The sequence below is a fragment of the Ambystoma mexicanum genome, chromosome 11 (assembly GCF_040938575.1).
Source record: "Ambystoma mexicanum isolate Mex_15411 chromosome 11, UKY_AmexF1_1, whole genome shotgun sequence".
Lineage (NCBI taxonomy): Eukaryota > Metazoa > Chordata > Amphibia > Caudata > Ambystomatidae > Ambystoma > Ambystoma mexicanum.
In genome coordinates, this window is record NC_090934.1 from 212,292,334 (window position 1) to 212,436,512 (window position 144,179).

The 144,179-nt window shown below is 48.5% G+C and overlaps 1 protein-coding gene across 1 annotated transcript; it reads left to right on the forward strand.

Moving 5' to 3' along the window:
- The first annotated feature begins 26,352 nt into the window (after positions 1-26,352).
- LOC138503269 (T-box transcription factor T-A-like) lies at positions 26,353-104,659 on the forward strand. Its single transcript, XM_069622873.1, has 8 exons — positions 26,353-26,743; positions 73,956-74,220; positions 78,161-78,295; positions 78,429-78,490; positions 78,818-78,873; positions 89,258-89,440; positions 94,527-94,650; positions 101,601-104,659. The coding sequence occupies exons 1-8, from the start codon at positions 26,559-26,561 to the stop codon at positions 101,845-101,847; spliced, it is 1,257 nt and encodes a 418-aa protein (XP_069478974.1). The 5' UTR covers positions 26,353-26,558; the 3' UTR covers positions 101,848-104,659.
- The last annotated feature ends 39,520 nt before the right edge of the window (positions 104,660-144,179 follow it).

The following is a 144,179-nucleotide window of genomic DNA, read 5'->3' on the forward strand; positions in this document are numbered from 1 at the left end:
TCTGGTGTGCTGGGATGACTGGGACCACCCTGGTCCGTGATTGGTCCACATCTGGGATGGCTGAATGTGAGCAGATCTCTTATTGGTTTCTCTTTGTTTTGGTGCAAAGGAGATTTTGGATAAGAGAAGGCACCTTACACCCATTCCAGGTCAATCTTCTGTGTTCACACCGAACTTAGTAAAGTAGCCAAGTATCCTGAACCGAAGAAGCACATCTGTGGAACCGCTGGTGACCTGCTGGAAGGTTTGGCACCCTGACCCCGCTGTTGTTCCATCAGAGCCCCTGTTTCTGATCGATCATAGAAGGCCTGCAAGGGCGCTTCGATCCATTGGAGTAGTGGGACTAACTACTCTCGGCACCTCCTGCTTATCCTGCAAACGAGTCTGCTCGGAAGTGTTCCTGGACCGCCCAGTGAACTAACCAGCATGTAAAGGACCTTTGCCTTGGAACTGACGTCATCTTGAGTTTCGACTTGAGACTTTGGAGACTGTAAGCTCTGGGTATAAGGCACTCTCTTGCCGGGTTTTGTAGACCTAGCATCCATAGATCTGGAATTATGAGAGTCCGCCTGAACCCGAGCATATGCAGTTACTGTGTCGCCCCGCTGTGGTGACGAACTTCGTGGGTACCTTGCTGCTGTGCCCCCCTGTAGCCTATAACGAGCTGCACTGGAAGTGGCCGATCCCTTCACCAGAAGCGGAGAAATCGCCACTGTCCCACCACGGACCGAGGTCCCAGAACGCAGCCCCTGAAAGTGGGAGGGACGTGCAACTGCGGGATTCGAACCTGCGAACGAACTGAACTTGACTGGTGAAGTTTGGTCTGGAGTGCGCCGAGAGTCGGTAAGTACTTGGAACTCTTACCGGTGGCACTTGGCGCATCCATAGAGTTTTACGCACAAGTGTTCCCTGAGGGCCACTCTCCTTTGTCAAGGTAGCCTGTGCTACCAAGCTATTCCCGATTCTTGGAATTTGCTATGCCCTCTTGTGGAGACCCTCCTTGAATAGTGGGACCTTATTCTTCACCACCTCACTCACCTTCCTGAGTCACCACAGCCCCTTGAAGAGATCGTTTTGAACTTAACTGCACGATTGAGGGCTCTGGCACTGAATGTACATTTGAGCACAAGGCTTCACACTTCTTAGGGACTGGACTTCCTATTAGTTGGGGTTGGAATTGATGAAGGACTGCCTAAAGTATATTCACACTGTGTGACCTCTTTATTTGCAGGTTGTGGATCTCTACTTGTGTAATATTCCTTTAAGCCAATAGTTACTGTATGTATTTTTCCTAATTTGCCTTGTGTTCGTTTTGTTAATATTGCTGAGATTTACTTTGTTTGAGTTAAAAGGCTTTTAATAAATATATATGTATTTTTTATATGTACACCTGACTGAGAGTAATTTGTGATGTCGTTCACTGTGTGTGCTCATTGTGAACTTTTGATCACCCTCACCTCTCCGGATACCTAGTCTTGACCGCTGCCAATGCTACCCTTTTTGGGCTAGCTTCTCCAAAAGGTTACCCTCTTCCAAGAAACTGGGCTGGCCTTCTGAACCCCTGCCGACCAGGTCAGAGTTCAGAAATCCATCTTAACAGGGGCCTGCTGCACCTTCTCCCACCATGCCAGCTTGGGGGAGACCTTAAATGATTGCCCTGAGCTGGCGTGGTAGGGTGTAAATGGCGCCCTGGTAGTCGCCTGGACACCCCTGCCCCAAGGAGGCCCTGTTGAGAGGTATAAGTAGCTGACCATCCGATCAAACAAATATAAATAAATACAAAAACACCCTAATGCGTGTCTGTACACAGGCCCTCAAACAAGTTTGACAGTAGTGGCAACAGAAATACCACCAAACTCAAATACTGTTACTGCCACTCGTAAGCACAATAAAAACGAACCAGGTCGCGCGTTGTGGGGGTATGCGGTGATAAAATTGCGGCAAAAATGTCGCTGTACAAAAAATAGCAGCAAAAATCCTGTGGTTTGACCCGTTAAAGGTGTACCCCATTACACCATTTAAGGGGAGCGCGGGTTGCCGGGGTGTCCCCTGCTCCCCTTAAATGGTAACATGGATTGCGGTAGCAAAACCACTGCCTTTTTGCTGCAATATTTTGTGTCCACTGCCATTTTTGCCGCGAGTTTAACGCATAGAACCATTGTGGGTTGGCAGTGTTAGTCCTCATTCATGTAGTCCCATAGGACTCCATTGGGGATTTGGAGGATTTACTTTGAGCTGTAACTCTGCTTGTGGTAAATCCTCATTTTTTTCCAAGTATTGTGAAGGGTTAGGATTATGGCCTCTCTTACTGCACTGCCATTCTCTTAAAGAGCCCCACAGGACTAATTGCCTTACTCTCTAAACGCAGCACCACACCTTATTAATGAGTGAGCTTTTATAAAGTGCCAAAACAACAGCATAGTGTCTCAAAGCGCCTACTCTTGTCCAATCCTCAGGCGCTGGTTGTGTCCAAGCCATGGATAGCCAGACCTGAGTCTGCTGGAGGAAAATGAAAATAAGGAAAGAAAAGATGGGAAAGAAAAGGATGGGGGGAGAAAGGAGGAAAAGAGAAATGGGAGGAAGCTTGAAATGTGTGAACTCCGGAATGGCCGGGATGTGAATCATGACCTGTGGAGGTATTGCATGGAAGCCTGAAGGGTTGCAGTGCTCAAGCAATCCAAAGTAGAATGAAAGGCATGATTGGCCGAGATACCACTTGGATAGACCCCAACACAACAGTAAAGCAATCTTCTAGTGCTCCTGCTAGCCAAGCCCAGCCCGGTCTCTCATATGGCGTTACCACCGTGTTCCAAGGGCTGGAATGAGGAGGTGTGTGTGTGTGTGGAGGAGGGGGTGGGGCGTAACGACTCGGCAGCGCAAGGTATAGGCCCGAGCCCAAGGTATAGGCCCGAGCGTAGCCTATATCCCTCCAACTTTCCACCAAAGTTTTAGTTGGGCTTTGCTGTAATTCTGCTGCGTTTTACCCGCACCACCCAACTTGTAATGAGCCCCCATGCCCCGTTATCAATGGTACACTCTGTACGGGTTTTTGGCGATAAAAATGTATGGCTTTCCCTGTGATTTTTATTAATAAATAAATAAAAATAAGACATGCATTGGTTTTTACACAGCGTGAACCTAGAAAGCGATAGATTAATACCACAGAACGTTACGCGGGTACACGTCGAAGGGTATGCAGTGTCAGAGTGGGGTAAAGCGGGTCACAGGCAGGGGGTACAGTTGTGGCATGCAAAGGTGGAGCTGGTACGGCGGGCAGCGGCCCGTAGCCGTCCTCCAGCTGAAGCTATATTGTTGCGAGGTTACATTCTGAGTGTCTCCGGCCGAAAAGGGGCAGCTGCCTCGTATGAACTAGCAACACAGATCCGTGCAAGGATGGGCTCTCCCAAAGAAGCACCCAGAGTCCTGAAAGCCCAGCTGCGCACAGGTTCGTGGAGTACGTTGCCGTTGTATCCCCTCTCCACTGGTTACAGCACTGGAGAGGGGCTTTCTGTAGCCCTTGCTGCTTAACAACCCTCGCTGGTGTCAAAGTGAAGGTGAGAGCCTCTGGAATATTTTATGTCCCTGCTGCTGCTGTGAAGAAGGGGCTGCTATAAAACCATCCCTTCACCTTCTCTGCCCCTCCCACCTCCTCTGTTCCACTTACCACAGGGAGCTAAATATTAAAGCTGCGGCGCCGGCCTCGCCACAAGCACATTGCGTCCTCAGCTCCGGGTATCCCCAACAATGCCTGTTAATTCCGTGCATGGAAGTCCACCGCCTGTGCCATATATTATCGTCAATATGGCGTGCGATGGCGCATCCAAGCAAATGGCCGCCCAGTGCCCACGTGTATCTGTTCCGGAAGGAGTTTCCGCATTAGCCAGGGGGGCCACAGCCCTCCTCCCACACCACTCAGGTCTCTGTCCAGTAGCCCCTGGGAGGCTATTCGGACTGAAGTGTGCCTGTTGTTGGCTGCCTAACAGGATATCACTTATTAGGTCACAAAACCCCTCTGCCCCCAATTCATGATTCGACACACCCCACCCAAACCCCCCTGCCATGGATTAAACAGACCCAAATCTTTGACAATGTATATATAGACAATTATTTTTTGTTGCGTGTAACCCCTACAGAGGGTGAATTCTGGGATGTACACGTTATTTAGTGCAGGCAGGAGTCACAGATGCTAGCCACCACCGCCCAGCATCTATCTTTCAGCAATGAGCCAACAGCTTCTAACCTCAACGTCATCCTCAACTTCACCTCAATCCTCCAGTCCCCAACCTCACCTCTAACCTCCAGCCCCAATTGTGCTGGCCCCAACCTCAAAACGCCATCTCAAACATAGCTGACCCCAACCACAAACCCCCAGTCCTTGAAGTCGTCTCAACCCGTCAGCCCCAGCATAGCAGCCCCCACATTCAAACCTCCAGCCCACAGCCTCAGGCTTCCGGCCTACAGCATCAAACATCCAATCCTCAAGCTCAAACCTTCAGATCGCATACTCCAGCCCTCAAACTCAATCCTCCAGCTTCCAACCTCCAGCTCCCATACTCCAGCCCTCAAACTCAATCCTCCACCCCTCAAACTGAATCCTCCAGCCTCAAACCTCCAGCTCCCATACTCCAGCCCTCAAACTCAATCCTCCAGCCTCAAACTTCCAGATCCCATACTCCAGCCCTCAAACTGAATCCTCCAGCCTCAAACCTCCAGCTCCCATAATCCAGCCCTCAAACTCAATCCTCCAGCCTCAAACCTCCAGATCCCATACTCCAGCCCTCAAACTGAATACTCCAGCCCTCAAACTCAATCCTCCAGCCTCAAACCTCCAGCTCCTATACTCCAGACATCAAACTCAAACCTCAAGGCCCCAATCTCAAACCTCCAGCCATCAACTCTCCTGCCCTCAATCTCAAACCTCCAGGCATCAACCTCAAACACCCAGCTGCCAGGCCTCAATCTCACCTCAAATCTCAATTGTAAACCTCCAACCTCTTGCCTTCAACTTTCTCCTTCCACTCAACCTCACACCTCAACTGCCCTCATTGCATCCCCAGCCTCTTACACCCTGCTAGCAGCCCAAAACTTCACACCTCCAGCCCCCAACCTAAAACCACTACACTCAGTCTTCAACCCTTGCACCCCTTCAGCCACTAACCTCAACTCCTTGCTGTCACCCTACAACCAGTTTCCACGCTTCTGCAGCGTTTTTGAGCTCTGCCAGCAATGCTAAATCATCAGCAGCCAACACTCAACCCCCCCAGTGCACCCACCACCAGTCCTTACAGTGTGCTGAGAATCTTTCCTGTGTTAGTATAGCTCAGCGAGGTAACCCACTTGTTGCAGAAATCTGTGTACAACCTGTTGGTCACATGTCCAAAGTGACCCAACTTTTCTTCTGACCAGACGTTCACTATAACCAACATAATCTTATATTATGTTGTATCCTTCCGTCTGCATTTCCCTTTCTCACCCTTCTTGTCCTTCTGCTCTACCCCCTTAGTGCTTTGAAAATAATGACAGTGGTGCAAAGCACTATAAAAGCAACCCACCTTTTTATTTATTTATTTATTGTGTCATAGTCCTATTCAAAAACGATATAATACATACGTATGACTTTTAACACATAAATCAATACAAAGGAATAAGAGCACAGTAATCAAGAAAATGAAAATAAAGCAGATAGAAATATCACATAAAAAACACAAACATCCAACACCTCAACAGAGGGAGACCTCCCCACCCCCCCAACAGATCTGCTAAGAGAGCAACTACTTCGACCGTCAGGAGTGTTTCATTACCTGACGACAGTCTATCCCAAAAGATATAAGAATTCAACCAACCAGGATTGTGAACAAATCTCTAAAATCTTGCCAGTCTCAGTGACCACGTTCCTGGACAGTGCGGGAATAGATGTTTCAACGACTGCCTTTCATTATTATTGCACTTATTGCAAATGGGAGAGGGGTATTCCTCACTATTTCGAATTGAGCGAACTTCCAAGGTTAAACACAGATTCAATCTAAATCTCAGGAACTCAGCTCTCACCACTGGGCCAGGAAACGTATTCAAATAATGAAGGAGCCAGGATCTGGGTTCATCAAAACGCGTACGTGATGCTGATAGTTTTGCCATCCTCATTTGGTTTGTCGTCTGAATCCAATCCCATTGTTTTATACGCATTTTGACTTTCTCCGGATCCTGGATAAGAAGATCAATAGAACAATCCGAATTCGCCAGGATTACACGATACTTTAGGCTAAGCTTATTAAGGAAAGCATTGTCGGCTTTTTTCAACAGTGATGCTACATCCTCATATAGCGAACCCTTTGGCGGATCAAGGATTAACCTAAACATTGATATCCATTTCCACTCCATCATGGCCAACAAAGAGGACAAGCCCAACTCATATCTTAGACACCCGATGGGAACACAGTTGGGCAGCTTCAAAGACCTCTTCCAAATCTTGGCCTCCAATTTATCCAAATCAATTTTCATAGATAAGGGATTCAAATCCAGGCCAAAAAGAAGTACAGTGACCACTTTTCCTATGTGGAACCTCACTAAAGGTTGGATGGAAAATGTACACAGTTTAGAGCAAATTCTTTTCATCTGTGCTCCCAAACTAATTACCTTGTGGTCCACAGCCCACCTAACATTGGATGAATTTAGCTCACCCAAAGTGCTCAATAGACAAACAGCAATCTCTGAACATCAGATGCAGTGGAAGGACTTGGCGGGTGCAAGGACCTCAGAGCCCCCCCTAGGTGGGGAAGATCTTGCCTACAACTGGGGAACACAGCGTGAGGCATCCGTGGTGTGCTTAATTTATAATCGAGACAAAGGAATGCAACGCAGAGGTTAATGGCTGTAGATTATCATGGGGTAGGCAGCCATTGAGGAGCTGGAACACTAAATGTCCACGGAAAAACTATTAATCACACTTTGTCAGGAAGGGGCTAATGACACCTGGAGTAAAAAGGCAACAAGGTCATAAGAAATGTGTTGGATACTGCAAGAGGCCGGAGGGAGGTGAGGGCCTGTGGATTTCACCAAGGCAGCTTGTAACGTGAGTGCTGTAAAGTGCACATTTAATGTCCTGAATGATAGAAGTATGTTGGTGTGTCATAGGACTGCCCACATGGGGCAGCTGCTAGTGCCCAGTTTAATTGAAAGAGTTGAAAGATCCCGATGATGGCCCTGGCTGGCTATTATGTGCATGGCATCATACAGGCTGATGGCATATGCTGTGCTAGGACATAGGTGATGCCGCAGCACTGGGTAGGATAAGAGTGCATTGTAAATGAGATAGTGCTGGTAGAGACTGGTATGCAGCATATGGAGGAGTGTAGGGGAGGGGTTCAATTCATTGATTTATAAAGAGCCTTTGTAGAGGCAGGTCGAAAGCTCTGGGTATGAGAATCGTCTTGCAAGAGAAGGTACGAAAAGAAGCTAGCCCGTAACTCAGAGGCAGGCAGCCAAGAGCAAATGCTTTGTGGGTAATTAATTTAGATTGGTCGATGGTGCAAGAATGGCAGTGGTTTAGTGGGGGCGTATTAATAAACTGGTTTATAGAGTTTACTTATAAGGACACTATCAACCGTATATGATAATGGTTAGAGGGTGAAGTAGGGTTCGGGGAGACTACACACTGGTTCTTATCGCATTGATAAATAGGGTGGCTTTATAGTGACTATAGCATTGGGTTGTAAAGTACATTTATATTGACCTATAGCATTAGCTGGTCAGCTGGATATGCATTGACCTACAGCATTGGTTGGTCAGGTGGCTATGCATTGGCCTACAGAATTGGTTGGTCAAGTGGATATGTATTGACCTACAGCATTGGTTGGTAGGGTGGATATGCATTGGCCTACAACATTGGTTGGTTGTGTGAATATACATTGGCCTGCACCTTAGGTTGGTAGGGGGGACATGCATGAGGCAAAATCGTTGCTTTAATAAGTGGATATAACTTAGTAATTCATAGCATGTAAATGCTCTCGTAAGCACTTTGATGACCAAATGACTTGTTGGCGCCTGGTAAATAATCAAATCATATACAGCAGCCTATAAGACAGCTCAATGAGTTAAGCTGTATACCATCTGCAGTCAAAGGTTTGAATACTGCCAGGGCCAACTTGGCCCTTGTTCCTTCCTAGGCCATTAAATTGAGTACCATTGGGATTGTTGATAATAACCTCTTACTACAGCGTTTAGAAGTGGGAGGAATCTGACATGAAGCCAATAAATTAAAATGTGACCTTAGTGTAGCATGCGTTTCTAGAGTGGATGCCTGTTTATAACATGACAGATATATGCCATGTGTAGGGGAAGCATGGTTTCAGAAGTATGACACTGACACAAAAGGTGCAATTTGAAAAATCTTTATTAAAGTTTCTGAGTTTGGAAAAACTCTTACTTTGTTCTAAAACTAGGATGGGAGAAGTCTCGACCATCAAATAATAAATAAAACTTATAATAAAAATAGTTGAGTCTGTCATATCAAAATGGCCTATACAAACAAAAACCTAATGCTGCCCCATCTCTTCTTTCAAAGTGTGTAAAGGAGAATGTGCATGTAAAGGAAAACATTGTTCAAATATAAAGAATAAATGTGGTTGAGTCAGCTCTCCTCCCCATTTTAGACGGCACGGAGTAAGGCGGTCCCCGTAGGCAGGATGACACACTCAGGCTTAGGTTCTTAACACAAAGGCAGTTCACAACATGGATCGAGGCCCGGCTGGCCTTCCATGTTAAAGACTCTTTTTCCAGCTTTCAATTCACAAATCAACCAAAAAGTTCTCGCCGATCCCCCTCTGTCGGGCTCAGACCTCTCAAAGCAAAAGTTCACCAAAAAGTTCACGTCGGTCCCCCTCTGTCGGGCTCAGACCTTTCAAAGCAAAAGTTCACCAAAAATCTCACGTCGGTCCCCCTCTGTCGGGCTTAAACCTTTCAAAGCAAATGTTCATGATGGTCCCCCTCACTCGGGCTAAGACTTTTCAAAACAAAAGTTCAACAACACTTGCAGGGGCTCCCTTCCACAAGCTTAATTCACATCCTTTAGGGGTTCCCTTCCCCTAACTTATTACACTTCTGACCTCCTTCAGTCGGGGTCGGACCGTATACTAATGTCGAAGATATTCATATCTGCGTGGCTTTCTTTACAGACCTCTGCGGACCACTTCAAATCAAAGTTCAACGTTCACCTTTTTACTCTCTCCTCCTCTCGGGGTTAAATTTGATCGAAGTACGCGCTCTAAGTAACGCTGTTTGCTGTGGGGAATCGCTGCTGAACACGGACTTCAACTTCCATCATTCCTCTTCTGCGGACTTCTATGGTACTTATCGCTCAACACAGAAAAGGACTTAATATATGCCAATATATATGTATATTTATACGTACTTAAGATACTAATATAGTATATATTTGTATTTACTTAGGTGGCCTCGCCCCCTTTCCCAGAAGTCTACTTTACCTGACTCGCACGCGCATCGAAGTATGCGCTCTAAGTAGCGCTGTTTGCTGTTCGCTGCTTCGGTGATTGTGTTGTGTTGTCGAGTAAATATATTAAATTGGCCCTCTGGTCTGTATCGGAGGAGTGGATTTGGTGCCTTAATTGAAATACTGAATGGTGAGTTTATGAGCTCTCCCGACTCTCCTTACTTTGTTTACCTGTACAATTGAACGGACGTTGTGCCTACTATCATCGCAGTAACATCAATCCCATTCATTAACTACCTGCCTTAGCTGATTTATCTTCTTCTTGCTGTATACTTGTTGAAACCCCCACAACACTTGTAGCAATGGCAGGTGGTTTGCGGAGTAAAGTCAACGATTTAGGTACTCTCGCACTTACATCTATGAGCATTGATTCTTTGGTTTGTCGCGGCCATACATCTTACATTGAACCTGATGCCCCAGAAATATTGGACCCAGGTATTTTGGGGGAACATACGGCTTCTCTAAGATCTCCATCTCATGTGGTCATGATACATGCCACTGATAAGAGCTCATCTGTTGCTGCTCTATCCACTTATTCCCCTCCCTTAGGAAATCGTACAGCTCTGTAGGTCACACTCCAGATGAAGCATATAGAAGCTGTTCTGAATCTCCCTCGTCCAATAAACACTCTAAGGACCAACATGATTCTACCATAAAAAATATGGTTGCCCTTGATGCCCAGGTGTCCCGTGCCATTGGCATGCTAACTCCACGTGTCTTTGGATCCTCTAAAATGAGTCAATGTGATAATCAACCTACAGTCTGCAACCAATGTTTTGTAAATGTTTCTGATAGGGGTAGTCCTCACGATTGTAAATACGAAGTGCTACCCCCGCACCTATCATGCTCCCCGGAATTGGGCAATGTTTTCAATAAGCCGACTCAAAGTGAACGATCACAGGGTCCTATTGACACTGCTGAGAGAGATTCACGGTCTCCAGGTACCTTCCCAGTGATCATAAAAATACTTGATTTACTGGATAAGGGTCAGGACTTAACCCACCTGGAATTGAAGGATATAAAAGGGATTTTGCATCACTTATGCTCTCAAATGGATAAGATAGAAGGGTTTATAATTGCTGCTGACACTCTAAGGAAAATTAATAGTCATCTCACTCTCTCTGATCCAACACAATGTGAAAAAGGTACCCAATATTGCAATGAGGCATTGTCTCCTTCTCCACAGTTGTCAAATGTTCCCACACCCACTGCGCAGTGCAATTGTGTTCATGAAATCAAAGAACTTAAATTATCAATTGATGCTATGAATTTGACAATGACTACTCATTTTGCTAAATCAGTCGTATCAGTTGATACACCGGATAGTCCTTCTACCTTGGTGAAAGCTCTTAATGAACAGAATCAGATAGATAATGACTGCACACCTAGGGAAGATAATTTTTCCTTCCTGTCCCGTCGTGCAAAAAAAACCCATTTAAGAGCAGTGAAGCGTTATGCTAAGAGGAGAAAAGAAGCACTGGTTAAAAAGCCCGGAAACAATGCGGCCAATACTTCCACATTGCAGTTGAGGGACGGTTCTCAGATTGTCCCTCAAGAAACTGCGATAATAATTTCCGATGAGGAAAGTATTGATCTTCGCCAATTATCAAAAGAAAGTCAGGAGGCTTTAATACCGACCCCAAGTGCGATATCAAAAACAATATCTAGAATTAAGAAGAGTGAACCCATTGTTAAAAAGCCATCAGAATCGGTGAACCTGTCTAATCTAAAGCCTGTCGAAGATTATACCTCTACTAAAATTTCTTTGAATAAGCCTGAAACTGGAGTAATTGGAATTGAGGATAGAACGGCAGAAAACACCTCCATTCCAAATGCTAAACTAAACCTGAATAGCTATTTTCCGATTTCAGGAAGATCCTGTACCTTGAGAAAGGACGTGACAAATAAACAATTCCCTGCTACCAATAATCTTGAAGGAAATAATGATTCCACCCTGCCCATGAGAAAATCATATAGTGCTGCATGCACTGTCATACCAGGCCCACCCCGGTTAGACTTGCAAGTGAATAGTACTAGTGAATGTAACATCTCTAAAATGGCAAACGGCGAGGGCAAGGTCTGTCAATTAGACTCTGTTCTCGATCAACTAACGACTCCCTTTCCAAGTACATCAAACGGCAAGATCAAGGCCCCCTTTGTACTGTATGAGTCGATTATCGGTCCCTCTGCTGTGCCTAAGATAAATAACTCAACCCAGAGCGAGGCCACAAAAACCATTTTTGCTCCAACACGTATTTCCATACATGGCCTTGCACTTAGCAGAGCTCTCCCTGAAATTTCCACTGAGGACCTCGTGAAGTTAACCCAGAGTGAGGCCACAAAAACCATCTTTGCTCCAACTCGTATTTCAATTCATGGCCCTGCACTTAGCAGAGCTCTCCCTGAAATTATCACTGAGGACCTAGTGAAGTTTCCTCAGGATACTTTTGAAACACTGAGGAAAAACTTCGAGGATAGTCCATGTAATGTCGAATCTTTATTGAAAACCCTACTATCGCTCCCAAAGGAGTCAACCAGGGTGGAAATCTTGCCTCCATCTCGAATAGAACAGAAAACTATGGCGAACTCTCGTCATGACATACTTAAGATGCTGAGAAAGGCGTTATATGAGGGTTCTATGAAAGATATTACATCCGCGCCTGTGTGTTCTTCAAATCCATCACAGATGAATAGGAAGGAAATTGTTGCTCCTATTAGAACCGAAGAGAAAGTCCCTCAGAACTTAACTGCCCCTGACAAAAAATTATTTCTTATTGGCCTTGAAGGGGATAAGGCCTCTACTGTGGGGAAACGTATAAATCGTTCTTTCATTTTGGCCCTATTCTCACAAATTCCTCAACTGAGAATGGTCAAATCAGAAGACATTCTGAGAGTTTCAATAGCACAGCCTAATAATTGCAGAGCTGTATGTTACCTGAGCTCTGAGACCATGTTGAAGTTTCTCTGGTTTAATCGAGAAGAGATTAAAAATCAAGGATTCAGCTTATCAACCTTTGAACTAGAAACAACTGCCGATGATTTCTTGGCATACACAAATCCCGCTGTTGCTGAGACATCGACGACAGGTTCGTTTGTTAAAAATGCTAATGCCAACATGGATTGTGACCTACATGCGATACTGACTCACGTAGCTACAGTAAAAGATATTCCATGGCTTGAACCTATGCTTACCACCATCTTGGGGTCGAAAAATCTGTCCCCTACCTCGTAGCATATTGAAAACACTGTATTAAAGGTCTTATCATGGAACGCATGTGGCTACGCAAACTTTAGGGGTTGGTTCTCATCGCTTATACCAGAGAATCACCCTACAATTTTATTAATACAAGAAACAATGAAAATGTGTTCCTATACCATTCCGGGGTTCACTACGTACTGCATGCTAGCAAAAAGGTCTCAACAAGGGAGACCAAGTGGGGGCCTGGAAATTGCAATAAATAACTCTGTCAATTTCCTATCAAAATGGATATGGGAATCGGCGAGCCTCCTTGGTGTACTTCTTGAGGCCAAATCGCCCAAATGTCCCTCAATCTTAATAATGTCCCTATATTGGAATCCCGCTGTTATTTCGATTGACGCCATGCTGGACGAACTTGATGACTGTTTAGAGAACATATCCAGCAAATACCGATCCTTAGAAATAATTATTGGCAGCGATTTCAATTGTGATGTCAGAGATCCGAGTGAGTCTGGTACATCTAAACCTTCTAATATATCAACAGGAAGAGGGGTAAAAATTAGAGAATTATTGAGTGACTAGGACATAGATATGGTTGAAAGTGAAGATATTAAAACTCAAATCACTTTGTCCAGGGGTAATAAATCATCAACGATTGATTTAAAATTTGTCTCACGCACTCTTGCTCATCTTTCATCATCTCTTCACACCAGTAGCATTCTATCTAGTGATCATGCACGTATTTCATGTACTTTGAAATTGGAATGTGAGTTACTGCCTGTTGAACCAGCTCTAGCTTTAGTAGAGACAGATCGTCCCAACCACTCTATTAGGTGGAGTCAAGGTTTGTGTCAGCAATTCATTAGACACGTTTCGCTTAAACTGTGCCTAATTGACCAAACAAACATGAAAGTAGACATGTCTTTGATTAACCATTTTTCTGGATTGATCAATAATGCACTTGCACATTTTAGTAAAAAGTACATTAAAAAAGCTCATCCCCATTCCTTTGACCCAAATTGTAAGCGCTTAAAAAGAGAGAACAATAAAGCACTTAGACAACTTAAAACAATGGGCCATGATGCAATAATTATGGGGAAGCTGAGATCACAAATCATACAGACGTAATCTCAAACATCTCCCCATTCTTAAATATAATAGAGAAAATTGTGATTTAATATTATCTATATCTTCACATGATACCCGAACAATTTGGCGCACAATCAAAAGTAGTGACAAAACGGTTGTATCATCAACGTCTAATTGTATCTCTGATCAAATATGGCGTGATTATATAACTACTAATTATCACATTCCAACAAAATTTGAGGCTATCCCAGATGTCACACTGTGTTATAGCAAGATTGTATGCTTGGAATGGTCAATTGAAGACCTCAAATGGGCGATCTCGAAATTATCCTACTCGAAATCACCCGGTCCCGATGGTCTCCCACCATTTCTCTACAAAGCAGACCCTGAATTTTGGGCGGAAATCCTGAAAATGAAATTTGATGCCATCATTAATATGGGTTCCATTCCATCTTCATGGGTATCAGCAAACATTGTTCTGTTATTTAAAAAGGGCGATCCGACTCTACCTCACAATTATCGCCCGATTTCTTTAATTGATACTGATGCAAAGTTGTTTGCAATTCTTTTGTTGTATGAACTTGAAAGATTTATAGCGGAAAAAAATCTTTGCTCCAAATACCAAACAGGTTTTAGGAAGGGTATGAGTACTTCATTAAACGCAACTATTATGGCTCACATGATAGCGGGTACAAAGGAAAAAAATTCCTATCCTGTCTATATAGCCATGATAGATATGTCATCAGTGTTCGATAATGTGGTTAGGAATCTCTTATGGAAGAAAATGATGACCATGGGAATTCCCATGGTACTGCTCTATTGGTTCATTAAACTACATACTAATACTTCCTACAAAATAAAAATTTCCGATGATGGCAGAACTACTCCCCCCATTGCTACATCTCTCGGTCTGAAACAAGGTTGCAATCTTGGGGCAACATTTTTCAATCTCTATCTTTCAGATCTTGATAAGGAATGGGAACACTGTAACCTGTTTTCTGTTAAAATTGGGGCTCTTCGCTTAAAATGGGTAGCTTTTGCAGATGGCATTCTCATCTTTGAACCCACTCCAGCAGGACTTCAATCAAAGCTACTCCTTTTTGAGGAATTTGCAGTCGCTCATAATTTGACTCCTAATCCAGCTAAAACGGCCATCATGAAATTTGGTATCACCGCAAACACCAATCGATGCAAATGGTACATCATGAAAACCCAAATACCTACCATTACCAGTGCAATATACTTGGGGCAATATACTTGGGGTCTGTCCATGCCTGTCAATCAAGGCATGGACAGACCTAATCAGAAATAAGACCCGCCCCCTCACGTCTCAACTCAAAACAATATACTCTAAATATTGTAAATTTTCATTAACACCAATGACAGATTTTCTGACATTGAAAATTGAAAGCGTCATTTTGTACTCTCTTGACATGTGTCTTTGGGACTTGAGTACAATCTTAGACTCTATACAGGGATCAATGATTAAGTCAGTAAGGCATTTACCTATGTCTGTACCAAACTCAATAATTCGGCATGAATTTGGACTTGTAGCATTATCTGGACGCTGGAAATGGCGCCAATTATCAAACTATGAAAAAATTCATTTTCCACCAAAGAATTCATTATGTGAAGATTTGAATGACATGCTGTATTCACCCACCTCGGCTTCCTTCTTTCAATATCATCTTAAAATGCAACAATTATTGAATTCATTATGCATTACTATTGACGATGTACATCAGCGTCCAGGTTATGCTAAGAAAAAGCTTTTCGAACAGGATTGGCGGTTGACTATAGAAAATATTTCCACTTACAAAGAGTATGGTGAATATCTCAAGCAACGAATTCCCAGATATGATCATGTTGTTTTATTTCCTTGCAATCTAACTAGAAAAGTTTACATATGGTACAGGTTTAACCTATTTCATACCAGGGAAAGAATTGCAAATTGGAAACATAAAGAAGACACTAAAATAACTGAATGCCGCTTTCTTCTTTGCAATGAACCCATTGAAACGATGAAACACCTGATTCTTGAATGTCCTCATTTCAAATCTATAAGAACTAATCGTTTGATGAAATTTGTTAATATTGAATATGAGGACTGTTTGGAATTTCTTTGGGCTTGTATGATGCTACGTACTCATAAACCACTGATATTTGAATTGGTTAACTTGTGCAAGTACATAGAAAAAGAATTGCTTAGTTTTAATAATTAGTTGTTATTTTCTGTTAGATGTGATCCTTTTTATCCATGAAATGAGACAGATGTAAATTTTAATAATTTTCCTTTTTATGTGTAAATGACGGGGAAAAAAATGTAATTGTTTATCTGATTCTCAAAATATATTTTTTTTTGTAAAGGTTCTACTTTGTGTAATTGAACCAAAAACAAATAAAGAAAAAAAAAATGTGATCACTTCGTTTTTACAGTTCACTCACTTATCGCTACAAACATTTCAACTTTCATAAAGACTTTCGGGTGGGCGACTTCCTTTCGCCGGACCACTCCGTTACTCAGTATCGCTGGCTCCACAGCTATCCTTACTTCAAAGTTCATTCACAGGTCTGCCTTTCTTCATGTCTCTTCCACACCCATGCAGCCTTCACTTGTGTGATATAATGTTGCAACTACAATCTTTCCGTAACACACACCAGTCTTTCATATTGCTTGCCAACTCAACGGCTGTGTGCGTTTCTTTCTTGTCTTAACGATATTTCAATTTACGAGTCAAGGTTAGTACCACAGGCTTGTCCTCCCCTCCCCAACTCTGCCGTTCACCCAGGAGGGTCGCTGGCATCTTTGAAACACAATGCAGCCTTCTTGATTGGGATTTCGCCTTCTCCACTTGCCTTTCGTGGCCTTTTGGAGGCAACAACCTCCTGCAGGGAACTCCTGGGGTTCTCGACTCGTTCTTGTCCCTCGGCCCTTTGCTCAGCTCCAGTAGATTGGCCTTCTCCCCTGGAAGTTCTGCTCTTACTCGTGTTCCACCTTGCTCAGAGTGTGTCTCTATGATATGCCTTTTATCTGTGTGAGGAGAGCTAATTGGTATCAGATGTATGCACTTAAAGTCAAGAGCCTGACTTTGCCTGACCTGATTAGCGGGAGATATCCAATGAGATGTGTAAGAGTTAGTCTTCTTGCACTCAGTCAGCCTGTTCCTCAGCCCAATGTTCGTGTAGAAAGGGGATGAGTTGGAGCACTGGAGAACCCTAAAGAATAGGAGCGATCATGGGTACGGAATAGGGAGGAATACTGAGCCTCTCCATTGGTTGCCTCACCCAGGTGATCCTCCGGCACTGGTCCACCCCCAGGAACTGGATCCAAAAGCGATGGCCGTGTCCTGGCTACCTGGATGACAAGTCCCAGAGGACTAGCGAAGGAGACACCCTTTGGTTTCTCACACATGTTACAGCCTTGCTTCATAAGGTGAATATACACCTGTCTCTAGCACTGATTAGTTAGGGGGGGTATGACATTGTTTTGTGGTACATATATATATATATAAATATAGATGCAGACTAATTTATTTGTATTTGTTTATTATTTATATTGCGCAACGAACCCTGAGGTCACTGGGCGCTTGAAAGACTTAGAAGTTACAAGCATGGTGAGGCAATGTTCATTGAAGGCAAATAAAGATACAGAGATTGAGACCCTGGTTACAGGTGGGTCAGACAGCAGGAGACATTTAGACAATAGCATAAGTGAGCGTTGGTCAGAAAAACATAGCAGAAACATCTTAATGTAATGGCTTGATGCTCAGCCAGTTTTTTATTCTGGCTTTGAAGGTGAAGAAGGAAGGTTCTTGTCTGAGAGGTATGGGAATCGAGTTCCATTGTTTGGCAGCTTGGCCTGGGAAGCTGGCTCCGCCAGCTGTTTTTATGTTGAACCTTGGTACCACCAGGTTGAGAGAGTGAGATGATCTGGTGGTGTGTGAGGGTTGGTGTTTGCAGATTTTATCGGATAGATATTTAGGGGCTGCGTTTGTGAGGCATTTGTATGTGATGGCCATGGTGCGTAATGTATTTCTGTCACGGATAGGCAACCAGTTGGCATTATGTCTGTGAGCGAAATACGGCAGGATCTGGGTAGACTGAGTTCTTCTCTCAGAGAGTTGTTCTGGAGTACTTCTGTGAGCGGAAATACAGCAGGATCTGGGTAGACTGAGTGCTGCTCTCAGAGAGTTGTTCTGGAGTACTTGGAGTCTGTTTAGGTTGTGTTTGCAGGGTCGATACAGACGTGTGTACTGTAGCACTAGTTTGTTGGGTAGAAATAGACCTGCCTATAAAATGAATGAATAGGAAAGATTTATATTGGTTTACAGTGTTTTTTTATAAGGCAGATGCATATTGGTGTCTCCCTTGTTCTGAATGGCCTCCATGGGACGCCATTGGCAATGATCAGAATGATGTTTCCTCCTACTGTAATGTCGTGGCAAAGGATAATGGAATCTGTAATCCACTGCTATGACAACATGACAAGGGGATACAATATGTTCTCCTTTTTGGGTTTCTCTGAGGGTAGATTACGGGGAACTTAGTATTTTTTATGTTGTGTAAAACGCCTCGAGGCAACAGTCTACACCGACTTCAATGTTGGTCCATGGAAACAGCTAATGACGAGGGGAGAGGCTATAAACAAAACAAAATCCTAGACGTGTTGCTTTCAAGTCATGGGCTGTATTCCACCTTAGAGTTCCGAGTGACAGCATAGACAACTCAAGCGTCAACCTCATTATCTACCAGAGATAACACTTGCAACCCCTTGTTGGGCTATTGGACTATATCGCTGTAGTTGTTAACTACTCAACCCCTCAGTGGACTATATCGCTGTAGTTAATCGCTGCCCAACCCCCTGCGGACTATATCCCTGTAGTTAATCGCTATCCAAACCCTTAGCGGGCTATATCCCTGTAATTGATAGCTACCCAACCCCTCAGTGGACTATATCCCTGTAGTCAATCGCTACCCAACCCCTCGGCGGACTATATCCCTGTAGTTGATAGCTACCCCACCCCTCTGTGGACTATATCTCTGTAGTCGATTGCTACCCAACTCCTCGATGGACTATATCCCTGTAGTTGATAGCTACCCCACCCCTCTGTGGACTATATCTCTGTAGTCGATTGCTACCCAACTCCTCGATGGACTATATCCCTGTAGTTGATAGCTACCCAAACTCTCTGTGAACTATATCCCTGTAGTTGATAGCTACCCAACCCCTTGGTGGTCTATATCCCTGTAGTTGATAGTTACCGAACCCCTCAGTGGACTATATTCCTGTAGTTCATAGCTACCCAACCCCTCGGCGGACTATATCTAATTTTATAGGCGTCTTATCTGCACTTCGAACTATCCGGACCTCCTTAAAAGGCTTTCATTACAGGTCTGTGTACTGCACATTCCCTTCCCCTCCTTTGTGTGTTCCTTACACAGCCCGCGAATCGGATCATATTTGATTAAAGCGTCTGCTTAGAGCCTAAAGCTACTACTCTCCCATCTCTCCTGCTATGACAACATGACAAGGGGATATAATATGTTCTCCTTTTTGGGTTTCTCTGAGGGTAGATTACGGGGAACTTAGTATTTTTTATGTTGTGTAAATTCCCTCGGTAGGATGTTAGCCCACAATAACACTGGTCAAAGTTTGCCATTATGTCTCCAAATAAAGCTATTTTGAAGTCATTTGTCACTTCTTTTAGCCTCATAACTCCTCGTCCTCAGTGTTCAACAATGTAGTGGCCCACTGAGCCTTTGGGATATCGGTTTGAGAAATCACAGAATTGGTAGAGTGCTGGATAGATGCAATGTTGTGGCTGTTTCATAATGTTGGCTTATAATGGTCTGTTGCATTGATTAGTAGTGTGGCTACAGGCATGTCTACTAGCATTGCTTCAATAGCACTGGTTTGTAGAGTTTAAACAGACCAGTGTCAGAGGTATAGCATTTATGGGGCTCATTACGGGTTTTCCGTTAACCCACCAGTGGTTCTGCCTTACCATTACCGGTGCCGGCAACAGCGGCAATGGCGCTAAATAGGGGTCTATGGAATGGCTTTGCTGCAATCACTGCCACCGGTGTGCCAAACTCGGAGTGTGTCCGTCTGGTAAAAATACCAGAGCCGGCATTTTTTCTGGAATTTTTACCGGACTGTCACACCCGTAATGAGATATGTCTGTATATAAAATGTATTGTTTTGCAGCATTCCTAGCAATGGTAGATATGTACTGGAGCTTAGCATTGGTTCCTCTGGCGGATACTGGCAATTCTATAGTCTCAGCATTGGTTTCATAGGGAGAAATGGTCCCATGTATATACATTGTTTTGCAGCATTCGTTTCAGTGGTTGATATGGAACAAGTTACTTGCCTGTAACAGTTGTTTTCCAGCATGGGTCTGGCATGGATTCACATGCTCATGAATATTCCCCATCGTCAGGCCGGGAATCTTCTGTAAAAGAAAAAACAGTTTCACTTTCTCTTACAAACTGTCTTTTTCCTATGAACCAATCACTGAGCTCTGGGTCATACTGCCCCCAGCCAATGACTTCCCTCTCCCTAAGCCCCTCCTCTGGCAGCCATCTTCAGATTTGGTAGCACGTAAAGTGGCAGTATGACGAAGAAGAGCCGCAGAGTTCAGGAGGGAGGGTTTGCAAGTGAATCCATGCCAGAACCAAGTACAGGTAAGTAACTTGTTCCTTCTCCAGCATGGGGTCTGGCTTGGAGTCACATGCTCATGAATAAGGAATACATAGCAGTACACACATATACAACCACGGGAGGTGGCAAGGCTAAACAGAAGCAATTACTCTTACCTCTGGAGCAGGCTCACCTTCAAGTGAACATGTTGCGTTGCACTGCTTGGCCGACCCTGGACTCCTCTCTGGAATCCCTGTCGACGCAGTAGAATCTTGTAAAGGTGTGCGTAGACCTCCACGTAGCAGCCCGGCAGATGTCCTGCAGGGACACACCAGACAGGAACGCCGTTGTCACAGCGATCGCTCTGGTGGAATGGGCTCTCGGACTCTCGGAGAGCAGGGCAGCGGTCGGTTTGACAACCGGTGACAGTGCGTGATTCAGCCGGAGAACCACCTGGAAATGGAAGCCTCGAGCAAAGCTTTCCCATGCTTCACAGGACCAAAGTTCACGAAAAGTTGAGACCTCTTCCGGAAACTCTTTGTGCGTGCCACAGCCCTTCAGAGCACGTGCCACATCCAGCGAGCGCAAAGTCCTTTCAGCTGGTGGCAAAGGGGTCGGAAAAACACAAGCAACACCAAAGGCTCGTTGAGGTGGGATTCCAATGGAACCTTTGGCATGAAGGAGGGTGCGTCCGCAGCACCACCCTCGTCACGTGGAAGTCAGATAAGGCTGCTTGCAGGACAGGGCCTGGATCTCACCTACCCTCCTGGCAGAGGTGGTGGCCACAAGAAAAGCTGTTGTCCATGAAAGGAACTTGAGAGGGGCTTGATACATAGACTCGAAGGGGGCCCCCATGAGCCTCGTCAGTACCACGTTGATAGCCTGCAATGACTTGTCGACAGCCTTCCCAAACAGATTCTCAGTCGAAAGGCATGTCCAGGACCCTTGTCTGAATTTCCTTCTGAAAATTGGTGTCTTTCAACCAGCCACGACGATGGAGACAGACACCATTCCCCATCGGTCAGAATCCTGTGTCCGCGATGTCCAGGGCCACAGTGATGGCATGGTCCGATGCCACCCCGCTCTCCTGGAGAATTTCCAGCACATCGAACCGTTTGTCATCTGGGAGAAATTGCAGCAGTGGGGCCATCTTTTACCACAGCTCCCTGTTGTACCTGGCCAGGATTGCGAGAGCATTTGCTGCCTTGACCGTTGTCTCCCCCGAGTAGATCACCTTTCTACCCGTGGTGTCCAACTTCTTCCCCTCACTGTCTGGGGGAACGGAGGCAGAAGATGATGGATTTGAGAACTTTTTCCTCGCAGCCACCGAGACTACGGAATACGGGGAGAGCTGTGACTGCAGGCACTTGGGTGCAGACTCAGGCACCCGGTATTTCTTCTCCAGCCTGCCTCTTTTCACCAGGGCAGATGCAGGATTCCTCATCAGCGTCAGACCCTCATCCCAGACGTCGTCTAGGAGGGGCACTGCCAAAATGGTCTTTCTCTTCACCTCTCAGTGCTGGTAAAGGAAACCCTCCTTCTTGGTCTCCTCTGGCATCAGCTGGAAAAGTTCTGATGTACGGGCAACCATGGTGTGGCACGATCCCACTTCGTCCGATGGAGAAGCTCTCGCTGGCGGGGAGACGATGCCGGTGTCGTCCTTGTCCGTTGTCGCTGTTTCCGTCCCCGTATCCCTAGGGGGAGAGGGTATGTGAGGCGGCTGATGAGGAGGCATGGGATGCCGGTTCCTCTTCTTCACAACACCAATGTCCTGCTCTGGGGTTGCCGTTGACATCCTCCTCTGGATGTCTGACACCAGCGTGTGGAGAGTTGATAGGAAGTCCAGCGACACGTCTCTGGGAGGTGGAGGGGGAGTAGGCTTGCTGGGCCCAGCACCTGCGTCAACGGAGGCGGCAGCTCCGCCCTCATCGTCGCCCCCCTTGACGATGTCACCGCCATCGTCGTCCTCAGCGTTTCCGCCATTGTCGTTCCCCATGTCCTCCCAGACTGTGTGAAAGGACACTGTGTCCTCTTCGTCCGAAGAAGAAATATCCAAGCCCTGCAGTACGGTAGAGGCCTCCATTGCCCCCCATTTTTTTGCATCCTGAGGGGTCAGACTTGGCTCAGGGCTGGCATCCTCTTCTCCAGTATTTTCTCCACTGGCTTGGCCTAAGTCTCCCGCCTGGGAGGTAGGGCCACTCTGGGCTTCGCAGGCATCCCCTGGACCAGGTCAGACCCTTTTGCCTTCAAGGGGGTGGCCGCCACCAGCTCGATTGTCGAGGACGACTTCTCCTGGACCACCTGGGCCTTCAGGGTAGGTCGGCCACCTTACACTGCGCCTTGGCCTTCTCCGGCTTCTGCCACAGCTTCCTGGAGTTAGCCAACTTCCTCTTTGAGGAGGAGCTGGAGCGATAGCTAGAGATGGAGGCAGATGGCAAAGATGGGCGTGCCCTGCTCACCGCGGGGTCCACGTGCGCCGCGACCCCCGACGGAAACTGATTCGCTTTCGCCACGACCCCGACGGAAACGGAGTCACAGTGCTTGGCCTTGTCTTGGGTCCCCATGGATAAAGAGCCATCAAAGGACTTAGAAGCCTGCTCCTCGGACTGGCCAGTCCTGGGTGAGGCATGCCCCTGTTTACCACATGGGATAGAGACCTTGGCGTTGAGCCATGCCGCCAATCTACTGTGCCGATCCTTGATGCTGCGTTTAGTGTATCCCAGGCAAATTTCGCAATCTGCTTCTTTGTGATCCGGATCGAGACAATAGAGGCACTGGGAGTGCTTGTCCTCTTCAAACACATTCCTCAATCCGCAGTCGAAGCAGAGCTTGAAGAGAGAACCTCTGTCCTTCTTCTCCTCCGACATGGTCCGGCGTGCGGTGTAGGCCCGATAAATGGACCCACGCTTCCCAGTCAAAGAAACGAAAGAGCACACAGGCTTGACAACAATTTTAACGAAAAAGCACAAAAACGTAGAAAAGCTCTTGGAGCAAACCACGAGGACTCCCAAGACTTCAAGTGTGGTAGAAATCGGAAGATGGCTGCCAGAGGAGGGGGCTTAGGAAGAGGGCAGTCATTGGCTGGGGGCAGTATCACCCTGAGCTCAGTTATTGGTTTATAGGAGAAAGACAGTTTGTAAGTGAAAGTGAAACTGTTTTTGCTTTTACTGAGGATTCCCGGCCTGATGACGGGGATATTCATGAGCATGTGAATCCATGCCAGACCCCATGCTGGAGAAGTATTGGTCTCTAAAACTGGATTTACAGAGTGGAAAGGGACAAGTGGATAGCTTTCGTTTCATGGGTATTATGGTGTACTCTATAGCAATTGGGATGGGTAGTGGAAATCAAGAGGTCCGAGGCATTAGTTTAAAGAGCGTATGTAGACGGGTATACAGCACTGAGGTTGTAGAGTGAAATCGATACATGCATATCTTTGGTTTGGAAGGGTTGACATGTATTGGCCAACACCATTGGTGTGCTAGAGTATGAGTAGACCAGAATTGATATGTTTTGGTGTACAGCTTTGCTCCCAAAGTGGAAATAGATGTGTACTTGTCATTGATTTGGACGAGTTTGTATGTGTTCCATAGCGTTGGTGAAGTAGCGTTGGAAAAGCCAATAAGTGATATGTTTTGGTATATAGCATTTGCTCGAAGAGTGGAAATTGACCTGTGCAGGTTATTGGATGAACAAAGTTTATCTATATCGTTGCACGCCAGGATTGATATGCTTTGGTCTACAGCATTCGCTCATAGTATTGAAATACACACATGCATATGACTAGTTTGGAAGGGTTTGCATGTGTTCTAAACCGTAGGTGGTGTAGAGTTGGGATATACCAGTAGACTGGAACTATGTATTGCTCTAAATTGTGGAGTTGGGACAGATTAGTGTATAGCATTTGATCAAACTAATAGGTTTTGGTCCATACCATTAATTCTGTTTCAGTTGAAATAGAAACGTGCACATCATTAGTTTGGAAGGGTGTGTAGGTGTCGTAGAGTTGGGATGGACCAGGTTTAGGGGGTTGATATTTGTTGGTCTGTAGTGTTGGCATTATAGGGTCAGAATAGACCACAGTTGATAAGTTTTGGTTTACAGCATTGACACATAGAGTGGAAATAGACACCTGTCGATCATTGGATGGATAGGGGGTTGATATGTGTTGTGCTGGACTGTTGGCATTATAGAGTCAGAATAGACAATGTTTGATATGTTTTGGTCTACAGCATTGACTCATAGAGTGGAAATAGACAACTGGCAATCATTGGATGGATAGGCGGTTGATATGTGTTGGTCTGTACTGTTGGCATTATAGAGTCAGAATAGGCCACGGTTGATATGTTTTGGTCTACAGCATTGACTCATAGAGTTGAAATAGACACCTGCCGATCATTGGATGGATATGGGGTTGATAAGTGTTGGTCTGTACTGTTGGCATTATAGAGTCAGAATAGGCCACGGTTGATATGTTTTGGTCTACAGCATTGACTCAGAGTGGAAATAGACACATGCCGATCATTGGATTGATAGGCGGTTGATATGTGTTAGTCTGTAGTGTTGGCATTAAAGAGTCAGAATAGACCATGGTTGATATGTTTTGGTCTACAGCATTGACTCAGAGTGCAGAAATAGACCTCTGCAAATCTTTAATTTGGAAGGGTTCATATGGGTTGGTCTACATCATAGGTGTGGTAGAGTTGGCAGGGGGTTCTGATGTTTGGGTCTATAGTATTTTCTCATAGAGTGGAAATAGAGATGTGCATACCATTGGTTGTGAAGGGTTTGCATTTGGTCCATACCGTTGGCGTTGCAAAACTGGAACAGACCAGTAGGCTGGAACTATTCATTGGTGTCAATTGTTGGGGCCATAGAGTTGGGACAGACCAGTGTATTTAGCATTTGATCAAAGGGTTATGTGTTGCTCCACAGCGTTGGTTCATATAGTGGAAATAGAAACGTGCATGTCATTGATTTGGAGGGGTCCATATGTGTTTTTCTTTTTTTTTTATTAGTCATTGATCAAAAATGTGATCTTATACACAAATGACAAAAACGTCATAATAACTTATAACACGAATACATAGATAGACTTATACACACATGTATATACACTAGGTGTGTTAGAGCTGGGATAGACCAGGGTTCTGATGTTGCGGCCTATAGCATATGCTCTTAAGAGTGGAAACATACATGTGCATATCATTGGATTATCAGGGTAATCTGTGTTGGTCTATGCCGCTGCCATTGTAAAATCAGAATATACCAATGTATAGCATTTAACAAGAGTTTTGTTTTGGTCTACTGCATTGGTTCGTAGAGTGGAAATAGACACCTGGTTCCCCCTTTCACTCTCCAGATGTTTCGGACTAAAATTCCCACCAGCTCTAGCCAACATAGCCAATGGTTTAGGATCATGGGAGTCATAGTCCTAAACATCTGGCGAGCCGCGGCTCTCGGAGCTATGGAGAACCACTGCTTCGCCGAGTGATGTGCAGACGAGTGTGGTGTCTGCCTGGCGTCTGATTATTGGTCATAGAAATAGACCCGTCTGTGAGCGGCCAATCTCTACAGATGTGTTGGGCCGATCAGCCTCTGATTCGGAGTTCTGTAAACTGGACAAGCCCCCGACCTCAGTGCCCCCACCCGACTACGGGAGCGTTTTGACGATGGTGAGAAGCGCGGCGGCGGGTGTGGGCTTTAAAGACGGTCCGCAGCTGCAGGGCTGCAGAAGAAGCAAGTGTCGGAGAGAGGATACCTGCTGGGGGCGGTTAGGGCAAGAGCGGAGAGGAGGGGAGGGGGCGGGGCAGGGCAGAACCAGCGTGTGAAGTGGAGCAGAGGGGCGGGGAGGGAGGCTCCCGGGGAGGGGAGATAGTAAGGTGAGGAGTGGACACACACGAAGCGGATAGAAGAGCAGGGACGAGCGCCAGGCAAGAGTGGAGCGGAGGTGCACGGGCGGCAGGGCTGTAGAGGTGCAGTTGAGCCGTGCGTGGGATTGGTGTAGAAGTGCGCAGAGTTGGAGCAGAGTTGCGGGAAAGGCGGAGAAGTGCGCAGAGGGGCTGCAGAGTGCAGGGGATCCACCGGCACCGAGGAGGATTCTGCGGAGCCCAGCCGGAAGAATGAGTGCCCCCGTGGTGGCCTCCGAGCGCCTGGAGCACGTCTTCAGTGCGGCCGAAGGGGAGTTGCGGGGCGTCGAGGATGCAGCCCCGCAGGAGCGGGAGGTGAGCGTCTGCCTCCAGGATAAGGAGTTGTGGGGGGATTTCCAGCAGCGGACCAACGAGATGATCGTCACCAAGACCGGCAGGTGAGACCCTATAACGGGATAACAGGCACCTGTAACGAAAAGACCCCCGTATAGCTATATTCTAGTGATACGCATCTGAGATCTTCCAGGTAGAATTCAAGCCCCCCCCCCCTACCCTAACCCATACAGGAAGAAAGCCCCCTGCCCGCCCCAGAGAACCCTCAGTACCTTTCAGAGACTCACCGGAGGAGGGGCCTTTCAACTATTTCAGTTAAGGTGGGCCTCTGCCAGGGACAGAGCTGCTGCCTCCATGATGGTCGGAATTACCTTAAAGCAAAATACATATGTAATTGAGGACCTGGGGGGTGGGTCATGGCATATAAATATCTCCATTCTAATCTATGCACCCCAGAGGCCCCGCACACGGGTTTTCGCAGCTGTGGGCAAGCCGCCCGTCGCCCAATTTTTGGTCTAATGGATGCCCACGCATCCTCCTCAGCCGGCCCAGCCCCAGGGAGGCTTGAGAACACTCGGGATAGCTTGAGACAGCAGGGAGAGCCACTGATATAAGAGGAGGGGGGATGCGGGGGCACAGTAGCGCCGGGGAGCCGCACGTCCACACAATGCAGGAGGGAGGCAACTCATGTCAGCGGATGCTTTGCTAGAAACAACATTAATGGCTTTAAGTAGGCCGGGGCCCAGGCACAAGAAAGCTGCGAAAGGCCATTCAAAGTGGGTCCCAGCCCGGACCCTCTTCCACGGGCATTGCTTTTTTGTTTTTCAGAAAAAGGCAGTCGCCGCCACTCCCACTCCCGCGCGGTCCCTCATCCTGGGACCTCCTGCTACGCCCCGCTTCTCCTCTCGCCCCTTGCTGACTCCGGTGATGATGCAGCAGAAGACGTGAAATGTGAAAGCAGGAGTTCACTCCAGGCTCACCCATATCGTGTGTTCTTGGACTCGACATATTATCACTCTGTGCCCCAGTCCACAGGCACATAGAAGATCGGCCCCTCTAGGAACTAAGGACCCGGTTCGTTGGATTTTTTTTAGCGGTGCAAAGTGACTTTGCACTGGTGCAAAGTGTCTGTTGGCAGTGTAAAGTGACTTTGCACCGCGCTAAAAATCCCATGAATCGGGCCCTGCGTCTTTATAAAAGTTAAGCTAGTGCTTTGTAAAAGCGAAGTGAGATGCCTGGTATAGGGGCAGGCACGCGCCTCTACTGAACTTGGGCAATACTGATGTGCACGGGCAAGAGTCCGAAACTCCGAACAGGCCAGGGCTTTGTGGCCGCTCATATCATGGAGCTGCAGCACAGGACTTGGAATAATGATTTGCCGTGTATAGAGCGCGTACGCCTAAACGCTGTACATAGAACGCATTCACTTACATCATCCATACCGAGGTTGCTACTCAGACCGGGAAGAATGGAAGGCTGAGCTGGCCTTGCCGGCATTCGAATCTGCAGGTCACACATCGATCGCAGCAGCGAGCGCTCAACCCGCGGCCCTATCTTACCGCTCATCATTTCTTAGGTGTGGCCCTTGCTTAATAGGCCAAGGCCCCTTTGCGACACACGTCTAGCGATCGTCCACCTACTGCATCCAACCCCAGGCTCTGCAACGGAGGCTGTTCCCTTCCATCGTGGCAGAGTGAGCTCAAATGCAGGGATATAGCCTCCCGACACCCTTCAGAGTACTGGAGACATCCCTCAATACAAGGGGCCGTCTCTTTGTAACAGACGGTCCTACTTGCGCTGCTCATTTCCTTTATAGGACAGTCGGTCTCCCCTGTGTAGAAGAGCCGGTGTCTCGTGTATGGAGGGCCCCCTGCAGTTTTTCCGAAGGAGGAATGTAGCCTTGCATTTGTGCTCTCTCTCCCTGTTAGAAAGGGGGGACGGGGTTCCCTTGAAGTGCATTAAATGGGATGCAACAGGTGGAATGTCTCTAGAGAAGTGTTTTCCCAATTGTTTTATACCCCCGCCCCCCGTCAATATAATACAAGGAAGTGCTCCTTTACTATAAGAGACCCCTTAATATACCCCCTTATACAAATGAGACCCTTCAGTACAAGAGAAGCCTTCTTTTACACAAAGGAGACCCCTTAATTGAGGGCAGGCATTTTAATGCAGGGGAGACGCCGTTAAAACAAGAGACCGCACCTCTCACATAAAGGAGGCCCTTTAATGCAAGGGAGAGCTCTTACAAGCGAGACAGCCTTGAATACAAATAAAAGCCTTTTATACAACCTTGTATTCGCAGGAGAGCCCCTAATACAGAGAGGGTGAGCACAACAAGACCCCTTGATCAAAGGAGACCACCTCCTAAATCCAGGGATGGAGGGGGGCTTAATAAAAGAGTGATCCCGTCTAAAACCCTGGCTAACCTCTCGGATGAATACACGGGGCGCCCCCCTCTAACACGTTGGGGGCCCTTCCCGTAAAACAGAGGGGTTCTCTGGGATTCAGGGGGGACAGGGTCGCATAGCACCAGACAGACAGACCCTTGCAATACAACGGAAAGCCCCTGATACAAGGTGGCTTTCAAACATCAGGGAGAGCTACTATGATACAAGGAATTAATTGCCTCTCCGATTTAAAGGATACTCTCTCTGAGACAAAGGGAGAGACCCCTCCAATACGAGGGAGAGCCCCTCAGGTAGGAGGGAGAGCCCCTCCGATGCGAGGGAAATCTGCCAAGTACGAGGGAGAGCCCCTCCGATACGAGATGATATGGCATTTATAACGTGCCTATACCAAAGCGTTTCAAGGCGCGAGAAGAGAAGAGGTGGAGCAGGGCCGGGGTGGCCTTCCATGGTTGTTTGTCCGAGGCTGGAACGGTGCGCACGTGCCCTGGGCTAAGCTCCACGTTAGGGTTTAGCATCGAATGCAGAGAGGCTTCCAGTTGCTGGGTGCTATGTTAGTCGGTTGGGTGTTGAAATTCTGAGCCAGTATCGTTACCCTAACACTAAGGTTGTCATGCATTGTGCAGACTCCCTCTGGCAGGGTGTTCCAGAGTTTGGGCAGCCTGTTGGAGAAAACCAGTCCTGCACGCCCCCCTCTGGTGCAGCCTGTGGCCTTCAGTGTTCGAGTTTGGCCAGCCTGTTAAGGAAAACCAGTCCTGCACGCCCTGGGCAGCCTGTTGGAGAAAACCAGTCCTGCACGCCCCCCTCTGGTGCAGCCTGTGGCCTCCAGTGTTCCAGAGTGTGGCCAGCCTGTTGGGGAAAACCAGTCCTGCATGCCCCCTTCTGGTGCAGCCTGTGGCCTCCAGTGTTCCAGAGTTTGGCCAGCCTGTTGGGGAAAACCCGTCCTCCACGCCCCCTTCTGGTGCAGCCTGTGGCCTCCAGTGTTCCAGAGTTTGGCCAGTCTGTTGGCGAAAACCACTCCTGCACGCCCCCCTCTGGTGCAGCCTGTGGCCTCCAGCATCGCAGAGCTCTTCTCGCTGGGCATTGGATGATATTTTCTCGGATGCTCATTTTTTTATGTTTAACGGTTTTTATTTAAGGTCGATGCTCATTTTATGTTAAGCTAATGTGATTTACTCCCCTCTTCCCCCATTCAGTGCGCCCAGCGCCTTGTGATTTATCAGTGCTCTAATTTGAGTATTCAATCACACAGTTTGAATTCATATTTCCTTGACCCTGCTGTAACTGCACCCTTGTGGCTAGACCAATCACACTACTTGGATTCCTTAGGCCCAGTCACTGGGAGCCCCATCCAAAGGGCCCATCACAGGGCCTTACTCCCCTGTCTGGCCCTGTCCGCCAATACCGGCATGCCGTTATGCTGCCCCACCCACTCTACAGGTGGGACACTCTCTACCTCCACTCTTCCATTGCGTGGCACCGTGCCACCTGGCTGTGCTGCCTCGCTGTCCACAAGGTCGGATGCCTCTGCCCCTCCTAAGACTTGCCAACAGAAGACCCCATCACCCCCTCTCATATCTCAGCACCCTTACAGACTGCCCTTTCCTTGGTTGCCTCCTCAGAATCGGCTGCTGCCCCCAGCGTCCACCACCTCCTGCCGTCTCCATCGCGCTCGCAAACCTGCCCAGCTCCGCACCTGCTGCCTGCCCCGTCACATTCATTCCCATTGTGCCCATCACCCACCGGAAAAGCCGCCACTCCCGTTATGCAAAGCACCTTCAAGCATTCTGGCCTTGCGGAGCCTCAGAGCACACGTCCCTTACAGTAATCTCCAGCCGATGGCCACCTCACGCTCATCCAGGTCACATGGCTGCCCTCTCCAAACCGTCATCCTCCCTTGTTACTCCTCTGACGCCTTCCCCCACGACCCGCTAACCTTTGACTCCCAAAGCAAGCCTCTTGAACCCTAGGCTACCCTGTGACACTCCCGATTGCCCTAACAGCAGCCGGCAGGGCTGCCTTGATTAGCGCTACTACCATCGTCTACTCACCTTTCCCTCCAAAATACTGCGCCATCATCTCCCGCTGCCCACACCATCCCCCTTGCGCCCTTCACCACTCCCACCACTACCAAGGAAACCTCATGTGATGTCCCAACTCACCTCAAGTTGCCCGCCCCTCTCATGACCCACATACAGCCCCTGATCCCTCTCTTCAGCACCGCTCCTGCCTCCCTTGAAACACTTGTGTATAGGCGCGTCGTTATCAATGCCATATCATATCATATATCATATCCCAGCCCTGCCAAGGCTGGGCTAGCACCTTAAGGCTCACTTCCCGGATCTCTGCTCCTCTCATGCTCTCATGCCCTCAGCCCACCCTCCAAGCATTGCACACCGCCTTACTAATCTCCAATCACACACTACCACACCTTCTCCTGCTCCCACCGCACCATCTACAGCTCCTCGTCCTAGCTCTGACTCTCCCACCATCCTCAAGCTACCCCTCTCTATACATCCGCTCGCCTGCGCATTAGTTCATGCTTGTTCGGTCATTGCCCACGCCACCGATATCAGAGACCTCATCACCAACAGCAACCTGGAAGTCCTTGCCATCACTGAAACGTGGCAGCACCCAACTGCACGCCCTGCCTTGGCCATTGCCATCCCTGCAGGGTACACCATCTGCCGCTGCGATTGCCGCATCCACAAGGGTGGAGGAGCTGCCCTAGCTCCACCCAGATACCATCACCTTTCAAACAATCCCCTCCATTGCCCCTACTACCTATGAGCTACTCAGCACAAGGCTGTCCATCCCACCTTCCTCATCCCTAACCTTCCATATTGTCTATCGCCCTCCTGGGCCAGTCAAATCCTTCAAAGATGACCTCTCCTCCATGCTAAAGGCCAGCATCAAACCATCCTCCAAAGTCCTACTCCTGGGTGACCTCAACCTGGGTCTGCTGGCCCAGATGACAAAGACGCCCTATTAGTGGCTTGCTCTTTAACCTCTCTAGGTTTTACACAGCACATCTCAAACCCAACACACTAACTAGGGAGATCCCTTGACTGGATCGCTGCCCACAACTGCGCTACAGAGAATATATTGGTCTCACCTAATCATTAAACAGACCACCACACCATATCCTTCAATGTACCCACTACCACACCCTGCACCTCATCTCGACCCCCTTACCACCAGCTCTCACAAGATGCTCACGTAACCTCACCAAAGAACGCCTCCTCCCCATCCTGGCTGCTAACCCTTCCCTTCTCCAAGCCTCCATTCCCCCAACCCAACAGACCTGGTCAACACCTACAACGCCACCATTCTTTAAGCCATGGACATCATTGGTCCTCTAAAACTTTGCATAGCTAAACCAAGCACGCACATACATTCGTGGTTCACCCCTGATCTCCGCAAGATGAGAGCTAACAAACGCTCCCTGGAGAGCACCGGGAGCAAATCCCCTTCCAACATCAACAAAAAACTCCTCCTTTCCAAGAAATACAAAAAAAGTTATCCTCGCTGCAAAATTTTCTGCACTATCTAACAGAATCCTTAAAGCTCAGTCCCACTCTTGAGAGCTATTCTCTATTCTCGGGTAGCTGGAAACCCCTTATTTCCCCACCTCCAACTGTCTTAAAGATGGCACTTGGTGTCAAAACATTCAGGATGCCCTCTCAAATAAAGTTGTCCCCCTCCAAGAAAAAATCTAAATCAAGCATTCTCTCCTGATCACCAAATCCACCGGGACTGCCCCATGTTACTCCTGTGCTACCACTCCTCCCACCTTCACATACACTCCTTTCACATTCCGCCGTATCTCCGAATGAGAAACCTCCAATCTGATTCCGGTCTGAAGCCATCACACTGCCAAGGGGACATATGCCCGACACCCCTTATCAAGGACTGTGCTGAAGCCCATGTCCCCATTATCACCTCCTTTATCAACTCCTCCTTCTACACCAGTTTTGTACCTACATTGCTGAAGGAAGCATGGATCTCTCCTCTCCTCCAGAAAGCCTCTCTCCACCCTGCCATTCCGACCAACTACCGCCCCATTACCACTGTCCCCTTCCTCTTGAAAATCCCGGACCGCTCTGTCGATACCTAAATTCAATCCTACTTGGAACCCCACAACATTCTCAGCCCTAGACAATCTGGCTTCCGTCCTGGCCATTGTACCGAATCAGCCCTACTTGACTTGAAAAAACAACTCGATGACATCCGTGATTCGGGCAACCTTGCTCTCCTCCTCTTTCTGGACCTTTCTACCGCCTTCAAACTTAGTCAGTCACCACACCCTTTGTCTCAATCTATCCACAGCTGGCAATTTGTCCCCCTCAGCTGTCCAGTGGATTGCCTCCTTCCTTGCAGACAGATCCGCCCAAGTCTATGCAGGAAATTCACACAGATCCACATCCTCCTCTCAGGTGACCACACCTGACTAGCAACATTAACGCAATTTACAACATTATCCAAGCCTGTATGGCCTCCCATCAACTTTGTCTGAACGATGACAAGATGGAAATCCTGATTGTTGGCCCCCCTTCTGCCTGTCCAAACTAGACACTGCCTACCACTCCTTCAACATTGATGCCTGCGCTATCCGAGTCTCCTCTAGCATTAAGACACTTGGAGTCCACCTAGATGCCAGCCTCAACATGACCCGGCACATCAACTCCATTGCCTCATCAGCCGCCCACACAACTAAGCTACTAAACGCCACCAAACATCTTCTCTCCTCACAAGACTGTCTCATCATTGCAAGAGCCACTATAGGCTCCCGGCTTGACTATTGCAACTCCCTCCTTGCCGGCACTTCAGTACGTAACCCTCATAAACTTCAGACAATCCAGAACAATGCCATCCGAGCAGCGTCCAATCTTTACAAACATGACTATGTTGCAGGTCTTAGAAGAGCCGTTCACTGGCTTCCAGTGAAATAATGTACAAACTTTAAAATTCTGTCAATCACGCCTCACTGCCTATCCAACACAGCACCATCCTACCTTTCACAAAGACTGAACAAACACTCCTCTAACAGACCTACAAGATCCATCTACAGTTAGACTAACAAAACCAAGCTTCAAACGTTCAAGAGCTGGAGGCTCTAGCTTCCCGGTGATTGCCTCCCGCCTCTGGAACAACCTCCCTCCCCACATCCGCTCTGAACCTTCCTATTGGCCCTTCAGAAGTCAGTCAAGACCACCCTTCTTCAATAACTGTTTGTTGCTTTCTGTACGCTTCCTCTTTTACCATGCTTCTATGTAACCTTCTCAATCGCCCACCCCCCACCCTTCCTTCTTTTGCAAACAGCGCTTCGATGCCTGTGGGTTTTTGTGCGCTGTATACATGTATAAATAAATACATTCTTCATCAAACATAGTATACCTGTACCCTTGTGGTTAAGCCTACATTAAACATTGGTGCACGTGCAAATGTTTCAGCACAGATGGCTTTATCTAGGCTAGACACATCATTCCTAATCTAGTAGTATTCACACACTGGTGATGGAAATATTTAACAAATTACAAACACAATGGCTTGGCTGAATTCTTGTTCAATCTGTGTGGCAAAAGTATATTAACACAGTTTGGGGATATGTCTGGATTTCCATTCAAAACATCTCGGCAGTTCGCCTTCACGACAACGACCTATTGTTGTCTTGTGTTAATAAGAGTCACCACCACCTTTGGGTGGTTTTCTGTCCGTTCTATACAAGTAAGTATTTATTTCAAGGCACCATATTTTGGTGGATTGCTTCCCGTTCAGTTAGAGTGGTGAATTATCTAATAGCGCTGCCTGTAAATACACTTAATCAGTTTATTTCAAACTGGTGGCGGCATTCCACGCGTGGAAACATTTGCACGTGCACCAATGGTTAATGTAGGCTTACCCACAAGCTGCGGTGTTGCTAGGTCTGGAAAAGGTCCGGGGTTACGCTGTCAGGACTGTCAGGACTCTGGGCTAGCTAGCATTTTGCTTCTAGCCCCTGAGCTTCTATCCGGGGCTACAACCAAAAGACCCGGGGCTATAGCCCCCTTAGCCCCGCCCTAGCAACGCCTCTGACCACAAGGGTACTGGTATACTGTGTTTGATGAGTAATGAATCCAGACTGATTGGTGTAACCACAAGGGTACGGGTACATCATGTTCAATGAAATATGAATTCAAACCTTTTCATTGAATAGTCAAATTAGAACACTTATTGTTGAATTGTCCATTGATAAATCACACAAAACTGGGGGCACTGAATGGGGGCTGTGGGGTGGTTGTTCTGATGTTTCTTTAAGGCTTGTTCAGTTGTTACAGCCTTTCTCCTCTAACAAGCTGCTGAGAGTTCACCAACAGTCGCTCATAGCTCACACAAATACAGCAAAAATACCAACAATCAAGTTGTTTAGTTGGCGCTACACACCCCTAACACCGTCCCCTAGTTCCACCATGCACCGCAGTCATTTGCACGGTCTGCAGGGGCTCTGGCAGATCTGAAAAGAAAGAAGGGGGGCGGGTTTGCTAGTAGGAGGAGAGGGAGCGTGCAAGAGAGCTTCTGCTGTTCTGTTGGTAGTTTGAGTTCCGAAAAAAAAGTCACTGTGTATTGGGTCTGCTTCTAGGTGGTATGGGATATTGAGCCTTCGTGCTTGCGAGTCTGTATAGGTTATGTGTGCCCGTTGCATGGGGTTTGAGTGGAGTATGTTGTGAATGTGTGAGTGCTTGGAGGAGGTGCGCATTTCACTGTATGATTCTAAGGTGGTGCTGTGATAGTCGTGTGTGGGTGTTGTATTTGATAGCTATGTTTACAGGAATATGAAGAGCTTTAGAGTGGGGAATGGTTGGAATGGGAGATCCTTATGTCAATGTTGCGTAGATTGTTTGGTGTTTAGTCTGAAATCCCAAGTGCAGTGGTTAACAATATTACGTTTTCCTTCACTGGGCCAGCCCAGCTTTGTTGATTTGGCCTTGGATTTCAGAAACGTGACACCATAATTCGTGGTGTACCTCTTTGTATTGTTATGTTGAATTTTACCACGCACCGCTACTACTGAGCGGTGGTTTCCAGGTGCTCAGGTAGTTCTGCAAGAAAGAGGACGGGGTTGGTTAGTGAGGGAAGAGTGATAGGATAGGTGCAGAACCAGGAGAAACTGGTGTCTGCGTGTGTTGGGTTGCAGATGGGTTGGTTGCATGCACTGGCGTGTTGCATCCGTAAATATGATGCCCAATGCCTGGGATTGTTTTGTGGAATGTGCAGGTTTGTTATGTTGGGTTTGTGTCTGTGTGTAGATTGGCTGGTATTTAAGGTTGTGGTTGTGCGCATTGGCTTGTTGTATCCGTAGGGGTGAGGTCCAGTGCCTGGCATTGTTTTGTGGAATGTGCATGTTTGTTATGTTTGGTTTGTGTCTGTGTGTAGATTGGCTGGTATTTAAGGTTGTGGTTGTGCGCATTGGCTTGTTGTGTCCGTAGGGGTGAGGTCCAGTGCCTGGGATTGTTTTGTGGTATGTGCATGTTTGTTATGTTGGGTTTGTGTCTGTCTGTAGATTGGCTGGTATTTAAGGTTGTGGTTGTGCGCATTGTCTTTTTATTTGCGTAAGGGTAAGGTCCAGTGCCTGGGATTGTTTGTAGTATGTGAGTATTTTATGTTGGGGTGTGCATTTGGGTGTAGTTTGGCTAGTCCAATAGGGCGTGTATAGTACTTGGGAGGTGTGTTAGAGGGCAGCAGGAGCTGGGTTGTTACTACAATGGATGCTCCCAAAGTTATTCTAGATGGCTAATCTTCACATAGCTATCTAATGTATCGCACTGTTAGTCTTCACAAATCTATCTAGTGACACACATGGTTATTTTGGATGAATTTGGCTCTACTGCACGCGTGGGCATGGGAGATGCAGAGGGCTTTGGACCTTTTTTTGACCGATAGCGTTGGTGTTATAGATTCCCACCTGTCAAATCTGAGTCATAGACTTGCTGAGGTCTTCTGGATGCATTGAAGGTTATTGAGAAGGTAAACAGGCATGGCAAATAGCAGGTGTATGTAGAGTACATTTTCACCCCCGTAGAGGTATCTTAGCACTTTTGGAAGATAACAGATATTTATTTTTACCCAACTCAGTGGCATACACATATTGACCTTGAAGGGATAAAGGGCAGAGTGGACTTTTCCGGGATTCAAACCTGCGACCATCTGGTCAAACAAGGGTAGTGGATGCATTAGTGCACTGAGCCACAGACCCAGCTACGCGATGAGCAATATATGACAGCAATGACTCTGTGTGGGATGGTGAAAAAGGGCATTATCCTCCGGATTAAGCAAAGATGGTAGGAGCATTTCTTTAGTACGGTGTTGGTTTGATATTCCAGGCTTAGACCATTGTCCACAAGGATCACAAGAATCCTGATTGTTTTTGATCTTCCTGGGCAAGCACTCACTTCTGTAGGCTGTGGCATTGGTGGAAATAATCATGATTTCTGTTTTGACCAGGTTGAGTTTTAAGTTGTTAATTATCAAGCATGCACTCACTTGTGTGAGGTAGTTGGTGAGTGCAGTGTTGGAGTCGTTGTTGCTTTATTTAAAAAAAAAAGACTTGTGATGGAGGTTCTAAAAGATTTAGATTAAGAGATGCTTGTGTACACGTCAGGCACGTGGGTGGGCGCTATTGGTGGTTTGCGATAGACTGCTATTGTTGAAGATTCCATGTGTGGCCAGCTATACCGAATTTTCTTTTCGTTGGTAGTCGCTGTATGCTAGTGGCAGAGGTGTTGAGGTATGTCGGCTGTTTCAGTGTGGACGGCTATGTGTGCTGCTAGACCGGATGGGCATAGGCATAGCTGCATTCTACGGTGCATGGATGTTTGGCCATGCCTGCGGCCTGTGTCCACAGACGTGCTTAAAGGTATACGTACCGTATGCTTCGATGTAGTTCGGCTGCAGCGTCCTTTGTCCAGTGTGGACGGCATGGTCTCATTATTCGTGGTCTCTCTGGTGCGAAAGTCTGAGCGGTGAGGGCGAGTGAGGTTTATTGCGGTGTGCCACAGCAAAATCTGCTGGCTTCCCTGGTGTATTTGTCTAGTAGGGGTGTTGGTGCGCATGGGGTGATAGTTTGTCAAGGTGAGCCAACCCGAATGCTATCGTTGTTCGTGTTGTAGTTGGACGAGGAGTAAGGTTTATTGATATGTGCATCAGCAAATGCTGCTGGCTTTATGATATTATATGATTGTTTATTTATATAGCGCCTGTACACAATGTGTTTCAAAGCACTTCAAGGCAAGGGAGGGAACAAGGGAAAATACAACCACATTCTTACAGGCCATGAACAGTAAGGATGTGAAATTAACTATCGTACTCGGCCTGACATTTCAGATAGTGCAAGAGCTAAGACATAGATAAGGAAGGGAGGAGGAGAGTGGGAAGGAAATGGAAACAGACAGGTGACTACCGTACTAGGCCTGACGACATTTCTGGTAGAGCCGGAGAAAAACAAAAGGTGAGGGAGAGGGGTGCAGAAAGGGAGGGGAGGAACAAAACAAGCGACTATCATACTAAGCCTGACGACATTTCAGATAGTGCTGGAGGCGTGGTGGGGAGGAAAAAAACAGTAATGGGAGGGTGGAGGAAACAGATGAGATTGCTATCATATTAGGTCCAGGGACAATTCTGATAGAGTAAGTGCATAGAAGAAAGTAAGGGGAGGAGATAGGAAAGTATTTCATTCATGCAGTATTTATCGAGTGGGAGTTTTGTTGTGCATGCGGCGACAGGTTGTCTGGGTGAGCCGCTGCAAATGCTGCCGGCATCAGTTCTGTGATTGGTGTATAGGGATTTTGGGTTCAGCAGCGTAGTTTTGAGAGGGGGGGTGTTCAGGGGAAGTTGGGAAGAGTCACGTTTTTAGGGCCTTTCTGTCTGAATTTCTGGCAATTTTCAGTGTTGCAAATGTGTTGGGGTAGGGAGTTCCATATAATTGGGGCTTGGTCGGAGAACAAGGACCCACCCAGTCTGGAGGAGTTGTGAGGTGGGATCTCTAGGCGATATGCTGTGCGAGATCTGAGATTCCTTGAGGGCTGGTAGGGGAGGATTTTTGTCTTGATGGAATTCCTGGCCGGTGTTGTGGATGGTGCAGTGGGTGATGCACATGGCTTTAAATGTAGTGTGTTGACCAGTTGGGAGCCAATGGAGGACTTTTAGTGTGGAGCTGATGTGTTCTCTGGGGGCGAGTGGATAGGAAAAACGTTGTTGTTGATGGTGCTGGATTAAGTTGCCACCCTGATAGGGTTCATTAGGTAAGCAGTTAATGTTTTATTTTTGATTCAAGTGATGGTTGTCCTAGCACGTGTAGTGCTAGTTGCTTGATCGCCGCCACTTCGGTGACTACTCAGCATCCCCTATTCAGGACCAGTATTTGTGATCATCCTGTGGCCTACCACCTCCTTATCCAAGGATTCACACCTATTGATTTTCCGCCTTGATAAAGACTTCGGTCGAAGCACGTGTGTTGCCTCTTCTCACATGCAACTAGCACTACACGTGCTAGGACAACCATGACTTGAATCAAAAATAAAACATTGACGTGTTAACCAAGACAATGTGTACTGACTTGCTTACCTAATGTACTCTATCAGGGTGGCAACTTAATCCACCGCCATCAACAACAAGGTTTGCCCACCCACTCACTTACACACTCTCCTTTGGGATTTTTGCGTCTTTTTCCCAAGCAAACCATGTACCAGGCTGCAGGATTTAACTAAACACTCAAGTGGATACAGCTACAGCGCAGGGATCCGTTGCTCCTATAAGCTCGCAACCTACCTGTGTTCTCTGGGGAGTAGGTTAATGAGCAGGCGTGCTGCTGTGTTTTGGATTCTTTGGAGTTCCCTTAGTTGAAGCGCTGGATCGCCTAGCTAGAGACAATTTCCTTAGTCTAGGTGGGACAGGATAATGGAGTTGATGGCAGAAAAGCAGTGGGGATAGGTGAGGTAAGGGAAAATACGCCTGATATGATATGAAATGGCATTTATGACGCGCCTATACACAAGCCTATGCACTGAGAATCCGTAGATGGAAGAAGCAGGTTTTGGATAGAGAGGTGGAGTGTTGGGTGAGGGATAGGTCCGTGTCCAATGTGCATCCAAGGGTTTTATCACTTTTGAAGTTGCCAGTGCTTGTTCTAGGGATTGAGGCCACGCAATCGGTTGGGAAAGGAGGGCTGTTTTCCTGCAAACTAAGATTTCAGTTTTCCCAGGTTTGAGGGTGAGGTTGTTGGTCGTCATCCAGTGGTCAATATCCGAGAAGTCTGACGACAGGTCCGGACTGCCGGAGCATTAAAATTTTGGGATTTTTAAGGATGATCTGAGTGTCGTTTGTGTAGTTGTAGCAAGTAAGATTGTATGAGTGGATAATTGCGGTCAGGGGTTTTAGGTAGAAGCTGAAGATTAGGGGAGATAGGGATGCGTCTTGTGGCACACCTTTCCTTACTGGTCGTGGGGTGGATGTGAACTGGTGGAGGTGCATGATTTGTGAGCGATTTGATGAAAAAGGTGATCCATGAGAGGGCTGTGTGTCTGATTCCTAGAGTTTGTAGCCTGTCTAGTAGGATAGTGTGATCGAAGGCTGCAGAGGGGTGCAGTAGGATGAGTACAACGCCGCCTTCTGCGTTGGCTGTTCCTTTTAGGTCGTCCCAGACGGATACTAGGGAAGATTCCGTTCCTCCGAGTGGCCGATTGTGCAGGGTCTAGGATATGGTTGGCTTCGGTGAAGAGGCTAAACTGCTTGTATGCTGTGCGGTGCATGAGTTTGGTGATGAATCGTGTGTTGGAGATTGTTTTTTTCAGTTTGGCTTTCATGTAGGAGGTTTTTAGGGCTTCTGGGAAGGATCCTGAAGTGAGTGAGTGGTTGAGGATTGAGCGTGTGATAATACCTGTACAGGTAGAGGCTCTGATGTTTTTGAGGAGTGTGGTTGGGCAGGGATACTCGGTGGAGCCCGAAGGGTGGCTATCTGCTACGAGCGAGTGGAACTCGTGGAGTGATATGGGGGACAAAGAGTCAAAGATTTGTATCGAGGCAGGGTTTTGAAGAATGTCAGTCTCCGGGCGGGTGGGTGTCGGGGGGCATGTGTTCCAATTAAGAGATGATGGCGGAGTGTCTGTCAATAGTGACATTATGGAATTGCAGTGATAAGGTGTCACTTAGGGCTTGGAAGACTGGAGGAGGGTGGCTCTAGCATTCCAGGGATTTGAATTTGGATATGATTCTATTTAGTTCCTTGCTCGGTTTTCAAGCATTTAGGATTCTGTTCTCATAGAATGTTTTCTTGATTTTTCTGATTTTCAGTCTGTATGTTCTGCTTGTTCTTGCTTGGGCGGTTTTGTTCTGTGCTGTCAGGTGGTTCTCCAGGTATGTTCCAGACGGTGATTGAGGGTTTTTAATGATTTGAGTTTGACAGTGAACCTCCTGGGTGTTGGTCCTAATCTCTGAGTGGTCTGTTTGTTGGAGGGAGGGCGTTTGTAAGCCAGAGGTCGAATGTTTCGATCGCTGGAGCTTCTTCCTGGAGGGAAAGTGTGTGGAGAGAGTTTAGGAGTGAGTGTGCTAGATCTGGGGTGATTATGACTTTATTCCATAGTGGAATGATAGGGGAGGTGGTTGGTGGTGGTCGTGTGTGGCCTTGACCACCAGTCGTTGTGCTCAGTCCATGATAGGGAGCGGGGGGGCTGGGTAGATATGTTTGTAGTGCTGAAGATCACATCAAGAGTGTGACCTCCCGTGTGGGTGGATGTGGAGATGTATTGTGTCAGGTTGAGTGATTCTAGATTCTGTGAGTGATCGGGTCATAGGGTTTGAGGGCGAGTCAAACCATATGTTGAAATCCCCTAAGATGGTAAGTGTTGGATGTAGCATGAGGTTGGTGGCCAGTGCTTCACCAAGTGTGTCTGCAAAGTTTTTGTTGTAGCTGGGGGCTCTATAGATGAGTAGGAAACTGTGGGAGATGGAGGGTGAGAGTTGCAGTTTTACCATGAGAGATTTGTGGTCTGTGGTGTCGGTTGAGGTGTCCTTAATTATTAATGGGAATCAGTGTTTGTGTAGTATCGCTAGCCCTCCCTCACTTCGTGATCTGTTCTGGACAGTAAGGTTGTAGCCGGGTTGGAAGGCCTGGTGCGCAATGATCTCATAGTCATCAGCAAACCAGGTCTCAGTAATGAAAAGGATGTCTGTGTTTTCTTCTGTGATGAGGTCAAAGATGTGGAATTTACTTTTGGAGAATGAACTGGCGTTTATGAGTATGCAGGATGGTTGGTGGGGTGTCCTTGTGGGTGCTGGGCGGTTAGGGTTGTGAGTGGTATAATAATAATAATAATTTAGCATTTTTATAGCGCTACAAACCCCCAGGTATATGAGCGCTGCTTATTATTACCCACAGTGTGTGGTGCTCATTTATCGACCTCGGAAGGGTGAAAGGCTGAGTTTGGCCTTGCCGGGATTCGAACCTGCGTCAGCAGGCTATGCACAGATTTCAAAGCGAGCGCTCTACTCGCTGTGCTATTGGACCGACATATGGGGGGCTTGACTGAAGGCAGGGCAATGCGGAGGGTGGAGCAGGTTGAGGGGGGAAGGTGGAGTGTGGAGATAATTGCCTCAATGCCTGTGGGCTGTAGTGCGCTCTACAAATCCAAAATAAACAACAGGAATGGGAGATGAGGGAAATGAGGGGAGATGACGGGAATAGGGCTAAGACTGGATTGGGTGTGGATGGGTAGGTCTGGAACCTATAGTGTGGTGGCAGTGTTTGCGATCTGGGCTAGAGGATGGGTGATGCTAGGAGGGGCAGATCTGAACGCACCTGGGTTTGAGAATCATAGATAGTGGGAGAGAGGCCTATGTTTCACGGAAGGGCAGATCTAAACACACCCTGATTTCAGACTCCTACATAGTGGGAGAGAGGCCTATGTTTCACAGAATGGCAGATCTAAACACACCTGGATTTGAGACTCCTAGATAATGGGAGAGAGGCCTAGGCTTCACAGAATGGCAGATATGAACACACCTGGGTTGGAGATTCCAAGATAGTGGGAGGGAGGCCTATGTTTCACGGAATGGCAGATCAGAACAGACCTCGATTTGAGACTCCTAGATAGTGGGAGAGAGGCTTATGTGTCACAGAATGGCAGATGTAAACTCATTTGCTTTTGAGACTCCTAGATAGTGTGAGTTAGGCCTAATTGTCACAGAATAGCAGATCAGCACACACCTGGTTTTGAGACTCCTAGATAGTGGGAGAGAGGCCTATGTTTCACAGAATGGCAGATCAGAACACACTTGGATTTGAAACTCCTAGATATTGGGGGAGGGGCCTATGACTCACGGAATGGCAGATCAGCACACAATTGGATTTGAGACTCCTAGATAGTGGGAGAGAGGCCTACGTCTGAACAGAGCTGGATTTGAGACTCCTAGATAGTGGGAGAGAGGCCTATGTGTCACAGAATGGCAGATCTAAACACATTTGCATTTGAGACTCCTAGATAGTGTGAGAGAGGCTTATGTTTCACAAAAAGGCAAATCTAAAAACATTTGCATTGGAGACTCCTAGATAGTGGGAGAGAAGCCTATGTTTCACAGAATGGCAGATCAGAACAGACCTCGATTTGAGACTCCTCTCCTAGATAGTGGGAGAGAGGCCTATGCGTCACAGAATGGCAGATGTAAACTCATTTGCTTTTGAGACTCCTAGATAGTGTGAGTTAAGCCTATGTGTCACAGAATAGCAGATCAGCACACACCTAGATTTGAGACTCCTAGATAGTGGGAGGAGGCCTATGTTTCACGGAATGGTAGATCAGAACACAGCTGGATTTGAGACTCCTAGATAGTGGGGGAGAAGCCTATGTTTCGCAGAATGGCAGATCTGAATACACCTGGATTTGTGACTCCTAGATAGTGGGAGGGAGGCCCATGTGTTAAAGTGGTTATAGGTAACAGTGTGAATGTGTGAGAATGGTGTGTACCCTATCCGTTGGTGCTGGTTGAAGGCAGTCTGTTCCTCGTTTGACGTGTCTGGGTGCTGCAAGGAAAGACCTCCTCCACTTTAGTATTGTGTTGTCTAGCCCTGATTCTCCCAGTGTCCTTATTAATGATCCTTAGTTGACGGTGTTTGCAGTGATTTTAAGGTTGTCAAAAGTGGATACTAATGTGGCGTTCATCCCCGTTCCAGTCCCTGGAACAGGGACGAAGGCCATTAGCCCCTGGTTGCCAAAGTGGTAACCCAGGTGCAAACAAAAAAGGTTTGTCCTTCCTCCAACGGGAAGCGTGCAACGTCCTGCTGTAGGAAGGAAAATCCTTTTCGAGGATGGCCACCATGGAATGGGAAGGCTGGGCTCCATATGGAGCCCCTCTTCCCTTTCCGTGGCAGCCAACGGGCAGTGAGGGGAAGGAGCCGTTACGGCGGCGGAACCCGCTGTAAAAAGGTAAGTAGAGTGATGAAGTGTAGGGGTAAGATGACGGTGAGGGGAGCCAGGCGGCTTGGAACGCGGCCTTGTACCGGCTGTTCAAGCTCACGTTCCTAGCCATCTAATTGGATGGCTCTCCCTCACCCGGCTGCTAATGTTGCATTCATCCCCTATTCCAGGGGCATGAATGGGGGGGGGGAACGGCCCAGCAGCCCAAGTTATATTGCGGGATCCTAGATGTTATTCCCCGTTCCAGCCCCTGGAATGGGGGATGAAGGCCATTAGCACCCCTGGTTGCCAAAGAGGTAACCTGGGATGCTAAAAAAAAGGTTTTTCCTTCCTACAACTGGGCGCGAGTAGGTAGGAAGGAAAATCATTTTCCAAGATGGCTGCCATGAAAAGGGAAGGCAGGGCTCCATACAGAGCCCCTCTTCCCTTTCCTTGGCGGCCATTGGGAGCTAAGTAGCGGGTGAGGGGGGAGAAAAAAAATGGAGTGACGGAGGGTAGGGGGAAGATGGCGGTGGGGGGAGCTGGCTGTGAGGTGACTTGGAACCCGGGCTTGTACCAGCAGTTCAAGCGCCTGCTCCTAGCCATCTGATTGCCGGGCTCCCTCCACCCAGGTGCTAATGTGGACTAATGTAGACTCTATTCCCCCGTTTGTCTGAATTCTGCTGGTGCATGAGCTCAAATGTTGTTGGACTCCCATGTGTTTCAGGATATGGCTTTTCTAGGTTGGTAGCTGGGTATGATATATTGGAGATTGGTTGGGAGTTAGTGTGAAGCCCTGGGATTCTGGTGGAGTGGTTTTAAGTTGGCCATTTTAAAAGATCTAAATATAATTCCTGTTAATTAATCATTCCCTTCATTGCCTTGCATTGGTTGAGCGATTGGGATGTTGTATAGAAGCGTTTCATCATTGTTTCCCCATCTATGCTGTGCATTTGGTTTGCTAGATGGTTTTCACGTTACTCTTGGAGAGACTGTTGTATAGTCTGCAAAGAGGTGGGCGTTTTGCTGGAGGCAGTAAGGCTCCTCGTTTCAGCACTCCTTTCTCTAGGTGAGTGGCCATTCTGATGTGTTCTGGTAGGACCGTATGTTGGCCTTTGATGTTGCTGCTTCGTAGCCTGGAATCTGTTGCGGATACCTTATCCTGCTGGCTGTAATCTTTTCTCCACGCTTCTTCTACTTTCTGGATTCTTTTATTCAGGGGGTGTAGCTGTGGGGTAAGCCACTTTGCTGCTGTATATTTTCTGTAATTCGCTTCTGGAGCATGAGCATCTCTATATTACCCTCCAGTGGCCAGAGGTCTGATTATACGTCGGTTTGGCTTTGGTGTTCCAAGTTTCTCTGGTTGGTTGAGTGAGTGATTTTAAGCTTCTCCTGGCAAAGACATGGGGCCTCATTACGAGGTAGGTGGTAAGGGATTACCGGCACCGGAAAGGACACCGGTGCCGGTAATCCTTTACCACCCTATTCCGAGGTCCCTTAGCGGGACCCTTCCATAACGCCTGGTTTTACCAGGCGTTATGGAAGGGACCTGTTAAGGCACTTCAGAGCTAATAACGGTACCGCAAATTGCGGTACCGTTATTAGCTCCATCCCCATTCCCATTGAGCCCTATGGGGGCTCGAATGGGAATGGGGAATGGTTCCCGGAATGGGGACTTATCAGGTCCTCCAAGGTTGGAATGACCCGGTAAGTCCCTATTTCGGGAACCCGGACCCGGAATGCGGTAATGGGGTAGCCATGGCTAATGCTAATAGCACCATGGCTACCTCCTGCCTCGTAATGAGGCCCATAGACAGCATCATCACTCACTTAAGAGTTCGTTAAACATTTTCGACATAACATTTTAGGTCTTGTCAACCCATGGACCTCAATGTATTGACTGGAATGTTTGTCTAACCTAATATTCGGCAGCTCTCATGAAAGTCTTGTTTTCCGTATCATATACTTTTATAATAAGAGCGTAAAGAAAATCTGTTGATTTGAAAAATTAATTTTGAGTTGGTTTGTATTCATTAGTAATAAATGCTTTATTACCAGAAAGGATATTTTCATGGTAACTCATACAATTATTCGGAGGTAACCAGAACACGAATTTGGAAGAAAAGGAACTATAAGTGCACATTACATGGCGGTACACAGGAAAAGGATAGTTATTTACTTCCGGGAGCATGACACTATTTTAGATGCACCGTTCATTATGTTTTGAGCTTAAAAATGTGATTACTGTACCCAATTAAGTCAATTATTTGAGAAATGTACATATTTTAGTATGGTTTAAAAATGTCCATCAATATTTGATTAAAAGTTGTTGTTTTAGTATTTCACATTGTTGGATGGCTGTTCTTAGCGCATATATAGCTATACTTGTCAGTTGCAATTATTTGGGTGTCCGTCCTCCATTGTATTACAGCACTAGCTAGCATGCTTGTGGGTGAGATACAGTGGCGAGACAAGATACAGGTTGGATGTGACAATAGAACGCCCAGATGCTGCCACTTTTTGTTACGTTTTTACATATAATGGCTGGAATATGTGGACATCAGATTTTTTCTTTCCCTACAAAATATGCTCCCCTAAACCCAGGCCAATCATTTCAAACTGTGTCCACATAATCGGGCCTCTCCTGTCAACATGTGCCCACTCAACACTTATTCTCTCTTTTGCCAAAATGACCACATGCGACCTTTGGGTTCAGTCTTTTGTAGGTGTCCACATGACTTGAGGACATGCACTTAACCATTCTCCTGTCAACAAGTGCCCATACAACCACGGCCTCCTTTCCTCTGAACTAGAACCCACTCCAGCAGAAGGCCTCTCTCACTCCAACAAGGAACCACTCCAACCTGGATATCTCGCCCTCTCAGCCCCAGTCCTCTCTTGTACCAACTCGTGCCTGCTCTAGCCAAGCACACTCACCTGCCAACATGTGACCGCCAAACATTCACACACTTTCTCTCTTGTCAATATGCACCCACTTATCCCACATCCTCTGTCGACCTTGGAACAATGTTCATGGTGGAAACATTTTATGTTATTGGGTCCTGCACAGTGTGACCTCCATTTTCCCATACCCTCTTGGCACCTTGGGACGTCCAAGAGATAGGTTTAGTTGGAGTTGGTTCTGATGGGACAAGCAGTAGTAGTGAAGTGGGGAGAGCAAGGTTCCTGGTGTGGTTTTGCCAGGAGAGTAGAAAAAACTGGGTTCTTTGTGCAGATAAGCTCATCGATGTTGTTATTTTATGTTGTCTTATACCATGCACCGTTAGCAACACTGGGGCGGTCTCCAGGTGCTCATGTGGCTCTGCAAGAAAGAGAGTGAGATGTGTTAGTGAGGGTAGAATGATAGAATAGGTTCAGAACCAGGGGAAACTGGCATCTGTGTGTGTTGTCTTACATGCGAGTTGGTTGTGTGACCTGGCTTTCTGTTTCTGTAAGGGTATGGCTCAGTGCTTCGGTTATATACTAGTGTTATGTCGGGTGCGTGTTTTGTGTGCGGTTTGGCTGGTAGTATAATCGTGCGCACTGGCTTGTTCTGTCCATAAGGGTAAGGTCCAGTGTCTGGGATTGTTGGTTGTGTGCTGATGTTAGTTAAGTTTGGTGTCTGTTTGTACAGGTTTGCGAGCCAATAGGCGTGTATAGTAATTGTGAGTTATGTAGGAGGGTAGCAGGGTGGTTAGTTAGTATGTTGGTTACTCACAAAAGTCTTCCAAATATGTCTTCAGGGCTCATCCAGCTGCAACTCAACGGTACCCACAAAGTATTCTAACTGTGGTACACTGGCTGCCCCGCCACCTCTCCAAGCTCAGTAGCTCCACCACAAGTTCCTGTGATTGCTGCAGTGTTCTGGAAGTGTTGACGTTTTTTGGTCAGCCTTTCAGGCATTCCGAGGTAGAGGCTGTTTGTGTAGTCGATTCTTGAAAATATCAGGGAAATGATTACAATGGTTCTGTGTGGAAAAGAGAGGTAGAGGAGCATCCCTCTGAGTAGTCTCAGGCGGTAGAAGCACTTCTTTGTGATAGCGTTGACTTGTGGCTCCAGAGATAGTCCATTGTCCATGAGTATTCCTAGGTTGTTTATCCCACTTGAAGTCTCCGGTTGGGTTCTGATGTCTGGTTGCCAGTCCAGATGTGAGTTGGTTCCGTTGCCCTCTGGGGGTGAGATCACTATTTCTGTTTTGGCCAAGTTCAGTTTGAGGTTATTCGTTGTCATCATCTTTATATGTCTGTGAAACAATTGTTGAGGGTGTTCTTTGGGTCTTGGGCCATGGCTAGGCTATCTTGGCAATGAGTTGTGTGTCGTCTTCGTAGTTGTAGGCGGTTAGTCTGTGATTTCGAATGATTTTCATCAAGGGGGACATGTAGACATTGAAGGGTGGGAGAGGCTGGAGCCTTGTGGCACAGCGCAGCAGACATTTATAGTGTTTGAGGTTAAAGGTGGTAGGTATGTCCTTTTGGTTCAATTTGTGAGGCAGGATTTGAACCATTTTAAGGCAGGGTCTTTTATGGTGCATCGCACCAGTCTTTCTATTCATTTTGTGTGACTGATTGTGTCAAATGCTGCTGATATGTCCAGTAGTATGAGAGCAGATTGAGTGCCTTTGTCTGCATTTAGTTTTAGGTCATCCCATATGGATAGTAATGCCGATTCCGTTCCTCTCATTGGTCTGAAGCATTTGCGAGTGGTGGAGAATTCCATTCGTTTCTACGTAAAGTAGGATTTTGTATACATGGTTCTCCAGTATTTTGCCGAGTATGGCAGGTTTGATATAGGTCTGTAATTGCAGGGGTCTTCTGCACTTTTCGTTTATTTTTTTATCAGTGGCTTGATGTAAGCCGATTTGAAAGACTTCAGTACTATTCCTGTGTTTAGGTATAGGTTCATTAGATGCCGGAAGTATGATGCTGGGGTGCTGTGGATGAAGACTTGTTTGAAGATATACAGGGGAAAAGGGTCGCTTGGAGATCCTGCAAGGTTGGTGTCCTTTATTAGTGTGGAGAAAGTTTCTTCATCTATTGGCTCAAAGCGGACAAGTCTTACTGTGGTTGGTGTATCGCCAGTTATCTGTGGTTCAGTGATTGTGTTTATATTTGCGTGGGTTGTATTGATGGACTGTTGGATTGTTTCAATTTTTGTTCGAAGGTAGATTGTGATGTTGTCACACAGTGCTTGTGTAGGGATGGTGCCTTTGTTGCAGGATGACCTTTTTTTAAACATCTCTTTGATGATTCTGAAGAGTTCTTTATGTAGGTTGGTTGCCGATTGGATTCTTGTAGTATAGTATGTTACTTTTGCTTTGAGGACTGCCAATTTGTATAATCTGAGTTGTCTTTGGTATTTTATTTTGTCCGGTTGGTTGTAATGTTTTCTCCATATTATTTCCAATTTGCGGGTTATTTTTTTGAGTTCTCTCACCTCTTCCGTGAACCATCTTGCTGGCAACTTGTTTGCTGTGGCTTTGAAAGGTTTTGCCGGGGCCATTTGGTCTAGGGCCTTGTGATCAAGGTGTTGAGAAGATTTCCCGTTGAGTCTGGGGTCATTTTGGTCAGCTTGGTGGTGTTTGGTTGAGTCGATTCTAGTAGATTTGTTAAGGATTCCAAGTCAAGACTCTTCCAGTTTCTTTTCCTAGTGGCGTGTAATATTGAGTTTCTGGGCGATATGCGGGTTTGCAATTTGATTTAGAATGGTATTAGGTGATGATCACTCCATACCATTGGTGTTGGGGGGGGCGGATGCACAGAATCCTTCTCTGAAGGTGTGTCTGGCATTGTGGGTAGATCTGTTTACTATTTGCTTGAAGTGGAGTGTTTCCAGGAGAGTGCAGAGTGAGTTTGCTGTAGTTTCGTTCTCTCTTTCAAACCAGATGGTGAAGTCCACCAGGATGATTAGGTTGTCATGGTAGATGGATAGGTTGGCGATGGAGTCTGTGAGTTTCATTGCAAAGTTTGGGGTGTATGAGGGCTGTCTGTGGATCAGAAGCAACACTATGTTGGCTTGGCCGTTGAGTTTGATCTTGACGAGGAGGGATTTGCAGTCTTCTATGTTGGTTGAGGGGAGTGGCGTGGCGAAGATGTGTTCTTTGTGCACCATTGCAATTCCACCTCCTATTTGGTTTCCTCTGCTGACATGTATTAGTTTGAAGTAGTCCAGTATGGCTTTGTGTGCTATAGTTTTCTAATTGTCTAATGGCCATGTTTCTTTGAGGAAAAGCGCATCTTTGCCTCCCTCGCTTAGGAGGCCATGTATTTCTGTTTTGTGTTTAGCCATAGATCTTACATTGAGTAAGCTGCAGTGTAGTTTGTCTACTTTCCCTTGTGGGTTGTTGTCGTCTGTTCTTTCGTGTGTCCCAGACAGTGTGGTTTTTGTCAGGTTTTTATTACTGGGGATTCTTTCCTGGTTGCGCTTGTTAGGTCAGGATTGTTCTTGGGTGTTCCATCTCTTTGTTTCGTAGTCTAATTAGGTTGATGGTGGGGTTGCTTAGTTTTGGTTTGTGCAGGTTGGTGAGTTGTTTGAACGTGGGTGCTTTATTCCAGGCTTTGGGAAGCTAGGGCGTGTTAATGGTTATGTACTCTATTTATCCCCTGCTTCTTGTTGAGGTTTTGTAATAGGTGTTATCCAGGTTGCAATGTTTTGCTTTTTGGGGCGAGTGGTTCAGCGTACTGGTGGGGTCCACTCTTGTTTAGGTTCTTGCATGTGGGTAGTTTGCCGGTTGTCTATTATCCATTGCAATCGAGTCATAGGTGGAGAGGTAGCGTGAGAAGTATTTCGTGTTTGCTCTTTTCTTGGTCTGTTCTTTGTCCAGTGGTGTCATCATGGGGTTCCCAGACATTGTGAATTCTGGAGGGTAGGTTCCATCTTGTTGGGTTATGGTTTCCCTCCTGTTTCTGTTTTCCTTTCTTGCTTCTTTGTCTTTGTTGTGATGGGGCATGGCGGGGTGTTTTTTCTTTTTTAATTAATTATTTGTGTTGAGTTTGTGAGATAAGTTTCCTAGAGCGGATGTCCTCTTAGTTAGGCGGCGTACTGGTCCCCGGTTATATTTCCTTTGCTTTTGTAGTTTCCTTTTATGTTTGTGGTGTATGTTTGTTGTTAGTTGGATATTGTTTATTGTTTACCAGGGGTTTGAGCCCTCATGCTTAGCTTGTTTCCTGGTTTCCAGTTATATTTACATGCAGTCCTGATTTCCTTTAGAGTTGGTGTGGTCCGAGTGCGTAGTGCTGTGACGAGCTCTGCTTTGCAGCGATGCTGGTATCACTGTATGTTGGGTCTTGTGCTTGAGTCGGGTTCACAGTGGCGAAGGCCTCCCTGTTGCATCCCTGTATTGCTTCACAGTGGCAAGGCCTCCCTGTGGTGTGCCAGTATTGCTTCATAGCGGGGCGACCTTGTGTTTAGTTGGATGTACGGCAATTATGGTGTGTCATGAGAGTTTAGCTAGATTTCAGCTGTGGTTGGGACCGACTGCAGCTAAACCTTTGCGTGTGGCAGGGAGTAACTAGTCCAACCGAGTTACCGGGTGCAGCGAGATTAATAGCGGGCGAAATCAGTGCCCTGTTGGATTAGGGCACAGCAGCTTTTAGAGCGGTCACTGTGGGAGGTATGGGTGTGTATCAAGGTTCAAACGTGGCAGGACTAACTGGAGACCAACAGTCAGCATGTGTAATTCCAAGTGAAGTGTGTGACCTATAGTACAGATAGTTCAAATAAAGCAGTTCCTACTGTGCCGCTGGTTTCAAAATGAGCACATTAATCTCCAATAGAGCTAATTTCAGGTTCCATGTGTTAAAATCATGGCAAAAATGGCCGTTTACACAAACAATCGTGGCAAAAAGGCTGTGGTTTTGCCACCGCAATCCATGTAAAGGATGCAGAGGACACCCCGCAACCCCCTGAACCATTATACCATTTAAGGGAAGCGGGGGACACCCCCGCACCTCCCGCTCCCCTTAAATGTCATAATGGGGTACACCTTTACTGGGCCAAACTACGGCATTTTTGCAGCTATTTTTTTTGTAAAGGCGATATTTTTGCCACAACTTTATTACTGCACACCTAATTTCAGAGTATATGCAGGAGCTACAGTGGGGCTCGTTCCAGATTATATGCAGTACCTAATATACTGCTGGCTTCAAGATGCGTGCATTAGCCTGCAATGCCGCTAGTTTCTGGAACATGTGCAGCACTCAATAGCCAAGTATGGCTTACTCCTCCTTTCAACGCCTGGCCTGCTGGCTCTCCATCTCTCCTGGACTCTCTCTGACTGTGGCCCCTATCTACAGGCTACCTGGCCAGGTTGCCCTCTTCCTCTCAGAGTGGGGGGGGTGACCTCTCCCCCTCTCTCCTTGCCTCTACCTCTCAACCTCTCCTCCTCTGAGACCTCAACATCCACCTGGATGCTTCTAATCCCCCCCTTTGGGCTTTTCTGCAACCTCTGTGACACTCTCTCGCTCTCCCATTCCACCCTCTGGTCGGACACACTATATCGGACATACTTTGGATGTTCTTATCTCCTCAGACATCGCCCTCTCTAAACCTCTCACCAATCCTCTATATTGGACTGACCACTTTCTACTTCCTTCTCACTTGAAACTCTCTGTCCCGCAAGCAAGCCCACCACAGCACTGCCACCTACCTTTGTGGTCATTCACCCATGAAGTGTGTGTCAGTGGATGCCTTTGCCTCTACTTTCTCTGCTCTGCCTACTCCTGCGGCTGACTCACACTCTGACACAGCCCTCTCTAATCTGCATCTCTCTATCTCTAACACTCTGGCCATCCTTGCCCCTGTTATAGGAATCTGGCTGAAGTCTACCTCCAAGTGCAACTCTTGGTATGACTCCGAACTCGCCATCCTGTAACGCAAGTGCAGGAAAGTGGAGGGCTTTGAGTGCATCCTCTGACAAATTGGCCTGCCGCCTACTCCAAAGGCAATACAGATTCTCTGTCCTGTCCAAGAAGAGAGCCCACAGTTTTGCCTGTGTCGCTGCAGCCTCTAACAACAAACTCGTTAAAGTCTGCAAGGAACTGGCCAATCCTGGTGCAGTCTCCACCTCTCCTCTTCCCTCCCAGGCCCTCTGGATGGCTCTGGACTCTCACTTTACCACTAAATACTCAGGACATCCTGTCCTCTATCTCCTCTTCCTCTCCCTCTCTCAGCGCCCCCTTTGACCAACTCTTCCTCTCATCCTCCTATCTCCTCTTTCTCTCTGAGTACACCTGACAAGGTTTCTAGGCAAGTCCGATCAATGAAAGTGTCGTCCAAACCGGTGCTCCCTTGTCTGCTCCTCCAGAACCATCAAGGACCATATTGACACCCTCACTCCAGCCTTGACTGATTTCTGTAATCACTCTTTCGCCACTGGAACTTTCCCCTCTCTCCTGAAGCACTCCCTTGTGCACCCCCCCTTAAGCACATGATCTCGCCCCATTCATCACCTCATTCATTAATGCATCCTTCAAATCGGGCACTGTACCTAACAACCTCAAGGATGCGTGGGTCATCCCGTTAATCAAAAAGCCTAATCTTGACCCCAGTAACCCCTCCAACTACAGGCCCATCACCACTGTGCCATACCTTCTCAAAATTCTGGACCGAGCGGCCTATCTCCAAATATAGGACTACCTTGAAACCAACAGTCTACTAGGGCTTAGACAATCCGGTTTCCATCCTAGATACGTCACAGAGACGGCCTTGATTGATTTGAAAACCCAAATCGAGGACCTGAAAGACAAGGGTAAACAGGCACTCCTGCTCCTCCTTGATTTCTCAGCAGCCTTTGATTTGGTCGATCATCAAATCCTCTGCTACCACCTTAAGATTGCTGCTCACTTCTCCGACGCAGCCACATCCTGGATCAGCTCCTTCTTGGCAAACAGAACCATGAGGGTCTTCTCTTCCTTAGCCGCAGTTGACCCAGCACACGTCCCATGTGGAGTCCCACAAGGATCTTGTTTATCTCCCGCACTTTACAATGTGTGTACTAAACCGCTCTTTGATATACTTGACTATCTGGGTGTCTCCTACACTAACTATACGGACGACACCCAGATACTCATCCCTATCACTGGCGACTATGTAACCGATGCCAAAGCACTCAATGCAGTCTACACTGTCATCTAGGCCTGGATGGCATATCATGGGCTCTGCCTCAATGAGGGAAAAACTGAGTTACTCATTCTAGGCTCTCACTCCAAACTCACCAAACTTGACCCCAAATACAAATCCTTAATTATCGACGGGAACAACATCAAAGTCTCTAACGTCACTAAAACACTTGGAATCTACCTAGACTTTACCCTGTCCCTCAATCGACAAACCAACGCAGTAGTCTCAGCGTCATCTTATACTTGCAAACTGATCACAGCTTGCCGTCCCTTTTTGACAACGGGCAACTGCTTGATCCTCGCCAGAACCCTCATCCTGTCAAAAATCAACTATTGCAACGCCCTCTACTTCGAGACAAGTCAAAGAAACCTCGATAAACTCCAGGTCACTCAGAACAATGCCATAAGGGCAGCCTTCAACGTACCAAGGCGCTCTCACATCTCCAATACTAGACGCAACCTACATTGGCTTCCCATCACCCATCACATATCCCTCAAAGCACTTGTCCTAACTCACAAGGCCCAGAACAATGCAGCCTCTGCCTACTTATCCACGCGCTTTACACAACATACAGCATCCAGACCCCTGAGATCGGCTCAGGCCCACACACTGGCTATTCCTAGCTTCAAGCTACAGACTGCAGGAGGGTTGAGCTTCCCAGTCCTTGCGGCTAAGCTCTGTAACTCCTTACCAAATACTTTCAGAAATGCTCCACACTTCCATTCCTTCAAACATAAAACCAAACAGTGGCTACATGAACGGGATACCCCAGCCACCTCACTTTAATTTATACAGCTGTTAATCCTCCCACCCGCGATCTGTCTATACACTGCTATAGACTGTCTACACTGTATACGGTCTATACTGTATACACTTCTCTATGCAATGTTGTTAATGTCTTGTAAAATGTAAAATTTATATATTGAAACTGTACAATGTAACTTGTAAAATGTATAATGTTTATATATCCCTGCAACTTGAAACTGCCCGCTAAACATGCGCCCAGATGCCCCGGGACAAGGCGCGCACTACAAATAAAATACAAATATAATACAAATACAAATTAAGAAGCTGTCTGACGATCCTGCCTGTCAGGCAAACTATCTCTCGATCTCTATTACCCCTCTCCTGGTCAAACTACTGGAAAAGCTGGCCATCTCCCAGCTTACTGTCTGTTGGTTTTCTCCATGACCATCAGTCTCGTCTCACTTCAGCTGGAAACTGCTCTCCTGTACATCCACGAAGATCGGCTTTCTAACCTTGACTCCAGAATTCCTTCTGTCCTCATCCTCCTTGACCTTTCCTCTGGGTTTGACACAGTCAACCACACCATCCTGATCAATTGACTCCGTTAGAACCTGGGCATCTCGGATCAGGCCCTGGAGTGGTTGACCTCCTTCCTCCTGGACTGTCCCTGCCAGGTCCAACTTGGTTCCATTCTTTCTGCCACCTCTTTCTCCACCTGTGGAATTCCCCAGGGCTCTATCCTCTCATCCTGGTTATTCCATCTATACTTGGCCCCTTTGGCCCACCTGATCTCTTCTTTCTCCTCTAACTTTCAGTGTTATGCGGATGACACTCGCTCTCCTTCAGGCTCCCATCAGCCTCCTCTCTCGCTCCTTCCTAACTGTCTATCCGAGATTCAGGATTGGTGGGCCTCCGATGTGTGCCTTAATACCTGTAAGACAGAGATCCTTCTCATTGGTACCATTGCTCCCGCTTTCCCTCTCTCACTCTGGCTGCCCTCCTTGGGCCCTCTTCCTTCGCCTTCCTGTGAGGCAAAAAAACCTTGGTGTCATCTTCGACTCCACTCTCTCCTTCTCTCCTCACATCTCGGACCTCACCAAGAAATCCCACTACCAGCTGCACCTCCTCAAAGGTATTCTTCCCTTTCTAATCTTCCCCCAGAAGGTCACTGTCTCCAGAGCCCTGGTTCTCTCTAGGCTGGACTACTGCAACAGCCACTTTCTCAATCTTCCTTCCATTACCCTTCGCCTCTGCAACTAATCCAGAAGAAGAAAGCAAGACTTATCCTTGGCCTCAAGTCCAGGGACTGTATCTCTCCGGCCCTGAAATCTCTCCACTGGCACCCGGTGGCTGCAAGGATCAAGTTCAAGATCGTTTGCATTGTCCACAAGGCTTTCTGGGGCTTGGGCTCGCACTACATCCAACTCTCTCTTCCAAAATACCTTCCTTCTCGAGTCCTTGGCTGAGCTACCTCCAACTTTCTATGGGTCCTTCTGGATGGCCTCCCTGATCCTCTCAAACTTGAGACAGACCACCTAACGTTCCCGGAAGCAGCTAAAATGTGTCCTCTTCTCCACTGCTTTCCCTCCCTCCCTCCCCTGCTGGCCTACCTGAACTACCTCTCGGCTGCACTGACTGGTTGCTTGGCTACCCTCAGAGTCTCACTGAATACCAGGCTCTTTCATGATCAGTCACCCCTGCAGTACCTCCGGACCTACCACGCACTTAGGGGCTGTAACGGTAACCTGAACTGTGTTCCCCAGGCTGCACTTACTCAGAGCAATGCTGCTCTGTTTCCCCTTCCCCGTTACTGGACCTGCCCCACCCCCTTCCCCATGCACTTCTCGTTGTCGAACTTGCACGACCAGAATGACACAAGGCCTACTAAGATTGTTTGCTTTGATCTCCCTCTGTCTTCCCTCCCTTATCTTGTCGTGCCTAGAAACACTTGTGAACAGGAGCGTTATAAATGACTTATCATATCAAAACTATGGGGGTCAGCAAATTTCAACCCAAGGCCAACTATGGAGTGTAGCACAGCTCTACCAAATAGCGAAGTATGGAGCGCAGTATAGTTCAGCACAATGGCTAACTGCAGAGCGCAGCACAGCTCAACACAAGCCAACTATCTAGCGCAGCACAGTACAACCCAAGTTAGCTATGGAGTGCAGCATAGCTCAATCTGATAGCTAACTATAGAGTGCAGCACAGTTCAACACAAGCTAACTATGGAGAGCTGCACAGTTCAGCACTATAGCTAAGTACGGAGCACAGCACAATTCAGCGCAATAGCTAACTATGGAGCAATTCATCGTTCAACCCGATAGCTAACTATGGGGAGCAACACAGTTCAACCACATACCTATCTATGGGGAGCAACACAGTTCGACCCGATAGCTAACTATAGAGTGTAGCACAGTTCAACACCAGATAACTATGGAGCGAAGGACAGTTCAACACAATAGCTAAGTATGGAGTGCACCACAATTTAGCACAATGGCTAACTTTAAAGCGTAGCACAGTTCAACACAGGCTGACTATGGAGCTTAGCATAGGGTGACCAGATTTAAAAAGTAAAAAACCGGGACAGGGTAACTAACATAAAAGTAGAACTAACTCTTGAAAGTAGCAGTCAAGGACTACACTTCAGTAGCAGTTGAGGGATAAGGGGGTTTAAGTGTTACTGTTCAAATAAACACATATTATAATTAATTTATCACAAACTAACACTACCTTAAATTGTAAAATTCAGCATTTCTTCTGTGCAAAATTGTGCATTCCTGCCTGCCAGCTATAAAGACCTACTACCAAAACTGGGACCACTGCTTTTTTCAATGGAAACATCTTGAGAAAGGGGGACAGAGCACCAAATTCTGGGAGAGTCCTGGCAAAACCGGGACGTCTGGTCACCTTAGCTCAGCACCATTAAACACAATGGCCCTCACTATAACTCTGGCGGTAGCCGTGGCTACCACCGAAGTTGTTTTTTTTTCCGGACCCACGAATGGGCAGTAACCGGGTCATACTGAGTTTGGCGGAACCAGTAATTGCCAATTCGCAGGTGCCGTTATGGCCGGCCTCCCGATCCCCATTCTGCCCCATGGGGCAGAATGGGGGTGGGGAGCATGGTTGCACCGGCACCGTTTATAACGGTGCCGGTGCGATCATGAGTTCTGCTCGCGGGTGCCGGTATGCACGCCTCGTCAGACCGTTGTTGCCTTTCCGCCACACTCATAATGAGGCTCAATGGCTAGCTATGGAGGGTAGAACAGTTCGATGCAATGGCTAACTGTAGGGCGCAGCTCAATTCAGCGAAAAGGCTTATTAAAGAGCACAGCACAGCTCAACACAATGGCTAACTATAGGGCGCCTTAAAAATTAGCACAATGGCTAACTATGGAGTGCAGCACAGCCCAACACTATAGATAAGTATAGAGCATAGCACAGCTCAACACAATGGCTGACTATAGAGCGCAGCACAATTCAGCCCAGTGACTAACCATAGAGGGCAGCGCAATTCAGCTCAGTGACTAACTATGGAGAGCAGCACAGTTCAGCAAAATGGCTAACTCTACAGAGCAGTACAGTTCAACCTGATGGCTAACTATGGGGCGCAGTACTACAGTTGAACATAGGCTAGTTATGGAGCGCAGTATAGTTCAACCCGATAGCTACCTATAGAGTAAGGCACAGTTCAACACAAGCTAACTGTGGAGTGCAGCCTAGTGCACCACAATGGCTAACTATAGAGCATAGCACAGTTCAACAGAGGCTGGCTCTAGAGCTCAGCACTGTTCAACACAATGGATAACTGTGGGCACACCTCAATTCTGCACAAAGGCTTACTAGAGAGCACAGCACAGCTCAACAAAAAGCCTAACCATAGGGCGAAGTACAAATCGGCACACTTGCTCACTACGGAGTGCATCACAGTTCAACACTATAGCCAATTATAGAGGGCAGCACAATGATTAACTATGGAGGGTAGCACAGCTCAACACAATCACTAACTATGGAGCTCAGCAGAGTGCAAACCAATGGCTAACTATAGGGCGAAGCACAATGGCTAACTAAGCTGTTGGCGTAGTATCCAGGGACAACCAGTCTGGCATACCCTTGGGTGGGTATGTTTGGATTCAAGTCAGCTTGTGTGGTTACCAAGTAGGGTGCCTATATCCAGTGATTTTAACGAATAAACAATACCGAATAAATACCAAATTCTTTATTAAAAATACATGTGAGGGTGGACTAAGGGGCTAAATCTGGTGGGGAGGGGATTGGGGTGGGATTTTAAACAAGGGTAAACCGGGGGCTTCGGTAAAAATGCATTTGCTATTTTTGTTTTCATTCAAATCAAAATGATCCGCGGGGTTTATGCATGCATCCCATGTGCTTTGTGATTTTTGGAACGTCAGAGCATAACAAGTAAAATGAAGGCCTGAAAATCCTTGGCTAGACTTAACCAGACCTACAGATGCTATAACAAGGCATTCAAAGACCACATTCAAATCCCTCCAGCACCCCGGAACATGTCAAAAATCGATCACAGCTATTGTTTCAGAACTAAAGAACAGTACTTTGGAGAAGTAAAGCATGCAGAAACAGACATTGTTATCCAAATTGGAAGTTGCTTGTGGAAATGCTTAGAAAAGTGGTGGGCAATACATCAGTCATGCTTTATTCAAGGAGGGTTAGGCACTGAAGTTGCGTGGTGGGAACACCAAAATCAGGGAAGACAGGGTAGCGGGAACGGAGATCCGGCCCTGGGGTGGAGAGGTGAACTGAGTGAAGGGCTCAACTCTATTCGACAGCAAGAGGAGGTGGGAGAGGATGAAACAGTGGGATAGTGTGTGCATGCCCGAGGTTTGCCCGGTTTACATTGACCTTTATTCTTTAATAAAATAATTTATTGAATTCATCTTCATCTTTATTATCTTCATCCAACATTTGGCCATGCAAACATGTGCCGCTCACGCCACTCTCCATCCAGCATGTGCCCACTCAACCCTCGGCCTCTCTCCATCCAACAACTGGCCAGGCAATCCCGGACCACTCCCACTTTCCATCCAACATGTGCTTGCTCAACCCTCAGCTCTCTCCCAAGTGGCCATGCAAACTTGGGCCACTCTCCATCCAACATGTGCCCACTAAACCCTCGGCCTCACTCCTTCCTACAATTGGCCGTGCAATCCCAGACCACTCTCGCCACTTTCCATCCAACATGTGCCCACTCAACCCTCGGTCTCTCTCCCTCCAAGTGGCCATGCAAACCTGGGCCACTCTCCATCCAACATGTGCCCACTAAATCCTCGGCCTCACTCCTGCCAAAAAGTGGCCATGCAAACTTAGGCCACTCTTGCCACTCTTCGTCCAACATGTGGCCACTCAACCCTCGGCCTCTCTCCTTCCTACAACTGGCTGTGCAATCCCTGACCACTCTCGCCACTTTCCATCCAACATGTGCCCACTCAATCCTTGGCATCTCTCCCGGCAAAAAGTGACAGACAAACATAGGCCACTCTTCATCTAACATGTGGCCACTCAACCCTCTGCCTCTCTCACTCCAACAACTGGCCATGCAATCCCAGACCACTCTCGCCACTTTCCATCCAACATGTGCTTGCTCAACCCTAAGCTCTCTCCCTCCAAGTGGCAATGCAAACCTGGGCCACTCTCCATCCAACATGTGCCCATTCAACCCTTGGTCTCACTCCCGGCAAAAGATTGCAGGCAAACTTAGGCCACTCTTGCCACTCTTAATCCAACATGTGGCCACTCAACCCTCTGTCTCTCTCCTTCCTACAACTGGGCATCAAAACCTGTGCCACTCTCGCCATTATTCATCCAACATGTGCCCTCTTAACCCTCGGCCTCTCTCCCTCCTACAACTGGCCATGGAATCCCAGACCACTCTCGCCACTTTCCATTCAACATGTACCCACTCAACCCTCGGCCTCTCTCCCTCCAACAACTGGCCATGGAATCCCATACCTCTCTTGCCACTTTCCATCCAACATATGCCCACTCAACCCTTGGCTTCACTCCCGGCAAAAAGTGACCGGCAAACCTAGGCCACTCTTGCCACTCTTAATCCAACATGTGGCCACTCAACCCTCTGTCTCTCTCCTTCCTACAACTGGCCATCCAAACCTGTGCCACTCTCGCCATTCTTCATCTAACATGTGCCCACTTAACCCTCGGTCTCTCTCCCTCCAACAACTGGCCATGCAGAGCTGGGCACACTCTATTATGAATGTGCCCATTCAGCCCTCGCCCTTTCTCTCACGCCAACAACATGTTATGGAACGTGGGGCACTCTCCATTCATCATGTGCCCCCGCAAGCACAGCCTCTCTTTTAACATGTGCTTTTAAAACCACAAGCCTTTGCCCCACCTGTATGTGCCCATTTAGGCCCAGGTTTATTGCCTACTATCACCTGTTCGCTGAACCCTGATCCTTTTGCCTGCAATGGTCACTTAACCAAGCCACAGTAACTCAAAATGTGTTCACACAACTCGGCGTCTCCTTCCTGCTGATATGTGGTCTCCCAATTGAAGGCTGTCCACTCAATTTGAAGATGTGATTTGCAGTTGGAGTTCTCACCTGGGCACCTACAACGTATCCCACCCACTCGTATGTTTTACAGCCTGCACACTTCCATGTCCAAAATGCAAGGCGGTGCTTTGCTGCACAGCGCACAGTTTAGCAGTCTACCCAAACAACCCAGCGCTAGAGGTCCAAATCTCAGCTGCTGCTGAATTATGCATTATTCAGAAGAGGCTCCGAACAGTCACGACTCCCCACACACCTGCCCGCGATTAGCTTGCACGAGGATGGGGAGGATGGGGAGGAACCAAGCCTTCGTTTGAAATGTGGCACGCACCTGGGCTCTAGACTGTGCCGCGCCCCTGCTTCTTGGCCATGAGCACAAGGATGATTTTACAAACCGCATTGTTTCAGCCAACCAATGTCACACCATCCACAGTAAGGTTCCCCCTCTCCACACAGCAGTAGGCAAACATTGCTGGCACAGGTGGGCCAACAGACACAGACAATTGATCCGCTAACTTGGAATTATGGGAACTGCTCATGATGTATTAACTGATAATAATGGAAAATGGCAATGCTTTGCTAGCAGAGGGTCATGGAACCTTATGACCAGTTACTTGCCAAAATAGATATCGATCGTAATGTGTTGATTTGGAATAATGGAAACTGGCAATAATTATCGGTATTTCTAAATGAGTATATTGGAAGTCCACAATGATATGCTAACTGGGCATAATAGATACTGCCATTCCTGTGTTGACTGGACATAATGCAAGCTGACAAATGTTAGCTTGCAATGATGAACGCTGGCTATTTATTTATTTAGATTTATATAGCTATGATATGGTAACTGAGCGAAATTGAAACTGCCTATGATGTGCTACCTGGGTATAAATAAAGAGACAACAATTCCTAAGGTAATTAGTCATTCGGGATATATTGTATAGGAATAATGGAAATTACCAATCTTGTTCTGAGTTTAATGGAAACTAGAAATGGTGAGCTATTAATTTTTGAACAATGTTCCTGGGCAAGGTGGATGTCAATGCCTCAAATTCATTGGGGAAGACATTTCAAAACTCCCTGCAACGCGGTCATTAACGAGTACCCATATGTCTATGCAAGGTGGTCCATAGGCACTGGCAAAAATGAAACAATAAAAGACATTATTTAAAAAGTCGAATATATTTATTTATTTATTGGATATTTGTAAAGCGCCTATAAAACAAATGGTGTTTCAAGACCCCACAAGACAAAAAGGGGAGGGGGGACAAGGGAGAAAGATAACAATAACAGTCCTACTAGGCCTTGTGACATTCGGATCGTGCAAGTGCAGTAAACAGAAGTGCGAGGGAGAGGGGAGGGGGAGGGAGTGCCGGTCTGCGCAAGATGTGAAGTGCTAGGTGGGATGGGAAGTGAAGGTTAAAGAGAGAGTGCAAGTGAAAGGGGGTGTTGAGGAGGGGGGAGGAAAGAGGGCCAGATGGGCTAGGCGAGTGCTAAGAGGAGGCGAGGAGGGCAAGTGCCAGGGACCCTGGCAAGGGGTGCAGGAGGTGAGGGGCCACATGCTAAGTGCGAGGACTGGGCGGGGGACACTGGTGTGCTGTAGAACCCAGAGGGAACCAGGCAGCCAGTCACTGCAGCAGACAGGGATGTTAGCAAGGGAGGGGGAGAGGGAGTAAAGGAGGGTCTTGAGGGGCTTCCAGAACTTGAGGAGATCCGGCTCAAGCCTGAGAGGGGCAGAGATACCATTCCAGTCAGAGGCTCCTGCAGAGGAGAGAGATCTACCCCGCTCTGCTTAGAGAAGCGACTGATACACATAGAGTTGGAGCTAGAAGACCGAAGGGCTCTAGCAGGGAGGTACATAGAACGGGAGAGTTGGATGTAGCGGGGTACCGAGGCCCTAGAAATCCTTGTGGATGATGCAGAGGGTTTTGAATTTGATCCTAGCAGCAACCGGGAGCCAGTGGAGAGATTTTAGGGCTGGAGAGATGCGTTTTCTGGGCTTGAGACCAAGGATAAGTCTTGCTTTCCTATTTTCCATTAGTTGAAGGGGGCAAAGGGAGGAAAAGGAAGATGTACGAAGAGGTTGTTGCAGTAGCCCAGCCTAGAGAGGACCAGAACTCTGGAGACATTGGGCCTCATTCCGAGTTGGGCGGTAGCCATGGCGCTATTCGCGCCATGGCTGCCTCCCATACCGGGTCCGGGTCTGTTCTGGTGGAATGGGGACTTATCGGGACATTCCGACCTAGGCGGACCCGGTAAGTCCCCATTCCAAATGCCATTCCCCATTCCCATTTGAGCCCCCATAGGGCTCAATGGGAAGGTGATAATAACGGGCCCGCTAATTGTGGTCCCGTTATTAGCTCCAAGGTCCCTTAACGGGTCCCGCAAAGAACGTGTGGTCAGACCACACGTCCTTTACGGTTCCCGCTAAGGGACTTCGGAATTGGGCGGCAAGGGATTACCGGCACCGGCCTCCTTAACGGTGCCGGTTTCCCTTACGCCCAACTCGGAATGAGGCCCATTGAGTTTCTGGGGGAAGGTGAGGAAAGGGAGAATCCCTCTTAGGAGGTGCAGCTGATAGTGGGCCTTCTTGACAAGGTCAGCGATGTGAGGAGAGAAGGAGAGAGAGGAGTCAAAGATGAGACCAAGCTTTTTTGTCTCGCAAGAGGGTGAAATGAGGGGACCCATGGAGGGCGGGCAGAGGGTAGGAGGGAAGGAGGAAGCTGGGTTCCCAGTGAGATGGATCTCAGTCTTACTGGCATTAAGGAAGAGATAATTGGGGGCACACCATGCCTTAATAGCAGTCAGGCAGTCAGGAAGGAGAGAGGAGGAAGAGGAGGCACTAGAGGGAAGCTTGAAGGAGAGCTGCATGTCGTCTGCATAACACTGGAAGTGTAGAGAGAAGGAGGAGATCAGGTGGGCCAGAGGGGCAAGGTAGATGTTGAAGAGCCACGGCGAGAGAATGGAGCCTTGAGGGACGCTGCTGGTGGAGAGTGTGATAGGTGAGAGAAAAGGGCCCGGTTGAACCTGGGAAGTTCGGTCAAAGAGGAATGAGGTCAACCAGTCAAGTGCCAGGCCTGTAATGCCAAGGGGGCCACAAAGCCAATTTGTCACGTTTGCATGATTGACTGTGTCAAAGGCAGAGGACGATCCAGAAGGATAAGAATGGATGGAGAGTTGGAATCAAGATTTAAAAGCAAGTCTTCACGGGTGTTCAGTAGAGCAGCTTCTGTGCCTCTGGCTGTTCTGAAGCCAGACTGGTGGTCGTGGAGACAACCAACAGATTTATTATGTTATTTTATGTTACTTGGCATTTATATAGCGCCTTACATATCATTGGTATGACCTCAAAGCGCTGGTTGGTTGAAAGCCCTCGGGAACCGCAGTTCATGTCAGTAGAGAGAGAGTGTGTCGTATGGTGCGTGGGCTCAACGGATATGTGTGCAGCTGGTGTGGTTGTTGCATGATAGCTGCTTCATAGCGGTAGGTGTGGTGCTGAGGAAATCAGTTGGATGTGTTCAGTCTGGAGAGTAGACACCCAGACTGAGTTCTGGCTGCGCTAGGCCTGAGGAGACGACTAAGCTAGCCGGAATGTGCTCAGCTAGCTGTGTTTTATTAGGATGATGAGGTGTTCGTGGGGTCATGTTAGTATGGGAACAGCTAGCCCGAATTTACCATGGTTTAGCTGTGTTCTAGTTGAGTGATGGTGTATAAGAGAGAGTAAGTGTAGTAGTATGATATGGTGGTTATTAGTAAAGCGCTTGCGACCAGGTACGAGAACAGGACAGAGGGGCGTACATAGCGGCTTACGTATATAAAGCGACAGGATGGATAGGGTAAACATGTAATACAGATAACATGGGGATACAGGTACATAGCATATATAGGAGATACAGATATGTACCATCTGCCGCATCATTCGTAGCGTCCACTCCATCTGTTCCATCCACTCCATCCATTCCATCCACTCCATCCATTCTATCTATTACATCCGTTCCATCCATTCCATCCGTTCCATCTCTCTCATCTGTTCTATCACTCCATCCGTTCCAACTATTCTATATGTTCAATCCACTCTATTCGTTCAATCCATTCAGTTTGTTCCATCTGCTCCATGCGTTCCCTATGTCCCATCCATTCCATCCGTTCATCGACTCCATGCGTTCCATCCATTCCATCGGTTCCATACACTCCATCGGTCCTATCAACTCCATTCGTTCCATTAATTCAGTTTGTTCCATCTGCTCCATGCATTTCCATACGTTCTATCCATTCCATACGTTCATGGACTCATCCACTCAATTCGTTCCATCCACTCCCTCCGTCCTATCCCCTCCGTCTGTTCTATCCACTCCATCCGTTCCATCTACTCCATCCGTTCCATCTACTCCATCCGTTCCATCTACTCCATCCGTTCACTTCCTCCCATCCGTTCCATCTGGTAGTATTAGGCAAAAAGTTTGTTTAGTAACCAGGTGTAAGAGTTTTAACAAAACTAATGAGGATATTAAAGAGAAAATCCCAAACTGAAGATTAGAGCTCCATACCCCATAATCAAAACCTGCCAGAGAGAAATTAAATTCCCAGGGGCATCACACACCCTGAGCACTGCATCACTAAAATGCATCAGTGTCAAAATACAAGTCCATCTATAGGAAGTTTCATCATATGACCAAATGATTCAGTGAAAAATAATTTTCTGGTACGGGTGGCAGAGATGATGTAACACAATACCAATCCTGCAATTCACAGTCTAGTTACTTTCAGGGTAATATATAGGAACTGCATGTCTGCTCATCATGCTGGCTCGCCCTTTGCCATGCTCTACTCCTACAACCGATGGCCAGGAGAATGGCCTTGCCGACAAGAGACATTGCTACATCTTCCATGTATGAGTGACCCGTATGCCCAGAAGATCATCAGAAGAGGCCATGCAATGCTTCGAGAAATTAAATGGCCCCCACAGCTGCCTTTGCCATCTGCAGTCCCACGTTCACTTGTTGTCCATCTCATCTCATCAAAACTGCTGCAGGGTCTCGAAACTCCCTGCCAATTCCCATGCGTTCTGGACCCTGCTGTGGCTCACACAACATAGCTACATCACAAGCTCTTCCCATTCCTCTTCCTCTGGGATTGAAAACAGAGGTGCATAGTTTAGGAAAATGCTCCTTACCAGAAAGAAAAATATTGTAAAGTAGAAGATCCAAACATTGACAATCCAGATATAATAACAATAGCTCCATGTACCTGTTACTAAAATGCTCAAGGCCTGGTCCGGAGAAAACAATTCTGGCAAATGTAGCCCCCTCCCCCCCACTGGTCATATTCCCCAGGAGAGAATAGTTCCTTCTAGCCTGCCTGGTGCTTATCACCTAGGTCACCCATGACTGACCTATCCACCTAGGTCACCCATGGCTGACCTATCCACCTAAGTCACCCCTGGCTGACATTGGGGCAAATGAAGGGCTAGGTTAGGCAGGTGGGGGAGCACGCTCACTACTCCGATATTGACATCAACAGTGGTTCTGTAAATAAAGCCGAGCCATTTAAGATAGACCTGGACTGAAACCTGTAATCTTAGAATGCTTTTGGGATAAAAACCTGGTAGTTCAGGGGAAGTGCTGTGGTTACAATCCTGCCATTCAAGACAACTTCAACATTGAAATCCAGTGGAATCCATGGTAGCTCCATGATCAAAACCTGTTACTTACTGTGATCTTGTTTTAAGATTAAAATCTTGAGATTAAATATACCCCAGTGAGTTAACACCTCCATTTAAGGGGAACCCCTTGTATAAGACTCAGTTGTTTAAGATGATCAATTTGTTGAACACCCAGCTATATAAGGTAATCCTACAATTGCGATCCTGACCTAGAAATTGGCCCCACATTTAAGGTACTTCCATCTCAAGGGGAGGTGTTCCTCACGGTGTAGGCACATTCATAAAATCTAGCAGACAGATATTTTCCAGGAGGAACAAAATTGCCCCAACTTCTAATACAAATAGCGGTGGATGTTCTGTTGGGTGTGACCAGGCTCTGCTCTAAAACTATTTAGAGTCTATGCAAATGTAAAGACTGGTGTAAATGCCACCCTATGCAACAAACAGCCCCATAGGGCTTATGACACCCTGTTATTAGTGTCCCTCAAAAATCATTATCATTGCTAGCCTCTTCACGAACACACAATGATCAAACAGAAAATTGACAATAACACATATTAGTAACTATACACAAAAATCAAAAAGTAAAATCTTCCAACCCATTCTGTTAAAGGACAAGGAAATATTTACACAATAAAACAATTGAATGTGTTGAAACATACAATACAGCACACAAACAACAGCACATTAAAACACCAATGATAATTGTAAAATGATATATAAACTTTATTGTGATTAGTTCAATTAAGACCTTTACACAAATAGACAAATAACAATTCAGAATTCATTATCATATCACATATCAGATGCATCACATCACATATCAGATGTATCACACTTATCATATATCACCTACATCAAAATTAATTAATCAAACAGTCTCCACACATAAGAAATATCAGCAAATCACAACCTTGTTTTTCAAATGATTCACACAAAGTGGTCCCATGTTGATAATAGAAATATATATTGCGTGGTTCAATCCAGTGTTTTATCATCCAAACAATGATATTTGTTCCATTCTAGGTCTAAATAATTCACAAATGCTAGATACCTGTGTGTCTACTTAAGAATTTACGTTTCGGCTCTAAGGGCTGTCAATTTAGAGCCGAGCCTTCGTCAGGACACTTGTGTAGGTTCCTTTAACAGAAAAAAGAGCCCAAGTTGGCTCTGCGAAGTGTTTGCACTTCATAGTGAAAATAGTTTATGTATCAAATCAAATTTTGTCGAAGCAGTGGTTGGATCTGTAAATATTAAAATATTATCTTACCCTATGCAAATGCTCCGGATATGGATGCATATTTCTATTTGTACATTGCACTACAAACGGACCAATGTTAGTTCCGGTGGATGTCCTGGGAAATAAATGTTTTTTTAACTCTTTTTACACATGTCCAGAATCTATTTGCATGTTAATGGCTTCTTTTAAACATCTAAATGTTGAATTAAAGGTTTCTTACCGGAAGCTTGCAACGTGAATATGTTCAAACACCCATCATGGCGATGTGCTGATGATGAACTGTTGAGAAATATATAAGAAGTGCCCTTTATTACAAGCCCCTATCATGTCCCATACACACATCTAGATCCATAACAAAATGCCCAGCAGTGCCTGAGTCACACTTACCTAATGTGGTCACTACAACTTGGGAATCGGACACCGCGTTTAGAAACGGAGCACTGCCGCGGGCCACCTAATCCCATTCTTCCTCTCAGTTTCCTGCAATCGTGTCTTCCCCTACTTACAGGAATGTTTTTATTTCGATAGTTGTGGTAAGTGTTACTTGGCAATCCATTAGTAGAGGTCGCCAGAGATACAACAGGTGTCTATGGGCAGCATCTTGGAAGAGAGTAGACTGAGTTCAAATCATCGACAAAAATACCTATTGTATTTGTAACAACAGACCCTGAAGCGCAGAAAGAATTAATATCGACATATGTAGCGCAATGAGGATATTCATTAAAGTATGATAATATGGACCAAAGGTATGTGTCCACCCACATTTTCAGAAGAGTGCTAACTGGTGTAATAAATTAGAAAAATAACATATGCAGATCTTATGCAACTGAAGATTTATCCTCAGAAACATACTGGCCAGTGCACCTCTCACAAATATCTTATCAATTTTACAGCAATGCTGGCCAATATATATATTAGTTCTGCTCCAATTGTAAGAGTCTGTTAGTCGTGCTGAAATTGTTAACGTCTTGCAGTACAAAATCAATGATTAACCACCGTATTTCACCTGAGTGGTTGTTCTCTAAAAATCTAAAAATAAAATTGGCAATATGGCTTAAATATTGCAAGTGCGAATCTTTGACCTAAATGGCATTTTTGCCTTGATGAGTTGTAAATATATTGATATGCCATGTGAAGTTGTTAATATGAAACACTGTGCTCTTTTTAATAAACATGCACACAGAGCAGTGGCCACAAGGATAGTGGCCTTTAAGAGGTGGTAAAGCCAATTGTTCTCTGATCTGCATGGGGGCAGTAGGTGCTAAATATCGGGCATATACTAACTTATCTTTCAGATTCTTTCCTCTTCTAAGTGCAAAAAGCTATTTTGATCCCGTGATTGCACCAATTCCGAGCATATTACATAACCTACTTATGCCACCTGTGCGAAACCCGAAGGTACTCTCACATCTACTCCCCGAGGATCTTCTGTTTAGGTGGTCTGGGAAGGGCCATCACTTTTGGGTCCTGACCCTGGGGGTGAACACGCAAGGGTGGATCGCCTGAGTACAGAGTCCTTGGGGATTGTACCCGAAGGCGAAACATGGTATCCCTCTTTTCCTAATACAGACCTATTCTTCCCATCCCATAGCCTTTATGGGCTATTGCCAATCTCACCCACCCTCCTCTGTAGTTTTCCCTTAAGTACTGAGAAGAAGAAGCAACTTGGATTAGTACAGATTTCCCATTAGAAACACCACTCTGGTACTGGGACGAAGAAGAGTGGTCATGTCACACTAATAGGCTCTAACAGGGTCAGGCAATTGAGTATACCTCAGCCTGTTAGTAGTAGAGGAGAGTATCAAAGGTGGAATCCAGAAGCACATGGGATGTGCACATGGGCGTAATTTTAGGGGGGGGCAGAAGAGGTGTTTGTCCCCCCCAACTTTCATGGCACACCATTGTGTCCCCATTAATTTGGCTGGGGACACCTTTTCTTCAGATGTCATGTCCCCCCAACATTTTCAGCAAAGTTACTCCACTGGATGTGCAGTCGCAGAAGGCAAAGAGAGCAGAGGAATTGCTGTGCTGAGGCGCGAGAAGCTGAAACGCAGCCGAAGATCCCAAGAGTCTTGCCGAGTGACTGTGTAGGACTGGGAGCCCTTGTGAGGGAAAGAGTACAGCAAGCGCTGTCTAGGAGCAGAGACGGAGCCAAGCGCAAAAGCCGGTGTGTGCTGAGCAGAGCACCTGGTGAACTGACGAGTTGGTTTTCCTTCTCGGGGAAAAGCTGCCAAAAGTATTGAAGGAAAGGCGCTTTTTAAGTCCACACAATTGAAAGCTACATTTACTGAATACCGAACTGCATAAAAAGTGCCATTCAAGCCTGCAGAACTTAAAGTTACATTTACTGAAAACTGAACTGAAAACTGAACTGAATGAAAAGCGTTATCCTGATGTATACAATGCAACATAACATTTACTGAATATTGAGTGGCAGGAAAGTCATGGTTTGAATTAAGTAAATGACGCATTTATGAAACATTGAATGAAAAGAAAGTTGTTACTTGATCAGACTAAGAAGTGCTATAAGACTGCATGGACATTCTGGGATAATCAAGTCTATCAAGTAACCCACTACCAGAAAAGCACCTTAAGAATCATGTTGAAGACCTATATGGGAATTGAAGAGTTGTCTTGCACATTACTGAAAAATGACTTTGGGGAATCCTATGGTTGTGTGACCTGTGATGGGTGGACCATGTGGTCTGACAACTGTGCCTAGACCAGAAACAACTAAGTACTGGAAAAGCAGCAAAGAAGTGAGTATTGGAAAAGTAGGAAAGAGTTGTGTGTCCTTGGTAAGCTAACCAAAGGACAGGTCAAACAGACCTTGTATTCCCGTGCGACCCTGTGAACAGAGGAAACAAGTCAACTGCTCAGTATACATCTTGGTGAAAGAAACCCTGAGACCCAAAGAACTGGAGAGTATTTAGCTTGCGGAAAGGAGTCCCAAGATTACAGTGTTGTATGAACTTGATTACATTTGAACTTGGGGAAGGGAAACCCAAGACCCTCTTTTGATGCGAACTGTGATGCCTGTGAACCTACAGAAGGTAACTTCAGAACTTGATCAAACCTCTTTGAAACGAAGTTACATTGGAACTTCATTGAACCTGAGACAGAGAACTCTAGATGAACTGAAATTGCCAATAGCTGTGCATTTACTTTTGAACACTCATATTTGGTTGAGAACATTTCCCCACTAGATTTTGTTGTAGTTGTGAGGACAAGCATAGGTTTTGACACAGACTTTTGATTTGGACTTGTAGACTCAGACTTTCCTTAGATTTCTGTAGGTAGGGAGATTCCCCACCATAGCATAGGGTTAGTTAGGCGTTACACCATCCTGATTATTAATAAAGCTTTGTTTAGAAATATAAATATGTTGTCTATGCCATCTCTCTTGATACCATGCCTGTCTCACATACCCTAACCAGTGTTATTCGAGGCCACGCCACTGGAAAATAGCTCCCCTACCCTAACCCAGCACAACACTGTGAAAGGCATCAGGGAGACCTGTAGACTAGTCACCCATTGCCCCCCCTGTCTGTCTCAGGCTGGGGTCAGAATGCTGAACCCACCCTTGGCTTCATTCGGAAGTAGGGAGATGGGGGTGATTGGAGGGGAGCCCTCACAAGTAGTGCTGCCATTTTGCCCATGCTGCTGGATTAGAAAGAGCACAGAGGATACTTTCAGCGCAAGCAAGCCAACAGTGCTATGGTAAGTGTAAAAACAGATGTTCTGTGTGTGCATGTTTGTGTGAATATATGTGTATGTGTGAGTGTTGGTTTGAATGCATATGTGGGAGTGGTGAGTGTGTGTGATAGTTTCCATGATTGTGTGTGTGTGTGATTTAAACTGTGTGTGGTTGTGTATCCGTAACCTAGTTTTGAGTTTGTCCTAATACAAGGTATTCTAGTGCTCTATCTAACCCCACTTGCTAGAGGCCAGGGTGTAGGGAAAGGGAGATTAGCATACAACCACAATTTTATTTTTACAGGACAATACTGCCATTTATTGGGTAAAGGCAACATGACCATGTTGTACAGTGGTTATACTGGCATATCTTGGGTACAGTCAGCATTGAAAATGAAATGTATTCTTATAGCAACATGCTGGCATATAATGGGCACAGAGAGCATGGGCATTTGTTCTTAAATTTGCAAAACTATTATACATCGGGCACAACCAGCATTACAGGACAATGCTGGTATGTATTGGCCCGGGCAGCATTAACATATGTTTTTACAGTGCTGTGCTGACATATATTTGGCACAGCCAGCATGTACATGTTTTGACAGTGACAATACTGTAATATATTGAGCACAGCCAGCATTGAAAGTGTGTTTATATATGGTGACATGCTTGCATCTATAGGGCACAGACAGCATCAACATGCATTGTTGCAGTGGCATGCTGGCATATATTAGGCACAGGCAGCATGAACATGTTTCACAGTGGTAATACTGACATGCATTGGACATGCGCCACATAAAAAAAGTGTTCTTGCAGTTGAGGTACTGGCATATATTGGGTACATCAGGCATGAAAACGTGTTTTATAGTGGCTTGTTTTCATATATTGGACACAGGCAGCGTTAACATGTTTACAGTGGCAATACTGACATATGTTGGACATATGTTTTAAGGGGTAATGCTGACATATATTATTGAAACATGCCCAAGGGTTTTTCTGTGGTCACAGCATGGGCATGTTCTGTAAAAAGCTCCTGTGTTCTGCTGGTGGCCTGGTATTTATCAGACCTTTTCATATTTTCTCCTATTGAACCAATTGTACATTGTATGGATTTTGCTTACCAATCTTTCTGATCTTTGTGCAGTAAAATTCACCATTTAACCCATTATTTTAGAAAATGTTCGTAGGGGGAGAAAACTACACAAAACTTTGCTCGCTCTTTTAGATTCTGAGATTCTGGGAAAATGTTCACACACCTCCACTGTGAAAATTCACCATTCACTAATGTAATCAATTTACAGCAACTGAGCCGCAGACAAAAGTGGTTTCCAGAGTCTGTAAATGAACTATCATGAGGCATAGCTCTCAAAGGAGTTTTTGAAACTGAGACTGGACGATTGTTCTGAAATTAAAAGTTTGTTGTGTATAGTCGTTAAACTTTGACCAGGACCTAATGCTTTTATCTTTGCCTCCAGGAGGATGTTCCCTGTGCTAAAAGTGCGGATATCCGGCCTAGACCCCAGTGCCATGTATTCTGTCCTCCTGGACTTTGTGGCTGCAGATGGGAATCGTTGGAAGTACGTCAATGGCGAGTGGATTCCAGGCGGGAAGCCTGAGCCCCAGAGTCCAAGCTGTGTCTACATTCACCCAGATTCACCCAACTTTGGAGCACACTGGATGAAGGCAGACATCACCTTCTGCAAAGTGAAACTTTCCAACAAGATGAACGGTGGGGGCCAGGTAAACAAAAGACGCACTGTGGCTTTGTTTGACCTTGGGTGGCAATCCCATTCCCCACTTCCTAGCAAGATGTTTAATACCTGATGCAAATACAAATGTACCCGTGTACCCAATGTGGCGCCCTAGTGTAAAACAGCACAATTATTTTATTTCTGCACTCTAAAGTACCTTGCTGTTTAGCTACTAAGACTTCACTGTGCACAAATACCATTTACATCATCTAAGTGCAAAAGCTATTAGCACACAAGACTAACAGGAAGTATTAATGACAGAAAAATGGCGATTGACCAAACCATTGCATATGCTTTCTAATTTGTCGAGATACAATCCGGTAAAGTTTGAAAGCAATCTGTCTTAAATACCTACAAATGTTATTTTTCGGTGCTGTCGAGACCTCTGATTTATCACGAAAGAAAACATGGAAAGATGGTTAGGAAAGGGGACTCACATGCCCTGGCTTTATGAAGTTTATTTTGACAAAATAGTATCCCTGATCTACTCACATGTAGGCAAGGGCACTGATATGCCTACATTACAAGATTTGGCGTCTCCAAGAGGACTGTATGGATATTTACTTTTAACGGACCCCAAAATGTTTGAAGTAAATGTTTTACAAATTCCTGAGAATACATTCATTAAAATTTGGGTTGATGTAGATAGCTTTTTTAAATACTTGTGTAGCCTCCTCTTTGGAATAATCTTGTTGTCCAAATGTGTTTCAAGGGGATGGAATCAGTATAACAAACTACCTTTTCTGATGGATATTGGACATCTTTTCACGATGGAGACTCGTTCTCTGGCTATAAAAACATTGGAGATAGGTTTCCAGTCAGCCGAATATTTAGGCTAGATGGTAAACTGATATTTGGCTTATAGCAGAAATATGCTTCCAAGTTTTCTAAAAACAAGTTACAAGGAACGTGAATAAATGGGAGTGGACCAGTAATGGAGATAGAGTGGTATAGGTAATGTTACGGTACCAATATCATGTCCAGAAATATACACTTTAAATGAATAGACTTGAAATGCATTCAATGTGTATATTCGACTCCTGTGGTGCTGCACGGGATGCATTCAGATGTAGCCGGTGAATGCCGGCCTAGCTGCAGATATGACCCAGCCACGTTCTTGCATATGGGGGCAGAAAGTCTTTATGCCCAACAACTGCAGGTTGGGGGGGGCGAGGTGATCGCACATTTTACTAGCTGGCTACTGAGGACTAACATGCGTCTTACACATTGCCGGGGCCTGACTTACCGGGCCGCCGGTCTCGTAATGAGCCGGTGGCACAAGGAAGTCAGACGCCGGTAAAATATTATGGGTCTGGCTGTAACCCACCAGTAGGACCGGCAGGGTTACCGCCAGACCCGTAATGAGGCCCATAGACTCTACAAAAAAGAGAGTTCTCTGTTTAGTGACTGAAGTTGGTCACAGTGATCGAAACATATGTAGCATTCCCCAAGCATGTAGTTTCTTATAGGAGATCCAACTTAATTTTGACTTGCATGAAGGGTATGTGATCAGAGTATGGAGTAACATACACACGTGCCACTGCCTACCACACACAACTCAGTGGGTCAGTGGAAAGGCTCAACAAAAAAGATCTAAAAAGAATGATAGGTGCTTGTGAGAAGCACATGCGGAGTAAATGAGATCTTCTCCTCCAATGCCTGCTGTTCTCCTACAGGGAGGTGGCACAAGGAGTGAGCAGCAACCCTTCTTTGGATACCCTGTCAGGGTTCCCCTTTTCTTGGTCAAGAAAGACAAGTAAGGTACCCCTCCTAGACCAACCCCGAATGTGGTGGACTTTGTTAGGTCAGAGACAGAAGCGTTTGCATGGGGTAAAGGTCAAGTCGGGCATTGGTCGAACATTGATATGACCAAAAGGCCTCACAGGCTGGATTGGAAGGAGTTGAGGAACCCTAGTCCTTTGGAAGGTAATGCTCGCCATCTGAGAGCCCAGGAGGATCAAGCGTTGAAGCATTACACTGGTGAATCGCGGGAGATGGCTGCATTCTCCCTGTCTATGCCTTGGTTCCTTTTAGCCTTTTTCCATTTCCCAAACGTGCTCCCAAGCTTATTATGCAAAGAGACTGAGCGTATGATCTCTCCTCAAAGTACTGTTAATACACACTATCTTAGAGAGGCTTCAGAAAGTACCCTTCCTGACACCCCCAATCACCTGCAAGGCAGATTCGAGATGTTGGGGTTATTTCGAAGCCAATGCAGAGTTTCTACAAAAGGACTTTGAAGGTGGCTGTCGTTACATCCATAGCAACTGGCAGAATAGTTAGTGAAAGCCATGCTTAATCTGTAGACATTTGTTTTATAACTTCACATAAAACGTCTTTTTTTTTAGAATCTATCTGGATTTCCTTTGTGAGTTTGCTTCAGATGTTTACATCAATGAAATTAGAACTCTTTTCGTTTTTGTTTCAAATCATGAAGCTCTGTACGAAGAGACTCGTCATGAATTGAATAAGAGCGCTGTTCAGTGTTACATTGTGAGGACAGGGACCAGCAGTGATGCAGGACACGTTTTTGGGGCACATGGTTTTGCCGCTATGGGGAATAACCTCTAAGCAAGGGTTTTCTGCATTGATCATACTGTGTGTTCTGCTATTAGAAAGATGATCTTAAAGACCATTTGCCTTCTTGTTTAAAGCCTGTATTATGCAGTGTTGGAACTGGGCCGGATCTTCATGAACCCGAGATCTGGCAAGAAATGTCTTCCCGGATCTAGGGAAATCCATTTGCACTTTTCATTCATTTAGGACATTTCGGTGCCGGAGCCAGGATTCTGTAGTCCTTAGAACCAGGGGCGAGGCACTTACCACAAGACCAAGCGGAGCCCTCTGAAATCCTTTGCTAAAAGTGCACGCTGCAGAAACATATTCAAGTGCAGCTTTTTAGGTTTGAACGGTGTGCACATATTATACTTTGCTTGCAACATTAATAATAACATTATAGGAAATATATCTCTGCCTTAGGCTATTTTCCAGGTGTTCATGATTAATCTCCTCCAGCCCCCTACACCTCCCCTGGCCTGCCCCACCTACACCTGTCACTGGCGCCTGGTATGATTACACATCAAAAAGATTGCATGTCCAACACTGGTATTTTGTCCTTTGTAATGTAGGCACCTATCGCTTTTGTCTTATGCCTGATCTGTATTTTATCTGAGCCTGTGAATGATCAGCTGCCCCTTAGCCCGTCTCCATTGTTCCGGGGGTGCAACGAATGACAGAGGGATGGAGTAAAGATTTCACATAATAATTTGGAGGCTCGATACCAGCGGTGTTGCTTTGGGAGGGCCTGAGGGGGCTATAGTCCCCGGTCTTTTGGTTGTAGCCCCGGATAGAAGCTCAGGGGTTGCAATCAAAAAGGCTATACCTAGCCCCCAGTCCTGACAGTCCCAACATTAGCATAGCCCCGGATCTTTTCCAGACCTAGCAACACCACTGCTCAATACCATTCCAAGCCGCTAATGTTGTTGCAAAACCCCAGGAAGTAGACAGCTGGGTCCCATACATAACGCAGGTGTTAATTCGTATGCAGTGATATCATGTACGACTTGCTACTGATCCGATATCCTGGCCCGGCAGATTTACACCCGATCGGGCATGTGAAGACTACCAAAATCATTTGCAAGTAATTGTTAAATATTTAAAGTTTCAAATAACGATTGGTGGAAGTATGGATCCATGTTGGTTAGTGTGAGAAATTGTCAGTGCTAGATCACGAACAGGTTACTCTTGGCAAAGCCTTGATGAATTGCGGACGTACTCAAATGTTTGCTATGATTTTTCAATTAAGACATTTTTATTATAAAAAGGCATTGAAATTGAAAGAAATTTTGATTGGAGGTGGGTTGCGTTTGTTGACCTGGATCCCAGCTGGGTTTTCATATTTCAGTTATCTGTTTTCTCCAATCCAACAGATCATGCTGAACTCCCTGCACAAGTATGAACCCCGCATTCACGTCATGAAGGTGGGGGGACCTCAGAAAATGATCAACAGCTTTGCCTTCCCTGAGACTCAGTTCATCGCAGTCACTGCCTATCAGAACGAAGAGGTGAGCAGCTGTATTTTTCAATACCCCATTCTCTACAAAGTACTCTCCCAGAGAATGCGCTTCCTTTGAGAGCCGTCCCTTCCCACAAGCATCACAGTCTCTAGCCTGCCTGACTGTCCTTCTCTCTCTACAGATCACAGCACTGAAAATCAAACACAACCCATTCGCCAAAGCCTTCCTGGATGCCAAGGAGCGGTGAGTGGTGGTGTGGGACGGTGCAGTGTTGCCAGATCCAGAAGCTTCTGTGGCTTCACGCGTTCCTGTGCACTCTGCCTGCTTGGTGCCAATGGGCTGGGTCTTTAAAGCTTCATAAGAAAAGGAAATTGATGGTAGTGAGGGGTGGTGGGTTCAGTGGAGGTTGGGAGACTACAATTGGGTTTGTGGATCCGCAAGTGTGTACGCCCTGTGTTTACACCAACATCAGCATATGAGTAAATAGTGTGAAGCAAGACATCTAACACAAAAAACAAGTTGTCCCATTTATGCAGGTTCCTTGTGACCCTTTATTTTGTTTTGTTACAGAAGTGACACGCGGGATGTTCTGGATAATGGCGATCCCCAGTCTGGGTATTCACAAAGTAAGTTGTGTTTTTTCTTGCAACCACAAAATGTGTTTTATCATAGGCCTTGGGACAATAGTAACGTTCAATTTGCGGATTCCTGCTGACTATGGTCTCTTGGAAATCACAGACCAGCTGAAGAAGTGGACACCATGACCAATCAAAGATATGATTGATATGATATGATTGGTTATATATAATGCACTTAATACCCAGAGGTTTCTAAGTGCTGACCCGGGGATCGAACCTGTGTTGCGCTGGTCGTCTTGCTTCCAAGGCGAGCACGTTGCCCCTGAGATAAAGACAAGCTAGAAGTTGAGCTCCGTTGCCAATAACCTACCAGCTGCCACGTAGGTGGCTTCCTCATCAAATCATGGACTAGTTGCACGCAGAGCTCTCTGACAAATCACAGGCTGCATGGGTGGGCTCTACATACACTCAGTATTGCACTAGCTAGCTAGCAGCAGAAAACAGGCCCTGTTCACACTGACCGGTGAGATGTACCTGTGGGCTTCCTGCTCAATAACTGACTATATGAAGGGATAGGTTCTCCACCCCAGATCAGAAAGGCTGTACAATTGGACGCTTTCCTTGTTGTAGAGCAGCTAGTTAGCAGCATACGTCATTTTTCTAAACCAATCACAGTGAAGCCTAACATGTGTACTTTCCATCCAGCCACAGATCATCTTTACAGAATGACTGCCCAGATGGAGGGGATGCACTAGCCCAGTCAAGTAGCTAGGTCTGCGCTTACTAAATACAAGAATAAGAATACATAATAAATTGTAAAGGTTTTTATAAACCATCTACTAAATTAAAAAAATAATATATAATGTAGTGCTTACCTTGTGCAGATGGCAGCCATATTGTATTTAGAGGAGGCCAGGCACATCACATGAAGTGGGGACTTAAAGAAGATCCTCATACTCCACACCTTGTCAACAAACCTTTACTTGGCCCTCATATTAACGTTTGTACTTTCAGTCGGAAAGGTTCTCCAAGAGACATGTTTGTTGACACTGCCACTTGGGGGATGGTTCTCAACACTGATAACCCTAGACAGCAGTGAGGCCAAAGATGCATGTATGGTTCTCTCGTGTGCCCGAGTGGGCTCTCAGCCCAGAACGCTCTCGGAGTCTCAGAGGTTATTTTATTAGTAGCATTTCATAATTGGTTGTTAATGCGTTGTGCTATTTGTCGAGATGCTCTTGAGTTTCTAGGATTTTGCAATTGAGGGGGACAGATATTGAGTCGCAGAGTTGTGAGGGGTTCAGTGCAGTGTGGGTTCTTGAATTCTTTGAGTTTGATTATTTTTTCCTGAAGGTATTGTGTGGGCTCTCTGTGATGGGAGCAGTCGGGTCTTTGGCCTCTACTGTCTCTGCTGTTTAGGTCTGGTATTGTCCGCATTTAGAAGCTTTGTCCTTCTCATGGTCATTTTTCCTGCAAATTTGATCCACGTTTCTGTTCTCTTTATTGAGGTTGTTGAGGTTATTGGTGCTTTTTTAGGGAGCAGTTAAAGGGCTGCTTTGGGTGTGCCATATCCATTCATCGAGGGTGTGGATTCTTTGGTCCAGTGTTCCAGGGTAGCTTTGTGAGGGGCAGTGAGGATTCGAGGCCTCAAGGGCTGCATGGAGCTCATCCAGCGTAGTGTCCGAACATGGTCTGACAGCTTTTGGTGGGTCCTGGGCGCTTATGGGAGTCTCAGTTTGGGTGAGTTTAGTGAACGGAATGGCGACGTTTGTATTTTACATTGTACTGGTGCTAGCAGAAAGTGTGCTGAATTGAATAAAACTACTGTTCATAGGGCAACACATGATGGTAGCTTTCGTAGTTCTAGTTGTTTTCCAAATGAGATTAAATGCTGGGAGGGGCGAGTTACATTAACCTAACCAAATTGGTACACATTGGGGCATACAAGGGAGAGGGGGTGGGAGAGTACCCCAGTATGAGTCCAGGAGTGGGGGTGGGGTGAGGGGCTAGAATGTGGTTGAAATGCGCTCAGAACTAAGTCAGGATTGGGAATGGTAGGTGGGTGGGGGTAATAAAGAGTGAAGGGAGCCTGTGACCAGCCCATGAATGGGGATAAAAGGTGGGGAGGGAACCCGGCAGCCAAGGGGGCCCCAACAAAAACAGAAGGGTAGGATGGGAGAATATGGATCAAAGGCAGCCCAAAACAATCCCAGAGGTGAGGGGGCATGAGGGAGAGAGAATGGAATGAGGGGAAGGGAGCCCAGAACCAGGGGAGGAGGGGAGTAGGGTGAAGAGGTGGGGAAGGGAGCCCTGGAAGTAAGGAATGGGAAGCAAAGCGAGAAAAGGACCAGCCCAGAAAAAGGGGGCGGGGGGAGCCCAGAACAGTGGTGTGTGAGGGGACCCAGACCACTCCAGGGTGTAATGAGGGAGGGATGAAGATGATAAACCAGCCAGAGATAGAGAGATAGAGGTTTGGGAGAAGTCCCCTAAAGTCACATCAGACAGATAAAGGAAAAATGGCAGATCACCTACTGGAGTGGCCCATGGTGGTACATTCAGGCACCATCTTGCAAAGCAGAGGGTGAGAATGGCCTCCTGCCCCCATATACATTGCCGCCTTAGTCTACATTTTGTTAGGGCAGATCATGTAGACTCTGGGGCTTTGCAATAGTTCCTGGGGCATTTCTCGGCTTGCAGCTGAGACAGCAAAACTCTCAGGGGCCCAGGAAGATAGAATGGCTTGGCCACCTTAGTGGCAGATGGTCTGCTGAACAAAGGGCGAGGGCGTGTGCAAAGAAACATGTTTTACCCTCATCTGGGTCTTTTTTAGCCCGCTCATTTGGGCTCAGAGGACTAATGGGGATGCCTCTTGCCCTGCAGTGGTTTCTGGGGCAAGTCTGGGTCTGTGATTGAGCATGCAAAATGCTCTAGGAACCAAGCTGATAGGATGCCGTGGTCCCTTCTTTTGGTGGCAGCGGTCTATTGAAGAAAGGTGCAAAGAGCACATCTGCTGCACAAAAATCACCTGGTTACCCCAACATAGAGGGAGCGGAGGGGACACTGCTCTTAGGTAAACATCACAAAAAACTCCATTGGCGTGGGTTCGTTTGCGGGAGTGGATCCCACCACTGAGTGCTTGAGGTGGAGGACATTCAGGTACTCTGAGAAAGTTTCGGTCAAAGTGCTTCCTTTTTATCTAGCCACAGGCTGAAATGTCAATCATGGTGAGGTCTTGGTGGTTGACTGTGAGGTTTGTTACCACCCTTGTGAATTTTTCTGCAAAGGGTTATATGATGATGGTCTGTAGATGAAGAGGAATGGAAGCGTGGACATGTTTGCAATGTATTATCAGTCATTTCGGGATTGGTGCCAGGTCATAGGAGGCATTTGCAGTCCAGGATGCTTCCCTGGAGTGATACCTTTTGGTCAATGGGATCTCTGTGCACAAGTGCCATTCCAGCTCTGCTATTTCAAGTTTTCCTTTCTTTATTGTTCATTTCTAATGCGCCTATACACGTGGGTGTCTTAAGGAGCACCAAGGCAAGGGCAGGAGGCAGCGACCCTACTAGGCCTTGTACATTCGGATTGTGCAAGTGCAGATATTTATAACGCGCTCAATACCTGAGGTCGATTTTAAGCGCGGATCCAGGATTGGAACCAGTGTTGCTCACCGTGGTCTTGCTCCCAAGACCTGTGCGTTGCCACTGAGCTATCCTCCCTTGCCTGGTTAAGTGAATATGATCTTATTGTCGCCTTGTGAAATGCTGTAGTGTAATAACTTTTTACTCACTTCTCTTTGATGAAGAATACATCTGTGCTGCCCTCAACAAGCAGGCCGTTAATGTCCGTGCTGTATTTGGATATGGAATCCGCATTGAAGAGGAGACAATTCATTCTGTAGTTGCTTTGTGTCCAGTTGGCACATTAGTACATTAGTGGGGGTTCTTCCAGGAGGTTCTTGCTTAGCTGGGAAGATGCTGACTGATGTCTCCTGAGCATTAGAATCATCTTCCAATGAGCTGGGACGGTTCCCCTGAGAGTGGAGACTTTCTTCCTGGCTCCATCATAGGCTGGTATGTGGGCAGTGCTTGATGGTGAATGGTTTGGTCTGAGGTGGTGTCATGGAAGGTGGAAGGTAAATCTGTGAAGGTGACATTGGGTCGTGAGGTGCTGCTTTTCTAGTGTTTGGTGGTTGTGTTCTAGGCTGGAACTGATGGTCTTGATATGATGAGTCGCAGGTAGACGTTTTCTTTACACCTCTTTTACCCTTTCTATGAGCATACCTTGTGGGCTTGCTGGCATCTTAAGAAGTATTCTGAGATGCAGCAGGTGGTGGCCTCTCAGGCATGCTCTGACTGACTTTTTGAAATACCACATGTTTCTACCATCAATAACACACACATAATGATGGCCTTGCCTATGTCTTTTGTCAAAAAAGGAAAGAGTTGAGCCCAACATGGTTGTGGTGTCCATTGTCTTTCTGCCTTAAGGAAGATGGAGGGAGTGAGGACGGGCTATTACTCTCCTGGTTAAAGTTAAAGTTCAAAAGTAATTTTGGGACAAGAAAGATTGCGTCTTCTGGCCTCCTTGTCATGTACGTATTGAAAGGGTAACTTGTAAAGAAAAAATACGCAGCTGGTCACTGAGCACAGCACCTGAGCAATTTAAGAGTGAGGCTTGAGAATACACTCGGCCTTGCAACTTACATTCAAAGGAAGTTGAAAGTGGTGTCTGGGCTCTTCAGCAGCTGTTACTCTGAACCCAAAGTTCTTTCGTCCCATAAGCCCCAGCACCTAGATTATGGTAATGAGGGGAGTCTCCAGACTGCCGATTTCCCAATCCTTGCAGCACATAAGGTAAATACATTTATTTGAGAGTGAGTGATTGAATGAGAGGAATAGAGGGAGAGAGAAGGGTGTGACGGTGGCAATGTAAGATAGTGAAATGAGGCTAGTCGTAGGAGCACGGTAGGCCACCAACTTGTAAGGCCTTTTCCATGTTTCTGTAACTTTCGATACATTGCGATGACTTTCATGCCTTGTGGCAAGCCCTGCAATGCCATGTTATGATCTGCTATAGCTAGTATCAGGTGCGTCTGCCCATCGAGGTCTCTGACTGCTCCCCGGACTAACGCTCAAATTCTAAGTTCCAACACACAATAAGCATGCCAGCTAAACCACCCACACATGGCATTTGAAGACCCCTCTCAACAGACATCAAACACCAGTAAACTATATCTCTACAACCAATTTACATACCACACCCCAGGCCAATGTATCCTAGCACCCTGGGCACACAAGGCTCTCCTTCAGACACTAATACCTCTCTGCTTGCGGCACAGAACACTTAGAAACTAACCTGCACCGGTCTCTGCGCATTAACACCACAGCAAATCTATCTTTCATTTTACCATAGCTCCCAACGGAACTCACCCGCACCCCTGTCCTTCGGATTCACCAGAGCACCTGGAGATCCCACGCCCTCAGCAAATCACAGCAGAGAGCAGAAATCATCCTAAAACATAACAATATAACCTCATCAACTTAGTGATCACAGTCGAGGACAACCACTTCACTGCATTGGTCATGTTTGCTAAATCAGAAAGGGTTTCCCATCTGGGATAGTATCGGAACCGTTCCAGTATCCAGGAGATCTGCACAGGAGGCATATGGGCGACTCCAACTTCATTCTGTAAGCACTGCAGTTCCAGGCTGCAACACTTGTAGCACTCTGGCTCTCCTAAAAGGGTCTATTTGCATCCAATGCTAGGAGACCTTGTGGGGGGAGATTTTACAATAACATTTTAAAACACACATGTAATGGAAAGGTGATGTGAACAGGTTTGCCCATTCACTTGATCTATTTTTAAACCCAGAATCGGGCAGTTCAGGTGTTTACCATTAGGTAGTGCTGTTTCGATTGGTTGTCAATAAAAAATCAGGTTTGCTGCTTAAGCGATTTCCCTTAGTGCTGCATTATTTATTTATTTTTTTAATGTATTTATTGTGTCACATTTAGGTAGAATAGTGAAGATTAGCCATGCATCTCATTTAGATAGAATTGTGAAGATTAGCCAAGGTGGTCTCTGATCAAGGCAGCTACCCTGATCTGCCTGGGAATTGATGCCAGGAACTCCTTCACCCGGGGCGCAGTATAAACTATGCTTGGGTAGGACTTGCTCTTTTTTCCCTTGCAGATATGCACAACGCTCTCCAATCAGATGAGCTCCCTAGCACTCTTAGCTCGCGGAAGGGACAATAATACGATATAATTCAGCAATTCAGACCATAAACTACAGAAGGAATACCCATCCATCCGCTACAAACAATTACCCAGGACCCGGAAAATGGGCCCACTGGCACTTATTAACCATGAGTCACATTCAGACAGAATTGTGAAGATTAGCCAAGGTGGACTCTGATTAAGGCATGCTACCCTGGGAATTGATGCCATGAACTCCTTCACCTGGGTTGCGGTATCAAGCATGTTTGGGTTGGACTGGCTCTTTTTTCTCTTGTAGATATGCACTATGCTCTCCAGTCAGATGAGCTCCCTAGCACTCTCATCTCCCCGAAGGCACTATCATATGATATAATTCAGCAATTCAAACCATAAACTACGACAGGAATAACCATTCACCTGCTATAAACAATTACCCGGGACCCGGAAAATGGGCCCAATGGCACTTACAACCGAGCTTCAGTAATGCACTGACTCTGTTCCACCTCCAGGGAATACGCTCTGAATCAGGCGAACAATCTGGTAAGGCAAGCTCCCGCAATTGACATTGAGGTGCTGCCAACTGTCGCGCACCAGATCAGAAACACTCTAACCCCCACTGCATAACACACTGAAAGTTCAGACACACCACTTACATCATGGCCTAATCTGTTGCTTGACCTTCGGACTCACTGTGTACCGGTCTTCATACCTAGGATGTACTCGTATGTCCGATAGAACAGAACTGAAGTAAATGCACACTGAGAAGGTGTCATCCTATAAGCAATCTACAGACCCAACGAGACACAGGCATGACCATAGGGGGTGTTGCTGGTCCCTGGGTCCACTGAACACCAGTCATCAAATCTAGCTAGGACTCGTACGTCCAATAGAACAGGAATGGATGTAACTACAATGAGAAGGTATCCTCCAAGAAACAATGGCAGACTCAACGAGACACTGAGACGACCATAGACCTGCAATTTGCTTAACCCAATAAAGATTAGGAATTGGGCAACTCACCACTGATGACACTGCCAAGCAGGCAAAGACAAACTCAAGCCTGGTAATCAGAACAAACTCTGCGCTAGACTGAGAATCTCTCTCGGTGAACCAATGCTCCGAACCTCTAGAATAGATACGGTCAGCTCAGTGGGCACTGGAAGGTAATCTGAAATAGGGTTCTCCCACCAGTCCGCACAGACACTCACACATACTGATATGCTTACTCTCTCCTCTATACCAACAAACAATAGAATGCAGCTATACCCCTCTATCAATTTTGGCCTAGCTGCACACATACCTACACACCTCCATGAACACCTCAACAGTCTTTAGAATGCAGCTATATCCCACAAAATATTGGCCTAGCTGCACACATAATCTCATACACAAGCTCCACCACCACCAGAATGCAAACTCTGAGGTCAACGGCCTTGCTGCACACATTCTACTGACCTCACACAACCACTGCACCACACCTACCATTAGAATGCAGCTACACACCACGTAAACTGCACTGGCTGCACACATACTGAGTGCCCACAAGCACTATTTACTATCTTGCTCTCTCCACTTGACTTGACTATGGTCCCCAAGGGCATTCAACCCACAGCGCTTTGAGATAACCTCAATGGTATATAAGACACTATACAAATGCAGAATAACCTAACATAATTTGCATAAATATTGCTTGCAAATACTAAGGCACTTGTATAGAAAACAGTACACTGGTAAGGATGGAAAGATTAGTGTGTGAACAGGGAATATGGTTTTCTGGAATTAGACTGCATTCCGTGGAACTGTTAGTGTGCTTGTTTTTGGCTACAGGTCTTTAGTCTACTCAAAAAGAAGTGTTATCCCTTCCTCAAAGGTCTCTTTAAGGAGTTCTCTTTTCAGATCCCTTTTGAACTTTAAGATGTGATGCTCTTCGTACAGTTCTGGTGAGATCTTGTCCTTAGAGCATTACCTTGTGAGTCTAGCACTCTGCTGCCAGCTCTTGTTGATTTTGGATCGCTAGCAATCTTTTTGTTGGGAATGATCGCAAGGTTCTTGATTCCAAACAGTGCAGTGGTCATTTGGAAAGGTAGCCAGGTCCCTTTTTCCAGCAGATTTTGTGACTGATGCAGTGTGGGTATGCAAACTAGCCCACATGCTGAGTAAGGGTATGATTCATTTCTAAAGGTACATCAGAGGGGTGCGATTTATGTTTGTTCATTGATTTGCTGATTAAAAATAAGCTTTGGATCAAATTCCAACGTTTTTTTGCTTTGTTGGTTGGAGCTGGGTGAGGACCTAGGGCATCTAGCCGAATTAAAGGCGTGCGTAAGTCTGGATTGGATCCTATGTCAAAGAATATTGTTTTCTCAGTGTTAAAAGACAGTTAGCTGAAAACTGGGGTGAGGCAGTCGGCTTTGCCAATTTTCTCAAATGGTTGTCCTTATGCTTGAAATGTAATTGAATGTCGTCTGCATATAATTGGATGGGTTGGTATGGTTGTCAAGGATGAACCCAATCGGATGCATTTAAGCATTGAAGAGTCATGCTGACAGAGAGGAACACTGTGGGACTCCACACCTTAGAGTGGTGGGTTGGGATGAAAGCTGGAAAACTCAAACCTGTGCAGTCCCATCTTTTAAGACCAATTCTGTGTAATTGAATACCTGACCCTCTAAACCCATGGTGGTGAGTCTTTCTAGGAGGAACCCGTGTTGTCAAGTGTTATGAGTTGCTAAGTCTAATGGTATGAGGACTCTTTTGTAGTTTTCATGCAGAGTTTTGAGGATGAATTATTATGGTTTAAGGGCTCTAGTTAGGGTGGAAGGATAGTTGCCTGTCATGAAAGAGGCCTAAGGATTCACATTGGTTTTGGAGCTGTGAAACTACTAATCTGTCTAGTATTTTAGCCAGAAAAGGAGAGTTGCAGACTTGTTTGTAATTAGCAACATTGTCTGGCTTGTCAGTTGCTTTTCTTTTAAAGCAGAAGTTATTGCATTCCTTGTTTAAGTTACTCTGACGCTTTTCTTGTTTGGAAGGATGCGCTGCACAGTTCGGTCGCATGGTGCTGCTTGGTGGTGTGTGAATATAAGTTTTGAACACAAACACAGCAGCTGAGGATGGGTAATATACTGCTGTTGGTTTTCATTGTACTCGCTGTATTCCCAATTTCTCACTCATGCACTGCATGAAAATCATTGAAAGTACTTATTGGCGAGGGCATTTACAGTGGCGGAATGGTCTCTTTTTGTGTTTGTTGTTTGAATAGTCAGGATTTGCTCAACCAAAAAAGGGATAAATGTTTCTACTATTCCAAGGCTGGTTTTATGTTGCATACATTTGTCCATGATTAGTTACTTGGATAGCATGAATAATTTGGTATATTTTTGTTTGGGGAATCAAAGATCCCATTGGAATAATATTCCTTTTAAATTCGTATGGTCTGATGATGAGCCCTTGGACCGTCTTCATCAGGAACGAGGATCCTTCTTTCGCTTATGGGCACTTTCAAAGCCTCTCGAGTCTCAAGCTTTGCCTTTTCAGAAGAGTCCGATCCAGGTTGTAACACTTGTTGCCTTTTTTAGATGGAAGTTTGGGCTTTTCAAAGATGCTGCTGCTAATTTGTTAATAGTTCCTTGAAGCGCAAAGGAAATGGATTGCAGCATAGCAGTCAGCTTTTCCAGTGTTTATTAAGGTGTTTGTAAATGTATTTTTAAATTCGAATTAGTGATGAGCAATACGGACCAATCGCGTTTTCATTATTGTTATATTTGGGATTTTATTTCAGTCTGGTGGGTAGAGTTTACTGTTCACAGTGATCTGATCAAAATTGTTTGGTTGTTGTTTTTGCAACTTCCAGATTTCACGTGAATGGAACGTCATATTCGTCTCTGTTGGTGTTTGTAGGTCTCTGTTATTCAGGCCGTGGAGTACGTGTTGGTTGTATTAGTGTCACACCTAAAACACAAATTGAGATCTCTAAAAATGTGGATATTTTTATTGTTGTTTTGGAGTTTGTTTAGTAGTATCACCAATTGATGTAGGGATGAAGAGTTGTAGATCAAGGGTCTGTATGCTATCAGTACCATAAAGGGTGATGTTTTTAGTTTCGGGAATCCATTTAGTTGTTAGGTTTTCTACTGAGGCCTATTGTTTGGTCCCATGCATTTTTGAGTTCTGCATCTACTAATATGTCTGTCTATTCTGTTCTTTGCAGTTGGCGGCTGGTTTCTGCCGGCAGGTTCTGGATCATTCTGCAGCTCTGGGACATCGTCACCTTTCGCAGGGAGCCCTTCTCTCCCTGCAGGCCCTGGCTCCTACTGCGAGAGATACTCTGGTCTGCGGAACCATCGGTCAGCTCCGTACCCTGCACCCTACGGACAGAGGAACACCTCTCCAAGTACGTACACTCTCTGAAAAACAATTTTTTAAGAATGCAGGTGGCTGTGGCCGGGGGAGAAGAGCTGTAGGTGGCTCTTAGGAAGCCGCATGATCAATACTGGTCTTGCTATTGGTGTCTGAGGGGAGAGTGTTTCATGACTAAAGTTCTCTCCTTTGGCATTCTCCCTGTATGCAAATGCTTGAAAAGACTGCCCTTTGGTGTTAGGCCACTAATAGTAAGTAAGACTTAATTAGAACAGTGGCAACAAACATGTGCTCCAATCCAGACACTTGTGTGTTGCCACATTAGACTGCCATACTTAATTTTATCTGGGGACCCTGCCTATTTTTCAGCGCTCTTCAGTGCGCAACAGTTCCCATATACTATCGTGGACACTAGAGGAGTGCTTTTTATCTTATCATAACGCCATTAAGGATGTTTTAATGCAGCTTTTACTAATGCAGACTTTCTTCAGATATAGCACTAAAATAAAGGTTATTAGGCTTGTAAGAGACTCGAAGCTTCACCATCATGAACTTAACAGCTCTACACCAGCAGCTCAACTGAAAATTCCACACAGCTGGGGGATATGCAAACTGATGGGGAAGAAGTACTCCAAAGATGAACTCTCCTATTCCTCCCCACCTGAACCCCCTGGGCGGCAAAAGGAAAAGCCAACAGGTTGCGAACATTTAACATGACAAGGTTCAGCAACCGCTTGTCCACCCTCTTCCCTCACAAGCTTTGAGTAGCTGATAGAGTAGAAAAGAGGCAAACTGAGTATGGACATCAGGAGCTCCTCCCCGATGTAACATATGGGAGAGTAGACAGCACAATGCCACTGGACTGGTACAGTAGAGGCAGTGTTAGTATCTAAAGATGCAAGGAATGATACCCCAGGGAATCCATTTGCAGTTTGATGGAATGCTGACCCACATGTGACTCCAGAGAGATCTGTAGCCACCATGGAACACAGACATAACGGTGCTAGTCCAAGGAGAAGAGGGGTCCAAGGCATTGGTGAAGGTTAGTCATAGGAGGTAGAAGTTCAGGGATCCAGTTTGGGTTGGGAGAAACAGGCAGAGGAAAGCAGAAAGAGAGGAACAGGCGACCCAGTATATCGCAAGCAATGAAACAACCAAGGGCAATCTAGAGGCAAACCATAAACATTCTGGGTGTGAGGCGATCAGTGACCAGAGTCTATAGGGAAATCCGAGGCAACCTGAATAAGCAGGCTGAGTTTATAATGAGCAGACAGAAGTCAAAACGGAGAAACAAATACACTTGTTACAGCAGCATTCAGGAGAGTCTGTGTGCTGTAATGAATCTTGAAAATAACGTTACGTTGCTGACGTGAGCAGGAATTGCTGAGATTTGCAACATCATACTACCTCTAGGAAGCCTGTCATTCTCCCTATCCAAATACCTTCTGGAGTGGCCTTAGTCTGTGCACTGGAGTTGTTCAGATGTCAGTGCATGGGTCGTAACATTACCCCCAGGAAACTCCTCACCTGGCGGGGCATCTCACGGAAAATGCCTGCGGGCATCTGGAGACAGGCGCCATGTGACACTATGCCGCAGACGGCTCCGGATAGCCCTAAAAGGGTAGATAAATCGACCACTGTGGCCGCAGACCCGTTTAGCAGGGGCTCCTCCATTGACCCCATGTATGATAGGATACAATAGGTTATTTATAACGTGCTTAATACCCAGAGGTTTCTAAAAGCGGACCTGGGGATCAAACCTGTGATGCTCCATGTCGTCTTGCTTCCCAGGTGAGCACGTTGCCCCTGAGCTATCCTCCCGAGATGAGGATGTAGTTCAGAGCAGTGCTGCTGGAGTTGGACACTACAGTGCTCAGCGCTGGTACTGCATTGACTGCAAAGCGACAGAAGACACCAGCGATTAGCTGGAAGCTTTTTGTTTTCAGATTGCTGAATGGGCTCGTTGACCTCAGTCAGAGATGATTTTGTGGAGAGGTCCAGTGAAATGGATGAAACACTAAAATACCTACAGGATGCCAGTGGCATGGACCCCTCGCCTGAGTGTTGGGCCCAGACTCAATTGATTCATTGGCCCATGGAACTGCAAAATCTGCAAGCTTCTGGCGCCAGGGATGGCTGTGCTCTTGCCCAATGTAAGAGTGAAGATCATGGGCATGCCTTTTCAAATGGATGAGCTTTTTGGGAGAAGGTGGACCATACACCCTGGAGAGGTTTAAGGAGTCGGGAAGACAGCTGATTGGGCAGACAACTTGATCCTTGAATCTATCAGTGGCTTCAAAGTAATCAAAGTGGTAAGGTACCAGGGCATGCCGGTCACCTCACAGAAACAGTTTTGGGAAAGGCGCTTGAGTGAGGAGTCAAGCAGCCAGGAGGCCTTTTAAGGGCAGTGGCCAGAAGAAGACATCAGCCCAAACTGCTTTATCGCAGAGGATGGGGGCGGCTCCTGAGAAACTACTTTTGAAGTGACCTCAGCTCACTCGAAACCAGTAGGGGGCAGGCTGCAGGAATTCGTTTGATGCGTAAATAGGTTTATGAGAAAAGAAAGGTTCAAGATCTGGCTTAGGTCTTGGGTTCTTTGCAATTAGATTGTGTCCCTAGGCCTCGAGGATTCATAGTCCCATGTGCCCATTCAACTGGCACAGAGGAATTGAATGCATTTTGTAGTCAAAAATCAACAATCACAATTCAGGTTGTTGCCTTTCAGTCTAACATCAGCACTAAGAGGTTTCATGAAAGAATAGGCTGTGGCGACATCCCACTTGAGGCTGGCAGGTGTGGAAGTGCTCTCCTCTGATGGTTGGCTGGTGAATTTATCCATTTGGGAGGGGCAGCTGTCCATACTCCACCAGACCACAACACGGCTCCACACCCTTGAATTTATTTTCTTTAAACATCAAGAAATCAAACCCGAGAGCTACCATGATGCTGCAGTCTTTAGGTGCTGTGTTAGACACAACATTGATGAGGGCCTCCCTACCGTCCGGTAGATTTCAGAATGTCAAATCGACCCTGGATAATTTCATGGCAGGGGTCATGATTGCAGCTTGTTATTTTCTGAGGCTCCTGGTCCGATCATTTGTGCATTCAAGTATGCAGATTTGGACAATAGGAGTAGTGGGGAGTGCTGGAGAACCCGGTTTTTTCAGCGGCTGTTCACATAGGATTTGAGCATAATATTCCACCTGAATATGAGTCACCTTAAATTGTATTTTTGGCTTGCAATGGCTAAGATCCCAGGGCCATAATCCTTCTGATGAGGTGTTGGACCTTATGGTGGGGGCAGTACACAGATGGAGAACACAAACTAGAAGTGCAGGTGGCTGTGCTTCTGCAGATGGTGCGATCAGCAGGAGAGTGACCCTTTCTCAGCTTCGGTAGCTATAGTTATGGATTTTGCATTATCATTGGTGAAGGAAGGGTTGCAGGGGTCCTGTGTAGGAGGTATCTGGCTGCAGAATATCTGGTGGGGCTCTCCATGTTTATGCAAAACCCAGAGCAAGGTTCTTTCTTCAAAATCCCAATGTGGCAAAATTCGTATAAGGTTTAGTCATTCCTTTTCCACCAGTATCATATATTCAGTTGCAGTGGGCCATAAACTTGTCTTGGCGCAACAGAGGTCTCCACCCTTTGAGCCCATGTATTGCTTCGACTTCATATTTCTTACTTTGAAGGCATCCTTTCTGGTAGCCAAACCATCTGACAGCTGAGTGAGTGTGTTCCATGCCCGATATGCGGAGAGGCCTTGTACAATTGTTACAAACGACAAGGTAACTCTTTGGGTCAAGCCGTCCTCCTTGCCCAAGGTCATAAGTCAAAGTCACTGCCTTTCTTCTCGCCTCTCCATCCATCCAAAGCAAAGGGGAGATTGCACATACATGATCCAAAAAGGGCTCTTAGCCACTATATGACTAGATCAGACGAGTACCACATATAAAGACAACTTTCATGGCCTATTGTCATGCGTCCAGGGGTGGGTGGCTGTGACCAAATGGGTCATCTCCAGTTGTCTATGAGGCAGCACACAACAATGCAAGAGTGATTGTAGTACACTCCAACCAGGGCTGTGCAGCTGCAACCGTTTTCTTGAGGGGTGGGGTGTTCAATTCAGGAGATCTGCAGAGCAGCGACTTTATCAACTCTACAAACGTTAGCAAAGATTTCTGCTTGGTCTCGGGTGGAAGTGTTGAGGTTTTATTTGGACGAGCAGTAGTGCAACACATCTTTGGGTGCAAGGTTCCATTCTTCCTTGTTTTTTGAATGGCACTGGTTGGGAAATCTTGCAAATCTAAGGAATCTGCATAGGAGATAGATCCATCAGAAGAATACGCTATGCACCGGAGGGATAACTTTGGTTCGGATGGATAATTGAGCTCCTGCAGATTCCTTATCCGTCTGCTCTCCTCCTCTCATTTGCTTCAGAATGATCCTAGACCACCTGTAACAGGAGGTTTCTGGGAAACTGCTGGGTAGTTTCACCAACCATGGGCACCATTACTTCTAGTGGATGCTGCAAGGAGCACCCTTGCGGCATCTGTGCCGTGGAAGCATCATTCACACATTTCTGGGGTCTCACCCTGCAGGGCTGGACATGTCAAAGATAAGGAATCTGTAGAGGGGGGGCACTCCGTCCATCTGAATCAATCCTAGCAGCTCGTTAATTTCTAGTGTGGGTGGAAGTGCAAAGGTTGAATAATCACTGGGGTGCGTAATAGTCCTGGCCTTCTCCACTGTGTAAGATAACACATTGAGGCTTGAGCAAGAAGACCTACTGCCCAACAGATGCGCTGAGATGTGAAGCTATTCCCAGTTTCACAACCAGATGACAGACCACACCCATAAGGAATTATGAAAGGAGTGAATCCACACACTCTTTCATTGTCTGTCTTGCAACCACATTCAAGACATCCGCTGGTTAATCTTAATTATGTTGTATGATTGATCAATGTGTTTTGTGTTAGTTTGCATGCTGTGCAGTGGGGATGTTGGATGCCACTATGCAAGCTCCAATCATGCACTGTTTCTATCTCTATAGGTTTTTTTTGCCCATAGCTCTTCCTGGTCTGGCAGCTGTTGACTCCTAGTCTGTTTTCCTTTCGCAGGTCATTACGTGGATACTTCGGGCGCCTTCTCTATGCTGCCAGCACATGACGGCTGGTCTAACCTGGGACTCTCTGCATCCTCTGGAGTTTTGCCTCTCACTTCCAGTACAACTTCTGCCTCCAGGTTTGTCCCTTCTCTGTGCTTCCCTTATGTTCTAGAAAAGATGTCATGTTATGTGAGATTTGTTAGGCACACCACCATGTACTCAGTCTTGCGGCCTGGGTGGGAAAAGTATACATGAGAGGTTGGGGCGGTCACCTTCCAGTCCTAGTTCTAGAAGGTTATGGATCCGGCTGATCGTTGGAGGGCTATGTCCGAGTTGCCTACCGACAAGGGGTTCTGTTATTTGCAGGACCACCCCATTTCATCAGAGGAGTATGGTATGTTATGGTAATGTTTGTTTGTAAAGCGCCTATTGGTTTATAGTGAAAAGACCGAAAAAAAATATCGAAAAAAAAGGTCGCACCAAAAAATCTCGAAAAAAAAAGATTGAATTTTTTTTCAATACTTTTTTTTCGAAATGGGGGGGTTCCCCCCAACCCCCCTTTTTTCATTTTTTTACCCCTTTTTTTTACTTACCTGACCCCAAAAATACATATAAATAAATAAATAAAAAAATCGATTTTATTTTTTTCGAGATTTTTTTTCGATATTTTTGTCATTCGATATTTTTTTTTCGGCCTTTTGACTGACCACTGCGCCTATACACAAGGCACGTGTTTCAAAGCGCTCAAGGAGGGAGGGGAACAGGGGGGGAAAGAACAGTCATTCAGAGCCCTTGAATTTCTCAATGATAAGTGTAAATCAGACGTATTCTTGTAAAGCGTGTAAAGCGTGCAGGTAACAGGTGGGGCACCACAATCTGGTCTGTATGTCTGAAGTGTGTCTGAGCAGTACATTAGTTGAGGAGTCCTGAACACAATCCTGTGATTTCGTTCTGAAGCTAAGTAGTGCAAAGGATCTGAAAGTGATCTTGTATAGCACACCTCTGCCATTTGTTGGTGGCCTCATGGCTCTGCTGAAAAGGGGGATGGGTGGTCAATTAGTAAAGTAAAGGGAGAGACAGGTGCAACGTCTACAGTGTTGATGAGTCCAAGCCAAGAAATACCCAAATATTGAGTGCTGCTGTGGTTTGTGGGGATGATGCTTGTATGTGTTTTATTCAGAGGGCGGTGGGGGGACTCGGCCCAATATTTATTGGATGACAGTGGCTGGCCTGGACAGGGTGGTGGGTGTGAGTGATACAGATAAATGTGTATTGGGCAGTCCAGAGTGCTATGAGCAGCTTTGCCTAACTTAATGTGGTTGAGGTGATGGTCCTGGCAGGAGAAAGAGATGGGGAAGGGGTGGTGGTGTGACAAATGGTGCATGGCAAATAACTGGTGGGGTGTGGGATTTCAGACGGATGGTGGTTATGCGATGACCGGGGAATGACAGGTCAACGATAGGAAGAAGAGGGTGGTACAGGAGATAGACAAAGGATGAGTGGGAAGTACATCCAACCTACATCTGACCTCACAACCTGTCACGTGGTACACTACTGATATCCACCCAATATTAACATATCTCCCTCACGCGTCCTTCCCACAACACACTCTTGTCCCCTCAGCACCAGACAGAAACACTGCTAATACCCTATGCCCCTCACCAGCCTGTCGCACCTTAACTCGCCCTAGAAGATATTGTTACCATGCCACTCAAAACCTTGATATTATGAACACCTGGGCTGACTCTGTGAAAGATAGTGAGCTAAAGACTCTGGGTAAGGCTCTTGTAACCAGGACTCATGTCTGGCAGAGAGTCTCCCAGGACCCCCCTTGTTATCTGCATATTTCAAGTAACTTTGGGTCTCACTCTAAGTTACTAGGGGAATCCAGACATGTACCCCTTGCTCACTATTCTTAGAGAGGCACAGCTACATGCTACACCCCACTGATGAGGTTCAACCAGACCGAAACACGTGTCTGGGGTTGCTGTTGGTACTCTTGTTCAATGGAGAATTGCCTAGCATTTCAGTGCTTGACTGCCCCAGGGCAGGACAAAGACTGATATGTTTGGGATATTTCTTCTCTGTGAGAGATAGTGAGCTAGAGACTCTGGGTAAGGCTCTTGGAACCAGGAATCATGTCTGGCAGAGAGTCTCCCAGGACCCCCCTTGTTATCTTCATATTTCAAGTAAGTTTGGGTCTCACCCTAAGTTACTAGGGGAATCCAGACGTGGACCCCTTGCTCACTATTCTTAGAGAGACACAGCTACACCCTACTGATGAGGTTCAACCAGAACGAAACACGTGTTTGGGGTTGCTGTTGGTACTCTTGTTCAGAGGAGAATTGCCCTAGCATTTCGGTGCTGGACTGCCCCAGGGCAGGACAAAGACTGATATGTTTGGGATATTTCTTCTCTGTGAAAGATGGTGCATGGCAAATAACTGGTGGGGTGTGGGATTTCAGACGGATGGTGGTTATTACGATGACCGGGGAATGACAGGTCAACGATAGGAAGAAGAGGGTGGTACAGGAGATAGACAAAGGATGAGTGGGAAGTACATCCAACCTACATCTGACCTCACAACCTGTCACGTGGTACACTACTGATATCCACCCAATATTAACATATCTCCCTCACGCGTCCTTCCCACAACACACTCTTGTCCCCTCAGCACCAGACAGAAACACTGCTAATACCCTATGCCCCTCACCAGCCTGTCGCACCTTAACTCGCCCTAGAAGATTATGTTACCATGCCACTCAAAACCTTGATATTATGAACACCTGGGCTGACTCTGTGAAAGATAGTGAGCTAAAGACTCTGGGTAAGGCTCTTGTAACCAGGACTCATGTCTGGCAGAGAGTCTCCCAGGACCCCCCCTTGTTATCTGACTCCTACACAACTACCTTTTTCCTTCTACACCACATACACAGCAGACTCTCTAGACCATACTTCAGGACCGGACTCTACCAAACTCACCTCTCTGACATTCGCTCCCATTCAGGAGTCTGCAGAACAGTGATGCTAATTCTCAAAATGTGAGTGCCCAGAGCAATCCTCACACCACAACTACCTCCCCCAACCCTCAGCAACCCACATGCTTTTAAAACACATACCTTTGCCTTTGCACATACCTCAAACCGACTGATAATGCAGACCACTCCTCACCTGGCACAAGAAGGCACACACTCGCCCAGCTAGCTCCCATTACACTGCACCTACTGTCTGCCTAATAGGCACCACTGGCCCTCCATACGCAAATGGGTGTTGCCGTCCATTGCAAGACCCAGTTCCTCTATGCCCTTCTCTCCCCCTTGGGCACCGAGGAGGGCCACAACCAGCTGGGGCAATTGTGCCATGAACAGGGTCTGGGGGAAGATTGCAGATCCAAGCCCTCTGTGGGGCACTCCCTTGGGGTAAGCGACAACCGCCAGTCTCCATGTTGCTATGGTTCCAGACAGCCACCACAAGGCCATGTAAATAGCAGACGTTGAGCCCTGGAAATGCCGCAACTTAATACACACCTTTTCTCGCGCTCAGCCTGACCTACCAACTCTTAACTGTAGAGGAGGAAAGGAGAAGAATACAATTGATTAGAGACAAATAGATCACATGTATTTGTAATTTCATTTCTTTTGTTAGTATAAGTGCACTAGTCATTGGTGTCAGAGCAATGCATATTATCCAAAAAGATACAAACCAAACCCATGAGAATCCGGTTTGCCATCACTGGGGCATCAGTAGTCCTACTCCAACAATAATAATTCAGACCATTGTAATAGCTCTCTGCATGCTGAATGATGCCAGAAATAACCATGTCTTCCAAGATGGAGTGGGGTGGAGAGTTTTGATTGTGCGATAATGTCAGCTCCCAAGTCAACTTGGGCAATAGGTTGGGGAAGGGTATCATCTCAAGTGATAATGACTGCATCGATGTTTCTGAAATCAGACTATTTGGAATTGGGTCAATATTAGATTAGTATACTGGAGCAATGTCTTATAAAATCACATAGTTCAGAATATGGTCCTTACTGGCTGGTATAGGCCCGTACTCTTGAGCCATGCCATTTTCCCCTTACATCCTGCACATCACTGTCTCCTTCTTGGTACCATGCCTCCTATCCTACCGCATTCTGGATTGCGCGTGCCCTTCCTCAAACTACTCTCCCCTCCAATCAAGGAGTGACTCCTTTTTTATCTTATATAGTCCCAGCTCTGCGTCAGCCATCTTGAAATGGGTTCTCCCTGACATTGCTCTCCACCCTGAGCTGCAAACGAACAGTGCTCAGAGCCCAAACACTAATGTACTACTATTGGATTCTGAGTGCTAATAGCTTTATAGCACGCTTCTGGTTGATTTAACAGTCTGTTAATGGTACTAAGCATGCATTACGTTGGGCTTCCAAGTTGTATAGATTGTCACGTGGGCTATAAATCTTAATTAATTGATTGCATTCTGATAGCTTTATCAGTCTATAATCTATTCCATACATTGACCTTATTGCAAGTATTCTGAATTAAGCAGCAGCCTAATAGCCGACATTGAATACACCATTTTCTTTTTTTTATTTTATTTTCAAAAAGTTCATATCATAGAAATATATGTACAATAATATAACATCATGCACTAATCATATCCAAACCAACAAAACTATATACCTCAGAAAACACCCACCTCCCCTCAAGGAGTCACATTATAATCAATAAACAGGTCTAATACAATAAATAAAAATCCCCAAATCTTATTAAATAACGCATCCTTCTTTTTTCTCTCCGATACAGCACTCTCTCCATATCCGCTAGAGAATGCATCTCTGCAATCCATTCCTCAATAGTAACAGGGGTAGATGTGTTCCATTGTCTCAAAATTAGCTTCTTCCCCACCATTGCCCCACGAAAGATCCATTTCTTCTGAGAAGTAGTCAGGTCGTCCAGCATGTCCCCACTACCCAGTACTATGGTCTTAAAATCCATATGAACCTTCACTCCAAGAATCTTTTCACAGATCTGGTCAAATTCAAACCACAGACCCCTCACCCTGGAGCACTCCCACAACAAATGCTCAAGGGTGCCCACCTCATGTAAGAACGCCCAACATTCAGAACTGTTACACATTCCCCTCTTCATCATTCCCTCAGGCGTCCAGTATGTCCTATTCAAGATCTTTATTTGACGCGACCTGTCTGAAAGACTCAAAGAACACAGCTTCACATTCTCACAAATACACATCCAATCATCCTCTGTAATGTCTTCACCAATTCTCTCATTCCAATCCAATCTTAAAGCATCATTAGCCCGATAATTGGACACAACCAGTCTATAAACATAACTAACTAGGCCACATCCACTCACCCCAGGCTCCCAACCAAGCATGTCTGTATTGATTTTCCTTTCCATATCCACAACCCCCACCGCCCTCCTGATCTTCCGATAATCTGCCAGGCGAAAAGTAGGAATGTCAAACTTCAACTGTATCTCCCTAGCCGTCATCCAATTCAAGCCATTGAACAGATCGCCAATCCACCGCACACCAGCCAGGTACCACTCATGCCAGAACAACATTTTCCCCTCATGTGTAATACTTGGATTCAGCCAAATGGAAGCACTCAGATCTTTCAGCGCATTGAAACCCAAACACTCACACAATGCCACCCATGAGTTCCGCAAACTCCTGGTCAGTGGGCCTACCATCTCAGCTCGACGTGGCTTTACTGGTCAACACAGCCCCAGGCGACAAAGGGCCTACATGGCTAGACTCAGCACACACCCAATTGTCATGCTCCAATTTGAGAAAAGCGAATATATTCCGTGACATAAAAGCCAGATGGTATGCCTTGAAATTAGGGACCCCGAGCCCACCCTTGGACAAAGGCAATAGCAGTTTGCTAATTTTCAGACGCGGAGGTTTGCCATCCCACAGAAACTCCTGCATATGTCTATCCAACTCACGCCAAAAATGTTTCCCAATGTCTAATGGGACCATACTCAGAACGAAGTTTACTCTAGGAGTCAACACCCTTTTTAAAGCATTCACCTTCCCCCAATGGGAAAGATTCAACAAACACCATCTATCCAAATCCAATTTGAAATTAGTACACACCATAGTCATATTTACACCATTTTATTTGATCACAAAGGGTCCATAGGCTTATGTTCGTCGGGGGTGGTCATTATCGCTTGGGCTAATTCCCTTCCCAAACATATTGAAATTATATGATATGATATGGCATTTATAACGCGCCTACACACAAGTGTTTCAAGGCACGACGAGTCAAGGGAGGGGACACAGTGAAAAGACAGACAACGATCCTACTAGGCCAGGTGTCATTCAGATCACGCAAGTGCATAGGTAGGGAGAAAGGGCAAGTGCCTGGGAGAAGGGAGAGGGGAAAGTGCAGTACATGGGATAGAAGAATAATTTGCTCATGGCAAATAAGGCATTATCACACAATAATGAGCCATCCCTCTATTTAGAAGCCTTAATGAAAGTACCTTTGACATAACATAACATTATTATCCAATCGAATGGTGTTAATTTGAATATCCAGGATGGAATTAAATGATTTTAGCCTGATGGTGGGCAAAGCATTGGTCTTCCGGTTACACTCAGGGGTCTGCCGCACTTGAGCAAACCTGCTGAGTTAGCCTAACAGCATTTGCGCAAGTGCTGATACGCCTGATCGCTGTTGATTACTGGGTGAAAAGGCCCAGATCTGCTTGTGACAAAGCACAACCGTTCCAAAGTTTGGAGAGATGCTTTGGGGCAGAGACTCTCTAGAGCACTGCATTTATACAAGAGTTGGCTGTGGTGGGATTATTAAATTCAACAGTGTGTGGAGAGGCAGGTAAAATACATGAGTCATGGCTTTATATGTACAATGCTTTGGTGAAAGCGCTTTATAAATCCCGAATCTGTTGCCGCCCCTAAGGGCTGAGAGGGCCTGGGGTAGGGTTGGTTGCCAGTCAGGTGGAACCATTGCTTCCTAGCCCTGAAAGGCACTGTGGAGAAATGTCTGGATAGGCCAGTTTGGGGGAAGAGTGGTCGCTAATTCTCAATATTAATAGCATTTCCGTTCTCTTCCAGCCAGTACACCAGTCTGTGGTCGCTCGGCAACAGTAACTCACCAAGTCCTGCTCCTTCCCACAGTCCCTCTGGCTTCCTGCGCGGATCTACTCCTTCTTACAACAGTCTGGCCTCGCCCCTCCAAACCCCATCAGCCTCTCCGAGCTACGACGGTGCGCTGGCAGAGGTGCCTACCAGTGACAGCCAGTACGACTCTACAATCGCCAGGCTGGCGTCCAGCTGGGCCACAGTCACGCAGACTTACTGATGGGTACCCAGCCATGTAGAGATGCCACCTGCGACGAGTTGCTGCATCAGAAGGAGGGAACAGTAACCAACGACCCTGATGAACCAACTCTAAAGGAGGGACTGCTACCAAGGCAGCACTCGTCTATCTATGAATGTCATGCCTGAAACTTATACCCCAAAGCCATACATGCCATGAGCTCTGCCAAACCTGCTTACCTTCTGCACACTGGACCGTCGAGGGGAAAGAGCTCATTCTGCAGGGTGGATCACACTCCGCATTTCTATGGCCCTGCAGGGGAACCCCTGACTCTTTGGCTTCTGCAATGATAGGTGCAGGATCCAGATTTCTACTTGGGCCTGTTTTTCACCAGGATGGAGCCGCAGTGGTGTGTGGCATTACAACCCCAAACTCACTGTATAAGATGTGGGCCACATACATGCATGTTGGTCCATTTCAGCATTCCTGGCTTGCAGAACCTATTGGAACAAGAACAGGGGTCCTAAACACACAGCGGTGTCCCTCATGCACACTGGTGATGACGGTTGGGCCCTTCCCGAAGGGAATCCTTGGAAAAGAGTGACCAAGCACTGTGCAGAGAACTCAGCCATTGTCTTCAACTATGTGCCTCAGAAGTTTGCCAGCCTGGACTCAGAACATACATACCCATCGTGCTTTGCAATAGTGTCTTTGTGAATGTGATTGCCTGAACTATAATGCCTTAACATTGGGCCTTGAGCCTTCCTTGTGAACTCACCAGCTGCGTTTCACATGGTGACATGGTACATTGACCACATGTACCAATTGCCTTACCCATAGTTCTTTTGTGCAGCATCCACGAGAACTCACGATTGACCCTTGATCTATGAACTTACATCTTTCAGCGGTGCCCTTACGAAATGGCTTTACGACTTAACTATTGGGCCTTGGTAAACTGTTTTCATGAATTCACTTGCTGCCTTTTCCACAGTGCCTTATTATAGTGTCCTTGTGAAGTCACTAATTGTCTTGGTCCTTTAAACTCACTAATTGCCTTATTCATTGAGCCTTGCTATAGTCTTCTTGTGAATGCACTACTTACCTTAAATGTAGCGATTGGGTAGAGTGCCCTTGTGAACTCACTAATAGTCATACTAACCATGCCTTGGTATAGTGTCCATACAAACTCAATATTTGTTTGGTAAAATGCCCTTCTGAACTCGCTGCTCGTCAATGCAGAGATATGGTAAGTAATTATTGTAAACTCAACACTCCCCTAAAAATGCAGCATAGTGTACCTGGGCACCACCAATTGTCTTACTCAAAGATTCTTTGCACAATTGCATTCTGAGCTCATCAGCAGCCTTGCCCAGAATGCTTTTACCACTGCATCTGGGTTGACTTCAATACCTGTAACTTCAGAGGTTTGGTAGAGTGACATTATAAACTCATTCCTTGTCCTCATTATAAAAGGACAGTGAAGTGTCTTGATGAACACGCGTATTCCTTGACACAGTCCCTTGATAGCATGTTTTCAAAAATTGCTGTACTCGTGGTGATTTAGGGTCAATTTGGTTCTCTATGTGATGTCACTAAATTGGCCACCCCCTAGAGGTTTGGTATATTGCACTTGCAAACTCCCTTAGTGCCTCCTCATGAGTTTGTCGGTAATTCGATCAGAATTACCACCAAACTCGTATACTGTCACCACCGCTCAGCTCTGAGGATGAACCACAGGGTGACAAGGGATTTTTAAGGCAGTGTTAATCCTTATTTTTGGACTGCATAGGACGCCACAAGGATTTGTGCCGAATTACTTTGAGTGGCAATTCTGCCGCAGGAAATCCACTGATTTTTAGAGGTAAAATGGTGGATCTACCTCTAGCAGCACCTCTAGGAGGTACATCCTGCACCTCACTTCCCAAGACTGATTTCAGCAGTACAGTCATTTCAGTACTGCCAAAGAGGCAGTAACGGATTTTCTGTGAAATATTTGCCGCACAGCTGACCTCATAAAAAGGCCCCAATGGCTTTGATGTATGGTGCTTGGGACCGTCCCTTCGAGAACTCACAAAGTGCCTTACAGCGGTATTCTGGTGAATTCACAAGCTGCCTTTCACTTAGCGTCTTGGTACAGCCACCCTTTGAACTAAATCATTGCAGTCGCCTTGGGGTATTGGTGGAATCTTCGAGAACCCACTTATTGCTTTCCTTGCAGTGCTTTTGGGACTTGTCCTTGTGAGATCAGTGGCTGCCTCACAACAGTGTCCTTGTGAGTTCACTATTAACCATACCCAGAATGGGTTGTTACAGTGTAGTTGTGAACTCTCCAATTGCCTTGCTCAGAATCATTGGGCACAGTGCCTCTGTAATTGCACTGTAACTGGTCACTTTTTTTGAGAAATCCCCAATCGCTATAACCATCGCGCTTTCGTACCATGTCCTTGTGAACTCGGAAACTGTCTTATATGCAATGCCAATGGGACAGGGGCCTCAGTAATTCGCCAAATAACCTGCAATGGTGTCCTTGTAAAGTCACACATTGTCTTACACTTAGTTCCTCAGTACATGGTCAGTGTTTACGACTTTAGCAATGGTCTTACCCAGAATCCTTTAGTGCGCTGTCCACGTGAACACACCCCTCTCCAGTTACCTATGACGTCATGACGCTCCCCTTGTATGTAGATACTGTTCGCTACATGCATATTTGAAAAGCTAAGCCTGTATATAATGTTAACAGCCGAAAGTGCGGACACACTGTCCAAGTTTCATCTTATTTATATCCAATTAAAACTACTCTTCTACAAACATGTTTAATGCTAAGTGACCTGGAATTAAAACCTTTGTGTAACTGCATCTTTGCAGAGTGCATTAAATGATCAAGTATTGAATGTGCTGCTGATGAGAAATATTTTTACTAACCTACTCGACGACAGGAAGATGGTGGTCCTGTGGTTGGAGAATGTCTATTTTCTGTGACTGGTAAGATTTAGTGCTAACATCAGTTCTGGCTGTAGATTAAGTTGGCAGACATCAAATGATATACTGGAGAAGTAACTGATGATCTTACTAATTGTGTCCATGTTACAGACTTCCATCATCAAGAACACACAAGGCCACACACAGCCACCCCTTACCAAAAACAGTACTGGCTGAGTGTGTGTATTCTGAGCTAGGCTGCTGGAAGACCAGTCCGTATAATTGTTATTTGTGACTTAGCACAGGTTTGCATAATTGTTCCACGGTCACTGAATAGTTTAGCACAGTTTCTGAAACTTTTACGTGTTGGGTTCAATGGTTTGACAGAATTACAGAGTCGGTCACCCATCATCGGATGAGCAATTGTTTGGCAAAGAGTGAGTACCTTAGTGAACTGACACAGGTTGGCAGAGCCTTCTACCTAGCCGGTAAGATAGCTCAGCGGGTTGAGCGCTCGCTGCTGCGATCTGAGCGTGATCTGCAAATCGCAGGTTCAAAACCCAGCAAGTCCAACTCAGCCTTTGATCCTTCCAAGGTCGATAAATGAGTACTAATTTCGGTTGGGTGATATTGTATGTAAATATGTGCTCTGTAAAGCGCTTTGGATAAAAGGCGCTATATAAATAACACATCATTATCATTACCTATAGCTGGATGTTGGAATGGTTTGGCACCTCCAGAGCTCGGTGGCTGAACGGTTTGAGCAGGGGTTGTAGAGCCTTCCACCTCTAGGGCTTGTTGGCTCAATGGGCTGGTAAAGGGGAAAGAGTTATGGAGCCATCCAACAAAAGGGATCCATTATTTGAAACATGGTTACAGATCCGTCCACCTCCGCTTTATGTTTCAACATCAAATGACAGAGCTTTCCACATATGCCTCAACGCCTATGAGGTTTGGCAAATTGCTACAGAAGCTTTATGTCTGATGTGGAGCGAAAGTCCTGTGGCAACTGGACGTCTGAGGCCTGGCCTTCGTTTGTCATGATGGAAATATACTACTAATGGGTGCATAGTTTAATGCTTCACAAAATGAGACGATTGCCATGAAGCAGTGGATGGGTTTCTCCCAAATGAAACTCTTTATTTGGTAGTATTGCTGGCAGTCTACCCCAAGATCTGGCTGCTGTTGGAGTGGACACATCCCAGTACATGAATGGTGCACCGCCAAGAAGACTTGAAGTGCTATTGTTAAGCAGACAGATGTCCCATCTGCAGATGTGGACAGGACAGTAGCTGGTGTGGGGGTTCAGCGTTTTGGGCCACATCTTAAGGTCCTGGGGACCAAGGCAGTTTTCTCAAGTTTGCCACATTTCCTACAAATGCATCAGAAAAGGTTTGATTTTCTTTTTTGCTGGTTTGTAAACTTAGATGTTTAGATTGCATGTATTGCAATTAGGTGCATATCTTATGGTATAGAGCACCATTTTGGGGAGGGCTAAACAACATCATTCTAGTCACTGCTATGAGATCCCTCGGAGATCTCTGGCTGGGGCAGAATGCTAAAGTCTGCAGGCATGCTTCATCCATATGCTTTTGGTCACTAGCATCGCAAACAATGGTTAAATTGGAGTGAACCAGTCATGGCATTGGACTGAATTTACCCACATCCAGCAAAGCTAAAAATGTTTGCTCAGATCTGGAAAAATCCATTTGCACCCTTCAGTTGGTTTACTCCCTCCCATCCTTACCATCTTCTCTCACAGAATCCCCTCTGGCCCATTCGTATTTTGCCTCGACATGCCACTGATTTTGATGCCCGAACACTAAGCTGGTCTGCACCCCCATAATGATGGCCCGACCAAGCAACAGGCCCCTTTGTAAAGCTTCTACACAAAGAAGGATCTGAGAGATTCTCGGTAACATACCCGGACGACAAAACACCCAAGAAGACAAATAAAAACCTTTAAATGTTCATGCTAAAGGTATTGGTACCGCGCACCGTCACCAACGGAATTGGTCCCCAGGTGCTCAGGTGGATCTGCAAACAAGAAGGTGGGTGGGTTTTTAGTCGGGTGGAGAGGGAGTAGGAAAGTGAGAGGGGGATGTTCTCTTGGCAGCTTCAGTTCGGTTTTCACTGTGTGCCGAGCTTGGGTGCGAATATCAGATCGATGTGAGACCCCGTGTGCTGTTGGTGTGGCTTATGTGTTGATTGTTGTTTCGATGTGGTGAAGCGCGTGCGGTTTGCTGTGCGAGAGGGTGGTTGTGTGAATTTTTGGGCGAGATAAGTATGCAGAAGTTTTAGCTTTTGGGTTAGTGGGTTATTTACGAGCCCCAGTTCCCTTCCTATCTATTCCTTGTCGGTGATCCATTATTGCCCGTGTTTACTTTGCAGGCCAAGATATTATTGACATATCATCCTTCCACTTCCATACTGATCTCTTCCTGCTCGTTCTGTGGTATAATTCTAGCTTTCTATCTTTCACTTGCCTGTGTTTACTTTGCAGGCCAAGATATTATTGGTTTTTGGATGAGATGGGTATGCAGAGGTTTGAGCTATTGGGTTAGTTGATTATTTACAGACCCGGTTCCATTCCTGTCTATTGCTTGTTGGTGATCCATTGCTGCCTGTGTTTACTTTGCAGGCCACGTTATTATTGACATATCATCCTTCCCCTTCGATACCTGATCTCTCCCTGCTCATTCTTTGGTATGATTCTAGCTTTCTATCTTTCAATTGCCTGTGTTTACTTTGTAAGCCAAGATATTTTGACATTTCATCCCTTCCATCCAGCTCTGTACCTGATCGTTCTTTGATATGATTCCAGCCTTCTTTCTTTCGATTGCTAAGATATGCCGTACATTGGTCTTCCCTTACTTGAGTGCATGGACAGTAGCTTAGGGAGACGGGGGGGGGAATCGGTATCCTCTCTCAGCTTTGTTTAGCTGTTTAAGTGCCACACAGGCATTCTTCCTAGTTATGGGGTAAAGAGCCAAGATTTGAGGAGTTTTCTGAATAGGAGGTGATATCTTGTCTTGCGTATGTTTTTTGGTAGATCGTTCCAGATTTTGGGGGTGAGGTGGGAAAAGGAGGATCCTCCGAATTTTCTTTTGTTGTAAGGTTTGGTTCCAGACGGATGTCGCTGCTGGATCTCAGTGGCCTTGTTGGGCGGTGTACGTTTAATTCTTCTCTTAGGAAGGCCTTAGCCGTGGATTGCTCTGTGCATTATGGACATTTATTTGAACTTGACTCGCAGTTTTATTGGCAGCCAGTGCAGCATTTTCAGTGCTGGTGTGAGGTGTTCTCTTCGAGGTAATTTGAGGAGCAGTCTAGTTGCCGAATTTTGTATGCGTTGGAGTTTTTTTAGGAGTTGTTCTGGCATGCCCAGATATAGGCTATTGGCGTAGTCTACTCTGGACATGACGAGAGCGATGACAGTGTTTTGTTAGCAAATGACAGGAATGCTAGGATTCCTTTTACTGCTCGCAGGAGAAAGAAGCATTTCTTGATTAGAGCGTTTACTTGTGGCTCTAGGGGGAGTTTGTTTTCCATCAAGACTGCCAGGTTTTTTACAATCGACGATGGAGCTGGGGATGGCCCTAGTTCTGTTCCATGGGGATGTAGTGGTTGTCTTCTCCGTTTTTTGTGAAGATCATTATTTCTGTTGTGCCTCTGTTGAGTATGAGGCAGGTTGAGTTCATCCAGTTGTAGATTTCAAAGAGGCAGTTCTCCAATGTGTTTTCTTCTCGTGCGTTTTGTATTTTCTAAACTATTTCTGTGTCGTCAGCATAGTTATAACAAGTGAGGCCGTTTCTTTTATTGATCCTGATTAGTTGAGACAGGTAGATGTTGAATAATAGTGGGGAGAAGGAAGATCCTTGTGATACTCCGCACAAGGACTCTCTTGGGCTGGATTTGAAAGGTTTGATCCATATGATTTCTGTTCTGTTAGTTAGGAAGGATTTGATCCATAGTAAGGCGCGATCAGTGATTCCAATTTCTTCCAATCTCATGATAAGGATGTTGTGGTTAACTGTGTCGAATGCCGCAGAGAGGTCCAGAAGTATCAGCGTGGTACTCTTGTCGGAGTCTGCGTTTGTCTTTAGATCATCCCAAAGTGAGAGAAGTGCTGTTTCCATTCCTCTCATCGATCTAAAGCCTACTTGTGCCTGGTCCAGAAGGCGATGCTCTTCTATGAAATCTTAGGTAGTTTTATATATGCATGTTTACAGCAGTTTAGGTGGGTAGGGTATGTTGGAGATAGGTCTGTAGTTGGAGAGGTCCTCCACGTGTCCTGCTGTGTCCTTGAGGAGCGGTTTGATGTATGCTGATTTTTGTTATTGTTATTGTTATTTTGCATTTATATAGCGCCTTATATACCATTGGTATGGTCTGAAGGCGCTGGTAGGTTGAACGCCCTTGGGAACCGAGGTTCGAGTCAGTAGAGAGGGTGAAGAGAGACAAAAGGTGCGTGTGCGCACAAAGTATGTGTGCAGCTGGTGCGGGGTTAATGTGGTAGCTGCTTCTTAGCGGTAGGTGTGGTGGTTGAGAGGTCAGGAGAATGTGTACGCTCCGGCAGAATTAATCCAGCTCGAGAGTGGCTGCGTTAGGCCTGAGGAGAAACGCCTGGCTGGGGGTGTTAAACCAGCGGTGGTTACTTAGAGTGATGGGGAGTGAGCGGGAGAATGTTGATATGAGAACAGTTATACCGAATGGTGTCATAGTATCCCTGTGTTCTATTTGAGTGATGGTGTAAAGAGGAGAGTAGGTGTGAGGTGTGGTATCGTATGTTCATTCGAATGTTCCCGCAAATCAATGCATATTATGTACGTTCCCCACACTCAGCTAATTCCCCACACTCAGCTAATTCTCTACACTCAACCATTCCGATATACTCGGCCATTCCTACACATTCGGCCATTCCCCACACTCAGCCATTCCCCACACTCAGCCATTCCCCACACTCAGCCATTTCCCCCACTCAGCCATTCCCCCCACTCAGCCATTCCCCCCACTCAGCCATTCCCCCCACTCAGCCATTCCCCCCACTCAGCCATTGCCCCCACTCAGCCATTGCCCCCCACTCAGCCATTGCCCCCCACTCAGCCATTGCCCCCCACTCAGCCATTGCCCCACACTCAGCCATTGCCCCACACTCAGCCATTGCCCCACACTCAGCCATTCCCCCACACTCAGCCATTCCCCACTCTCAGCCATTCCCCACACTCAGCCATTCCCCACACTCAGCCATTCCCCACACTCAGCCATTCCCCTTACTCAGCCATTCCCTACACTCGGCCATTCCCCACACTCAGCCATTCCCCACACCCAGCCATTCCCCACACCCAGCCATTCCCCACACCCAGCCATTCCCCACACTCAGCCATTCCCCACACTCAGCCATTCCCCACACTCAGCCATTCCCCACACTCAGCCATTCCCCACACTCAGCCATTCCCCACACTCAGCCATTCCCCACACTCAGCCATTCCCCACACTCAGCCATTCCCCATTCCTCACAACTCGGCCATTCCCTACACTCAGCCGTTCCCACACTCAGCCATTCTCCACACTCGGCCATTCCCACATTCAGCTATTCTCTCCTCTGCCCTCTCATCCTCCACATATTTCTGCCCTTCTTCATTCATCAGCTCTCGACACTCGTCCACTCTCGACATTCATCTGAGTCCACGTGCTCATGCGCTCTACAATCATTTGCTCTCTAGACTCATCCGCTCTCCAGTCACATGCGCTTTGCAGACTCCGTGCTCATGTGCTCTACAATCATTTGCTCTCTAGACTCATCCGCTCTCCAGACACATGCGCTTTGCAGACTCATCCGCTATCCAGACTCATCCGCTCTCCAGACTCATCCGCTCTCCAGATCCATCCGCTCTCCAGACCCGTCCGCTCTCCAGACCCATCCGCTCTCCAGACCCATCCGCTACTCACATTCATACACTCCCCACACTCATATGTTCCATACATTCATACGCTCCCCACACTCAGTCTCTCCCCCCATTCGGTTGTTCCCCACATTTCTCCGCTCTATATGTGCCTCTGTTCTCAGCGCTCTTCCGTTCTGCATGATCTTGCGCTCTGCACATTCTCCAGGCTCATTTGCTAACAGCATTTATCCTCACATTCATCCATACTCATCTATACTCATCCATACTCATTTGTTCTTTCTACTCATCCGGTCGTGCCCTCTATGCTCATCCGCTCTCCTTGTTCATCCGCTCTCCACGTTCTCTTCTTTCCATTATTCAGTGATTCTTTTTCTATTTAATCATTTCCCTGTTTAGATCTAGTTTATTCGTTTTAGTTCTGTTTGTCAATGTAGGTTACAATCTGGATCGGTTATTTTATTTATTTATTTTAATTTTTTTTTTTTTTTTTTTTTTTGGGATGATGGTGGTTAGGGGCTGGTTGGTTTTAGGGAAAGAGCCAGGTTTTCAGTAGTTTGCGGAAGGCCGTTAAGTCCTGAGTTCGGCGGATGTGGGGTGGGAGCGAGTTCCACAGGGTTGGGGCCAGGGCTGAGAATGATGCTCCGCCTAACCTGACTGAGTTTGTTTTAGGAATTACTAGGAGGCCGGCTGAGCTTGATCTAAGGGTGCGGGTAGGGTGATAAGGTATTAGCTTTTTTTGAAGATAATGGGGTCCAGCTTTATATAGAGCTCGGTGGGTGAGGCATAGGGTTTTGAAAGCTACCCTACGGGCTACTGGAAGCCAGTGCAGTGTCTTAAGGGCAGGGGATACGTGGTCCCTTGGACCGAGCGCGAGAAGCACTTTGGCTGCTGCGTTTTGTGCTCTTTGTAGTTTATTCAGTTGGTAGGCATGAATTCCGAGGTACAGGGGGTTACCATAGTCTAGTCGGGATATGACGATTGATTGGACCGCGGAGACTCTGTTAGGGAATGAGAGATATGGAAAGATGCGCCTAAGGTTTTTGAGGTGGTAGTGGCAGGACTTAGAGACATTGTTGACTTGGCGCGAGAGTGTTAGGTCGGAGTCTAGGGTGCACCCAAGATTTTCAAATTTTCTCAGAGAGGCTATTGGGCGCAGCTTCAAATGTAATTGGGCACACTTCTAAATTCAACTTTTCTCAGAGACGCTATTGGGTGCAACTTCTAAATGCAATTGGGCACACTTCTAGATGCAATTGGGCACACTTCTAGATGCAACTTGCTCAGAGAGGCTATTGGGCGCAACTTCAAAATGCAATTGGGCACACTTCTAGATGCAACTTTTCTTAGAAAGGTTATTGGGTACACTTCTAAATGCAATTGGGTACACTTCTAGATTCAACTTTTCTCAGAGAGGCTATTGGGTGCAACTTCTAAATGCAATTGGGTACACTTCTAGATGCAATTGGGTACACTTCTGAATTCAACTTTTCTCAGAGAGGCTATTGGGCGCAACTTCAGAATGCAACTGGGTGCACTTCTAAATTCAACTTTTCTCAGAGAGGCTATTGGGCGCAACTTCAAAATGCAATTGGGCACACTTCTAGATGCAACTTTCTCAGAGAGGCTATTGGACGCAACTTCAGAATGCAATTGGGCGCACTTCTAGATTCAACTAACTTTCTCAGAGAGGCTTGGTTATTGGGCGCAGCTTCTAAATGCAATTGGGTACACTTCTAAATGCAATTGGGTACACTTCTAGATTCAACTTTTCTCAGAGAGGCTATTGGGCGAAACTTCAGAATGCAATTGGGCACACTTCTAAATGCAATTGGGTACACTTCTAGATGCAATTGGGTACACTTCTAGATTCAACTTTTCTCAGAGAGGCTATTGGGTGCAACTTCTAAATGCAATTGGGTACACTTCTAGATGCAATTGGGTACACTTCTAAATTCAACTTTTCTCAGAGAGGCTATTGGGCGCAACTTCAAAGTGCAATAGGGCACACTTCTAGATGCAATTGGGTACACTTCTAGAAGCAGTTGGGTACACTTCTGAATTCAACTTTTCTCCGGAAGGAATTTACATTGTTGATGCTGCGTTAGAAGAGTGGTAGGGTAGTATGGCCTGAAGTAGTTGCTTCTGGCCCTGCCCTTGCCACACTTGTTGTTGGCTTCTTGCTTCTCCTGCGGATACCCGCAGATACGATCTGGAGTCGTCCCTGAAGAAGTCGTCCTTTGCCTCAGGTCCTTAGCCACAGGGGCTGCACAGGCAGAGGGCTGCCCTGAGAAGTGCAGTAATGGCCTGAGAAAGGATGATGGTGGGCGGGTTGGGAGGCGGGCTGCAGGGAACCAGGAAGCGGGGATCGAACGCGGGCTGCGGGAAGGATGCGGGCCGAGGAAGGAGGGATGGAATCAGATGGAGAGCAGTCTGGGTGCACACAAATGGCAGACAAAGCTAACACATTGGGAAGCACTCACCAGATGGAAATCAGGTGGAAATGAGGCAGTGGAGAGGCCGCAAGTCGGTACAGTCAACACACAAAGCCGGATGGCCAATCAGAGGATGGTGGGCGGGTCGGGAGGCGGGCTGCAGGGAACCAGGAAGCGGGGATCGGACGCGGGCCGAGGAAGGAGGGATGGAATCAGAGGGAGAGCAGTCTGGGCGCACACAAATGGCAGACAAAGCTAACACATTGGGAAGCATTCACCAGATGGAAATCAGGTGGAAATGAGGCACTGGAGAGGCCGCAAGTCGGTACAGTCAACACACAAGGCCGGATGGCCAATCAGAGGATGGTGGGCGGATCGGGAGGCGGGCTGCAGGGAACCAGGAAGCGGGGATCAAACGAGGGCTGCGGGAAGGACGTGGGCCGAGGAAGGAGGGATGGAACCAGAGGGAGAGCAGTCTGGGCGCACACAAATGGCAGACAAAGCTAACACATTGGGAAGCACTCACCAGATGAAAATCAGGTGGAAATGAGGCACTGGAGAGGCCGCAGGTCGGTACAGTCAACACACAAGGTCGGATGGCCAATCAGAGGATGGTGGGCGGGGCGGGCTGCAGGGAACCAGGAAGCGGGGATCGAACGCGGGCTGCGGGAAGGACGCGGGTCGAGGAAGGAGGGATGGAATCAGAGGGAGAGCAGTCTGGGCGCACATAAATGGCAGACAAAGCTAACACATTGGGAAGCACTCACCAGATGGAAATCAGGTGGAAATGAGGCACTGGAGAGGCTGCAAGTCGGTACAGTCAACACACAAGGCCGGATGGCCAATCAGAGGATGGTGGGGGGGTCGGGAGGCGGACTGCAGGGAACCAGGAAGCGGGGATCGAACGCGGGCTGCGGGAAGGACGCGGGCCGAGGAAGGAGGGATGGAATCAGAGGGAGAGCAGTCTGGTGGCACACAAATGGCAGACAAAGCTAACACATTGGGAAGCACTCACCAGATGGAAATCAGGTGGAAATGAGGCACTAGAGAGGCCGCAAGTCGGTACAGTCAACACACAAGGCCGGATGGCCAATCAGGATGGTGGGCGGATCGGGAGGCGGGCTGCAGGGAACCAGGAAGCGGGGATCGAACGCGGGCTGCGGGAAGGACGCGGGCCGAGGAAGGAGAGATGGAACCAGAGGGAGAGCAGTCTTGGCGCACACAAATGGCAGACAAAGCTAACACATTGGGAAGCACTCACCAGATGGAAATCAGGTGGAAATGAGGCAGTGGAGAGGCCGCAAGTCGGTACAGTCAACACACAAGGCCGGATGGCCAATCAGAGGATGGTGGGCGGGTCGGGAGGCGGGCTGCAGGGAACCAGGAAGCGGAGATCGGACGCGGGCCGAGGAAGGAGGGATGGAATCAGAGGGAGAGCAGTCTGGGCGCACACAAATGGCAGACAAAGCTAACACATTAGGAAGTACTCACCAGATGGAAATCAGGTGGAAATGAGGCACTGGAGAGGCCGCAAGTCGGTACAGTCAACACACAAGGCCGGAATGGCCAATCAGAGGATGGTGGGCGGGTCGGGAGGCGGGCTGCAGGGAACCTGGAAGCGGGGATCGGACGCGGGCCGAGGAAGGAGGGATGGAATCTGAGGGAGAGCAGTCTGGTGGCACACAAATGGCAGACAAAGCTAACACATTGGGAAGCATTCACCAGATGGAAATCAGGTGGAAATGAGGCACTAGATAGGCTGCAAGTCGGTACAGTCAACACACAAGGCTGGATGGCCAATCAGAGGATGGTGGGCGGATCGGGAGGCGGGCTGCAGGGAACCAGGAATCGGGGATCGAACGCAGGCTGCGGGAAGGACGCGGGCCGAGGAAGGAGGGATGGAACCAGAGGGAGAGCGTTCTGGGCGTACAAAAATGGAAGACAAAGCTAACACATTGGGAAGCACTGTCCAGATGGAAATCAGGTGGAAATGAGGCAGTGGAGAGGCCGCAAGTCGGTACAGTCAGCACACAAGGCCGGATGGCCAATCAGAGGATGGTGGGCGGGTCGGGAGGCGGGCTGCAGGGAACCAAGAAGCGGGGATCGGACGCGGGCCGAGGAAGGAGGGATGGAATCAGAGGGAGAGCAGTCTGGGCGCACACAAATGGCAGACAAAGCTAACACATTGGGAAGCACTCACCAGATGGAAATCAGGTGGAAATGAGGCACTAGAGAGGCCGCAAGTTGGTACCTGTCAACACACAAGGCCGGATGGCCAATCAGAGGATGGTGGGCGGATCGGGAGGCGGGCTGCAGGGAACCAGGAAGCGGGGATCGAACGCGGGCTGCGGGAAGGACGCGGGCCGAGAAAGGAGAGATGGAACCAGAGGGAGAGCAGTCTTGGCGCACACAAATGGCAGACAAAGCTAACACATTGGGACGCACTCACCAGATGGAAATCAGGTGGAAATGAGGCAGTGGAGAGGCCGCAAGTCGGTACAGTCAACACACAAGGCCGGATGGCCAATCAGAGGATGGTGGGCGGGTCGGGAGGCGGGCTGCAGGGAACCAGGAAGCGGAGATCGGACGCGGGCCGAGGAAGGAGGGATGGAATCAGAGGGAGAGCAGTTTGGGCGCACACAAATGGCAGACAAAGCTAACACATTGGGAAGCACTCACCAGATGGAAATTAGGTGGAAATGAGGCACTGGAGAGGCAGCAAGTCAGTACAGTCAACACACAAGGCCGGATGGCCAATCAGAGGATGGTGGGAGGGTCGGGAGGCGGGCTGCAGGGAACCAGGAAGCGGGGATCGAACGCGGGCTGCGGGAAGGACGCGGGTCGAGGAAGGAGGGATGGAATCAGAGGGAGAGCAGTCTGGGCGCACATTGGGAAGCACTCACCAGATGGAAATCAGGTGGAAATGAGGCACTGGAGAGGCTGCAAGTCGGTACAGTCAACACACAAGGCTGGATGGCCAATCAGAGGATGGTGGGCGGGTCGGGAGGCGAGCTGCAGGGAACCAGGAAGCGGGGATCAGACGCAGGCCGAGGAAGGAGGGATGGAATCAGAGGGAGAGCAGTCTGGTGGCACACAAATGGCAGACAAAGCTAACACATTGGGAAGCACTCACCAGATGGAAATCAGGTGGAAATGAGGCACTGGAGAGGCTGCAAGTCGGTACAGTCAACACACAAGGCTGGATGGCCAATCAGAGGATGGTGGGCGGGTCGGGAGGCGAGCTGCAGGGAACCAGGAAGCGGGGATCAGACGCAGGCCGAGGAAGGAGGGGTGGAATCAGAGGGAGAGCAGTCTGGTGGCACACAAATGGCAGACAAAGCTAACACATTGGGAAGCACTCACCAGATGGAAATCAGGTGGAAATGAGGCACTAGATAGGCTGCAAGTCGGTACAGTCAACACACAAGGCCGGATGGCCAATCAGAGGATGGTGGGCGGATCGGGAGGCGGGCTGCAGGGAACCAGGAATCGGGGATCGAACGCAGGCTGCGGGAAGGACGCGGGCCGAGGAAGGAGGGATGGAACCAGAGGGAGAGAGTTCTGGGCGTACAAAAATGGAAGACAAAGCTAACACATTGGGAAGCACTGTCCAGATGGAAATCAGGTGGAAATGAGGCACCGGAGAGGCCGCAAGTCGGTACAGTCAGCACACAAGGCCGGATGGCCAATTAGAGGATGGTGGGCGGGTCGGGAGGCGGGCTGCAGGGAACCAAGAAGCGGGGATCGGACGCGGGCCGAGGAAGGAGGGATGGAATCAGAGGGAGAGCAGTCTGGGCGCACAAAATGGCAGACAAAGCTAACACATTGGGAAGCACTCACCAGATGGAAATCAGGTGGAAATGAGGCACTAGAGAGGCCGCAAGTTGGTACAGTCAACACACAAGGCCGGATGGCCAATCAGAGGATGGTGGGCGGATCGGGAGGCGGGCTGCAGGGAACCAGGAAGCGGGGATCGAACGCGGGCTGAGGGAAGGACGCGGGCCGAGAAAGGAGAGATGGAACCAGAGGGAGAGCAGTCTTGGCGCACATAAATGGCAGACAAAGCTAACACATTGGGAAGCACTCACCAGATGGAAATCAGGTGGAAATGAGGCAGTGGAGAGGCCGCAAGTCGGTACAGTCAACCACAAGGCCAGATGGCCAATCAGAGGATGGTGGGCGGGTCGGGAGGCGGGCTGCAGGGAACCAGGAAGCGGAGATCGGACGCGGGGCGAGGAAGGAGGGATGGAATCAGAGGGAGAGCAGTTTGGGCGCACACAAATGGCAGACAAAGCTAACACATTGGGAAGCACTCACCAGATGGAAATCAGGTGGAAATGAGGCACTGGAGAGGCCGCAAGTTGGTACAGTCAACACACAAGGCCGGATGGCAGATCAGAGGATGGTGGGAGGGTCGGGAGGCGGGCTGCAGGGAACCAGGAAGCGGGGAACGAACGCGGGCTGCGGGAAGGACGCGGGTCGAGGAAGCAGGGATGGAATCAGAGGGAGAGCAGTCTGGGCGCACATTGGGAAGCACTCACCAGATGGAAATCAGGTGGAAATGAGGCACTGTAGAGGCCGCAAGTCGGTACAGTCAACACACAAGGCCGGATGGCCAATCAGAGGATGGTGGGCGGATCGGGAGGCGGGCTGCAGGGAACCAGGAAGCGGAGATCGAACGCGGGCTGCAGGAAGGACGCGGGCCGAGGAAGGAGGGATGGAACCAGAGGGAGAGCAGTCTGGGCGCACACAAATGGCAGACAAAGCTAACACATTGGGAAGCACTCACCAGATGGAAATCAGGTGGAAATGAGGCACTGGAGAGGCCGCAAGTCGGTACAGTCAACACACAAGGCCGGATGGCCAATCAGAGGATGGTGGGCGGGTCGGGAGGCGGGCTGCAGGGAACCAGGAAACGGGGATCGAACGCGGGCTGCGGGAAGGATGCGGGCCGAGGAAGGAGGGATGGAATCAGAGGGAGAGCAGTCTGGGCGCACACAAATGGCAGACAAAGCTAACACATTAGGAAGCACTCACCAGATGGAAATCAGGTGGAAATGAGGCACTGGAGAGTCCGCAAGTCGGTACAGTCAACACAAAAGGCCGGATGGCCAATCAGAGGATGGTGGGCGGGTCGGGAGGCGGGCTACAGGGAACCGGGAAGCGGGGATCGGACGCGGGCCGAGGAAGGAGGGATGGAATCAGAGGGAGAGCAGTCTGGGCGCACACAAATGGTAGACAAAGCTAACACATTGGGAAGCACTCACCAGATGGAAATCAGGTGGAAATGAGGCACTAGAGAGGCCGCAAGTCGGTACAGTCAACACACAAGGCCGGAATGGCCAATCAGAGGATGGTGGGCGGGTCGGGAGGCGGGCTGCAGGGAACCTGGAAGCGGGGATCGGACGCGGGCCGAGGAAGGAGGGATGGAATCTGAGGGAGAGCAGTCTGGTGGCACACAAATGGCAGACAAAGCTAACACATTGGGAAGCACTCACCAGATGGAAATCAGGTGGAAATGAGGCACTAGAGAGGCCGCAAGTCGGTACAGTCAACACACAAGGCCGGATGGCCAATCAGGATGGTGGGCGGATCGGGAGGCGGGCTGCAGGGAACCAGGAAGCGGGGATCGAACGCGGGCTGCGGGAAGGACGCGGGCCGAGGAAGGAGAGATGGAACCAGAGGGAGAGCAGTCTTGGCGCACACAAATGGCAGACAACGCTAACATATTGGGAAGCACTCACCAGATGGAAATCAGGTGGAAATGAGGCAGTGGAGAGGCCGCAAGTCGGTACAGTCAACACACAAGGCCGGATGGCCAATCAGAGGATGGTGGGCGGGTCGGGAGGCGGGCTGCAGGGAACCAGGAAGCGGAGATCGGACGCGGGCCGAGGAAGGAGGGATGGAATCAGAGGGAGAGCAGTCTGGGCGCACACAAATGGCAGACAAAGCTAACACATTAGGAAGTACTCACCAGATGGAAATCAGGTGGAAATGAGGCACTGGAGAGGCCGCAAGTCGGTACAGTCAACACACAAGGCCGGAATGGCCAATCAGAGGATGGTGGGCGGGTCGGGAGGCGGGCTGCAGGGAACCTGGAAGCGGGGATCGGACGCGGGCCGAGGAAGGAGGGATGGAATCTGAGGGAGAGCAGTCTGGTGGCACACAAATGGCAGACAAAGCTAACACATTGGGAAGCATTCACCAGATGGAAATCAGGTGGAAATGAGGCACTAGATAGGCTGCAAGTCGGTACAGTCAACACACAAGGCTGGATGGCCAATCAGAGGATGGTGGGCGGATCGGGAGGCGGGCTGCAGGGAACCAGGAATCGGGGATCGAACGCAGGCTGCGGGAAGGACGCGGGCCGAGGAAGGAGGGATGGAACCAGAGGGAGAGCGTTCTGGGCGTACAAAAATGGAAGACAAAGCTAACACATTGGGAAGCACTGTCCAGATGGAAATCAGGTGGAAATGAGGCAGTGGAGAGGCCGCAAGTCGGTACAGTCAGCACACAAGGCCGGATGGCCAATCAGAGGATGGTGGGCGGGTCGGGAGGCGGGCTGCAGGGAACCAAGAAGCGGGGATCGGACGCGGGCCGAGGAAGGAGGGATGGAATCAGAGGGAGAGCAGTCTGGGCGCACACAAATGGCAGACAAAGCTAACACATTGGGAAGCACTCACCAGATGGAAATCAGGTGGAAATGAGGCACTAGAGAGGCCGCAAGTTGGTACCTGTCAACACACAAGGCCGGATGGCCAATCAGAGGATGGTGGGCGGATCGGGAGGCGGGCTGCAGGGAACCAGGAAGCGGGGATCGAACGCGGGCTGCGGGAAGGACGCGGGCCGAGAAAGGAGAGATGGAACCAGAGGGAGAGCAGTCTTGGCGCACACAAACGGCAGACAAAGCTAACACAATGGGACGCACTCACCAGATGGAAATCAGGTGGAAATGAGGCAGTGGAGAGGCCGCAAGTCGGTACAGTCAACACACAAGGCCGGATGGCCAATCAGAGGATGGTGGGCGGGTCGGGAGGCGGGCTGCAGGGAACCAGGAAGCGGAGATCGGACGCGGGCCGAGGAAGGAGGGATGGAATCAGAGGGAGAGCAGTTTGGGCGCACACAAATGGCAGACAAAGCTAACACATTGGGAATCACTCACCAGATGGAAATTAGGTGGAAATGAGGCACTGGAGAGGCAGCAAGTCAGTACAGTCAACACACAAGGCCGGATGGCCAATCAGAGGATGGTGGGAGGGTCGGGAGGCGGGCTGCAGGGAACCAGGAAGCGGGGATCGAACGCGGGCTGCGGGAAGGACGCGGGTCGAGGAAGGAGGGATGGAATCAGAGGGAGAGCAGTCTGGGCGCACATTGGGAAGCACTCACCAGATGGAAATCAGGTGGAAATGAGGCACTGGAGAGGCTGCAAGTCGGTACAGTCAACACACAAGGCTGGATGGCCAATCAGAGGATGGTGGGCGGGTCGGGAGGCGAGCTGCAGGGAACCAGGAAGCGGGGATCAGACGCAGGCCGAGGAAGGAGGGATGGAATCAGAGGGAGAGCAGTCTGGTGGCACACAAATGGCAGACAAAGCTAACACATTGGGAAGCACTCACCAGATGGAAATCAGGTGGAAATGAGGCACTGGAGAGGCTGCAAGTCGGTACAGTCAACACACAAGGCTGGATGGACAATCAGAGGATGGTGGGCGGGTCGGGAGGCGAGCTGCAGGGAACCAGGAAGCGGGGATCAGACGCAGGCCGAGGAAGGAGGGGTGGAATCAGAGGGAGAGCAGTCTGGTGGCACACAAATGGCAGACAAAGCTAACACATTGGGAAGCACTCACCAGATGGAAATCAGGTGGAAATGAGGCACTAGATAGGCTGCAAGTCGGTACAGTCAACACACAAGGCCGGATGGCCAATCAGAGGATGGTGGGCGGATCGGGAGGCGGGCTGCAGGGAACCAGGAATCGGGGATCGAACGCAGGCTGCGGGAAGGACGCGGGCCGAGGAAGGAGGGATGGAACCAGAGGGAGAGCGTTCTGGGCGTACAAAAATGGAAGACAAAGCTAACACATTGGGAAGCACTGTCCAGATGGAAATCAGGTGGAAATGAGGCACCGGAGAGGCCGCAAGTCGGTACAGTCAGCACACAAGGCCGGATGGCCAATTAGAGGATGGTGGGCGGGTCGGGAGGCGGGCTGCAGGGAACCAAGAAGCGGGGATCGGACGCGGGCCGAGGAAGGAGGGATGGAATCAGAGGGAGAGCAGTCTGGGCGCACAAAATGGCAGACAAAGCTAACACATTGGGAAGCACTCACCAGATGGAAATCAGGTGGAAATGAGGCACTAGAGAGGCCGCAAGTTGGTACAGTCAACACACAAGGCCGGATGGCCAATCAGAGGATGGTGGGCGGATCGGGAGGCGGGCTGCAGGGAACCAGGAAGCGGGGATCAGACGCAGGCCGAGGAAGGAGGGATGGAATCAGAGGGAGAGCAGTCTGGTGGCACACAAATGGCAGACAAAGCTAACACATTGGGAAGCACTCACCAGATGGAAATCAGGTGGAAATGAGGCACTGGAGAGGCTGCAAGTCGGTACAGTCAACACACAAGGCTGGATGGACAATCAGAGGATGGTGGGCGGGTCGGGAGGCGAGCTGCAGGGAACCAGGAAGCGGGGATCAGACGCAGGCCGAGGAAGGAGGGTTGGAATCAGAGGGAGAGCAGTCTGGTGGCACACAAATGGCAGACAAAGCTAACACATTGGGAAGCACTCACCAGATGGAAATCAGGTGGAAATGAGGCACTAGATAGGCTGCAAGTCGGTACAGTCAACACACAAGGCCAGATGGCCAATCAGAGGATGGTGGGCGGATCGGGAGGCGGGCTGCAGGGAACCAGGAATCGGGGATCGAACGCAGGCTGCGGGAAGGACGCGGGCCGAGGAAGGAGGGATGGAACCAGAGGGAGAGCGTTCTGGGCGTACAAAAATGGAAGACAAAGCTAACACATTGGGAAGCACTGTCCAGATGGAAATCAGGTGGAAATGAGGCACCGGAGAGGCCGCAAGTCGGTACAGTCAGCACACAAGGCCGGATGGCCAATTAGAGGATGGTGGGCGGGTCGGGAGGCGGGCTGCAGGGAACCAAGAAGCGGGGATCGGACGCGGGCCGAGGAAGGAGGGATGGAATCAGAGGGAGAGCAGTCTGGGCGCACAAAATGGCAGACAAAGCTAACACATTGGGAAGCACTCACCAGATGGAAATCAGGTGGAAATGAGGCACTAGAGAGGCCGCAAGTTGGTACAGTCAACACACAAGGCCGGATGGCCAATCAGAGGATGGTGGGCGGATCGGGAGGCGGGCTGCAGGGAACCAGGAAGCGGGGATCAAACGCGGGCCGAGAAAGGAGAGATGGAACCAGAGGGAGAGCAGTCTTGGCGCACACAAATGGCAGACAAAGCTAACACATTGGGAAGCACTCACCAGATGGAAATCAGGTGGAAATGAGGCAGTGGAGAGGCCGCAAGTCGGTACAGTCAACCACAAGGCCGGATGGCCAATCAGAGGATGGTGGGCGGGTCGGGAGGCGGGCTGCAGGGAACCAGGAAGCGGAGATCGGACGCGGGCCGAGGAAGGAGGGATGGAATCAGAGGGAGAGCAGTTTGGGCGCACACAAATGGCAGACAAAGCTAACACATTGGGAAGCACTCACCAGATGGAAATTAGGTGGAAATGAGGCACTGGAGAGGCAGCAAGTCAGTACAGTCAACACACAAGGCCGGATGGCCAATCAGAGGATGGTGGGAGGGTCGGGAGGCGGGCTGCAGGGAACCAGGAAGCGGGGATCGAACGCGGGCTGCGGGAAGGACGCGGGTCGAGGAAGGAGGGATGGAATCAGAGGGAGAGCAGTCTGGGCGCACATTGGGAAGCACTCACCAGATGGAAATCAGGTGGAAATGAGGCACTGGAGAGGCTGCAAGTCGGTACAGTCAACACACAAGGCTGGATGGCCAATCAGAGGATGGTGGGCGGGTCGGGAGGCGAGCTGCAGGGAACCAGGAAGCGGGGATCAGACGCAGGCCGAGGAAGGAGGGATGGAATCAGAGGGAGAGCAGTCTGGTGGCACACAAATGGCAGACAAAGCTAACACATTGGGAAGCACTGTCCAGATGGAAACCAGGTGGAAATGAGGCACCGGAGAGGCCGCAAGTCGGTACAGTCAGCACACAAGGCCGGATGGCCAATTAGAGGATGGTGGGTGTTAGGGAGAATTCTCTGGTTAGGCTGAATTTCCCTACCTAGTGAGTCCCCCAGCAGCTTTGCTGGATTTCTGGGGTTTAATTTTTTTCTCCTGCCAAGAGTGAGACTCTTTTACCCTCACTCTTGGACATGTTGAAGTGTGTTTTCTTGGTTAAACCTTGTGTTGAATGGGCTATGGGGTCTTTTACTCCATAGGGCCTCATGTATTTTTGTGATGTGGGTCACACAGCACCCTCTGTGCCGTGACCCAGGGGTGTCCTAGGGACTCCCCAACATAGACTCCATACCCTGGGACTGACTACTGTCTCCCAGGGCATGTAAAGTCACCAAAGACTTTGCTAGTCTTGAATCCTGAACAGAACCAGTACAAACCATCATATTGTGGACGTACTGGCTGGGGCAATTCGATTGCCCCAGGGTCTGTTAGTCGAGGGGGCACGTCTCCGTCCCCCCTGATCGAGTTTTGGCTGGTGGCAGTGGAAACTACTTTTTATATTCGACCGCGAATATTTCCCTATGGGATTTCCCATTGTTTTAGGCTAACACATTTAATTATTTATTTACGGTAGCCTTAAACATACCGCCGGTTTATATATTTATTTTTATAACTCCGGTTGGGACTTTTTGCCAAAACTTGATTCTAAAATGGCGTTGGTGTTCGCCTCTGTAACTCTGACCCAAAGTGGAGCCCTTTGTTCCACTTTTGGCGGGCTTCTCCACAGAAGCCCTCCAAAGTGGTGCCACTCTGTCTGGGGTACTTAGGAGGGGTGGAGGGGGATTTAGGCACCCTGGACTGAGTTACCTTGGTAACTCAAGTCGCACTCCGTCCTGATTGGCCCAAGTGGTGAGCCGCCCGGCTCACCACTTAGCATGTTTGAGTGACAGCTAGGCTGGGTGAATGGGGGTTTGCTGCATAAAAGCAGGGCTTTGGGGACTGGGATTTCAGAAGTCGCCACAGGACCAAGAATCCGACGAGGGAAGAGCTGAGCCGACCTGCTTCGACGACACCACCCGGTGGAGCCCTGCTGAACCGTCTCACCACTTTTTCCCGACGACCGAGGAGAACTCTTAACGGAGTGGCTCCTTCCCTTGACTGGTGGGGACAACCAGTTTTCGCCTTCTTTCCGTCCTTTTGAGGTATCTCGTGGCCGCCTTGCCTGTGCCAAGCACCCCGGCATCCGGAATACCACACTTTACCCCCATACCGCGAAAGTCGGTACCAACCCTTTAACCGGAGGACTCCGCGGCTGGTTTCTTCCCGGGCAGTGCTACGACCTTTCTCTTCTGCTCTTCAGCGAGATATTCTTCTCCCCTGACCGACGTCGAGCCTTGCTGTCGCTGCCTGGAACAACTGCCCCCGCTGGAGGATCCTTTCCGCTTAAGGTACTGTGTTCCGCCTGGCTTCCCTTGCTACCGACTGTACGGGGTAGATTTAGTCCCCGGCTTTCGAACCTGGGAGTGCCTGGGACACTTTGGCTAAACTTTCTGAGCCACTCTAAACTCTTTTTGACTCTTTGCAAGACTTTGAATCTCTAACTAACAGTGTGATCTTGGGCACATTTTCGCTCCGGCTACTCTAAGAGTGGGCCCTGCCTAGTGACTTTTGCTCACCTGTGACTTTATTCTTCTTTAAGCCTATTGCAAGTGTTCTGGACCTTAGAGTGGTGTGTCTAACCTATTTCTGCTTTTTCTCTCCCTTTCTTGGAAACTACTAGAGTGTCATCTAACGTTAAGCACTCACCTCTGTTTTAATTAAGTGGTGTTAACCTAGAGTTGTCTAGATAGGAGAAAGGATTGAATTTACTTTCAGTATAACTGTGTTGAAGTGCTTTTACTATATTTTTGCTAGAGTGTTTTTAACTTATGTGTATTTTAAATAAATAACTATATACTTTTGAAACCAAGCTCTGGTCAGTGTTTGCTTGTGCTATTGTGTTTTGGTACATATTGTGTATACTTTACATACTGCCTAACTCTTCTTGAGAGAAGTCTGACTGCTCAGCCACAGCTACCAGGTAAATCTGGGTGGTACAGACTGCTACCAAAGGGGTTTACTGCTCTACCTGTAGTCTTAAATCTTTTGCAGTGTTCCCCAAGGGAACTGCACAGGTTTCTGCCTAACACTGGTGTACAGCGGTGGGATTTGTATTGAGTATACATTTTATTGTGCTTTAGATACCTTAGTGCAACTAACCACAAAGCTTAGCACTGAAAAAGTAAAACCTCTAACATGTCAGTTATAGAAAGCTATAGTCAAGAGTCCCTTGCAGCCAAAACTGCTGATTGTTTAAGAGTGCTCTGTAAACATAAGGATCTCCTGACTAAGGGCAAGAAAATGGAGCTGATTGAAAGATTGTTAGCTAACCAAAGTCTGGGTGATGGTTCAGAGGAGCCTACCACTCCAGCAACTGTAGATGACAGTATTGAAGTTAACATGGAGCAAAATGTTGATGTTTCTGAGGAAGAGTCAGAAGAGGAGGGTGAGGCTGTTGTAACTGTCCCCCCTAGGCCTCTGCCTGCTCTACCTGCTGTGCCTACTGGACCTTTACCAGGTCCCACATTTAGTCCTCAGTACTTTGAACTGGAGAAAATGAAGCTAGAATTGGAGTATAAGAAACTTAATGCTCAAACTGACAAAGAACTAAGGCTAAGGGAAATGGAGCTCAAGTATGACTTAGAAATGAAGAAATTATCTGTTGAGAATGTTTCTCTCTCTGGCTCCTCTAGAAGTTCCAGTCCTAAAAGACCCCGGATGCCTAAAGAATTGGTTGGTATGTATGAGCCTAAGTTGGATGTGTTGGATTGGTTGTCTCTGTTTGAATATAATCATGGGCTCCAGAACATCACAGGAAATGACTTACTCACCTGGTTGTTCTCTAGGCTTCCCCCTGTTGCAACTGATGTGGTAATGGAGATGGGGGAGGAGGATAGGAAGGACTATGAATGTGTGAAACTAGCTTTGATAGCTAGGTTTGGGAAGACCCCTTCCCAGTATCTTAAGAGGTTTAGGAGCCTCAAAAAGCATGATGGTACCCCTTGGGCTACCTGGGTGAGTGAATGTTTGAAAAACTTAGAGGGATGGATTAAGGGTTACAAGGTGAACACTTATGAAGGTATGAAGAATTTGTTTATGTTGGAGACTATTTATGATGCCTGCTCTCCTGAGCTCAGACAACACTTGGCTGATTCCAGGGAATTAGATTCCCGGAAACTAGCTAAGGCTGCTGACTTGTGGGTTGCCAACAGGGCCACTCACAAGGATTCTGGGGTAACTCAGAAGAAGGATGGGGAGAAACAGCCTAAAAAAGACTCCAAAGAGAATTCTAATAATTCCTATCCCAAAGAGGGCCCCAAACCACAAAATAACCAGGGTAAGCCCCATGGGAAACCTAGTCAGGCTACTGTACCTTCTGGCCACAAGCCAGAAGGAGGTCAGAACAAGCCACCCTTCCAGAGAGCATTTGGACAATGCTATGTCTGTCAGGGTACTGACCATATCAAAGGAGATCCCAAGTGCAAGGGTAAACCTGCAGGGATCAGCACAGTCTCCTTAGCCTTCACTCCTGAGGATGAAGTACAGATGGCTAGTGCCCACTTTGAACTCTTTGCTGAAGAACCCTTGGGTCTTCAAGCAACTGTAAACTTAGAGCCTATGGGTCTGGTTAGTCCCCAGAATAGGGTTGTGTATAACTCCCTACCTGTTAACTCTAAGGTGTATTATGTGGACAGTGTTCTTGTCAATGGCCAGGATACTCCTGCCAGGAGAGACACTGGGGCCAGCAGAACAGTAGTGGATGAAAGCTTCTTTCAACCTGAGGATGTGGCCAAAGCACCCAAAGGTCCCACTAAAATGTCTGGAGGCCCTGTCCAAATGGTTCCTATTCTACCAGCCCTCATTCAGTGTAACAACATGACAGTGAGGATCCCTGTCAGTGTTCAGACTGAGGTACCTGGGAAGGTCCTGTTGGGGAATGACCTAAGAACTCTAGGAGTAGTGTCACATACCCCCAGGCCTCCCAGTATGGAGAAGCAGAACTTAACCAAATTGGCTAGACAGGCTACCTTGAAGGACCCTTCTAAGCCTGTGGGACCCTCTACTGAGAACCCCACTACAAGCCCTGGTGTTAGTAAGTTGACCTCTAACCCAGGCACATTTCAGGATAGTATGCTAGGAACATGGGAGCCCCAACCAAGCTCCACCCTTGTTCCCCTAGTTTCCGAGTCTCTGACCCCCCCTGCTTCTGAGGAAGAGGTGGATAGACCAACTAGGCCCCTATCTGGACCTGAGAGAACTGGTAATTCTCAGTGCTGGTGGAAAACCAGAAAAGAAAAGTCTAAGGCCAAAAACCTTCGGACTGTTGGACCTTCTACTGAAGACCCCAACTCCAATCCTAATATTAGGGGGGAAACTCCTAAAATAGGTAAAGGTAGATCTAAGAGGAAGGGGAAGCAGGTACATTGCCTAACCCCAACCCCTCCAACCAAGAGGCCTAAGACCCAACCTGCTCCCACAAGAGAGGTGGTGAGGAACCTTGGAGGCCCCTCTAGATCTAAGGGAATCCTTTATAAGGACCCCTTCAAAAAGCCTAACATAGGTTCAGAAGTTGTACCAACTTCTGAGGGACTGGTCAACCAGATCCCCTATAACAAAAAGACTGATGTTCCTCAAAGGGTCTGTAGGTCCGTTAGCTTGCAAAAGAAAACCTTTGAGTTCTCCATTGAACATAGGTCAAGGTGTCACCATCAAAATGCTGATGGACTCTCTAGGATGTATATCATCGACTAGAGGTATGAGGTTCATCCAGGAGTGGATTAAATCCTCCTGTCCCTTAGTCTGGGGGGGGCGAGTGTTAGGGAGAATTCTCTGGTTAGGCTGAATTTCCCTACCTAGTGAGTCCCCCAGCAGCTTTGCTGGATTTCTGGGGTTTAATTTTTTTCTCCTGCCAAGAGTGAGACTCTTTTACCCTCACTCTTGGACATGTTGAAGTGTGTTTTCTTGGTTAAACCTTGTGTTGAATGGGCTATGGGGTCTTTTACTCCATAGGGCCTCATGTATTTTTGTGATGTGGGTCACACAGCACCCTCTGTGCCGTGACCCAGGGGTGTCCTAGGGACTCCCCAACATAGACTCCATACCCTGGGACTGACTACTGTCTCCCAGGGCATGTAAAGTCACCAAAGACTTTGCTAGTCTTGAATCCTGAACAGAACCAGTACAAACCATCATATTGTGGACGTACTGGCTGGGGCAATTCGATTGCCCCAGGGTCTGTTAGTCGAGGGGGCACGTCTCCGTCCCCCCTGATCGAGTTTTGGCTGGTGGCAGTGGAAACTACTTTTTATATTCGACCGCGAATATTTCCCTATGGGATTTCCCATTGTTTTAGGCTAACACATTTAATTATTTATTTACGGTAGCCTTAAACATACCGCCGGTTTATATATTTATTTTTATAACTCCGGTTGGGACTTTTTGCCAAAACTTGATTCTAAAATGGCGTTGGTGTTCGCCTCTGTAACTCTGACCCAAAGTGGAGCCCTTTGTTCCACTTTTGGCGGGCTTCTCCACAGAAGCCCTCCAAAGTGGTGCCACTCTGTCTGGGGTACTTAGGAGGGGTGGAGGGGGATTTAGGCACCCTGGACTGAGTTACCTTGGTAACTCAAGTCGCACTCCGTCCTGATTGGCCCAAGTGGTGAGCCGCCCGGCTCACCACTTAGCATGTTTGAGTGACAGCTAGGCTGGGTGAATGGGGGTTTGCTGCATAAAAGCAGGGCTTTGGGGACTGGGATTTCAGAAGTCGCCACAGGACCAAGAATCCGACGAGGGAAGAGCTGAGCCGACCTGCTTCGACGACACCACCCGGTGGAGCCCTGCTGAACCGTCTCACCACTTTTTCCCGACGACCGAGGAGAACTCTTAACGGAGTGGCTCCTTCCCTTGACTGGTGGGGACAACCAGTTTTCGCCTTCTTTCCGTCCTTTTGAGGTATCTCGTGGCCGCCTTGCCTGTGCCAAGCACCCCGGCATCCGGAATACCACACTTTACCCCCATACCGCGAAAGTCGGTACCAACCCTTTAACCGGAGGACTCCGCGGCTGGTTTCTTCCCGGGCAGTGCTACGACCTTTCTCTTCTGCTCTTCAGCGAGATATTCTTCTCCCCTGACCGACGTCGAGCCTTGCTGTCGCTGCCTGGAACAACTGCCCCCGCTGGAGGATCCTTTCCGCTTAAGGTACTGTGTTCCGCCTGGCTTCCCTTGCTACCGACTGTACGGGGTAGATTTAGTCCCCGGCTTTCGAACCTGGGAGTGCCTGGGACACTTTGGCTAAACTTTCTGAGCCACTCTAAACTCTTTTTGACTCTTTGCAAGACTTTGAATCTCTAACTAACAGTGTGATCTTGGGCACATTTTCGCTCCGGCTACTCTAAGAGTGGGCCCTGCCTAGTGACTTTTGCTCACCTGTGACTTTATTCTTCTTTAAGCCTATTGCAAGTGTTCTGGACCTTAGAGTGGTGTGTCTAACCTATTTCTGCTTTTTCTCTCCCTTTCTTGGAAACTACTAGAGTGTCATCTAACGTTAAGCACTCACCTCTGTTTTAATTAAGTGGTGTTAACCTAGAGTTGTCTAGATAGGAGAAAGGATTGAATTTACTTTCAGTATAACTGTGTTGAAGTGCTTTTACTATATTTTTGCTAGAGTGTTTTTAACTTATGTGTATTTTAAATAAATAACTATATACTTTTGAAACCAAGCTCTGGTCAGTGTTTGCTTGTGCTATTGTGTTTTGGTACATATTGTGTATACTTTACATACTGCCTAACTCTTCTTGAGAGAAGTCTGACTGCTCAGCCACAGCTACCAGGTAAATCTGGGTGGTACAGACTGCTACCAAAGGGGTTTACTGCTCTACCTGTAGTCTTAAATCTTTTGCAGTGTTCCCCAAGGGAACTGCACAGGTTTCTGCCTAACAGTGGGCGGGTCGGGAGGCGAGCTGCAGGGAACCAGGAAGCGGGGATCAGACGCAGGCCGAGGAAGGAGGGGTGGAATCAGAGGGAGAGCAGTCTGGGCGCACAAAATGGCAGACAAAGCTAACACATTGGGAAGCACTCACCAGATGGAAATCAGGTGGAAATGAGGCACTAGAGAGGCCGCAAGTTGGTACAGTCAACACACAAGGCCGGATGGCCAATCAGAGGATGGTGGGCGGATCGGGAGGCGGGCTGCAGGGAACCAGGAAGCGGGGATCGAACGCGGGCTGAGGGAAGGACGCGGGCCGAGAAAGGAGAGATGGAACCAGAGGGAGAGCAGTCTTGGCGCACATAAATGGCAGACAAAGCTAACACATTGGGAAGCACTCACCAGATGGAAATCAGGTGGAAATGAGGCAGTGGAGAGGCCGCAAGTCGGTACAGTCAACCACAAGGCCAGATGGCCAATCAGAGGATGGTGGGCGGGTCGGGAGGCGGGCTGCAGGGAACCAGGAAGCGGAGATCGGACGCGGGGCGAGGAAGGAGGGATGGAATCAGAGGGAGAGCAGTTTGGGCGCACACAAATGGCAGACAAAGCTAACACATTGGGAAGCACTCACCAGATGGAAATCAGGTGGAAATGAGGCACTGGAGAGGCCGCAAGTCGGTACAGTCAACACACAAGGCCGGATGGCAGATCAGAGGATGGTGGGAGGGTCGGGAGGCGGGCTGCAGGGAACCAGGAAGCGGGGAACGAACGCGGGCTGCGGGAAGGACGCGGGTCGAGGAAGCAGGGATGGAATCAGAGGGAGAGCAGTCTGGGCGCACATTGGGAAGCACTCACCAGATGGAAATCAGGTGGAAATGAGGCACTGTAGAGGCCGCAAGTCGGTACAGTCAACACACAAGGCCGGATGGCCAATCAGAGGATGGTGGGCGGATCGGGAGGCGGGCTGCAGGGAACCAGGAAGCGGAGATCGAACGCGGGCTGCAGGAAGGACGCGGGCCGAGGAAGGAGGGATGGAACCAGAGGGAGAGCAGTCTGGGCGCACACAAATGGCAGACAAAGCTAACACATTGGGAAGCACTCACCAGATGGAAATCAGGTGGAAATGAGGCACTGGAGAGGCCGCAAGTCGGTACAGTCAACACACAAGGCCGGATGGCCAATCAGAGGATGGTGGGCGGGTCGGGAGGCGGGCTGCAGGGAACCAGGAAACGGGGATCGAACGCGGGCTGCGGGAAGGATGCGGGCCGAGGAAGGAGGGATGGAATCAGAGGGAGAGCAGTCTGGGCGCACACAAATGGCAGACAAAGCTAACACATTAGGAAGCACTCACCAGATGGAAATCAGGTGGAAATGAGGCACTGGAGAGTCCGCAAGTCGGTACAGTCAACACAAAAGGCCGGATGAACAATCAGAGGATGGTGGGCGGGTCGGGAGGCGGGCTACAGGGAACCGGGAAGCGGGGATCGGACGCGGGCCGAGGAAGGAGGGATGGAATCAGAGGGAGAGCAGTCTGGGCGCACACAAATGGTAGACAAAGCTAACACATTGGGAAGCACTCACCAGATGGAAATCAGGTGGAAATGAGGCACTAGAGAGGCCGCAAGTCGGTACAGTCAACACACAAGGCCGGAATGGCCAATCAGAGGATGGTGGGCGGGTCGGGAGGCGGGCTGCAGGGAACCTGGAAGCGGGGATCGGACGCGGGCCGAGGAAGGAGGGATGGAATCTGAGGGAGAGCAGTCTGGTGGCACACAAATGGCAGACAAAGCTAACACATTGGGAAGCACTCACCAGATGGAAATCAGGTGGAAATGAGGCACTAGAGAGGCCGCAAGTCGGTACAGTCAACACACAAGGCCGGATGGCCAATCAGGATGGTGGGCGGATCGGGAGGCGGGCTGCAGGGAACCAGGAAGCGGGGATCGAACGCGGGCTGCGGGAAGGACGCGGGCCGAGGAAGGAGAGATGGAACCAGAGGGAGAGCAGTCTTGGCGCACACAAATGGCAGACAACGCTAACATATTGGGAAGCACTCACCAGATGGAAATCAGGTGGAAATGAGGCAGTGGAGAGGCCGCAAGTCGGTACAGTCAACACACAAGGCCGGATGGCCAATCAGAGGATGGTGGGCGGGTCGGGAGGCGGGCTGCAGGGAACCAGGAAGCGGAGATCGGACGCGGGCCGAGGAAGGAGGGATGGAATCAGAGGGAGAGCAGTCTGGGCGCACACAAATGGCAGACAAAGCTAACACATTAGGAAGTACTCACCAGATGGAAATCAGGTGGAAATGAGGCACTGGAGAGGCCGCAAGTCGGTACAGTCAACACACAAGGCCGGAATGGCCAATCAGAGGATGGTGGGCGGGTCGGGAGGCGGGCTGCAGGGAACCTGGAAGCGGGGATCGGACGCGGGCCGAGGAAGGAGGGATGGAATCTGAGGGAGAGCAGTCTGGTGCACACAAATGGCAGACAAAGCTAACACATTGGGAAGCATTCACCAGATGGAAATCAGGTGGAAATGAGGCACTAGATAGGCTGCAAGTCGGTACAGTCAACACACAAGGCTGGATGGCCAATCAGAGGATGGTGGGCGGATCGGGAGGCGGGCTGCAGGGAACCAGGAATCGGGGATCGAACGCAGGCTGCGGGAAGGACGCGGACCGAGGAAGGAGGGATGGAACCAGAGGGAGAGCGTTCTGGGCGTACAAAAATGGAAGACAAAGCTAACACATTGGGAAGCACTGTCCAGATGGAAATCAGGTGGAAATGAGGCAGTGGAGAGGCCGCAAGTCGGTACAGTCAGCACACAAGGCCGGATGGCCAATCAGAGGATGGTGGGCGGGTCGGGAGGCGGGCTGCAGGGAACCAAGAAGCGGGGATCGGACGCGGGCCGAGGAAGGAGGGATGGAATCAGAGGGAGAGCAGTCTGGGCGCACACAAATGGCAGACAAAGCTAACACATTGGGAAGCACTCACCAGATGGAAATCAGGTGGAAATGAGGCACTAGAGAGGCCGCAAGTTGGTACCTGTCAACACACAAGGCCGGATGGCCAATCAGAGGATGGTGGGCGGATCGGGAGGCGGGCTGCAGGGAACCAGGAAGCGGGGATCGAACGCGGGCTGCGGGAAGGACGCGGGCCGAGAAAGGAGAGATGGAACCAGAGGGAGAGCAGTCTTGGCGCACACAAATGGCAGACAAAGCTAACACAATGGGACGCACTCACCAGATGGAAATCAGGTGGAAATGAGGCAGTGGAGAGGCCGCAAGTCGGTACAGTCAACACACAAGGCCGGATGGCCAATCAGAGGATGGTGGGCGGGTCGGGAGGCGGGCTGCAGGGAACCAGGAAGCGGAGATCGGACGTGGGCCGAGGAAGGAGGGATGGAATCAGAGGGAGAGCAGTTTGGGCGCACACAAATGGCAGACAAAGCTAACACATTGGGAATCACTCACCAGATGGAAATTAGGTGGAAATGAGGCACTGGAGAGGCAGCAAGTCAGTACAGTCAACACACAAGGCCGGATGGCCAATCAGAGGATGGTGGGAGGGTCGGGAGGCGGGCTGCAGGGAACCAGGAAGCGGGGATCGAACGCGGGCTGCGGGAAGGACGCGGGTCGAGGAAGGAGGGATGGAATCAGAGGGAGAGCAGTCTGGGCGCACATTGGGAAGCACTCACCAGATGGAAATCAGGTGGAAATGAGGCACTGGAGAGGCTGCAAGTCGGTACAGTCAACACACAAGGCTGGATGGCCAATCAGAGGATGGTGGGCGGGTCGGGAGGCGAGCTGCAGGGAACCAGGAAGCGGGGATCAGACGCAGGCCGAGGAAGGAGGGATGGAATCAGAGGGAGAGCAGTCTGGTGGCACACAAATGGCAGACAAAGCTAACACATTGGGAAGCACTCACCAGATGGAAATCAGGTGGAAATGAGGCACTGGAGAGGCTGCAAGTCGGTACAGTCAACACACAAGGCTGGATGGACAATCAGAGGATGGTGGGCGGGTCGGGAGGCGAGCTGCAGGGAACCAGGAAGCGGGGATCAGACGCAGGCCGAGGAAGGAGGGGTGGAATCAGAGGGAGAGCAGTCTGGTGGCACACAAATGGCAGACAAAGCTAACACATTGGGAAGCACTCACCAGATGGAAATCAGGTGGAAATGAGGCACTAGATAGGCTGCAAGTCGGTACAGTCAACACACAAGGCCGGATGGCCAATCAGAGGATGGTGGGCGGATCGGGAGGCGGGCTGCAGGGAACCAGGAATCGGGGATCGAACGCAGGCTGCGGGAAGGACGCGGGCCGAGGAAGGAGGGATGGAACCAGAGGGAGAGCGTTCTGGGCGTACAAAAATGGAAGACAAAGCTAACACATTGGGAAGCACTGTCCAGATGGAAATCAGGTGGAAATGAGGCACCAGAGAGGCCGCAAGTCGGTACAGTCAGCACACAAGGCCGGATGGCCAAATAGAGGATGGTGGGCGGGTCGGGAGGCGGGCTGCAGGGAACCAAGAAGCGGGGATCGGACGCGGGCCGAGGAAGGAGGGATGGAATCAGAGGGAGAGCAGTCTGGGCGCACAAAATGGCAGACAAAGCTAACACATTGGGAAGCACTCACCAGATGGAAATCAGGTGGAAATGAGGCACTAGAGAGGCCGCAAGTTGGTACAGTCAACACACAAGGCCGGATGGCCAATCAGAGGATGGTGGGCGGATCGGGAGGCGGGCTGCAGGGAACCAGGAAGCGGGGATCAGACGCAGGCCGAGGAAGGAGGGATGGAATCAGAGGGAGAGCAGTTTGGGCGCACACAAATGGCAGACAAAGCTAACACATTGGGAATCACTCACCAGATGGAAATTAGGTGGAAATGAGGCACTGGAGAGGCAGCAAGTCAGTACAGTCAACACACAAGGCCGGATGGCCAATCAGAGGATGGTGGGAGGGTCGGGAGGCGGGCTGCAGGGAACCAGGAAGCGGGGATCGAACGCGGGCTGCGGGAAGGACGCGGGTCGAGGAAGGAGGGATGGAATCAGAGGGAGAGCAGTCTGGGCGCACATTGGGAAGCACTCACCAGATGGAAATCAGGTGGAAATGAGGCACTGGAGAGGCTGCAAGTCGGTACAGTCAACACACAAGGCTGGATGGCCAATCAGAGGATGGTGGGCGGGTCGGGAGGCGAGCTGCAGGGAACCAGGAAGCGGGGATCAGACGCAGGCCGAGGAAGGAGGGATGGAATCAGAGGGAGAGCAGTCTGGTGGCACACAAATGGCAGACAAAGCTAACACATTGGGAAGCACTCACCAGATGGAAATCAGGTGGAAATGAGGCACTGGAGAGGCTGCAAGTCGGTACAGTCAACACACAAGGCTGGATGGACAATCAGAGGATGGTGGGCGGGTCGGGAGGCGAGCTGCAGGGAACCAGGAAGCGGGGATCAGACGCAGGCCGAGGAAGGAGGGGTGGAATCAGAGGGAGAGCAGTCTGGTGGCACACAAATGGCAGACAAAGCTAACACATTGGGAAGCACTCACCAGATGGAAATCAGGTGGAAATGAGGCACTAGATAGGCTGCAAGTCGGTACAGTCAACACACAAGGCCGGATGGCCAATCAGAGGATGGTGGGCGGATCGGGAGGCGGGCTGCAGGGAACCAGGAATCGGGGATCGAACGCAGGCTGCGGGAAGGACGCGGGCCGAGGAAGGAGGGATGGAACCAGAGGGAGAGCGTTCTGGGCGTACAAAAATGGAAGACAAAGCTAACACATTGGGAAGCACTGTCCAGATGGAAATCAGGTGGAAATGAGGCACCGGAGAGGCCGCAAGTCGGTACAGTCAGCACACAAGGCCGGATGGCCAATTAGAGGATGGTGGGCGGGTCGGGAGGCGGGCTGCAGGGAACCAAGAAGCGGGGATCGGACGCGGGCCGAGGAAGGAGGGATGGAATCAGAGGGAGAGCAGTCTGGGCGCACAAAATGGCAGACAAAGCTAACACATTGGGAAGCACTCACCAGATGGAAATCAGGTGGAAATGAGGCACTAGAGAGGCCGCAAGTTGGTACAGTCAACACACAAGGCCGGATGGCCAATCAGAGGATGGTGGGCGGATCGGGAGGCGGGCTGCAGGGAACCAGGAAGCGGGGATCAGACGCAGGCCGAGGAAGGAGGGATGGAATCAGAGGGAGAGCAGTCTGGTGGCACACAAATGGCAGACAAAGCTAACACATTGGGAAGCACTCACCAGATGGAAATCAGGTGGAAATGAGGCACTGGAGAGGCTGCAAGTCGGTACAGTCAACACACAAGGCTGGATGGACAATCAGAGGATGGTGGGCGGGTCGGGAGGCGAGCTGCAGGGAACCAGGAAGCGGGGATCAGACGCAGGCCGAGGAAGGAGGGGTGGAATCAGAGGGAGAGCAGTCTGGTGGCACACAAATGGCAGACAAAGCTAACACATTGGGAAGCACTCACCAGATGGAAATCAGGTGGAAATGAGGCACTAGATAGGCTGCAAGTCGGTACAGTCAACACACAAGGCCGGATGGCCAATCAGAGGATGGTGGGCGGATCGGGAGGCGGGCTGCAGGGAACCAGGAATCGGGGATCGAACGCAGGCTGCGGGAAGGACGCGGGCCGAGGAAGGAGGGATGGAACCAGAGGGAGAGCGTTCTGGGCGTACAAAAATGGAAGACAAAGCTAACACATTGGGAAGCACTGTCCAGATGGAAATCAGGTGGAAATGAGGCACCGGAGAGGCCGCAAGTCGGTACAGTCAGCACACAAGGCCGGATGGCCAATTAGAGGATGGTGGGCGGGTCGGGAGGCGGGCTGCAGGGAACCAAGAAGCGGGGATCGGACGCGGGCCGAGGAAGGAGGGATGGAATCAGAGGGAGAGCAGTCTGGGCGCACAAAATGGCAGACAAAGCTAACACATTGGGAAGTACTCACCAGATGGAAATCAGGTGGAAATGAGGCACTAGAGAGGCCGCAAGTTGGTACAGTCAACACACAAGGCCGGATGGCCAATCAGAGGATGGTGGGCGGATCGGGAGGCGGGCTGCAGGGAACCAGGAAGCGGGGATCAAACGCGGGCCGAGAAAGGAGAGATGGAACCAGAGGGAGAGCAGTCTTGGCGCACACAAATGGCAGACAAAGCTAACACATTGGGAAGCACTCACCAGATGGAAATCAGGTGGAAATGAGGCAGTGGAGAGGCCGCAAGTCGGTACAGTCAACCACAAGGCCGGATGGCCAATCAGAGGATGGTGGGCGGGTCGGGAGGCGGGCTGCAGGGAACCAGGAAGCGGAGATCGGACGCGGGGCGAGGAAGGAGGGATGGAATCAGAGGGAGAGCAGTTTGGGCGCACACAAATGGCAGACAAAGCTAACACATTGGGAAGCACTCACCAGATGGAAATCAGGTGGAAATGAGGCACTGGAGAGGCCGCAAGTCGGTACAGTCAACACACAAGGCCGGATGGCAGATCAGAGGATGGTGGGAGGGTCGGGAGGCGGGCTGCAGGGAACCAGGAAGCGGGGAACGAACGCGGGCTGCGGGAAGGACGCGGGTCGAGGAAGGAGGGATGGAATCAGAGGGAGAGCAGTCTGGGCGCACATTGGGAAGCACTCACCAGATGGAAATCAGGTGGAAATGAGGCACTGGAGAGGCTGCAAGTCGGTACAGTCAACACACAAGGCTGGATGGCCAATCAGAGGATGGTGGGCGGGTCGGGAGGCGGGCTGCAGGGAACCAGGAAGCGGGGATCGAACGCGGGCTGCGGGAAGGACGCGGGCCGAGAAAGGAGAGATGGAACCAGAGGGAGAGCAGTCTTGGCGCACACAAATGGCAGACAAAGCTAACACATTGGGACGCACTCACCAGATGGAAATCAGGTGGAAATGAGGCAGTGGAGAGGCCGCAAGTCGGTACAGTCAACACACAAGGCCGGATGGCCAATCAGAGGATGGTGGGCGGGTCGGGAGGCGGGCTGCAGGGAACCAGGAAGCGGAGATCGGACGCGGGCCGAGGAAGGAGGGATGGAATCAGAGGGAGAGCAGTTTGGGCGCACACAAATGGCAGACAAAGCTAATACATTGGGAAGCACTCACCAGATGGAAATTAGGTGGAAATGAGGCACTGGAGAGGCAGCAAGTCAGTACAGTCAACACACAAGGCCGGATGGCCAATCAGAGGATGGTGGGAGGGTCAGGAGGCGGGCTGCGGGGAACCAGGAAGCGGGGATCGAACGCGGACTGCGGGAAGGACGCGGGTCGAGGAAGGAGGGATGGAATCAGAGGGAGAGCAGTCTGGGCGCACATTGGGAAGCACTCACCAGATGGAAATCAGGTGGAAATGAGGCACTGGAGAGGCTGCAAGTCGGTACAGTCAACACACAAGGCTGGATGGCCAATCAGAGGATGGTGGGCGGGTCGGGAGGCGAGCTGCAGGGAACCAGGAAGCGGGGATCAGACGCAGGCCGAGGAAGGAGGGATAGAATCAGAGGGAGAGCAGTCTGGTGGCACACAAATGGCAGACAAAGCTAACACATTGGGAAGCACTCACCAGATGGAAATCAGGTGGAAATGAGGCACTGGAGAGGCTGCAAGTCGGTACAGTCAACACACAAGGCTGGATGGACAATCAGAGGATGGTGGGCGGGTCGGGAGGCGAGCTGCAGGGAACCAGGAAGCGGGGATCAGACGCAGGCCGAGGAAGGAGGGGTGGAATCAGAGGGAGAGCAGTCTGGTGGCACACAAATGGCAGACAAAGCTAACACATTGGGAAGCACTCACCAGATGGAAATCAGGTGGAAATGAGGCACTAGATAGGCTGCAAGTCGGTACAGTCAACACACAAGGCCGGATGGCCAATCAGAGGATGGTGGGCGGATCGGGAGGCGGGCTGCAGGGAACCAGGAATCGGGGATCGAACGCAGGCTGCGGGAAGGACGCGGGGCGAGGAAGGAGGGATGGAACCAGAGGGAGAGCGTTCTGGGCGTACAAAAATGGAAGACAAAGCTAACACATTGGGAAGCACTGTCCAGATGGAAATCAGGTGGAAATGAGGCACCGGAGAGGCCGCAAGTCGGTACAGTCAGCACACAAGGCCGGATGGCCAATTAGAGGATGGTGGGCGGGTCGGGAGGCGGGCCGAGGAAGGAGGGATGGAATCAGAGGGAGAGCAGTCTGGGCGCACAAAATGGCAGACAAAGCTAACACATTGGGAAGCACTCACCAGATGGAAATCAGGTGGAAATGAGGCACTAGAGAGGCCGCAAGTTGGTACAGTCAACACACAAGGCCGGATGGCCAATCAGAGGATGGTGGGCGGATCGGGAGGCGGGCTGTAGGGAACCAGGAAGCGGGGATCAAACGCGGGCCGAGAAAGGAGAGATGGAACCAGAGGGAGAGCAGTCTTGGCGCACACAAATGGCAGACAAAGCTAACACATTGGGAAGCACTCACCAGATGGAAATCAGGTGGAAATGAGGCAGTGGGGAGGCCGCAAGTCGGTACAGTCAACCACAAGGACGGATGGCCAATCAGAGGATGGTGGGCGGGTCGGGAGGCGGGCTGCAGGGAACCAGGAAGCGGAGATCGGACGCGGGGCGAGGAAGGAGGGATGGAATCAGAGGGAGAGCAGTTTGGGCGCACACAAATGGCAGACAAAGCTAACACATTGGGAAGCACTCACCAGATGGAAATCAGGTGGAAATGAGGCACTGGAGAGGCCGCAAGTCGGTACAGTCAACACACAAGGCCGGATGGCAGATCAGAGGATGGTGGGAGGGTCGGGAGGCGGGCTGCAGGGAACCAGGAAGCGGGGAACGAACGCGGGCTGCGGGAAGGACGCGGGTCGAGGAAGGAGGGATGGAATCAGAGGGAGAGCAGTCTGGGCGCACATTGGGAAGCACTCACCAGATGGAAATCAGGTGGAAATGAGGCACTGTAGAGGCCGCAAGTCGGTACAGTCAACACACAAGGCCGGATGGCCAATCAGAGGATGGTGGGCGGATCGGGAGGCGGGCTGCAGGGAACCAGGAATCGGGGATCGAACGCAGGCTGCGGGAAGGACGCGGGCCGAGGAAGGAGGGATGGAACCAGAGGGAGAGCGTTCTGGGCGTACAAAAATGGAAGACAAAGCTAACACATTGGGAAGCACTGTCCAGATGGAAATCAGGTGGAAATGAGGCAGTGGAGAGGCCGCAAGTCGGTACAGTCAGCACACAAGGCCGGATGGCCAATCAGAGGATGGTGGGCGGGTCGGGAGGCGGGCTGCAGGGAACCAAGAAGCGGGGATCGGACGCGGGCCGAGGAAGGAGGGATGGAATCAGAGGGAGAGCAGTCTGGGCGCACACAAATGGCAGCCAAAGCTAACACATTGGGAAGCACTCACCAGATGGAAATCAGGTGGAAATGAGGCACTAGAGAGGCCGCAAGTTGGTACCTGTCAACACACAAGGCCGGATGGCCAATCAGAGGATGGTGGGCGGATCGGGAGGCGGGCTGCAGGGAACCAGGAAGCGGGGATCGAACGCGGGCTGCGGGAAGGACGCCGGCCGAGAAAGGAGAGATGGAACCAGAGGGAGAGCAGTCTTGGCGCACACAAATGGCAGACAAAGCTAACACATTGGGACGCACTCACCAGATGGAAATCAGGTGGAAATGAGGCAGTGGAGAGGCCGCAAGTCGGTACAGTCAACACACAAGGCCGGATGGCCAATCAGAGGATGGTGGGCGGGTCGGGAGGCGGGCTGCAGGGAACCAGGAAACGGGGATCGAACGCGGGCTGCGGGAAGGATGCGGGCCGAGGAAGGAGGGATGGAATCAGAGGGAGAGCAGTCTGGGCGCACACAAATGGCAGACAAAGCTAACACATTAGGAAGCACTCACCAGATGGAAATCAGGTGGAAATGAGGCACTGGAGAGGCCGCAAGTCGGTACAGTCAACACAAAAGGCCGGATGGCCAATCAGAGGATGGTGGGCGGGTCGGGAGGCGGGCTACAGGGAACCGGGAAGCGGGGATCGGACGCGGGCCGAGGAAGGAGGGATGGAATCAGAGGGAGAGCAGTCTGGGCGCACACAAATGGTAGACAAAGCTAACACATTGGGAAGCACTCACCAGATGGAAATCAGGTGGAAATGAGGCACTAGAGAGGCCGCAAGTCGGTACAGTCAACACACAAGGCCGGAATGGCCAATCAGAGGATGGTGGGTGGGTCGGGAGGCGGGCTGCAGGGAACCTGGAAGCGGGGATCGGACGCGGGCCGAGGAAGGAGGGATGGAATCTGAGGGAGAGCAGTCTGGTGGCACACAAATGGCAGACAAAGCTAACACATTGGGAAGCACTCACCAGATGGAAATCAGGTGGAAATGAGGCACTAGAGAGGCCGCAAGTCGGTACAGTCAACACACAAGGCCGGATGGCCAATCAGGATGGTGGGCGGATCGGGAGGCGGGCTGCAGGGAACCAGGAAGCGGGGATCGAACGCGGGCTGCGGGAAGGACGCGGGCCGAGGAAGGAGAGATGGAACCAGAGGGAGAGCAGTCTTGGCGCACACAAATGGCAGACAACGCTAACACATTGGGAAGCACTCACCAGATGGAAATCAGGTGGAAATGAGGCAGTGGAGAGGCCGCAAGTCGGTACAGTCAACACACAAGGCCGGATGGCCAATCAGAGGATGGTGGGCGGGGTGGGAGGCGGGCTGCAGGGAACCAGGAAGCGGAGATCGGACGCGGGCCGAGGAAGGAGGGATGGAATCAGAGGGAGAGCAGTCTGGGCGTACACAAATGGCAGACAAAGCTAACACATTAGGAAGTACTCACCAGATGGAAATCAGGTGGAAATGAGGCACTGGAGAGGCCGCAAGTCGGTACAGTCAACACACAAGGCCGGAATGGCCAATCAGAGGATGGTGGGCGGGTCGGGAGGCGGGCTGCAGGGAACCTGGAAGCGGGGATCGGACGCGGGCCGAGGAAGGAGGGATGGAATCTGAGGGAGAGCAGTCTGGTGGCACACAAATGGCAGACAAAGCTAACACATTGGGAAGCATTCACCAGATGGAAATCAGGTGGAAATGAGGCACTAGATAGGCTGCAAGTCGGTACAGTCAACACACAAGGCTGGATGGCCAATCAGAGGATGGTGGGCGGATCGGGAGGCGGGCTGCAGGGAACCAGGAATCGGGGATCGAACGCAGGCTGCGGGAAGGACGCGGGCCGAGGAAGGAGGGATGGAACCAGAGGGAGAGCGTTCTGGGTGTACAAAAATGGAAGACAAAGCTAACACATTGGGAAGCACTGTCCAGATGGAAATCAGGTGGAAATGAGGCAGTGGAGAGGCCGCAAGTCGGTACAGTCAGCACACAAGGCCGGATGGCCAATCAGAGGATGGTGGGCGGGTCGGGAGGCGGGCTGCAGGGAACCAAGAAGCGGGGATCGGACGCGGGCCGAGGAAGGAGGGATGGAATCAGAGGGAGAGCAGTCTGGGCGCACACAAATGGCAGACAAAGCTAACACATTGGGAAGCACTCACCAGATGGAAATCAGGTGGAAATGAGGCACTAGAGAGGCCGCAAGTTGGTACCTGTCAACACACAAGGCCGGATGGCCAATCAGAGGATGGTGGGCGGATCGGGAGGCGGGCTGCAGGGAACCAGGAAGCGGGGATCGAACGCGGGCTGCGGGAAGGACGCGGGCCGAGAAAGGAGAGATGGAACCAGAGGGAGAGCAGTCTTGGCGCACACAAATGGCAGACAAAGCTAACACATTGGGACGCACTCACCAGATGGAAATCAGGTGGAAATGAGGCAGTGGAGAGGCCGCAAGTCGGTACAGTCAACACACAAGGCCGGATGGCTAATCAGAGGATGGTGGGCGGGTCGGGAGGCGGGCTGCAGGGAACCAAGAAGCGGAGATCGGACGCGGGCCGAGGAAGGAGGGATGGAATCAGAGGGAGAGCAGTCTGGGGGCACACAAATGGCAGACAAAGCTAACACATTGGGAAGCACTCACCAGATGGAAATCAGGTGGAAATGAGGCACTAGAGAGGCCGCAAGTTGGTACCTGTCAACACACAAGGCCGGATGGCCAATCAGAGGATGGTGGGCGGATCGGGAGGCGGGCTGCAGGGAACCAGGAAGCGGGGATCGAACGCGGGCTGCGGGAAGGACGCGGGCCGAGAAAGGAGAGATGGAACCAGAGGGAGAGCAGTCTTGGCGCACACAAATGGCAGACAAAGCTAACACAATGGGACGCACTCACCAGATGGAAATCAGGTGGAAATGAGGCAGTGGAGAGGCCGCAAGTCGGTACAGTCAACACACAAGGCCGGGTGGCCAATCAGAGGATGGTGGGCGGGTCGGGAGGCGGGCTGCAGGGAACCAGGAAGCGGAGATCGGACGCGGGCCGAGGAAGGAGGGATGGAATCAGAGGGAGAGCAGTTTGGGCGCACACAAATGGCAGACAAAGCTAACACATTGGGAAGCACTCACCAGATGGAAATTAGGTGGAAATGAGGCACTGGAGAGGCAGCAAGTCAGTACAGTCAACACACAAGGCCGGATGGCCAATCAGAGGATGGTGGGAGAGTCGGGAGGCGGGCTGCAGGGAACCAGGAAGCGGGGATCGAACGCGGGCTGCGGGAAGGACGCGGGTCGAGGAAGGAGGGATGGAATCAGAGGGAGAGCAGTCTGGGCGCACATTGGGAAGCACTCACCAGATGGAAATCAGGTGGAAATGAGGCACTGGAGAGGCTGCAAGTCGGTACAGTCAACACACAAGGCTGGATGGCCAATCAGAGGATGGTGGGCGGGTCGGGAGGCGAGCTGCAGGGAACCAGGAAGCGGGGATCAGACGCAGGCCGAGGAAGG

Bases quoted from the DNA above. Each gene is read 5' to 3' on its own strand.
- LOC138503269 (XM_069622873.1), top strand. From the start codon at position 26,559: ATGAGTGCCCCCGTGGTGGCCTCCGAGCGCCTGGAGCACGTCTTCAGT. The intron at 74,221-78,160 runs GTAAACAAAAGA...CCAATCCAACAG, and splicing joins AGATGAACGGTGGGGGCCAG to ATCATGCTGAACTCCCTGCA. The intron at 89,441-94,526 runs GTACGTACACTC...TTCCTTTCGCAG, and splicing joins ACAGAGGAACACCTCTCCAA to GTCATTACGTGGATACTTCG.